A 144,179-nucleotide genomic window follows, 5' to 3' on the forward strand; every position below is an offset into this window, starting at 1 on the left:
GGCAGAGCCGTCACCAGGGTCCCAAGAGACATCACCACCACTCCCTGGTCCCCGGAGCTCTGCATGAACGCCTCGAGCTCGGCAGGGAGGGGCAGGGCCTCCCTGCACTGGAAGCCCCCGATGTAGACCACGTTGGGCATCGTGGGCCGGGGGAACTCGAAGACATAGTCCACTCTCATCAGCCACACGTCGGCCGAGCGCTGCATGGAGAGCAGGTCTGCTCCCGGGGGGAAATGGCGCTGGAGCAAGTCCTCGTATATAGGCAGGATGACCAGACTTTCTTGCAACGCGCTGGCCGCATACCGCAGGAGGTTCTCGGTCCTCTGCAGGAAGTCCATCTTGTCGCTGAACAGAGAGTTGTACATCGGCACGTAGGAAGGCGGAGACGGCGCCACCGCCATGTGAGCCTCGGCGGCATTGAGCCACCGGACGTTGTACACCAGCGGCAGTCGGAGGTACCGCGCGAGCAGGACCCCCGCGGGGAAAGCGGGGTCCGTCAGCAGCAGGTCAAAGCCGGGTTCCCTCAGCGCCGCCATCAGGGAGGAATCCTCCAGAACGGCGGAGATCAGACGAAGGGCCGCGCCGTGGAACATCCGCAGCATGGCCGCCACGTCCCTCTGCTGCTCGACGAAGCGCCGGAGCGGCGGCATCTCGTGCAGCTCCAGGGACCGCCGCATGAGCTCGGCGTAGAAGTCGCGTCCGACGTCTCCGCCCGGGGCGTCCGGAGCCGCGACCGTGATGGAGGCGTAGAGGGCGGAGCTCTCCGGGATGTACCAGCTCTTGGCCGAGCGCACCACCGTCAGGCTGTGGCCTCTGGCGTGCAGGTGCCTGAGGATCAGCTCCATGTTGATCCAGTGGCTGCCGTCCTCGGGACACACTAGGATCCTTCCTCCGTGACAGCCGCTGGCCAGGAACAGCAGGCCGACCAGGGGACTGAGTGAGAACGCCGTCGCTCCACAAACACCCGTCATTTTGAAGAAGCTGCAATTCACACAGGAAAAAATGAACAGTGTCGTTTAACTCTCTCGGCCTGGGCTCTCCTCCAACAGGCCATGCGTATGTAATCCATTCTGACCTGAGATCAGATTCATACGAGGTTTCCGCCGGACACACACTGGTCTGATTAACCCATTCTGACCTGAGATCAGATTCTAAAAATGTCAGTCGTTCTTCGATTTTTTCAAAAATAGCAGACCTACAAGCTCGTATCGCGCCACTCGGTGGCGCGATACGAGCTTGTAGGTCTGCTATTTTTCAATAGCTAAAGCATAACATGATGCCGACACCAAAATGGGTGCCCGGTCAGAATGGGATAAACTATAAATATGTACACTAGAATAGAATACTTTGTCATTATTTATACCACAGTGTGATGAAATTAAAAAGGGCCGGTAAATAATGGGTTAATTAAAAACACAGTATGCAGTATATTCAGTTATATTTCATACTATACCCATTAAAACAATAGTAATACTGTTACTAAAAGCATATCCAATTAGAATCTATGCATGTGTAGCATTACGCGGAAGTGGGAATTGTACCCACGCTTCTCACTTCACACCACAGACCGCTGCACACGGTGTCCCTCATGTCCCTCGTGCGAGGATATGATGGGCGCGTTCGGAAATAGCGCACTGAGCCCATTGTGCAATGCAAACTAATAGGAGAGTGTGCTCCGGTGTGGTATTTCCGAACGCGCCCATCATTACGCGGAAGCGGGGGATTTAACCCGGGCTCCCACTCGCCAGACCAACGCGCAACTTACCGTGCCAATAGGGCTGTTTGTCGTCATGATTTGTCACAACTCGAGTTGGCTTTGGAGGCTTAAAAGGTCTTTAAATAAATACTTTTTGAAATGTCTATGAGGAAAATGAACGTGGGAATCATTTCCTGGGCCCTGGTAGGGGGGCGGGACTGCGACACTCTATAGTAACTGTATTACATTTACATGTAGCTGACACCTATATGTTTCTCCCATGAGAGAATAACTAGACCTGTACGTGCCCATTGGCCACCGGTCTACTTGAGTGCGATGCAACTTGGGAATGTAATCATTTAGAGAATTTTAGGTCAATTATTTATGCTGTTATGGTTGTTGAAAACAGATTTGTAGCACGCACGCACGCACGCACGCACGCATGCACACACACACACACACACACACACACACACACACAAACACACTAACAGAGAGCTTGGCATGCCAATCCAGTCAATAATTCATAACAAATAAGCAAATAATTAGCTTTTGCTGTGTGATGACATTAAGTATCTGGATACAATATTACACATATTTAGGCAAAGTACACTAGCTCACTGGCAGAGAGCCATAGGGAGACAAGCACGCACAGCCACACACACGATTGGTCAGCCGACAGCTGGATTACATCAACTCACATACATGCGTACCCGAGGGGTACAATTAGTCAACAGCACTCCCAACTTACATAAGCTCACGCACACTCATGCACCCTCTTGGTCCTCCATCACATATATGGACATGTTTAAGTTAGTCCCCCCACCACACACACACACACACACACACACACACAGGTTATCTAACCCTGTGCGTGTCCAACACACATTAATATATACATTGCTCGTACATAGACACAATTATGGTTGAACAAAGGAACTGGGACGTAGACGTAGACTTGGACAGAGATGGACTCTTAGCATTGATCACGCCTCCAGGTCTTTAGTTTACTCAAGTTAGGGAATAAGACCTGGTACTTAAGACACGCAAAATACAGACTGTAACAGAGATAGACTCAGCCTCGGACGGGAGATACAACAACTGAACTCGCAAACTGGCATGCAGCGGACTGAGATGGCCTGTCCCTCGCACCTGACGGTCAGGTCAGTTATTTATGCTGTTATGGTTGTTGAAAAGAGATTTGTAGCACACGCGTGCATGTACGCTCGCTCACCCACCAACTGAGCAATACCTCGCTAACTGTTTGGCTCTCCTTTTGGAAAGGCCGGCCATTTGTAAGCCCCTCACAACCAATTTATGCACATGCCCTAGGCTGCCAAAGATAAAAAACTAAAAGGTTACATCTGTAGCCTAGCTGTGAGATGGTCTGCACTAGCTGCTGATACTTCAGCACTTTGGTTAGAAAGGCTTCTTCCAGGCTATAGTCAAAGGTACAGACGACCTCGAGAATGAACACCTCTCTATGGTTTTCATTTACAACAATGACATCAGGGGTGTTAGCTGAAATGTTAGAGAACACAGAATCATCATTACACAGGTTAAACATCCTCGGCTTCACAGTAGAATGCTTATAAAGCATGATCGAGGACCTGAAAATGGAAGAGATGTCTTTCGATATCAAATCCACTATTTTGTCATGCCTACTTATGTAAAGGCCCCTGTAAACATGGCAACCATTTAAGATGTGGGACATGGTTTCAGCTATTATGTCCTATTATACAGATGCCAATCCAGTCAATAATTCATAACAAAATTATAGGAAATAATTTGCTTTAATGCATGGGTTTTCAACAGGTGGTCCGTGGACCACTGGTGGTCCGTGAAGGTGTTGCATGTGGTCCCTGACCATGCATTTAGTAATGTAGGAAAGTGAAGATTCGTATTTGAATTTATTGTATTGGGTTAGGCCGTTAGGGTTAGACAAAGTTGAGAAACAATGCAGTAAATGATCTGGTGACAAATTATGACGCATCGATGTTGTCAGTTACTGGGAAGTCGGATGTCAAGAACTTCTGGGAAAACTGTACCGGATTGCCTGGTTGAGTCACCATTACAAGGAACTGTGCCCATAATCAACCGCAAGTGTCTGCTTACTCATAGAATAAGTTACAACGAACAGCAACATGAGTTTAATATGGAAGGTTAATTTCTTTCCCCCACACCATGACCATATCCCCCCTCCCAACACAACAATGGTCCCCAGGTTGATTCTCAGTCAGGGTGGTGGTCCCCAGGTTGATTCTCAGTCAGGGTGGTGGTCCCCAGGTTGATTCTCAGTCAGGGTGGTGGTCCCCAGGTTGATTCTCAGTCAGGGTGGTGGTCCCCAGGTTGATTCTCAGTCAGGGTGGTGGTCCTCAGGTTGATTCTCAGTCAGGGTGGTGGTCCCCAGGTTGATTCTCAGTCAGGGTGGTGGTCTCCAGGTTGATTCTCAGTCAGGGTGGTGGTCTCCAGGTTGATTCTCAGTCAGGGTGGTGGTCCCCAGGTTGATTCTCAGTCAGGGTGGTGGTCCCCAGGTTGATTCTCAGTCAGGGTGGTGGTCCCCAGGTTGATTCTCAGTCAGGGTGGTGGTCCCCAGGTTGATTCTCAGTCAGGGTGGTGGTCCCCAGGTTGATTCTCAGTCAGGGTGGTGGTCACCAGGTTGATTCTCAGTCAGGGTGGTGGTCCCCAGGTTGATTCTCAGTCAGGTTGGTGGTCTCCAGGTTGATTCTCAGTCAGGGTGGTGGTCCCCAGGTTGATTCTCAGTCAGGGTGGTGGTCCCCAGGTTGATTCTCAGTCAGGGTGGTGGTCCCTGGTTCATACTCAGTTGAAAACCCCTGCTTTAATGCATGATGCCACACAGGCCAGATGCAATTAGTGCCCATTCAGAACAATGGAAGTTGTTTGTTTGACATGCATATTCTCAGTCTGCATACTGCGGTTCAAACTAAGGAGAATGCAGTGGCTGACTGCATGCACAGCTGCATTGTGTTGAATTGTCTGCTTGGTGCCAACGGTATGCATACCGTTGGCCATACCGTGTCAAATATCCAGTGAGTTATGTAAGAAGGCAAATCCAAAAACATGGAGTACCGGATCAGAAATACAGTATTATAGAGAAGAGAGGCAATGCAAAGCTATGTTTCAGTATGACAAGCCTGCATGAAAGAGGCCCCATAAATATTAAATAAATGTATTTTGAAATAGAGCATAAGAAAAGGTTTGTTCTGGCCGACAGGCCTTCTGTTGCCTATACCACCACCACCCGAGAGTCAGTTTTATACTTTGCAGTGGTGGAAAAAAATGTTTTACTTAAGTAAAAGGTACCAATACTGCAATTTAGAACTACTTCTTTACAAGTAAAAGTACGGAATTGAAAATGTACTTGAGTAAAAGTACAAAAGTATCGGCATCAAAATGTACTTAAAGTAGCAGATCTACATGTACTTAAAATAGCAGACCTACATGTACTTAAAATAGCAGATCTACAAGCTCACAATGCGTCGCATTGTGAGCTTGTAGATCTGCTATTTTCAAATGGCCGAAATGTATAGGGTTTAAGTGGTTAATGTATGTTTTCTAATCAAAATTAAAATCTCCAAAGTTACTAGTAACTAAAGTTTTAAAAGAATTGTAGTGGGGTATAAGTAAATATTTTGGCTCTGAGATGTAGTGGAGTAGAAGTAAAAGTACTGGAAATTGGAAACTCAAGTAAAGTACAAATATCTCAAAATGTAAAATGTACTTAAGTACAGTATACTTAAGTAAAAGTACTTAGTTACTTTCCAACACTGATACTTTGTCATGCCAGAGTGAGGATGCCAACACACCTGGTCTTCAAACCGTTATAACACTGTCAGCATTATAGGCACCATTCTGAACGGGAACCCATTTTGGTGTTAGCATCGTGTTATGCTTTAGCTATTGAAAAATAGCAGATCTACAAGCTCATAGCGCGCCACCGAGTGGCGCGCTACGAGCTTGTAGGTCTGCTATTTTTGAAAAATCGAAGAACGACTGACATTTTTAGAATCTGATCTCGGGTCAGAATGGGCTAATCAGACCAGTGTGTGTCCAGTGGAAACCTCGTATGAATCTGATCTCAGGTCAGAATGGGTTAACAACCTGCCCTTTAGACACTATAATGACCCATTATTTTAGTCGGTCATTTGCAGCCTTGCATTTAACCAGTTTGTGATAAGATCCCATGTGTGATTATAATTACAATCTATTTGAAAGATATGCTTTGTATTCATATTTTCTTTGTATTTTACATTTATGGTAAGAAAAAACACATGCATGCTCTGACACTTTTATAATTTGTAAATAATCATTACATTGATCGTATAGCCTATACAGTTCTATGAAACCTTCTGTTGATAATTACACAACACTCATCTCAAACATGCAGATATATCTGTGTGAAGTGAGAAACAGAAATGAGAAAAACATAGCAAGGTATGCTTAAAGAAAACTTACAGCGAGAGTATCTTGAGTTCCAATGCGTCTTTGATTGTCCAGTCATCCACTGCGTATGGAACCTCTGAGCAAGTGAAATGTGAGATGGTGCTCCCTGGACAGTACAGCAGCAGCTCTGCCACAATATCTTCACATGGGCCTGTTATTATAACGCCATCAGGAGGCCGATTTTTGCAAATCCCTTTATTTGACAGTATACAGTACACCTACAGATTTTGTCCAAACATCACGCAAATCAGTAGATCAATAGATCGGCTATTCTTTGGCAAATGTTCCCCCAGAATAAGGATGTTGGGGTTCAAGTGGTTAACTGAACCCCAACATTGTATGCGAACCCTCCCTCTTTCCTTCTCTGTGTGTAACTAACGGCCATCCTTCACTTTCCAATGTTTAGGTTTTGGCACGTTGCTATCACAGGCATGGTGGGAGCAGTGTTGTTGTTGGCAGCTCATTTAGATTTTAGTTTTAGTCATTTATAGTCTCTCGGATAGTTTTAATTTAGTTTTAGTCACATTTTAGTCACCTGGAATGTTTTAGTGTTGAGATATTAGTCGACTAAATCTACAGGTGATTTAGTTGACTAAAATGTAATTTGGCGGGCCTTGATGACGTCGTAATAGCGTAATAGCCGATCTACAAGCTCACAACGCGCTGCAGCGCGACAACGTGTTGCGCTGAGCTTGTAGATCGGCTATTTTCAGCATGCAACCAAGTGTAAAATTACTTATACTGGATCTCTTGTCCACTAGTCCCTTCCTTTTTTCTTTTTTTTTTTTTAAACATAGATAGAGATAGAGATATACTTTATTAGTACTTTGTCTTAGACAAAGGGCCCGCATGCAAGCGTAGCCCCAGTCCATGTCGCCACCAGTGCAGCGCCAAATACATCTTTCTTGCATCATAGAAAATAAAGAAAAAGAGGCAAGATAGAACATATTATTGATTTTCTTTACAGTACAAAGAAGTAATTTCAAAACAATTGACATATATCCCCCCCCCCCCCCCCCATCCCCATGGCAGCACAAATACCAACAAAATCTTATCAGGAAATGTTTTGACAACAATAAATACAGAACAAAAATAAATAAATAATAATAACAAAACGAAAAATAAAACGAAAATAAAACACATTCACTAGTCCCTTCCTAACATTTTTGTCTAGTTTTTATTTGTTGACGAAATTGTTAGTATATTTAGTCTCAGTTTTAGTCATCGTAGCTTAGTTTTCATTTAGTTGTTGTCAGTGAAAAAATCACACCTGTGTGAACCGAGTGTTGCAACTCCCCTCTCCCCCCCCCTCCTCTCTCTCTCTCTCTCTCTCTCTCTCTCTCTCATTAGCAGGCAGCAGGCAGCACTACCCGTCTCTCTGTTTCTGGTGCCCCCTACTGGTATTAATAAGTCACATACTCGTGCTCATGACCATTGACCACTGATACATACAGGTACACGGACATTGCTGGTTGTAGGAGTGGTTGGCACCACTCAAAAAGGTAGTCTTCGTTTTAGTCGACGAAAACAACACTGGGTGGGAGTGATCCTCAGTACACAGAAAAGATAACAGATGGATGTCCAAGCAAAGATTCCAGTTTGATGGACAAAGTTTGTAGTTGAAATGAATTTACCATGTGATATTCTGTTGCAATTCTGTAGTTCTTCCCTTCTGAGTGCTGGTATAGGAAGTAACGTTGTGCTCCCAATTGCCTTTCTCAAGCCCTGAGCCCTGAACCCTCATTGACTTTAGTGGCGTCAGCTGTAAGTGCTTGAGGGTGAGAGGCTGCAAGGGCTGGGAATGGATGGGAACTATTTATTTTGCCAAAGTCAGCCAAAGTCAGCATCGATGCTCACTTTGGCAAAGGGTGCATAAAGGGGCGGGGCTGAGCCCTCACTGACTTACCGATTTCAAATGGGACATCCCTCAAGCCCTCGTGGACTTCACATGAACGTGCACCTAAGTCAGTGAGGGCTCATTGAGTCAGCAAGGGAGTGGATTGGAATTGGGCCCTAGTCTGTGTCCCATCTGAATCACAGCACCTGTGTGCCCTAGTCTAAATACACACCCAGTGCTGTCAAATCTAAAGCCCGCCACCAAGTGTTCAAGAATAATATTGCCAACAAAATAAATAATACACCACTATCATAATGGCTCCTACAGGGTGAATGAAGCCATTGTCTTTCCTCCTCTCTGCTCCATTTCCGAACGGGGACAAGACACCAGTCAGCCCACACTAACATCAATAATAATATCCTCCACTTATTGTATCAGAACAGAAAATCACTGGGGATCTTAATTCCCCGGCAAGCGACCGAGTGAAATAATAAATAGCAGCCTCACATGGCTCTGCTTTCCACAGAGCACAGAACTCGACTTCAAAGCCATGGACAAAATGCTTTAAAATGATTTCTTTCTTTCCTTTTTGTCTCCACCAGGCCAAAGGCCAAAGTCCTAAAGAGCTCCTCTAAGGTCATCACCACACACAAGCGTAAGGAACTCCTTATATGGTCAGCACACTCTATAGTAGGGAGGATTATCACAACAAAACAATTAAGTGAAATCACTGAATATACCTTTAACAGGACATAATAATAACATACTAGTTATTGGCCAGAATGCATGAATGAACAAGCCATCTCATCTTCAGACATTTCAGCTGGGGAAGGAAAGGAATTGGCTTGCTCAACTCTTGCTGAAAAGAGAATGACAGGATCGGAAGCAGTGATATTTAAAGCCGGAGCCTGACTGGCTCCAATTGGGTAGTAGTCGAGCTCTCGCTTCATGCTGTGAATGAGAGGATATTTGATTAATTTGAATAGAATTTTCATCTATAAACTAAAGTGCAAACATGATACCGTGAACTTACTGTACGCACGAGTTACATTATAGCCTACTGTACTGAGCCTGGTGGTTCGCTGAGCCTGGAATTTGCGGTGCACTGATTGGAAATCGTACTGATCTTATCCGATGGTCTGGCAAATGTAGCCGATGACTAAGATATACTTGTCTTTGTAGAATGTAGAATGCAGTTTGTTCCCGGTTCCATCCACAAAAGTCTCCCCCACGCACGCACTCACACACACACGCACGCACGCACGCACAGTCTCTCTCTCACACACACACACACACACACACACACACACACACACACACACACACACACACACACACACACACACACACACACACACACACACACACACACACACACATTACGTGGGAGTAGCCTACCTCTGGCCTGCATGCTGGCTGGATGAGATGGATGAGTTTACCCAGAGCACAAATGTGATTGAGACAGTTGATATGGCTGAAACTGCACCTTTCTCCCTTCCTCTCCTCATCCAATTGTTATGGATGGATTGTTTGTGAATGAGAATGGGAGAAAGTCCAAAACAAATTGATAGATATGGATAGATGGATAAAAATGGATAGATGACAGAGCAGGAGAGGGTAAATGTGTACATAACTAATATGGCGGTTGCATTGTGGTACATCAACAGCCTGCATTTAACCACTTTCAACGTGGCATGGCCTATTTTGGACGTCATAGGTGAAAGTTTTCAAAGGTCTTACACATAATTCAAACTATTTCATAATTGTGAGCAAAGGTTTATAATTAAAAATATATTATTAGCTGACCAATAAGGTATATCAACAGCCATACTTTTAGATTTTAGTTTTTTTTTTAACTGTTTACATTCACCTTTTTCTTACAGCCATGCATTGCGTTCTCACAGACGATACTTTCCAAGACATGAACAGAAAGTGTATAAGGAATACTGATTAAGCAGTTGAACTGTGTGACGGTGACCGCATTGGACTGACGTCTTGCTTGTGAATGAAAGTAAATTGCATGGAAACCCAGAGTTAACCAGTGTCCACTAGAGGACGCAAAATCACAGAAGATTACAGCTTGTTCTGAAGTGTCCCCCATGGGGTGTCCCCCCAGTCCCTTCCCAGACAGTGCCCCCCCCCCCCCCCCCCCCGTGTCCCCCCAGTGCCTCCCCAGACAGTGCCCCCCCCCCCCCCCCCCCCCCAATGGAGTCAAGTAGTCAACGCTAGTGTCGGCGTAGCTTGAACTTGACGCCTGGGGGTGCGACTGCTTGGCCAACGACACCCGCAAAGCGTGCGCGCGCGATTTTTTTTACCTTTATTTTATTATTTTAGTTTTTACAATGCCCTAACCCCTAAAAATGAGTTATTTAGGTAGTACAGCAGCTCACACACATACACACATGCACTACAGCCATATAGCGAGTCATCATATCATGATAAGAGAGATGATTACAAACTACAGTCAGAAGTTAAGTTTAAAAAAAAAAGAAAAAAGAAAAAAACCCTTTTTTTTGGTCTTTTTTTTTTTTTTTGCCAGGGGGTGCAGTGCACCCCCTGAACCCCCTCAAGCTCCGCAACTCTCTTACTAAATTACTCTGAAATTAATGTACCAGGCGCCGAGGATCCCATAGCCCGTGGGGACGACCGCGTCGTGATTGGTTAGATGGTTGGTTGTTTATAGTCAACGATTGGTCAGTCAAAGGCACATGGCCACATGCCAAGGCTTCTGTAGAGAATCTTGTCTGAACAGACCAGACCAATACTGTACCACAGTAACCACACTGCCACAGTAGTGACAGTACTGTACTTTGTAACTGTATTATATTTTATATTTGCAACCTGTATTTGTATCCATTTTTGGACAATAAAGTATCCTCGACATGTCCCATATTCATCAATGCCATTTACACGACCTTTCGCTGTGTTTATTATGCTGCTGTATGGAATGGAATTGGACACACTTGCGTTGCCTAACGACGAATTAGCCAATCAGAGCGCGACCGTTCGGATCCTGTACGTCCGGAACATGGGAAGTACTCCGAAACGGACAAATTGGAGTGTTGTGCGCATATGGTGTTGTTTCCCTTGTGAGCAAGCAGCTGTATAATAATATATGGTAAGTAATAAAAGCATCGAGTTTAATATTACATGTCTATACCATGTATGTATGCGTATGTATAGCCATATACAACGGGTGTGGCGCCGTTTTTCAGCAATAATGCCGAAGCTACGTGTCAATCTAACAAATATGCGCAAGTCACAGATAAACACCATGCGCAGCCCCTAAAGAAACTTTGTCATGCAAAGAAAATAAAGTTATAGTTTTTAATCATTCATTGATTGTATTGTACGTATAGTGACAGTGCTGACTCACATAGCACACATTGACACTTGACTGCATAGTTCCTTATAGCCGATCAGCTATAGTGCAGATTATAGTTGTCGCATTTCGAAAAAAGGGCAACGAAAGAACTCGACCGATAACAATGCAGCAACAACAACATCTGGGGCGGAAACCTCTACAGTAACTATGTACAGTGTATGGACGGAAACTCCTGACTCCTGATGCTAAACAATACATATACAGACATTAATTCCCGCTTATTGTATCAGCATGCTGCTCCAGTATCCTGCGTGTGGAAAACAATTGTGCTTAAAGGCAAGCCCTATTAATTAAGAAAAAACAAATGTGTCCATTTGTCAGGACTGAGTATTGGCATTCAAATGTTACACTCTTATCCCCATCATGGACATAAATAATATAAGGCCTAACAAAACTTTTTTGATTGGCTGTCATTTTTGGCCTGAGTAGGGAATTTATTTTATTGTATTTTTTATCTTTTATTTTAATTTTTTTCGTGGGAAGATCGGGTAGCAAGGAATTTATTTGATTATTATTTTTCGTAGGAAGGATGGGTAGCAAGGAATTAATTTAATAATTTGTTTTCGTGGGAAGGATGGGTAGTGTCGTGGAATTCTTGATCAATCGATAATCAATGAAGCAATGCAGGAGTCTTTGATTGATTGAAATATTTATTAACAGTTTGCAGAATTACAGTACATTTCAAGCACAAACTCAATACAAAGACTGTTAACTGTGAGTGGACGACCCAATTAAGCATTACACTTGTTTACAACAGGGTCCACCATGTTCAATTCATCAAAACATTTAGAGACGTAAAAATAGGCACTTCTATATAGTTAAAGAACAGAACAGGAATTCATCATACAGTAAAGGAAGCAAAAAGGGAAAAGTGCTTTATGTAACATGATATCATGGAGAGAAGTACAATAACACTCTGAGTCTGATCAGTGCAGTGGTATAGTAGATATTTTAGATGAACGGCCAGGTGGTCTCACCAAAGAGAATTTTAGTGATCAAAGACCTTTTTGGTCTGACTCGGTCAGATTCTGAATTCATTTTCTTCTTCACCAAATGCCAATAAAACCATCTGTGTAACTGTCCCAGAACGAGAGACAGTGGTTTCAGGTATAAACTTAAATTATATAAAATATGGTTTTGGTTATGATCATACTTGGGTAAAAAGGTTAGGTAACATGGGTGAAATTCTTGTTTGTGCAGGCTCATCATTGCAGTTAAAAGAAAGAAAGTGCATAGTACATGACTAATCTACATGGTACAATATGTATGCATATAAAAAATAAATAAGGTGATGTAGCCTATGTGTATATATTATACAGAGTAGTCTCTACTAAAGGAGACCAATCCGTTCAGTCTGTGTGGCGTCACCAATCCTAGCTCTTGTTCAGCAGTCTAATTGTGGACAAGTAGAAACTGTTCAAGAGTCTGGTGGTGCTGCTCTTGATACTCATGTAGCGTTTGCCCGGCCGTGGGCGTGGAAGTGGTTTGAACAGGCTATGGCTGGGGTGATGGATGTCCCTGATAATGCTCTCAGCCTTAGCCACACAACGTCACAGGGAGTCACATGATCAGAGTTGTCACATCACTCACATGACGTCACCGCTGTCAGTAAGGGTCAAAGGTTGAACGGACTTCCTGGAGAAAAGTTGTATGTTTTGGGAACGTCAGAGAGAGAGAGACGATATTAATCAATCTGCACATGGTTCAAAGGCGCACACGCACACGGTACATATTCTTTGTGATTTCATTGTGATGTGTTGACGTGTTGTTGTGGATTGTTTAATGTTGCTGTAATGTCGAACTATGGACTTTGTTTGATCACCTGTTTACAATGTGTAAGGACTCAAAAACTGAACAAAATGTCATTGTTTCCTTATTATAGTTTTCACGTAGCCCTCCAAGCAGAACCCAATGGTACTGAAGTTTCTGACTTTTTGACGACACAGACCATTGGGTCCTGTTCCAGCAGTATCCTGCCACCTGGTACGCGGACATACATAAAACATAAACAACGTGGATAACGCCTGTATGCGCTCTTTGACGACATTTTTTCGTGTGAGGGCTTCTGAATAGTACCCATACATGCCGCTGCGAATATCTCCTGTGGCGCGGAAGCCGTTAAGTATTTTTAATCTTTGTTTGACCGATTTGGTCGCTTTGATTCTTCTCTTCCTCCCTTGTTTATTGACACCTCATTGTACCGCCTATCTGGCTAGCTAGTGGCGCTATAGCTATGACAGAGCAGATCAGAGGCAGGGACGTAGCCGCACAAGCCAACCGCACACCGGGAGGCGGTACAATAAACGGTAAACAAACAAGAAGAAATAAAGCGACCAAATCGGTCAAACAAAGATTAAAAATACTTAACGGCTTATATCTGCGGAGATATTCGCAGCGGTTTGTATAGGTACTTATAGTTCACGAATTCAGAATAACTTAAACTAAAAAAGGCCGTCAAACGCCGCAGATACGATCTTAGAGAGAATATTTATGTCCACGTTCCAAATACCCTACATAAAACTCATCCAAATTTCAGAAAAGCTTTATGGAGGGTCCCGAAAGGGGCTAGTTTTCACGGTGTCTTGGTGACTGTCAAGAGGAGTATCACCTTAAAATAAAACCAAAATATGACTGTATGATGCGTGGACAATCCAATGAACCTGTACAGCTACAATCTGGGTCGCGCATATAGAGTCGGTCGGCTACCGGAAACCAAAGTATTATTTTGTTAGGCCTAAGTAGCCTCGATGGAAACAAGTCTTTGGTTATCCTTTAGCATTATTTTGTATACAACACGTTTTGATTGATTGAAATATTTATTAACAGTTTGCAGTACATTTCAAGCACAACTCAATACAAAGACTGTTGTGAGTGGACGTGCCACCTTGCCTTCTTTTGCAAACTGTTAATAAAGTATTCAATCAATCAATCATTTTGAAAGGCTATTGTGTAGTGAGTGTGGTGGCTCAGAGTTGACACTTGCCCGTTAGGCAAGTACAGGTCATGTTCTACTTGCCCAAAGGTCATTCCCACTTGCCAGAAAAGTTAATCGTCCATGGACGTGTCCATGTGGATCGGCTATTTGAAGTATTTAAAAATGTTTTTCAAAATAGTAATAAAAAAAGAAGGAAAAAAAAAAGGCAAAGAAGTTTAGGGATAAGGGGTGAGGCAAGGCACTGGCGAAAATAGGACCCTCTTTATAGTGGCAACGCCTGTGGCTGAAGCTTCAACCTGTTTTTTCCCTCCCAACCAAGAGCGGATATGAATGAGGACGTGTTTGAGGTCCCAGAGGGGACAGAGTACCGCTACCTGGTCCAGGAGGAAGGAGAGGAGGACGTGCAGTATGTCCACCACAGAAACTACATCAGCCCCTTCCTTGTCCTCTCCAGGCGCTGCATCGTCCTCATCTGCCTGGGGGTGATGGCTCTACTCTCCCTGGCCGGTTACCTGGCCTACGTGGCCCAAACGCTACCCCCGGGTCTGGCTCAGGTAGCCACCGACTGTGGCGAGTACAGAGGACGACATGTGAGTTCACGCTCTCCACGCAAGTATCTAAGATTTTGGCGGCCCCTATGCTGGACTTTTGCCTTTATTAGGACCTTTTGCCTTTATTGATAGATGTACAGTATGTTGAAAGGACACGGGGAGTGAGATTCGGGGGAGGACACGCAGCAAAGGGTGTCGGGAGCGGGACTTGATTCAGGAAGTTTGGGGCTACAGGAAGTTCTGGTTGTCTGGTGGACAACATTTAACCTTGTACTTCCTGCGCTTTTGTTTTAGACATTTTCTGCAATAGTTATTTTCAGGCATTATCTCCTCAAGAACGGAGTTCTTGGAGGCACCTACTATATCCAAACTTAACTATTCCGTTGAAGTTGCTGAAAGTGCACGACAACATAGTAACTTGAATTTGTAAATATAAAAACAACAAAATATTAGTCGCCTCTGATCTTAGAAGCATTTTGAGATTTTGTCTGACTCTCGTCATATCATGTTAATCCTAGCCGCTTGTTTGGCCATTTCTTTTCTCCCTCCCCAGATAAATGGCGCTTACTCTTTCAAGGGCATTCGCTACGCGGCGCCTCCCACCGCCGAGCGACGCTGGGCCCCGCCAGCCGAACCACCTTGCAGGACCGGCGTCACGGATGCCACCCACTTCCGCAGCATGTGCCCGCAGGTGCGCCCGCTGTCGGAGACGGGGACGGTGATGGGTCAGGAGGACTGCCTCTTCGTCAACGTGTGGACGCCCACTCTGGAGGCCGGCGCCAAGCTGCCCGTCATGGTCTGGATCCACGGAGGCTACCTGCACATGCTCAGCGGCGGCGAGGAGGGATACTCGCCCACGGAGGAGCTGGCCGCCGAGACGGGACTCGTTTATGTCAGCTTCAACTACAGGCTCAATGCCTTCGGCTTCATGGCGCTGGAGATTCTGAGTAATGGCTCCCCCACCCACACCTCAGGTCAGTGTTAGAACGGTGGTGGTAAACCTCCGTGGAAGTCCAGCAAGTGTGTATGCAGCTTTACATTGCAACAAAACACATAGCTATGATTTCAGTTTCATACACTAGAGAGATGACTTCCGCACACCCGGTAGGCAATTTGGAGCAGGTGCGATGGTGACGAGGCATACAACGTAGGAGAAAGAAGGGACACCCGCACACCGCCACTTGCTAGGTTCAAGAGCATTTATTTTTCTTAAGAGAGCAACGTTTGAGGAAGGTCGCAAGACCGAGACGTTGCAGAAACACAAGTGGCGGTGTGCTGGTGTCCCTTCTTTCTCCTAGTTTCATACACTAGAAAGGTAGACTGAATTTCCATTCCGTTTCACCCTGAACATTGCGTCTTAACGGGCGTGGCTAGCGATTCAGGGCTGAAGCATGCAGGCAACTAGAAAGGTGCAATCAGTTGAGTGCAACTCTACAATGAGGACTCGGATTTCATGCAGCTATACTGCTTGTTTTAAATTAGAGCTTGTTGTAAATTGTTTGTAAAATGGTTGTGTGTGTGTGTGTGTGTGTGTGTGTGTGTTTAGCTCAGCTCACTGCAGCATATCTCGTTGTGTTTAAGAGGTTTTATTGGTGGCACATGTCACATTATCATGAGCTGTTTATCCCATCTTCTGAGCTTTAGTTTGAAATATTTATGGTGATTAGATTTCACTCCCACTCCTGTTTAAGAGAGCGTATACCTTTTCCATTAAGATATGAATAGTTAATGAATATTATAGTGGTTTGGATAACTGGAGGTTATTTTGCAGAAGTGGGGAAAGAAATGGGGTTTATTTCCTAAACCCCCCCCCCCCCCACACACACACACACACACACACTTCACTTAGCTGTCCATCGTGTACGATGATAACGCTTGCTTCGGGTTGGATGGGGGGGGGGGGTGGGGGTTGCTGCTGATACCACTTGATGTGGCTGTCGAGGCTGATGCGCGAGCCGCATTCCCGCCACACGCACGCACGCACGCACGCACGCACGCACGCACACACACAAAGTTGAGCATTAATGTTGCATGATGTAGCATACAGATCCCCCTGTAACCGTGACATGACATTAGCCATGAAATCTTGCATGGCACAACGGCTCATGAAACCAATGTTTTTTCTCTGTCTGTCTGTGCCCTCCGTTTTCAAATGAGTTAAATTGGGATTGAGCATTTCTGGAACGCTGCTGGTTTTGTTCCTGATGGAGAAAATGGGCCACGGGAAGAAGAACAAGACCCCATCATGTGGGGTAGTCATTTGGTTAATTGCTGTGTCATGTGGCTCCCCAGGGAACTACGGCTTCATGGACCAGATCGCCGCTCTGCAGTGGGTCCAGAAAAACATCCACGTGTTTGGAGGTGACCCCGCAAAGGTCACCATCTTTGGACAAAGTTCAGGTACGATATTAGATGTGGGTGGGTAGATGTGAAGCCATGACCTCACTGACTTCAGGAAGCATCTCGTTTGGAATACAAAACGCTTCTAGAGAGACTTTAGGTGTGACAGCGTGAGGTGAGAACGGAAGATCATGCCTCCCGGTTTTGGGAAGTAATGGAAGGCGGGGCTTTTCAGAGTAAAATCTGCCTCATCTGCTGGCAGCCTGGCACTTTCTTTTTAATGAAAAATAAAAAAATGCATTAATGAGTTCAATATAAATCAAACGTTTCTAGTACCTCTAGTATAGAACAAAATGAAACCAAATCAAATATGTCATTTTTATTGATTGATTGAATACCGATTCATTATTAACAGGCTTTGGGCCCAACCCCTAGGGCCTACACGTATATGCTTGTTTCCATTGTGGTCCTCTGTATAATATCGGAATCTGTATATAATTCAGGTGACAGGTTTTAAACACATTCCATCACTGGGGTGAATATTTAAAACGGGCTACCTCAGGCTTATGGCACACTTGTGTTGAGCCAGTTATTTCAAGTACTCATGACAATAGTTTTAGGTTGTTTTATGCTAGTAACAAATTGTGTTACATTATGGTTGTTTTTAGTTGAACAAGTGAACATACACACCCTCTAGTGGGTATAAATTGCATTGCCCCTTTAAAGGCCTGTTTAAGTGTCAATAGGGGGAGACTTTATTTGAACACCATGCTTGTCAGTGTAAGCCAAGGCAAGCGCGGACTTACTGTAGGCAGAGTAAGGCAGTTTGTCCTGCGTGTTTGGAAGGTGTTTTGACTCTTTTCACACTCTAGTGTGAACCGGTTTTCACGTCACGACATATAAACACCACACACACACACACACATCCAGGTTCATCCAGGGCAAAGGTATTTTTGACGCCCTAAACCTGTAGGCGTACTAAGCTACCACCACAGTGCTACGTTTACACCACCACCACCACAACAAACTACTTTCTGGCCTTGACAGCCCATGCATCCAAACAGAAAAGTACTATTTGATTGCATTAAATGACTTTAAACAACATTAAATTCACTTTGTCACTCACTTTGCACTCGATTTGACACTCGATCTGCCATTCACTTTATGCATGTGCATACCCTCTATGCACTTGGCATGAAGCGTGGGGTAGAAAAAGTTGAAGATATAAACGTTTGGCATCTGTTTTGATCACCTGTCAAACTGCAATGGGTGGCCAATGAATGACATCAGGGCAGGACTAAATATCAAGCGATTATTGATTAGTTTGGATAGTTCTGCTGCTGCAATAAACACATTTGGGGTGTATAAGAGAACATTCATGATCGGTTTGATCTCATCAATCGGAAGTGATTCCGCTGAACACTTGGCCGGTTATGGTACATTGATGCTAACAGTGCATGTAGTAGAATTGATCGATGGTGTACAACTTGATATATTCTGCGTAACCATGTCGATTCTAGTAGGCTACTGTCCGGTTCCTGTGTCATTCAGAATTTACAAACAGGAAAGACATGATACTGTAAGTGTATTAACCCATTCTGACGTGAGATCAGATTCATACGAGGTTTCCACTGGACACACACTGGTCTGATTAATCCATTCTGACCTGAGATCAGATTCTAAAAATGTCAGTCGTTCTTCGATTTTTTCAAAAATAGCAGACCTACAAGCTCATAGCGCGCCACTCGGTGGCGCGCTATGAGCTTGTATATAAAAAAATATATATATAAAATGGATAGTTTTACTTTTGGCTTTGATTGATTGATTGAAAAATGTATTGACAGTTTGCAGAATTACAGTACATTTTAAGCACAAACTCAATACAAAGACTGCTAACTGTGAGTGGACGACCCAATTAAGCATTACACTTGTTGTTTACAACAGGGCCCACCTTGTTCAATTCACCAAAACATTTAGAGACGTACAAATAGACACTTCTATATAGTTAAAGAACAGAACAGGAATTCTGTTCTGGCAACTACTTTTTCATTGCGGGGCGGTCGTAAATCACCTCTCCCCTCTCACGTCTCCCCTGGGTGATGCAAACGGATGTATTCTGTGCGCCTAGCGTTTCCCCCGTGGGAACAGGCTCTAACGGTAAAGAGTGAATAATACATTGGGACATCCTTGCCATCAGCAGGCACAGCACAGGTGGTAATTACTGTTCATCAGAAGCTCGGGTTTAATATCCAACCCATTAAGACCTGAGGCCAATTCTACAAATCATAAACCAACTAAATGGAAATAGCGGCGCTACCAAAGTGAAAGATGCAAGACCGGCTCAGATGCAATTTCTCATGTTCACTTGATAACGCTGACGCGCTCTAAATAAACATGAGACATTGCATCTGAAACAGTCTCGCATCTTTTATTTTGTTGAGTATATTGAGTATATTTGTTTGAGTTCCGCTTTTTCCATTTAGTTGGTTTATGAGTTACGTTATTTTCAAAGCTGAGCGCCCACTGCCTTAAACAAAGGGCAGTTTCCACCAGTTCTTTCTTTCTTTAGCCAATTCTACAAATGTCTTCTCTGAAAAATGTATGATGCTATATCAGTGACGCTCGAACCTTTCAGGGATCACCAAAATGATATGTATTTGGCTGAGGACCAAAATATTTCATTCCACTGACCCCCAGAAGCAAAGATTTGAGTTGACCATGATATATATATTCAAAGATTTGAGTTGACCATGATATATATATTCAAAGATTTGAGTTGAACATGATATATATATATTCAAAGATTTGAGTTGACCATGATATATATATTCAAAGATTTGAGTTGACCATGATATATATATTCAAAGATTTGAGTTGACCATGATGTATATATATTCAAAGATTTGAGTTGACCATGATATATATATTCAAAGATTTGAGTTGACCATGATATATATATATTCAAAGATTTGAGTTGACCATGATATATATATTCAAAGATTTGAGTTGACCATGATATATATAATTCAAAGATTTGAGTTGACCATGATATATATAATTCAAAGATTTGAGTTGACCATGATATATATATTCAAAGATTTGAGTTGACCATGATATATATATTCAAAGATTTGAGTTGACCATGATATATATAATTCAAAGATTTGAGTTGACCATGATATATATAATTCAAAGATTTGAGTTGACCATGCTATATATATTCAAAGATTTGAGTTGACCATGATATATATATTCAAAGATTTGAGTTGACCATGATATATATAATTCAAAGATTTGAGTTGACCATGATATATATAATTCAAAGATTTGCACAAATGTTCCCGTTGTTTCAAAACGAGCAAATCTACAAGCTCATAACGCAGCACGAAGTGACGCTCTATATGAGCTTGTATATTGGCTATTCTTTTAACCCATTCTGAACGGGAACCCATTTTGGTGTCAGCATCATGTTATGCTTTAGCTATTGAAAAATAGCAGATCTACAAGCTCATAGCGCGCCACCGAGTGGCGCGCTACGAGCTTGTAGGTCTGCTATTTTTTGAAAAATCGAAGAACGACTTGACATTTTCAGAATCTGATCTCAGGTCAGAATGGGTTCATCAGACCAGTGTGTGTCCACTAGTGGAAACCTCGTATGAATCTGATCTCAGGTCAGAACGGGTTAAATATTGAACCTGTCCCAAACCGTTTCACCTCATGTTGTGCAGGTGGGACGTCTGTATGGGCCCTGATGATGTCGCCCTTGGCAAAGGGTCTGTTCCGCGCCGCAGTGGACATGAGCGGCTCCTACGTTTACAACGCCTCGCTGAAGAAGGCGGAGTCAGACAACCTGGTGTTCTTGGAGAAGACGGGCTGCGAAGACCTGGCCTGCATCAGAGGGCTCTCCATCAAACAGATTCTACAGGCAGGACGGACACACGCACGCACGCACGCACGTGGAAAACAATCGATACGTATCGATTAGGGCTGCGATTCTTTAGGTGTCCCACGATTCGATTCGATTCCGATTCTTGGGGTGACGATTCGATTAAAAAACGATCTTTTCGATTTTTCCGATTCTCGATTCAAAAAAGATTTTTTTCCGATTCTAAAGCAGTTTTTTATTTTTCATTAAAAACAATTAAATAGAATTTTAGCATGATCTACTCCAGTCTTCTGGCATGAAAGCAGAGTACATTTAGTAAAAAGCTTGTATAATTGTAAAGGTTTTATCAACTGAATGATTTAAACACACAAAGGTTAAATCCAAGAGTAAGAACATGTCTCATTTATTTAGCTTGCACAAATTTGAACCAGTACAAAAGTTACAAAATCTCTTCTCACTCAATACCAGAACAATACATTAGTATTAAAACAGGTGTAAAATAAATACAATTGGCAGGCTTAGCTTAGCTGGTAGTAAATGCACTATGCAGAAACCCAGGCCATAATGCATTGCATGCACAGGTAGTACCTGTGTTAGAATCGCGATTCTAACTCGAATCGATTTTTTTTGACAGCCCTAGTATCGATACATCGACACAGACGTGCGCGATGCCAGTGCATCGGTTCATTCACCGTGTATTGGACACAATTGACGGGTGAAATATCGACGCGTCGTTCGCGGAGTGCTTGCGTCGGTAAAATCCATGCCCGACATGCTTTGAGGTATACAGTATATAATAATGATATACTATAGCCTATGGTTAGTAATCTAACAATTCCACAATAACCAGCAGAGAGCAGACCCTTTGTTTACCTGCAGAATTCTATGAGTTGAGCTATAATACTAACCTACAGTAAAACAATAAATTGTTTTGAATTGAAATGTAATGCATTTTTTACATGTTTTGGGAAATGAACAGAGCTTTTAATATAAATCCTTTCTATTGTGTTGAATCGTCCATCAAATCGCATCGTATCGCATGGCGTCGCATCGCAATGTCCAGAATTGAATCGCCATCAAATCGCATCGTATCGGGAAGAGGGGTGAATCGTATCGCATCGTATCGCCAGGAGATTCCATGTATCGCTAAAGTATCGTATCGCTGGCAGTGCATCCAGATGCGTATCGAATCGGCCTCAGTGATGAGATTCACATGCCTAGCACGCACACACACACACACACACACACAGAGAGAGAGAGAAAAATCGTGTCATGTACGTACATAATCCTATATTAACATTGGCTAATGGGAGGGGCTAGAGGATGTGGGCTGTCATTATGAGGGGCACATACCCCCATTATTAGTGTTACTATCGAGAGAGTAATCTGTTAACAAGCGTTCACGGTCACGATGGCACAGTCGGTAGTGCTGTCGCCTCACAGCTAGAAGGTCCTGGGTTCGATTCCCACTGGGGACGGTGTGGGCGCTGGGGTGGCGTGTTCCCTCCTCTGCGTCATCAGTGCCCATACCCGAAGGCGGGGGTTGGCGAAAGGGCCTTTCTGTGTGGAGTTTGCATGTTCTCCCCGTGTCCTCTAGGGTAGGTACCCTCACAAAAAACATACAGTAATCCTGGTCTCTAAAACTACCTCCCCCTGGCCAGCCGGGGCGCCTGACGGAGGGGAAAGGAACCGGTCGGAAATAACGTGTTCCTTCCACGCGCTATACGTCCGGCCGGAGAAAAGAAGCAGCTTGGACCTCCTCATGCATTGAAAGAAGCATGAAGTCAGTCCGCTGCCCAGGTTGGCAGCGGAAGTGTAGCGCCCAGGATTACATTAGATAATTGACACTGGGTGAAAAAATCGTGGGTTAAAAATGTAAAAGAAATGCTTCCCCCCCCCCCCCCCCCAGGCCATCCCATGGAAGGAGTACCCGTCCTGGGGAGGGGACGACCTGGTGGACCTCCCCACCAAAGGCCGGTTCTGTGGGCCCGTGGCGGTGGTGGACGGACATGTGCTCAGCGCTCCGCCGTTTGAGACGTGGGACAACAGGAACGGGAACTTCAGCGACGTGCCGTTCGTCATCGGCACCACGTGGCAGGAGATGGACTTCAGGTGACCCTGAGATCAGATTCTAAAAAATGTCTGTTTGAAAATGACCGTTTTTCTGAAAAAGCCATGTCTCTATGGCGGTCGTTCTTCGATTTTTCTAAAATAGCAGACCTACAAGCTATTGCAGAATGTCCCATTTCACAGGCTCAAAATGTGTACAAAATCTATTGAAAATAGCAGATCTACAAGCTCACAATGCGTCGCATTGTGAGCTTGTAGATCTGCTATTTTCAAATGGCCGAAATGTATAGGGTTGAAGTGGTTAATGTATGCTTTCTAATCAAAATTAAAATAGCCAAAGTAACCAGTAGCTAAAGTTTTCAAATGATTGTAGTGAAGTAAAAGTACAAATTTTGGCTCCGAGATGTAGTGGAGGAGTAGAACTAAACGTACTGGAAATTGGAAATACTCAAGTAAAGTACAAATACCTCAAAATTGTAATTAAGTACAGTACTTAAGTAATAGTACTTTACACCACTGAAATGTAGTCCCAAAACGTTTCACCCTAATGTTCTATATTGGGGGGGAAATCTGACCACTCTGAAGCGAGTGGTGCAACAGCACCCCCTATTGGTACTCTAAACATAGTCACATTGGTACTCTATAAACATAGTCCCATAGGGACAAACTGTTCACTGAAAGAGTCTGACCAGTCTGAAGCGAGTGGTGCAACAGCACCCCCTATTGGTACTCTAAACATAGTCACATTGGTACTCTATAAACATAGTCCCATAGGGACAAACTGTTCACTGAAAGAGTCTGACCAGTCTGAAGCGAGTGGTGCAACAGCACCCCCTATTGGTACTCTAAACATAGTCACATTGGTACTCTATAAACATAGTCCCATAGGGACAAACTGTTCACTGAAAGAGTCTGACCAGTCTGAAGCGAGTGGTGCAACAGCACCCCCTATTGGTACTCTAAACATAGTCACATTGGTACTCTATAAACATAGTCCCATAGGGACAAACTGTTCACTGAAAGAGTCTGACCAGTCTGAAGCGAGTGGTGCAACAGCACCCCCTATTGGTACTCTAAACATAGTCCCACCGGGACAAAGCTGTTCCTTGGAGTGGTTGCACAACTTGCACCACTCAAAAACGTTAACGGTTTGTGTTTTCTTTGTAGCCCCCCGTATGAGAACATCTCCACGTGGACATGGGATGATTACCGCTGGTTTGTGACAGGTGAGATACTCTAATGGACAACACCAGTGTTGATTTCGTCGACTAAAACTAAGACGGAAAATATCCGTCAACTACCTTTCTTCACTGAGGAAAACTAAATGGAAACTAAAGGAAAACTAAGCTATGATGACTAAAACTAAGACTAAATATACTGACAATTTCGTCAACAAATGAAAACTGGACTAAAATGTTAGGAAGGGACTAGTGGACAAGAGATCCAGTATAAGTCATTCTACAATTAGTTGCATGCTGAAAATAGCCAATCTACAAGCTCACAACGTGTCGCGCCGCGACGGCATCAAGGCCCGCCAAAATACATTTTGTTCGACGGAATCAACTGTAGATTTAGTCGACTACAACTAGACTAAAACTAAAACATTCCGGGTGACTAAAACTAAATGAACTACGACTAAAAACTAAAATCTAAATTTGCTGCCAAAAACAATACTGGACAACACTATGACGACCTGACCTCTACGATTGAAAGTGTTGCAATGATGTAAATGTTGCCATGTGCAGAATATATTATTATCACTTTGCGTACCACCCTAGCTAAATTAATTTGGGTTTATACATTTTCTTCATAAATTGAAATAACCAGGCCGACAGAGTGATATCTGATCATTCCCAAGGGCTGATATTAGTAGCCGACCAATCAGCTAAAATGCCACCACGTGCTGACCTACACAGTGCACAAAAATGTAGTATTGATATTATATGCGTAGCAAAACGATTCGATGCCGATTATTTGCATTGCAAAACGATACGATACACATCAATGTTGTTGACTTCAGTGACACTTGCGGAAACTCGACTTCGTCTCGTTCCTGACCGCATCACTGTCATGGCAATAATCACGTTAAACCACACCCTCTCGTGTGATATTGCTTAATTAATTACCCAATTACCCAAATTAATTACCCAAATTGACGCTTGTATTTATATGTATTTTCTCTTCCCCTCCCTTCTCTGTGTGCCGTGTCTGTCCAACCCCCAGACAAACTAAGGCCCTTCGGCGAGGACCTTCCTGAGCAGGCTCTGGAGCGGTACCCCAGCTCTGCTCATTGTCCCACTGCAGACCGCTGTCCTGAGAGGCTGTACACCACCATGGTGACGGACATGAGGTGGACCTGTCCCAACAACGACCTGGCCGCGAGGGCTGCAGGTATACGCTGGTTTAGCCCATTCTGACCTGAGATCAGATTCAAATAAATGTTTCTATGTCAGTGGTTCTTGTGATTTAAAAAAAATAGCAGACCTAGATCTGCTATTTTACAATAGCCAAAGCATGACATGATGCTAACACCAAAAGGGGTTCCCTCCCAAAATGGGTTAACCCATTTAGACCTGAGGACGATTCTACAAATGCCTTCTAAATCCTGACAAACCCTATGTTCCTATGTCAGTCGTTCTCGAACATTTTCATGTCAAGTAATTGGCCGCCGACCCCCATCTTAAAATATGTTGTTCTAGGGACCCCATGGGTTAAGATGATAGTTCTGGCTGTCTGAATAGCAAACAGAAAAGTCATTAAATCTTTGACATATTATTGCTTATAGCAATACATATTACAATACAATTTATCTTTCTACGAGAAGGTAGTTCCCAACTATATGTACAAACAGGGTCTTATGCAACATTTACATGTACAGCAGCTAATTGTATTAATGTTTGTTAGTCTCATTGTGCAATGGAATTTTATTATAATGCTGGTTGATTTGAAACTACAGCCTTTTCCGGACGCCAATCAGCAAATCTTGAAGGTCAATAATGGCCAATAATTGTGTTGTGGATTTCACCCTGGCCAACAGTTTGTAGCTTTCTTAGCCATGGAGTGATATAAATGTCATGTGATGTGTCCGTGCTACAGTAGATAATAAAACATAACGATTTGAAATTAATGCCGGGGGATCTTGTGATTTTGTTGTATTATATTTCTATAGCGCACCTACTGTACCAACCTCAGATTGTGCGATTTGACATGCTTGTTTTAGAATTCTGTATTTATAACTCATGTATTAATGTACTGTAACGTGTTTGTTCAATAAATCCATCTCTGTTCCCAGCGGCCTTGCGCAGTCCCGTGTATCGATACGTGGTGACGCATACACCGTCCGTCCCAGTCGACACGTCAGCCGCTCCTGGGCTCCTGGTCTTCCCTAGCCGTTTCTCCTTCCACCTTCTGGACGCGGTGACCTTCTTCGGTAAGCTAGAGTTCCTACTGAAGAAGCCCCTCTCTGCTGAGGACAAGGCCTTCCAGCAGCTGCTCACACAACAACTTGTCAACTTCGCCAAAGAGGGTAAGACACAAACGGGCGGATTACTCTGTGCGTGCGTGCGTGCGTGCGTGAACAAAATGTGATGTTATGTGATGTTTGCTCCCACCACCACCCCAGCACCACCGGTGGGTTTAATGTTTAATGTTGGTGTTTGATTGTGCCAAGCAGGGAGAAAAATGTAGCAGAACCGAACGGCAAGATAAAATATTATATGCACACTTGTATTCTCATTCTATAATAAATATTGGTTAAATCTATTCGTGAGTTGTCTGTCTGAACTATATTGTATATTTGTTATAGTTCTGTTGTGCACCTGCCATCCACTTGAGTTTGAGGGATAATTTTTTTTAATCTATATCTTTATAATAACCGTAATAATAGCGCTTGCGGTGTGAACGGCCCTTAGTCCTGTTTCAGCACTTTTAATACTAGTTTAACCCACAAGGCTGATAAATAATGCCTTCTAAATCAGTAGTTCTCACACTTTCAAGATTTTTCTAAAATGTTCAAAAATAGCAGCTGTAGATCTGTTTTTTTTTTTTTAATAGCCAGCCCAGAAATTGCAACATGACACCAGATACTCTTTCTTCCAGGTAAGATGTTGGCCCCGTGGTCAGAGTACCCTACAGACATCGCCCTGTTGTCCCACCACTTGTCTGTCGTCCACAACGACTCTGCTTTCCACTGCCAGTTCTGGCAGGACAGGGGTTTCTACCCTTACGCTGTAATCAACTGACCGCCGTGACCCCACATGACTCCGTCCGGACCAGAGGGAATCTTCTGGAACATCTGGCTCAGGTGCTCATCCAGTCCTCTCCCACGGGTGTCATCTGACCCTTTATCATTAAACCACTGGCCTTAAGCCGTTCTGAACGGAGCCCCCTTTTGGTGTTTTTAAGCATTATGTCACGCTTTAGCTATTGGAAAATAGCAGATCTACAAGCTTCTACAAGCTTGTAGGTCTGCTATTTTTTTTTTATCATGAAAATGTGTCGCAAATCTCTGAATATATATATTCTTTCAGAGCGAACGTTTTTAACTCAAATCTTTGCTTCTGGGGGGGGGGAGGTGTTCAGATAGGTGTCCGCGGCCAAATGCAGATCATTCTGGGAGTCCTTGACGTGAAAAGGGTTGAGCACCACTGACATAGAAATATTGTTTTTTTTTCAGAAAACTGTTAGGATTTAGAAGACATTGTTTTTAATCGACCTCAGTCCAAAAGGGGTTAAAGGAGTAGTAGCATGGATCCTTGAATTCACAGGGATTTGATGATCATCGGTCAACAGGAAGACTCAGTAGGAGACCAGAGACTCCACCGGTCATCAAATGATTGACTCGGAAATGCAAAAAACCCCAAAAAAACAACTCCGTGAATTCAAGACTCCATAAATAAATGAATTCTTCATAATAATAAATTAATAAGGGGTCATTGATTTTTGGGGTCAACTATACTCTTTTAACCCATTCTGAACGGGAACCCCTCTTGGTGTTGGCATCATGTTATGCTTTAGCTATTGAAAAATAGCAGATCTACAAGCTCATAGCGGTCTGCTATTTTTGAAAAATCGAAGAACGACTGACATTTTTAGAATCTGATCTCAGGTCAGAATGGGTTAATCAGACCAGTGTGTGTCCAGTGGAAACCTCGTATGAATCTGATCTCAGGTCAGAATGGGTTAATAGATGTGACTGTTCTGTTGCATTGAGGTAGCTCTCCAGAGAACCTAATGAGCACATGTTCTTGGCCATGTATGCCAGTACCAGTATTTATTGAAGTAGATCGAAAAGAGCAGCTTCATGAAGAACAAAATGAAGGCTGAAAGTAGAATGTAAAGTGTGAGCATGTGACGCAAAGGATTCTGTGTTTGTCAGCTGCCGTGTTTAAACAGAGTAAATGTGGTTTTGTGTTAGTGGAATTAAGTATAGGTTGATTTGTGTAAGTTGGTAAAGTATGTTTAAAAATATATATATTTTGACTCCATTTTAAACTCAGACAATTCTTGTGACCCCATGATTTAAAGCACATGGAAAGTATGTACAGTATGCCAACTTTTCTTTTCTCGAGGGGACATCCATCCATCCATCAGATGACTTTATTAACCACCTGCTTATTATTGACTTGTATTACAATGACTACTTATAACTGAATGCTGAATTGTGTATTTTCTACAAGATGTATTTTGCACTGTATGTGATAGCAAACAGGCAGCCACAGGTTATTGTAGCAAAGGGATTTATTTTGTATCAATGCAGTCTTTAGTACATGGGGTTCCTGAACTCCAAAATGGGGGAACATTTTGTAAGTGTAACTTTGTCAAGTTGTGTTACCTTGTCTTAAATGCATCCAATCCAAGTACGTTTTTAAAGGGAAGGTATAATGCTACGTAGGATGTGTATTCCGTGAAGTACTGCTGATTGCACCAAGTCATTTATCAAGTACTCATGCACTATCATGAACTTATCATGTACTCCTGACACTGATATTATTAAGTGCACTCTCTGATAGCCTATATGAAGGGATTTGTTTTAATATATGTTTTTGTTTTGTCTATATTTTCTGACTGATGTATGCTTGAATAAAATGGTCAAAATCAGCATTTTCTTTTTATATACCCAGGTGGTCTTTTGTCATGATGCAATGATCAAATTAATTGTTATAAATGATTTGCTTTGAATATCTTCAGCCAAATGCCTAATAAAGGAAACGATCGTCTCGTAACTATTCATTCACTGCGTGCTGATTGTATGAAATGTCCAAAAGCAGTAAGATTAGTCCTCCTGTTCAACATCAAGTTCAATTCAAAGCCACACAGGCCAGCAGATGGCGCCAGAATGACACGGTGGTACCGCGATGGTTCTGCGAGCTGCCTGTTAACAAATAAAAACTAGACTAAAATGTTAGGAAGGGACTAGTGGACAAGAGATCCAGTACGTCATTTTACACTTGGTTGCATGCTGAAAAATGCAAAAATCTACAAGCTCACAACGCGTGGGCTGCAGATCTGCTATTTTCAGCAAGTGTAAAATCAGCCATTATTACAGCACCAAGGCCAGCCAAAACACATTTTAGTTGACTAAATCAACTGTAGATTTAGTCGACTAAAATCTTATGATGTAGTCGACGAAAACTAGACTAAACACTATAAAAACCTTCCAGGTGACTAAAATGTGACAAAAACTGAATGAAAACGTTTCAAGAGAAACTATGATATGATGATTCATGGTGAGTGGCGCACCGACGATCTGCAAGCTTACAACGCGCTGCATGTGTACGAAAGTACACTTGGAGCTTGTAGCCAAGCCGTGTATATCCACGGTTATCCCAAGCCGTGTATCAGCCTATATGAAAGTCTGTGAAAGATTCCATGTAAATTGCACATTGCCTTCATGATTTGAGTCATTTTCAAAAACCCACCTGTTGGTGGCGCTCCTGTTCTCCTGTTGAAGTAGACCACTGGCCTATGAAATAATGCAGCACCAATGTGAACTTCCTTTTGTTTTGTTTATTTAAATAAATAAATGAATGTAAGCCGCATATTTAATATAACAGAAATGCAATTAATATACGTGTAAATGGCTCAATTGAATAACAACATTGCTGTAATTTGCATCAGTTGAATCCCAGACAGTTTCAATGTATTGATGTATAAACAGTATGCAGAATGAGTACATTTAATTCAAACAAAAGTACAACTCAATACAAAAACTGTGGACACTATGATGAAGCATTACACTTGTTTACAATAAGGCCCACCATTTTCAATTTATCAGAACATTTAGAGACTTACAATTATACACTATAAAAATCAGGAATGATTGAATGTATAATATGTCCTCTTGTACTGTGTCTTATGGGTTAAGAATTGCATAATTATGTACCATAATATGACATAAGATTCAGGAATACCCCATACAGATGTATAAGTTTGTAGTATAAGGATAGAATGTAACCTTAAGAGGCAGCAGGCATTTCTCTGGCAGAGGATGGGGGTTGACACACATTTATGAAGTGAACACCCAGTTTCAATGTATTATAATGTATTATATAATGTATATATAAACAGTATGCAGGCTAATTATGACTGCTGCTGTAGTTATTATTTCTGTCATTATTTTGTTTACTGATGTAACTTATATGGTCATGTGAGTAAGGCTCACTATAGTTCAGAGTTGTCGCTTCCGTGAGAGGGAGGCTGTTTGTTTGTTTGTTTGAGAACATGTCGCTTAAAAGGTTTGTTTGATTGTTTTGTGTCAACATTTTGAGATCTCAGTCTACATTATAAGTTCCATATTATATTTGTTTATGAGTTTAATTGATCGATTTACCTTTGTTTCAGTAACTTCGACAGTTTATTGATTGTTTTGGGCATTCCATGGACTTCATTCCCTTTACATCGCTATGCAGCCAGCGAGGTACATTCATTTGTCAAGCACATTTTCCATGTCATCAAGTTTGTATTGTATAGTTGGCGATTATTCTTTTATTATTTTGTGTGTCACCAGTTTGACGTTATTGGTCATTAAGTGATGAAAGTGCTTAATAAACCACCAGTAAAGAAAGCAACCTGTCTCGTCTGTGAAGGGAGTGACACTAATGGTTTGGGATACTTGGTTTATATGAGTTGAGTTGCTTAAAGTAACTTTGACTATCAACTGTATCTGACTAGTGACTTTGTCTGTCTAAGTGTCTATTTGTATGTCTCTAAATGTTTTGATGAATTGAACAATGTGGACCCTGTTGTAAACAAGTGTAATGCTTAATTGGGTCGTCCACTCACAGTTAACAGTCTTTGTATTGAGTTTGTGCTTAAAATGTACTGTCAATTCTACAAACTGTTAATAAATATTTCAATCAATCAATCAATCAAGCGTGGCCAGAATAGGCACCCAGCTGCAGCCTATCAGCACACAGCATGTGCAGTCAATAAAAGCCTCTGTAGATTGCTTCAAACATCACCACCTTTTTGTTGTTTGAAAACGGCTGCGTGGAAGAAACAGCAACGAAGCACGCAAACGATCAACATTAGATCAAGAATTTCCATTTTCCACTCTTTAAAGGTAAGATGTAAAGACGTGTTATGCAACCAACTGAACCAAGAACTGAAACCCGTTCCAACAATCTAAAACAAACTACCACTAATTTTCGTAATGTCACCAAGTTTGTTAAAAATAAGTTGCTCGCTTGCTAGCCGTTAGCACGGAAAGACACATTCAACACAAATGTGTCGAGTGAACTTATTTTACTAACCCCGACTCGTACCAAGAATATCTTTTTGACAGGGTTAGTATTTTAAGAAGGAAGAGAGAGAACATCCGCACACTGGTAGTTTCACGAGCTCCGAGACTTACTTTATTTAGAGGCTACAAAATGCAATGTTTCGACCTTATAGGACTATAGAGGGTATGCGCATGCTTAAAGTGAATGGCACATCGAGTGTCAAAGCAACATGCAAAAAGTGAGTTTAACGTTGTTTAATGACGATGACATATGACTTTTCTGTTTGGATGCATGGGTTGTCAAGGCCAGAAAGTAGTTTTTTGCCAGTCAGTAGGCATTCCTGCATAACTTCCTGGTTTGATGTCACACGCATACCCTCTATTTGCCTGACCTAGAATCTAGGACAGGTCGTCGGGCAAATATGGTATGATAAATATAGTATTTTAAGAAACTATACCATACTGTCCTAAATTAGTCGTTAACTAAACTTGAACGTCCTAGTAGTTCTTGGGTTGTGAACTTGTGACCGGAAACATCGGACGAAATGGTGCGTAAAATTACGCCAACATTATACTGTACATTATCAACATGGCAACATGAATTTTGTTAATTATCTGGAGAACTGCTGAGATTCTTAAGAATTTGGTGATGGCGCCATCCACCGTTGTTTACGTTGTCACGACTTCACTAGGCCTGTAGGCCATAAACGAAACAAACCATGAGGTCTCACCAGCTTAACATTTTAACTGTAACAAGCGCAACTTAAATCTGAAATGCATATTTGCACAATGTTTTTAAAATATAAATTTGTATCTTTACCTAACTTCTCACCTGTTAACCTGACTGTACCAGGAATCCAGACAATATGGAGGCACCTGGCAAATTTTCTCACCTGCGGGAGCGAGATGTCAGTGTTCCGATGCTCGGGGTGAAGATGTCCCGGAGGAGATCACAATCGCAAAAGGAGAACTGGGAGCGTGCCGTCAACAGCCGCAGGCAGCTTGGCCAGCTCCCTGAGCTGGAGACGGCGCCACCGGTTGGACAGTCTGATAAAGGTAAGGCTTGATTGTACTATAAATGCATGCAACTTAAAACCCTACCCATTTTGTTCACATTCAAGATTATATTGCCGTCAAAACAGGAAATTTGGTTGTAACAATTTATTTTCTGCACAGACTCGGCTGGCACACAACGACTGGAGATGCTTAAAAGATGGAAGGAGACTAAGAGCTTAATAAAGGAGAAGGAGAAAAGGGAGAGGGAGAATGAACGTAAGGGGGCCTTTAATGCGGGCTTATTTCGCCCCACAGACTCATTCTCCCTAAAGCTTCTGGTTGCCAAAGAATCCTGTGAGGTGAGGGGGCATTCAAAGCCAGATAAAGTGGCACTACTGATTTTGTCACACTATGATCATGTATATAAAGCTATACTTGTTTTCAATGCATGCACCACACTTTTATTTGTTATGCTGAAAATGCTAACCGAAGTTGCACTGTTATGGTAATTAGTTATTGTCCCTCCTTCCTACCAGGCAGCAGTGAAAGTGCCACAGACCCATTTAACAAAGCTGGACCAGCAGGTAACTTGTAACTCCATAACCCCACCCAGCTCTGTCACGTCAATTTGCATGAGCATTGAATGACTTCTACTTATGCTTTTCTCCATATTGTCCCATAGCCAAACAAGCCTGTAGTAGGAAGAATGACCAGGAGCCGCACAGCTCTTGTCCAGCCACAGCGAGCCCAAGCTACAACCAGTGCCAAAGTTGTCCAACCAGCTGTACAGTCTGCCAGAGCCAAAGTCCAACCAGCTGCTACCAGGGGCAATGCTGTCCCCAGAGGTAACTAATTGCAGTCTGAGACAGAAACCATGTTTGGGACTGAAATTATCTTGCTTTATAATGATGCATTCAAACTTTTCCAATTTCTTTTGGGTCTCCCATATGTGTTTCTATCCCCACAAATAACCATATCATATTGGTGCTTTAATGGAAATTGCTCTCAGATCACAAGAGATTTGGTTACTGAATGACAAGCATGTGCTTCAGAGTAATGATGAATAATTTAATTGCATTTAGAGTAACTAAGATTAGGGTTAACAGCTGAAGACACAAATCTAGATATATAGCACAACTGAGAACTGGCTGGCCCATCTTAGCTGCTGTCATTTTGTAGACAATGTAGAGCTAGCATTTAGAAATGGACACATTATAAGATGTTCACCTCAACAACTGAGCTGTCTGGAGTGTAATTTTCATGGGCCGGGACCACTGTGGGTGTAGATGGCACAACGGGGCAGGGAGACACAGTGAAGCTCAGGTCTGGTTCAGGAGACTGGCTGGAGGGAGAAGTGGGTATGCATGGAGCAGGGGAAAGCCTTGGTGAGAGTGGCTGGCTGGTTCCTGTTGAGCAGGTAGACTCACTCTCTTCAGGGATGGAGTCATCGTCCACTTTCAATTTCGGGAAAATTGAGCTGGCAGGGGGAAAGCAGAGTTAAAAGTAGAATTCCAATCCATGGTTTGGGAACTGACTTTTCCCGCATAGCAAGGTCCACGAACCAGTCATGTGACAAGATAAAATTCAAGATTCTTGAGTCAAGGAAGGCACAAACCTGAGTCTGAGGAAGGCGTCCACTGCAGAGCGTGGAGTAAGCGGCTCAAATTTGACTGTGTAGAGGCCAGCGGGGGTCACAAACACAAACCCTTTAGGGGCGAAGGAGGAGGTAACCTCAGTGGCAGGCTTGGGAGCAAGGGTGTCAGATTCCGCCACCAACTCCGCTTCCTCCTCACGGAGAGTTGATTCTGCACCCTGCTTCTGAGGTAATGAAACAGAACCACTTTACTCCCCACATTCAATATTTAGTTCAGATCCAAGGAGATCCAGAGCACAATTAGTCACCGTTAACATGCAGCATGAATCCAAAAGAACACAATAGACAAATATTTACATATGTATTCAGCTCAGTGTGAAGCATGGAGACATAGGACCATTACACTCATTCTATAATTAGAATCTCACCACAGCTGCAGTCTCGTCAACCACCGCTGACACAGTCTTGACATCCACAGCTGAATTAGAACACAGAAATCAGGTATCAAGTACAGCAGGCAAATAAACAAAGTAAACAAGCAAAAGTCATAGTTAGGATATTGTGCATACCTTTGTTCTTGCCTCTGCCAGTAGAGGTTGCTACAGGCTTAGCATTGCCCCTTGTTGTCCTACCTAAAAAACACATTTTAAAAATGCATTAATTGACAATTGGTTTTGAAGGATTTGAGATAAGTTAGAGTAAGTATTTTGGAAATGTAGTCTGTCAGAAAGAGCAAGTGTGAAGGGAAACTGAGATTGAATAAGGCAAAAACACCAAGCATAGATGTTTGAAAACCTATTTATTTTTTACTGTGAATGGAAAAGTGAATATAAGTATTTTCCAGAGAAATGCATAACCGTGTCTGTATTTTCTCTTTTTGTCTTTTGTTATTGATTATTTATGTTATTTATTTTTGTCAATGATTTATGTAGATTTTTATGTTACATGAGAGATGGCTATCTTTACATTTTGGGTAATATAGTCCAAAAAACATTGCACTGAAAAGGTTTTGAACTTCCACGGAGAATAACCCATGATTTATGCTTGTTTTCACGTAGGTGTTGCACACTGAAAATAACAGCACATCACTCTGCAACACATTGTGAGCTTGTAGATCGACTATTTTCAGTGCACAACCCCCGGCGCACAACTAAGTATGAGTTAGCCCTAGAATGGCTCTTGTTGTTTCATACAGTATGTACAGTATTTCACATAGCCATAGAACAGTCTGCTTAACTTCTATTCGTGTTGTAAATTGGCGGCCTAGATGTGATAAATGCTCCGTTTGTACTCGCCCATTAAATAATCCCAAAGACGTGGAGTGAAATATGGTCCTCTAGTTTTATATCGATGTGAAAGTTTTGGCACAAAACGTGTATTTATCACATTTAGGCTGCCAATTTACAACCTGAATAGAAGTTAAGCAGACTGTTCTATGTATGCTCTGTATGTGAAATACTGTACATACTGTATGTAACAACAAGAGCCATTCTAGGGCAAAGTATGAGTTACCCTCAACTGCCACACGTTTCGAGTTCAATTTGTCGTCCTGTTTGAAAAAGTCTCGTTTCAAAAGGTTTCAAGCCATGAATTGCTAAAAGAAAAAAAACAACTTTCTAAACCATTTTCTATTGTTAGAGAAACAATATGTTACCTATCTGTGTGATTTCTTGAGCATAGTGTAACGGTGAACCACATAATTAATTTGTTGTCACTGAAATGTTGTAGTTTATTTTATGTTAGCCTGGTATACTGTATACTGTGTGCCAGTTTCTACTGTATGCCATGCGTTTCTATGCATCTTGTCTGTCTGTCAATCTCACTGCCTGGATTTGTTCAACACGAGATGTTGTTGTGTTCAATTAGAATACCGATTCATTTCAATGTCACGTCAAAGAGCACTTTCTTTTGTGGACCAAAAGCCACCGTGGTGGTTTTATGCCATTATTACTTATCGAGCCTTGAAAGAACATTAAAGCATTTTATGATTCACATATTACGTGTCTTTATTGCTATGTAATTAACCTGTGTAGGCGATGGATGAAGATATATGGACCAAGAGGAAAGATTGTTTTCTTAGGGCCGCTTCATACTCCTATTTTAGAGCCGAATAAAAGTTGGTTCGGCGCTGTAAAGCCTACAATTTGACGTCATTTGAGGTTCGGGGGGGGGCGGGTACCGTCCTAAAGTCGGCTCTTCGGTGCTACTGAAAATTTCTGACGAGCCGAAATCATTTCGGCACTACAGCGCCGAAACAGCGGTAAAATAGGAGTATGAATCGGCCCTTAATGGGAAATACCTTGGAAACAAATTCTTCAGAACTCTTGACATCCCGTTAGTCTGGACATATATGGATTCTGCGTGCGGTTAACCAACATTACTAATGATGTTAGGTTTTAGTCCACTTGCCAGAATGTGAACCTGGACATTTTCATAATTGGCATAAGCTGGGGTATCGTTGACAACCTATACAATTAATTTCATTATGCTTTTAAGTAGTAGCTATGTGATGTGTCAAACTAGGGGATTTTCATTATTCTGCATTCATTTGGCATGAAAAACAGGGCCATATATAATGGGCACTTGCCCAACTGTGCTGATCGACCTCATCACATTTGTTATGAGTAGTGTTTTTCATGCAAAGCTACAATGGAATCAGAATCATGAAAACCCTCTTAATTTGACATTTTGAAAATGTTGCGTATATAGGTTGTCAATGATACCCCAGCTTATGCTAATTATTAATATTGGACAACATGCAAGTTAGCATCCGGCAGTTTCTAAATGTTGGGGACCCATACAATATTTCTAACATAAAACTATAGCCAGTTGTGTGTGACGGGGGCAATCAAACAAGTGTTTGGTCAAGCCACGTGACTTCCATTGGAAAAGCATAGGCAGAGCACAGCACAGTTCTTTGTGTACGAAGCCTGAGAGTGTAACATGGGCCACCAAATCAGTGGAGCTATTCCTGAGAGCAATTTCCATGAGAGCCTAACCTGACTCCGCCAGATGGGGGCGGTATTGATTCACAAACTGGGTAGTCTATTTGTGGGGATAGAAAACACATCGGTCATGATCTAGCGTACTTTAGGTCTTCATACTACAATCCCATCCCATTGCCTGGAGTGGCGATACAGCGTCGTTGATTGGCTGGTTTGTTGTCAGGCAACCTCTGGTTTTCTAAATGAGTTTGCTGCATTATTGCATTGCATAGCATAATGAGTTTTAGCTAATATAATAATATAGTATTATCCTAAATACATTATGTAAAATTTGACTACCGGCCCGGTACGTTAGGCTTGTGTTCCAGTTCAAGATGGCCCAAACAAACTAAACAAACTCTGTTGTTGTATGTAGACAAAGACTTTGATTATTTTCTTTGGACAATGCGGTGTTTCCAATGGTGTGTGTGTAGTCACCACGCCATTTTTTTTTACCATCAAATATATATATATAGGCTACCGGTATATATTTTTCTGTTTTAATCATGTAGCCTAAATTCTGCAGCCTCAGCCTGTCAGTCAGTGACCGTCCCTAGGTTTATTTATGCCACGCTGCCGCGCCTGCTCAGTACGCCGTCTCCACTCCTCTCCCCCCCATCCCCTCTCCTCTCCTCTCCTCTCCCCTCTCCTCTCCCCTCCTCTCCTCTCCCCTCTCCTCTCCTCCCCTATCCCCCCATCCCCTCCCCTCTCCTCTCCTCTCCCCTCTCCTCTCCTCCCCTATCCCCCCCATCCCATCCCCTCCCCCCCCCCCCCCCCTCTCCTCTCACTCTGACTGTAACCTATCATGGATTGACGTACTGGTGGAGGAGAGAGAGAGAGAAGAACGACTATTGTTGTGACTGGATGAGAGATTGGTGAGCGTCGCCACAAAGGGAAGAATGCCTGGACGTATCGAAGCCTTATTATTGCTGCACGGTTAGCGCAGAGACACCCGAAAGAAAACGGTAAGTACATAGCGGTTGTTTTGTTTTTGCCTTTATGTGAGAGAGAGATAATATAACCCGCATAGCTCGCTGTCATGCCGTTATTTCTAATGAGAATGAAGGCTCACCAGTGTCCACGCGGTGTGTGCAACGCGCTTCTCGGTTTTAATGACATTATTGCATTCCATCAGTCCATATAATTATTACGTTTTTTTTTTTTTTCGTTAAAAAAAAATATCTTATGTCGCCACTCGCCAGCATCATTCATGCACGATCTGCATCGTTCCATCCCTGACCCCTGGCTGTGCATGCTGCAGGCCTGATGGAATTAAATTGTTGAAAACTCATTGTTGTTGGAGCGATGCCCTTTGTTAACATGCAGTCAGTGCACAGACCTAACACTTATCACTGCAGTCTATTAATAGGAAAATGACAGCAGGAACCAACCAACCATTCATGCATGCAGGCAGGCATGGTTGAAAGTGATGTGCGTGCGTGCGTGTGCGAGAGAGAGAGAGAGAGAGAGAGCATATGCTACCGGTACTTGTTTTCAAATTGTGCCTGTGTGTGAATTGCACTTTGGACTTGTGGTACTGCTAACACAATAATGTGTACTCTGTAGTGCGTGTGTGTGTGTGTGTGTGTGTGTGTGAGAGAGAGGTGCAGATGTATTCATGTGTGTGCAGTCTGTGCACTTTGTGTGTAGTGCGTGTGTAATGCATGTGCTGTGTGTGTGTGTGTGAGTGTGTGAGAGAGAGAGAGAGAGAGAGAGGTGCAGATGTATTCATCTGTGCACTTTGTGTGTAGTGCGTGTGTAATGCATGTGCAGTCTGTGCACTTTGTGTATGCATGTGCGTGTGTGTGTGTGTGTGTGTGTGTGTGTGTGTGTGTGTGTGTGTGTGTGTGTGTCTCGTGTGATATTAAACGACACTAGCTGCATGCTGGACAGTGGACTCTATAGGGATGTCATTGGTGCTGGCCACCGCCCTTCAACCCAGGAATCGGGCCAGAACCCCTGAAGGCCTCTATGATTTAGTCTGCTGACCACACGCTGCGTCTGCCTTATGGCTAAGAGAATATGATAGGTCAGATTTGAAAGAGTTTCCAAGTGCCAAAAAAACAAACGCCTCCCCACTGCTTATTTTCCCATTTCAGCTTCTGTTCTGAAACATCGGTGAGGATGCTTGTGACGATTTATTGTACACAGCGTCACTCAGTAACGGTGTCCTCCAAGAGGAACTCGGATGGCCCCCTGCCCATCTTCTTCATCTAGTCATGTCCGCCCGGCGCGTGTAACGTAACATTTTTGCCGTCGCCATGTTCCTTTGAGAGAACTGTGGCGGCCCCATGGGCAGTGGTGAGCTGGCGGTATAGGGCTGTCCAGGGCGGTAGTTCAGACACTGCACACACCGTCGCACACCCCCCCCCCCACATGCAATTCAAATGAGCTTCATGCACACAGCCCTACTAGTTAAAAGGATCCACAGCACACCACTGACTAGCCATGGGTTTTCACCGCTGCATTTTATCTGTGTCACTGACCGTCTGCTAGATGCAGACTCCATACACTGAATAATTTAGCCTGATTGACCCACATTCTGACACAGATGTGGGCCATGGAGGAGGTTTTTACCCTTATGGGCTAGTGTGACTGTCGCTTTGGTCCATAGCTCCAATGCGTTGGCTATTTAGAGCTATATGTTACCGATGACTTCCGGGGCTCGCATGAATGCAGACCAGCCTCTCGTGCTTCCACTAAGGAAAGTAGGCTTTCTAATGACGCAACCCTCCCTTTGTTTTGGTGAGTAGCAAAAATGTTCTTTTTATTTACGCTAAAGACGAGAGGCTGGTCTGCATTCATGCGAGCCCCGGAAGTCATCGGTAACACATAGCTCTACATACAACGCATTGGAGCTATGGTCAGAGCTAGTGTGACTGTAACTCAGAGTGGTCAAATGGCCCACTGGCAGACAAATCACAACCTGCATTTTGACATCAAACCCTCGTCAAGTGACAGTGACAGTTTTTCACATGGGTTCTTTACCACTTTGCTGCCTCGGTTGGTGAATTGGGGCATGGGACCAATGGGCTTGGATCCTGTAGTGCACTATACCACACACTGTGGTAGATGTTAAAGGGCAAGGCCACTATGCAATCAAACATCGGCGCATGTGTGCATGTTAGCAATTTAGTCTTGTGGCTGACACATTTAAATCCAGAGCAAGTTGTGATTTAGTGGGTAGGTGTCTTGCTCAAGGACACACTTGGCTGTGCCTGTGCGGAATGTGTATTGACGTATCAGCAAAAGGATTACATCTGTGACTGCTGACAATCTGTAATTGATTACAGCTCCGTCTCTTTGACCTGTAAACGCCTCCATACTACTATAGCAGCAAAAGCCACAAAAGGCAGATGCTTTGTCTTCACCATCGATCTGTAATGGGTTCTTTCTGTAGCTGTGTTAGGGAGTCAGAATCCCAAACCATCAGTGTTGGTTTCGTCAACTAAAACCAAGACGAAAAATGTCCGTCTACTTCCTTTTTCCACTGACGAAAACTAAATGAAAACTAAGCTATGATGACTAAAATTAAGACTAAATATACTGACAATTTCATCAACAAATAAAAACGTAAAATGTTAGGAAGGGACTAGTGGACAAGAGATCCAGTATAAGTCATTTTACACTTGGTTGCATGCTGAAAATAGCAGATCTGCAAGCTCACAACTCGTTGTGGGCTTGTAGATCGGCTATTTTCAGCAAGTAAAGAAAACAGTCATTACGACGGCATTTTCGACTAAATCAACTGTAGATTTAGTCGATAAAAATCTTATGATATTTAGTCGACTAAAACTAGACTAAACACTAAAACATCCCAGGTGACTAAAATGTGACTGAAACTAAATGAAAACTATTGAAGAGACTACTGTATGACTAAAACTAAAATCAAAATGTGCTGCCAAACTGCAAACCATACTTCTCCATGCCATGCTGCTGTACTGTGTTCCCTTGTACTGTATTCCTCTTGTTTCTGAACATGCAGGATTGGAAAGCCATTAGCCACAGCAGTTCAATAGAAGTTCTTCATTGAATGTGGTATTGACTCTGTTGTCAAGCCTTAGCTGTCTAGTAGACTGCATATACCGTAGTCTTTTTCACTAAGTTAACTTTTTGTTTTACTGCTCTAAATATGATGACAGGCCTATGGGATATTTTGGTTAATAAAATGTCTTCCATCTGTGGAGATTTCCTAGATTTAAAGGACTACGTAAAAATGGAGATATGTTTTGCCAAAGGGACTTGGGCAAAAACCTTTTTCAAAGGGCAGATCTTATTTGTCAAGCTTGGGAAAGAAGACAGAGTACTCTGTATGAATCTGAGTTGTAATATAATGAATTATGTAATGTAAACGTGCTGTAAATGCAATTGTGAAAGGGTGTCTTATAAACCCATGAGGGTTGGGCACACATCAATCAATCAATAGTCTTTGTTCTCAAATCCTCCTGCATCCAGGTTGGGAATAGAACACTTTCATTGCACGATTTTGCTTTAGAGATATAGGCCTATTCCTTAATCCAGATCGTTATAGTGTGCATCCCGTGGTGTGTCCAGATTGTATAACTCTGGGACCTCCATTTGTAAGCATCCCGATAGAGAATGTGGATTATCTGGGATTAATTACTTTGCTTTGTTTGGAGAGTCATTTCATGACAGTCCACTGAGCCCAGTGGCTCCAGTTATAAAGCAGTTTTCTTCCTGGTCATGACAAGACAGAAATGTAGCCATACCGTACCATAATATTAGTACCTGATAAATATAGCTATATTGTATCATGTCATCCTGTACCGTTCTGTCCAATACCACGGCGAAGAGAACCATAATTTACTGTAGGATAGCATACAATATATATGCAAATGAGATGGAGTTAATCTGCCAAAATAACTGAGGTTTGGTTCCAGGATACTCTGACTGATTTGTCTCTTTGTCTCTGTACTGTATATTTGCTAGGGTGCTAGACCTGCAACACATGACTTATAGTTTATAAGTACCGTGCTTGTAAAAGTACTGTAAATCTGCTACTTTTACTTTTTACATTTGTATTCATGGAAATTATTTGATTTTATTCATGAATACTTTTGAAGAATGTTGGGATTGTTTTTTATTGATTGTTTTCAATCAATCTTTTTAATTAATCTTTTCATATATTTCAAATGTAGAAAAAAAGAAGAAGATCCATCCATAAAAAAAAGGTCCGACCCAAACATGGGTCCCGACCCACTGTTTGAGAAACAGTGGTACAGTACAGTATTGTTTTTGGCAGGACATTTAGATTTAATTTCAGTCATAGTCTCTTGAATAGTTCGTTTGTTACATTTTAGTCACCCGGAATGTTTTAGGGACTAAATATCATAAGATTTTAGTCTACTAAATCTACAGCTGATTTAGTCGACAATGCTTTTTGGCGGGCCTTGATGCTGTCGTAACGGCTGTTTTCACACTTGCTGTAAATAGGGAAGTGTTGTGAGCTTGTAGATCTGCCATTTTCAGCATGCAACCAAGTGTAAAATGACTCATACTGGATCTCAATTGTCCACTAGTGCCTTCCTAATATTTTAGTCTAGTTTTTATTTGTTGACAATTGTCAGTATATTTAGTCTATATTTAGTCATCATAGCTTAGTTTCCATGTCGTTTTCGTCAGTGGAAAAAGGTAGTGGAACATTTTGTCGGCGAAATCAACAGTGGTACAGTACACTCAATACTGTGTCCTGAGGAGGCACTGAAAGGTCCCCACAGATAGTTCTGTAACTTTAACCACCGGTCACTTAATGGCCTGCCAGTATAGCAGACACTTGGCATTCAGTTCTTTGGCCGTTGACCTTGCATGAACCAATGCTCAGTGTGGAAGGATTAATAATGGCTTTTACATGATGTGTAAAAGTGGACTCTTTACAGTTAAATGTTTCTGTTGTAATGTAAACATACTGTATACTTTCAGAGTTAAATGAACACTGCAGATGTTACTGCGTGGACACATGGTTGGATTCTATTACTAAGTTCTGTAGCAGTGTAGCATAAAGTTGTGGATCCCAACCCCTATACCCTGGTCCCAACTTGACCCTATCCTGGTCCCAAGACCACATTGTTGGGATCATTTGTTTAAAATTTTATATGTGAACGAATCAACACAGAAAATAAATGTGATCCGATTGTCTGATGAACCACTTAAGCCCTACTACAGTATATGCATTGCATCATACAACACAAAAATAGCATATACTGTAGTACACATAATTGATTAAATCTATTAGTTAGATTGTACTGTCGCACCGTATCTATTAAGATTTGCCTACAGTATGTACATTAGTACATACTGTAGGCAAATCCTAATAGATACCCGTTATCTTAAGAGATAACTATTGACTCAGTCAGGGACAATTATCAGTATAATGTCAAATCTGGGAATACATTTCTTACCAAGAATTGTCTTCACCAATGTGTTTGTAAAGATGTCCACTAACATATGCCACATTGGTTTATATTCAACCACCCTAGGAGAATTTGACAGCTGCTGAAAGGTCCCGAAAGGGGCTAGAGGGAAATCCAGAGTGTTTGGGAAGGAGCGGTGGAGCTGGGAGACACTGGGTTTGTGGAGGGAGCCTGGAACAAAACAGAGGAACAAAGTTAGAACAAAAACAGCAGACCAACAAAAACAAAAACTCTCTAAAGCAAAAATAGAAGATCTACAATATGACAAACACGCTAGAGACGGAATCTAAACTGCCGGTTATACTAACCACAGTAGTCAACGTCCAAGCGTCGGGCGCCGGCTCTCAGCAGCTTATATTGGCAGCCTCTGTTGATGGTGATTGTGGAGCAGCTGGGCTGATTGGAATCAGCCACACCTGTGCTGGCTGAGGGAGACGCCTGGCCCTTGCCCTATGATGTGTTGTGGGCCTTGGCACAACACAAAATTTCATTATGCTGTAAGTAGCATGTGACGTGTCAAACTAGGGGGTTTTCATGATTTTGAAAAACGTCAATAGCCGTCATCACAAATGTGATGAGGTCAGCACATGTGGCTATGGCTAGGGGGTCTATGGCCAAACTATATAGGGGTCTGATAGGTATTTTCTGTGGTATTTTGTGGGTGATGGTCATTGACCCCTTTGACCTTTTAATCTTGATGCCCTGTGCCCTACTCACGTCTATGGCCAAACTAGAGGTGAAACTAGTATTTCATGATTCTGAACCGATTCCAAGCATTAGTTTTGCACGAAAAACACTCCTTGGGCTAAAAAAGGCCATAATCACAAATGTGATGAGGTCAGCACATTTGAGCACATTTGGGCAAGTGGTTATGGCCGAATTTATGGGGTTGCCAGCTACGCTGCCCACACACAATCCACACCTGTGTGAAGTAAGTGGTGCAACTCCATGTGGGGGTATGCCGGGAAGGGGTCCCCAGAATTTCCAGACCCGCAGGAACGCGCCCAGGGTGAAATGACAGAGTTACCGTGTGGGGGTCCCCAGGGGGTCTGTACTGTACTGTACTGTACTGAAATCTGTACTGTACTGTAATGAAATCATATACTGTATACAGTTAATGTGTGTGTTAGGCTGCACAACAGTGACACTTGGTTTTGAAAACCAACCAAATATTGTTGCTATTTTCGTGCTCAGACACAGGCAGGCAGGCAGCCACACACAAAGCTACTTAATGAAGTGGTTCCACCACTTAAAAACAGTAGGACTGCATGCATGTCTAATGCTGAGTCAAACCTTTTCACAATCCATGTCTCAAGTGGTAAGCTGCCACGGAGCTCCTCTTAAGTGAATTCTGCTTGTAATTTAAGCACATGTTTGCCTTTTAAATGTTTTAATTTAAATCATTCTATAACAAAAAAAGAAAGAGGAAAAAAAGCAGACTCTGTTTTAGTGTCGCACAGTGGATTCAGTGGCACAATGAGCAGTGGACACACGAACGCAGGCACGCACGCAGGCACGCACGCGCGCACGCACAGTCGCACACACACACACACACACACACACACACACCCCGGTGGCCAGAGAGCTGGCTGGAAACACAGGAAGCTTGGTGGTTGGTACAAGAGATACTGGGAGCGTGACATTATAATAACATCCCCTGTCTATGACGGTGACTGCTGAGGGCCACTTCTACTCTCTGACTTTTAAATGAACACTCCATGTTTTGCTTTGTGGACACCAGCAATTACATCTCATTTAGATTCTCATTTAGATTCTACAAAATGTCTTCTAAATCATGACAGTTTTCTGTGTCGGTGGTGCTCAACCTTTTTCATGTCAAGGACCCCAAGAATTATCTGTATTTGGCCGCTGACCCCCTTCTGGAAATATGTTCTTCCAGGGAGTCCTGAAAGAATATATATTCAATGATTTGCACCACATTTTCAGGATAAAAAAAATATAGCAGACCTGCAAGCTCGTAGCGCGGCACTCTCGAGCTTGTAGATCTGCTATTTTTCAATAGCTAAAGTGTAACATAATTCTCAAAACACCAAAAGGAAAATGGATTAAATTCGGCTAATACTGTGGCTGCATGTCTCCTCAGATATTGACATGAAGAAAGACATTGAGACGCTCATCGCAGAAGAACGTGCTGAGATCATCTTGAAGTATGCTACGGTGAGTGAGGCTCCAAACATGTACAGTTCTTCGCCAAAAAAGCACAATGTCAATTATGAACATTTTAATAATGGTTCTTATTGTTGCGTAGTCTTACATTCACTGTTTGTTTGTTGTGTATTATCGTTTGCCCAATGCAGGAGGAAGAGTTCACAGCGCGTGCACGATAATGTGCAAAATCACATGGTTAAAAGTGGCGACAGCCGGTCTAATAAGGACAGAGGGGAGAAAGAGAATGCAGATTCACATGTGTGTGTGTTTTGGAGTTGTGAACAGTGTACCTGTAGCAGCACGTGACCCTGCATGTGTAGCGGATAGTGCATCACACGTGTGTGCACTGTGCATGTGCGTGCGCGCGCGCGCGTGTGTGTGTGTGTGTGTGTGTGTGTGTGTGTGTGTGTGTGTGTGTGTGTGTGTGTGTGTGTGTGTGTGTGTGTGTGTGTGTTTGACCAAGCTAGGGATGCTGGGTTGAAAGTGGTTAAGTCTGTCTTTGTGTTTTATAAATACACAAACACTTCTTTTGCATTTACGCCTATCATAAGCTTTCAATCGTTTTCAACTGGGAAGAACTTTGGACAAAAGGGTGTGAATTGTTGTTCCAAAATAACTATTTAGTATTTACCCTGCTGGCTTGAATACGAGACTATAGGCCAGGGCTTCATCTTGCGCCACCTTTATCCCTTATCCCTAAATGCATTTGCCATTTTGTATTGTTTTGAAAAACAATTTAAAATAGTTACACTAGCCGATCTACCTCGAGACATTGTGAGCTTGTAGATCGGTTATTTGAACTATTTTAAAGGGATAAGGGTATAGTATAGCCGTATGTTTTTTTTTTTTCCCCAATGGAAATATCCTAAAAAACTGGGTGGTATTATAATCGGGGACTAGACTATTTGACATTCAATGTTAATTTTCCACAAATGAGTCTTCAAAAATGGGGGTCGTCTTATAATCAGAGTCGTCTTGTATGCGGGACAATACGGGTACTTATATTTGGTAGAATAAAGATATTTTTAAATAGCCAAAAGCATAGAATTGGGTTGGTTCTGGTGGTTAAACAGCTTTTGATGCTACATTAACTCGATTTGCTGGAACCTCCAGGAGAACCACTGCTCCTGGGGACATTTCTATAGGGGTCAGTGGGAGTTCTCTGTCTCGCTGGGGGTTTGTAGCCCTGAGGCAACCAAACCTATGCAGAGAGACCCCTCCTGAGGCCCTGAGGCAACCAAACCTACGCAGAGAGACCCCTCCGCGAGCCGCAGTGCACTGGCAAATAGATCAAGTATAGCGAGCAGGACTCGCGGCTCCCGTGGGAAGAGAGCTGAGCAGACGTCCTGCTGCCGATGCATCCGTGCACGGCTGTTTGTTTTTGCAGCTTTTCTGAGATTCGGTCAGACTCTTGCCAGTTTCCCCTGTTTCACAATGTCACACTGTACATCATATATTCTCATTCTCATAAGGGTCGCATTATCATAACACCACCTGCATCTCTATCTCCTCTCTGTCTGTCTTTGTCCTCTTCTCATTGTGTGCGTGTGTGTGTGTGTGTGTGTGTGTGTCTAAAGAGCCTCCATTATTAGAAAGGTATTTTTAGCTTCCTTCAGCAGCTTTCTGCAGTGGCCCCAGGGGTCCTTCCTTTTGCAAGTGCCTGCCTATCTACATGAAAATTATCACTCTAACTTCATCTATAGTATTTCTCATCCTTTCCTTCTGTCACTCTTTTTTATTCTCTCTCTCTCTCTCTCTCTCTCTCTCTCTCTCTCTCTGACCACAGAGACTTGCAGATCGAGCCACATGTTGTCTTTTCTCATAACAAAAAAAACAAACTTTATACTGTGCATTTATTATGCATAGAAACAATAATAATACTATTATGAACATGTGTGTTGTTCTTTATTGCATATGGGTATTGTGGAGAGATCGAAGTGTCTCTATCTGTTGGGTCAACAATACGCATTGTCGCATCAACATGGGAGATCTAAATGGACTTGCGATCAGAGAGCGGCCAGTTAACCATTGTTGTTGCTTGTTGGACACAACAGGCAGATTGGACATTACATGTGATTTATGGTAACGTATGTGAGATTATGCATGGTGTGTGGTCTGGTTTTGACTAGAGATGAAACTTGCCTGGTGCTGGATGGCGGGGCATGCGCACGTGGGCGCGCTGCACGCATGTGTAGTGTGTGTGCGCCTGTGTGGTGCAGGCACGCGTGGGAACAGATCCCATGAATATTCTTTCTGTTATGTCGAATGGTAAATGATAAATACAAAATATATAATAATGCTAAGATGAATATAGTAATAGTTACCAGAATAAAGGACTGTACGTTTTGAGACCAAAGAACCATTTGATGAGAAAACCCAGTACTGTCACTTTTAAGACCAAGCCATGTGTAGAATGTAGACATGTGTTACACATGTGTACAATGTAGAAACCTTTTGAGAGAGATTTTAGATGTGTCCAAATGAATGAAAAATGAAGTAATATCTTTTACCTTATGAGTGAAATGCCCTTTGATGAAGACGCAAAAACGAGGACAATGTGTGGTGTGGTGTGATGTGCATGGTGGTGACAAATGAGTGGAAAACCTTGACATAAATATTGTGGGCAAATTCAAATCTATCCATCAGTAGATGGATACGCAGCAAGGGTGAAAAATGGGAACTTGGAAAGGAAAGAAAAAGGAACTGAAATCTCAGCCGAACAATAGTGGGTACCATACATGAGACACGTCATCGTCTTCATCAGTGGCGGCCTTATATACAGTATGTTTCAATCGTTTCAATTGTCTCGAGTCTCCAGGGGCCTCCCTTTTTTGAAAAAATAAATAGTAGTATAGTGTGTTGTTTGGTTGTAATTGTTTTTTTTTTTTTTTTTTTCAATTAATTATTAAAATGATGACGTCATGAACGGGGCCTTCCGATCCTTAAGGCCGCCCCTGATCATCATCATTCATCATCACCATTATTTCAACTCGTATACAGTTGAGGGCCCTCGTTTTAAATGTAGCCGAGATATAAATAAATAATAAATAAATTAAACTATACTACTATCAAGTTCTGTTGTCTCACCAGCAGCAACAAATGCACATTGGTGGCAAAGAACGAGAACTTGGAAAGACACATACTTTTGAGCCATAAGTGAACTGAGAGAGAAAGAAGGAACCGAAAAATCTCGAGTCGATCTCATGCCGAAAAGCTTTTTTCCCACTGAGTGTATTCATTGTGCGTGTGTGTGTGTGTGCGTGCGTGCGTGCGTGCGTGCGTGCGTGCGTGCGTGTGTGTGTGTGTGTGCGCGCGTGCGTGCGTATTCTCAGGGCAGGCAGGAGGGGGTGGACATTGACCCATGGGAGGATGCTGACTACAGCATCTACAGAGCCACAGACCGCTTCGGATTCATGCAGTGAGTCAATTCCACATGTCTCACTGCTTCCTCCTGTCTCACTGCATCCCCCTGTCTCACTGCATCCTGCTGTCTCACTGCATCCCCCTGTCTCACTGCATCCTCCTGTCTCACTGCATCCCCCTGTCTCACTGCATCCCCCTGTCTCACTGCATCCCCCTGTCTCACTGCATCCTCCTGTCTCACTGCATCCCCCTGTCTCACTGCATCCTCATGTCTCACTGCATCCCCCTGTCTCACTGCATCCTGCTGTCTCACTGCATCCTGCTGTCTCACTGCATCCTCATGTCTCACTGCATCCCCCTGTCTCACTGCATCCTGCTGTCTCACTGCATCCCCCTGTCTCACTGCATCCTGCTGTCTCACTGCATCCCCCTGTCTCACTGCATCCTGCTGTCTCACTGCATCCTCATGTCTCACTGCATCCCCCTGTCTCACTGCATCCTGCTGTCTCACTGCATCCCCCTGTCTCACTGCATCCTGCTGTCTCACTGCATCCTCATGTCTCACTGCATCCCCCTGTCTCACTGCATCCCCCTGTCTCACTGCATCCTGCTGTCTCACTGCATCCCCCTGTCTCACTGCATCCTGCTGTCTCACTGCATCCTCATGTCTCACTGCATCCCCCTGTCTCACTGCATCCCCCTGTCTCACTGCATCCTCCTGTCTCACTGCATCCCCCTGTCTCACTGCATCCTCATGTCTCACTGCATCCCCCTGTCTCACTGCATCCTGCTGTCTCACTGCATCCTGCTGTCTCACTGCATCCTCATGTCTCACTGCATCCCCCTGTCTCACTGCATCCTGCTGTCTCACTGCATCCCCCTGTCTCACTGCATCCTGCTGTCTCACTTCATCCTCATGTCTCACTGCATCCCCCTGTCTCACTGCATCCTGCTGTCTCACTGCATCCTCATGTCTCACTGCATCCCCCTGTCTCACTGCATCCCCCTGTCTCACTGCATCCTGCTGTCTCACTGCATCCCCCTGTCTCACTGCATCCTGCTGTCTCACTGCATCCTCATGTCTCACTGCATCCCCCTGTCTCACTGCATCCCCCTGTCTCACTGCATCCTGCTGTCTGTGTTAACATGTCTCACTGCATCCTCCTGTCTGTGTTAACATGTCTCACTGCATCCTCCTGTCTGTGTGTTAACATGTCTCACTGCATCCTCCTGTCTGTGTTAACATGTCTCACTGCATCCTCCTGTCTGTGTTAACATGTCTCACTGCATCCCCCTGTCTCACTGCATCCTGCTGTCTCACTGCATCCTGCTGTCTCACTGCATCCTCATGTCTCACTGCATCCCCCTGTCTCACTGCATCCCCCTGTCTCACTGCATCCTGCTGTCTCACTGCATCCTGCTGTCTCACTGCATCCTCATGTCTCACTGCATCCCCCTGTCTCACTGCATCCTCATGTCTCACTGCATCCTGCTGTCTCACTGCATCCCCCTGTCTCACTGCATCCTGCTGTCTCACTTCATCCTCATGTCTCACTGCATCCCCCTGTCTCACTGCATCCTGCTGTCTCACTGCATCCTCATGTCTCACTGCATCCCCCTGTCTCACTGCATCCCCCTGTCTCACTGCATCCTGCTGTCTCACTGCATCCCCCTGTCTCACTGCATCCTGCTGTCTCACTGCATCCTCATGTCTCACTGCATCCCCCTGTCTCACTGCATCCCCCTGTCTCACTGCATCCTGCTGTCTGTGTTAACATGTCTCACTGCATCCTCCTGTCTGTGTTAACATGTCTCACTGCATCCTCCTGTCTGTGTTAACATGTCTCACTGCATCCCCCTGTCTCACTGCATCCTGCTGTCTCACTGCATCCCCCTGTCTCACTGCATCCTGCTGTCTCACTGCATCCTCATGTCTCACTGCATCCCCCTGTCTCACTGCATCCCCCTGTCTCACTGCATCCTCCTGTCTGTGTTAACATGTCTCACTGCATCCTCCTGTCTGTGTTAACATGTCTCACTGCATCCTCCTGTCTGTGTGTTAACATGTCTCACTGCATCCTCCTGTCTGTGTTAACATGTCTCACTGCATCCTCCTGTCTGTGTTAACATGTCTCACTGCATCCTGCTGTCTGTGTTAACATGTCTCACTGCATCCTCCTGTCTGTGTTAACATGTCTCACTGCATCCTCCTGTCTGTGTTAACATGTCTCACTGCATCCTCCTGTCTGTGTTAACATGTCTCACTGCATCCTCCTGTCTGTGTTAACATGTCTCACTGCATCCTCCTGTCTGTGTTAACATGTCTCACTGCATCCTCCTGTCTGTGTTAACATGTCTCACTGCATCCTCCTGTCTGTGTTAACATGTCTCACTGCATTCTCCTGTCTGTGTTAACATGTCTGTTTCTAAATGTCGGTTTCTATATATATTTGGGTTGATTGTCCTCATACAACCTGTCCTCTCCGCAGTGAGGAGGAATTGCCGGCCCCTAGTGCACATGAAGAGAAGGTAAGGCAACATGTTGCCATTATCTGTGTTATTTGGGCTGCAGTAAAAGTACTGGAAATTGGAAATACTCAAGTAAAGTACAAATACCTCAAAATTGTACTTAAGTACAGTACTTAAGTAAACGTACTTAGTTACTTTTCACCACTGGCAGTACTGCAATATATCGCAATACTATTGGGGGAAATTGTTTGTGTTTCTACAACTTATCTTACCTCTCACAACGTGGGGGTGTGTGTGTGTGTGTGTGTGTCTGCAGGGTGTGCGTGAGTGGATCTGAGATGAGATCAACGTTAGAGATTTGTTTGTGCCTGTGTGTGTGTGTGTGTGTGTGTGTGTGTGTGTGTGTGTGTGTGTGTGTGTGTGTGTGTGTGTGTGTGTGTGTGTGCGCGCGCATGTGTGCAGCATGTGTGATTCGTTGGTTGGGTGGGTGGGTGACTTCACGGAACATCAAATTCTCTAGCTATCCACTTTCAGAGACGTGATCCTCAGGCATGTCTCTTAACCTGGCACTGTCGCTCTGCCTCACCAGAACTGCTCCCTCACTCAGCCCCAACGTTCTCCTGATTGATTGGTTTCAATAAACAATAATTATAACGTTGAACGTTTGAACCTCTGTGAGAACAGAGGTTCAGATGACTATAGTGGGAACAGTGCAGTTGTTGTTTTTGGCAGCAAATTTCTCTTGAATAGTTTTAGTCACATTTTAGTCACCTGGAATGTTTTAGTGTTAGTCTAGTTTTAGTCGACTTGATGCTGTCGTAATGACTGATTTTACACAGCAGATCTACAAGCTCACAACATGTTGCAGCGCGACGTGTTGTGAGCTTGTAGATCTGCTATTTTCAGCATGCAACCAATTTGTAAAATGACTTATACTGGAACTCTTGTCCAATAGTCCCTTCCTAACATTTTAGTCTAGTTTTTATCTGTTGACGAAATTGTCAATACATTTAGTCTTAGTTTTAGTTCCCATTTAGTTTTCGTCAGTGAAAAAAGGTAGTCGACGAACATTTTTCGTCTTAGATTTAGTCGAGGAAAACATCACTGGAACAGTCTGGAGGGTTTATCTTCATGCTATTGGAAGGCACTTGGTACAGTACTTGTGATGAATACTAGCAGAGAGAGCAGAAGCAGCTACAGTTGATTGTTTTCATTATTACTTCCAGAAATTTGACTGAAAGAAAGACAGAAAGAAAGAAAACTAGAAAAATGCTGTTATTATAAGCAAATTGTGAAGATACCATGACCATACCATACCATGTCTGTCATCCTCATAGCGGAAGCAGCTGGAGATAGAGAGAGTGGAGAAATGGCTGAAGATGGTGAAGAAATGGGAGAAATACAGAAACAGTGAGCGGGTAAGTACAGTACTGTAGGAGCCACACCACACAGCTAACTCATGGTTTATTTTGGAATGCATGCTAGGAAGTTCGGAGTGAACAAAATTATGATTGACAAAATAATTTTCATTTGTCACAGGAAGGTATATATTTAAGCAATAAGCCACTCGAGGCCCCAGCTTACCGGGTATTTTACAATGGCTGGGGGGGGTAGAAGACCCTCGGCAAAACGGTTACAAACATATAGCAATATTAACCTAATAAAACTATTGAATTCACAAAAGTAACTACGCTTTGCACCACAGAGCGAGCCACATCACTTCCTTGTTGTGCTCGGCAAGTAGGCTATGTGACGGGAGAATAGCGCTTGATGTCTTTACGGGGCTGCCTGGAGCCACACATTCACAGTCATATGAGCCGGGCGCGGCGGGCGGTGCTTAGACGCCCGCACGGCATGGGTTTGTAAGGCAATCAAGCGCTCCCCTTTCCCAGTACAGCTACAGATCAGCTGTGAATGATAGAAAGTGATTGAAGGTGTGGGTTATCGAGGCTAGGTGTGGGTTATCGGTGAAATTTACACCGGTCACGTGATGGTAACCAGCCAGAATCAAGTATTGGGACTACCCGTTTTAGAATAAACCCACCTTTCTGTGACTTGCAGTTTATCGCATAGTAATTCCATGTAGGTTCAAATCATGCCAACGCAACATTCTTCCCAGCTATGCTGTAGGTGTAGGAGAACCATAGGCTGACTCATGCACCGTTAAAGCCTCTCATCTTTGTCTGCTTTAAACAGATCTCCTCTCCTTGTATGGCATCTGCTCAACACTCCTTTCCCTCTCTGATCCTCTCCTCTCTGTCAGATGGTAAAGAGGGTGTATAAACTGATCCTCTCCTCTCTGACAGATGGTAAAGAGGGTGTATAAACTGACCCTCTCCTCTCCTCTCTGTTCAGATGGTAAAGAGGATGTATAAACTGATCCTCTCCTCTCTGACAGATGGTAAAGAGGGTGTATAAACTGATCCTCTCCTCTTCTCTCTGTCAGATGGTAAAGAGGGTGTATAAACTGATCCTCTCCTCTCTGACAGATGGTAAAGAGGGTGTATAAACTGATCCTCTCCTCTCCTCTCTGTCAGATGGTAAAGAGGATGTATAAACTGATCCTCTCCTCTCTGTCAGATGGTAAAGAGGGTGTATAAACTGATCCTCTCCTCTCCTCTCTGTTCAGATGGTAAAGAGGATGTATAAACTGATCCTCTCCTCTCTGACAGATGGTAAAGAGGGTGTATAAACTGATCCTCTCCTCTTCTCTCTGTCAGATGGTAAAGAGGGTGTATAAACTGATCCTCTCCTCTCCTCTCTGTTCAGATGGTAAAGAGGATGTATAAACTGATCCTCTCCTCTCTGACAGATGGTAAAGAGGGTGTATAAACTGATCCTCTCCTCTTCTCTCTGTCAGATGGTAAAGAGGGTGTATAAAGGCATTCCACTGCAGCTGCGTGGTCAAGCATGGTCTCTGATGCTGGACGTGGAGAGACTTAAGAAGCAGAATGAAGGAAAATACGAGGTAGTGAGGACAACCTATACTTATTGACCATGTTACATCATATGATACTGTATATGCAAACCAAAGTATGGCCAAAGCCAGGCTAGAGGCTTGGGGACTGAAGGTGCATTCAAACCTGAAGATATATATTTGTTTCCATTGTCACTTCAATTTTGTCACAAAAGTTCTGCTCTGTCTTCCCCCTCCCTCGAGTGGTGGATTACATTATTGATATAACCGATATAAAAAGTACACAGTATGAGTAATTTAACATTGGGAGTGTAACCAAATGGACCTGCTCGTTCCATTTCGTGGTTTTTGGGCTACTGGGGAAAGTGTGTGCATCACAGTGCATGTGTTCACGATAACGCACGTTAACGCTGCGTCTGCTAATTGCCCCGTCCGGGTGGACTGGGACTCGAAAAACCCTGTTGTAATTTGTCTTTTTTTTAATGGATAAAAACAGCGCATTGTTTCCTTAACGGCTAACGGTTAATTAGCCGGCAAGGCCTGATGGTAACCGGGTTAATAAAATGTCTCCTGAATGAAGGATTTCTGAAGGATACTGAAATTAAGGTCAAAAGGGGTTTATTTGTGTCAGGAATGAGTTACGGAGTAGGACTGTAAAAGCAGGCAATCACAGAGTAGATTATCTTCAAGGTGTTTATTTGACTATAAATCAGGGGTATTCCAAAAGGCAAAACATAGGCAACATCAGACACAAAATTCACTCGACAAAGGTCTACGGACCAATGAGGACACACTGCAAACAAAGGGCTTAAATAGACAGGGGTAACAGGACACAGGTGAACTCAAAATACAATCAAACACAGGATAGGCTAACAGGCAAACAGAACACAGGTGACTAGGATACAATAATCTGGTAGGTAAGACAGAACAGGAAACACCAACAAGAGGAGGCAGGAAAGCACAGAACAATACTACAAAATAAGACAACCAAAAAGACAACAGAGTAAACAGTAAACCAAAACCAAACACCACAAGGCAAAATACAGAACATACAGAATCCAAAACCTAGTAGGCCTAAGGACTGTCATAAGTGTTCAAAGGCAACCCACATGACAAGCGCTTCCTTTCTTAACATGTGTGTGTTGTGTGCAGCCCTGATAATAATAGCTTAATCATAATCATGGAACATTCTTCTTTCCGCAGAGAATGAAGGAGCAGGCGAGGCTGTACTCGGCGGAGATTAAACAGATAGACCTGGATATCAACAGGACGTTCAGAAACCATATCATGTTCATGGATCGATTTGGAGTGAAGTAAGTAAGCGTCCTTTTCAAATCTTGAATACAATCTAACCTTCATTACCGTTATTTCATGTTTTGTATTCATAGTCAAGATTTGATCTCATGCCGCATGACGTGTGAGTTACATGTTTGTCTGTCGGAGACTTGGCAATTTGCTGCCTACCATGTTCAGGTAACTCTTGCAAGACACACTTGAAATCCATCAGTGACTCTTTCCCTGGTTATAGCCTCACTACAATTCTTGGAAATACAGTTTTGTGTTGCTTGGCGAGTTCAGATTTCTAGCGTGGAAGTTTTGTAGTGCAAGTTTAGAGTGCAAAGTGTTCCTGCAGCAGGGAATGTGATTTAGCAACCTCAGCGTGAACTCAGACTCAGAGGAGGCGGGGCGTTTTGGGGAGGCAGAGAGAGAGAGAGAGAGAGAGTGAGAGTGAGTGGAGCCAGTAGCAGAGTGATGTCACTGACAGCCTAATAGACCACAGAGAGGCCTGCAGTGGAAAGTATGGGACAGCGGCCTCGCTGCACAAAACGATTCAATATTTTACAGCGGGCAAAGACCCTGCAAAAAGGCACCCCTTTTATAGCAAGAGGACGCATGGTCGTTGCTTTTGCAGGATATGTGCTTTATGGCGTGCAACATGTTTAAGGGGCTAGCTGTTATGACATACTGTTGAAGGTCTGTCGACAGATATTCATTCTAATATTATTGACTGCTGTGATAGACACATAGCTATGCTTATATTCATTGCTGGTAGTTTGTAGATAATAGGTTTGCTGCGCTCTGGGAAAACGCGGAGCAGCTGAATTATTTGTTTTGATTAGGCGTTGAGAGTGGTGCTCTATGAACCACGGCTAGAAGGCTGTTTCAACCAATCAGATTGCTTCCTCGAAAACGACCTGTTGTATAATCTTATTTGTACCATACCTCTACTGTGTTGTTACAGCTGCATTTCTATCTCCGGGGATCAATAGCGGTTTATCTTAATCTCTTAGCGTCTTGTGAGATTCATTTGGATCATATGAATAGTATGACATGCCTTTTTTGCGTGGTCAGTCCAACAACTATAAATACCTGCATACAGTAGCTGTATATATAGGCCTATATATATATATATATATATATATATATATATATAATGTATGAATGAATAGATGGATTGCATAATGCATATTCTCAGTGAAAACCTCTCCGCTATCCACACAGGCAGCAAGCTCTGTTCCATGTTCTCTCTGCATACTCCATCTACAACACGGTGAGTTTATTACTTTATTTTCCATCACATTGGGCACCGAAATAACAGTTAACCCATTTAGACCTGAGAACAGATTCTACAAATGTCTTCTAAATCACGACAGTTTTCTGAAAGACCCAGCTATATGCTTCTCAGTGGTGCTCAACCTTTTTCATGTCAACGACCCCCAGAATTATTTGCATTTGGCTGCGGACCCCCATTTGAACATATGTTGTTCCATGGACCTCCCAGAAGCAAAGATTTGAGTTAGAAATCGTTGAAAGAATATATTCAAAGATTTGAGCCACATTTTCATGACTTTTAAAAAATAGCACTCTGTGCCACGCTACGAGCTTGTAGATCTGCTATTTTTCAATAGCTAAAACACCAAAAGGGGGTTCCTGCCCAGAATAGGTTAACCCATTCTGACCAGGCACCCATTTTGGTGTCGGCATCATGTTATGCTTTAGCTATTGAAAAATAGCAGATCTACAAGCTCATATCGCGCCACCGAGTGGCGCGATACGAGCTTGTAGGTCTGCTATTTTTGAAAAATCGAAGAACGACTGACATTTTTTTAGAATCTGATCTCAGGTCAGAATGGGTTAATCAGACCAGTGTGTGTCCGGCGGAAACCTCGTATGAATCTGATCTCAGGTCAGAATGGGTTAAACAGGTTCCCCAGAATCCTTGTCAGAAATTCAGTAGATAGATACAGCACAGAACGGGGCCTTGTCTTCAAAAGTCAAAACGTGTTAATAATAACACGATGTGGCGGCTGTGGCTCAGGAGGTAGAGCAGGTCGTCCAATGATCCATGGGCCGGCGGTTCGAATCCCGGCTCCTCCTGTCTACATGTTGAAGTGTCCTTGGGCAATACACTGAACCCAAGGCCCTTTTTTAAACCAGTCCCTTGACTTGAAGTGCTCTCGGGAGGTTCCCTCGTCAGGAAGTGCCCCTCCAGCTGAATCAAGTTCCCTTGATTAGGGTGCTGGGTATAAAAAGATGTTTGGAAATACACTCGCCCTCCTTGTGCAGAAACAGGAAACAGACACCATTCGTTGCCATGGTTACCATCATGCAATTGTTTTACCTGTTATTTTGTTTGTACAGTTATATTGCATTGCATCGTGTATGTTTGTGTGACATGTGGATTTCATTAATATGGACATGTAAAAGGAAATACAGCGTGACTGTCAAAAAGGACATGTCATATACGGTACATCCATGGTGTTTATAAATCATTGTGTTAAAAGTTGTTTTGTTTGTGTGGTTTCATTTATAGTTTATCACGGTGGGGTAAATAAAGAGCCCTTGTGAACATCAGATAGAGCGTTGTCTATTCTACATCAGATGAAGATTGTTTAGGAGCAGTTTATTTATCATTTATTTGTGGTGGTAAGTACTTACATTTGTAGGTCGCGGTTTCCATTCGGACAGAGCGCAGGGCTGCACAAGGCAATGGAGTCTAGATCGGCACAGACTCGCTCTTGAGGGCTTCATAAGCCACTTCCACTCAAGGCTGCTTGGTTTCGGACGGCACTTAATATGGCGCAGCCTCGCGTGAACGCGCATACCGAGGGCAAGTGTGTGGGGCGAGTGGCGAGGAGGCGGTTTAAAAAAGAGGAGACTGCCTCCAATGAGTCGGTCCGTGCTAGCTCGCCACCATTGGTGTGTGAAAGAGGGAAGTGAGGACGCTGGCGTCGACTGTTCGCCGCTTCACCTCCCAATGTATGAATGAATGAACCATTTGAGCACAACATCATTATTATATGTCCAGTAGTAGCACTGACATTCTGACCTGCAGGAGGTGAGTTACTGCCAAGGAATGAGTCAGATCGCTGCACTGCTGCTGATGTACATGAACGAGGAAGACGCCTTCTGGGCTCTGTCACAGCTGCTGACCAATCAGAGACACGCCATGCACGGTGAGGACAGCCACGACGACCGCAAAATAAAAAGATGATCCTGTTGTTAACCCATTCTGACCTGAGATCAGATTCTAAAAAAATGTCAGTCGTTCTTCGATTTTTCAAAAATAGCAGACCTACAAGCTCGTAGCGCGCCACTCGGTGGCGCGCTATGAGCTTGTAGATCTGCTATTTTTCAATAGCTAAAAGCATATCATGATGCTAACACCAAAATGGGTTCCCGTTCAGAATGGGTTAATAAGAATTATTATTCATAATAAGTGTAGTATCACTCTTCTTCTTCTCATTAATAGTAGCAGTAGTAGAATATTACCAGTTTAAATGCCTTGAAACTTAGCCACTTGAATTTATTTTGCGAAAGAGAATCCCAGCAGACATTACAGTAGGCCTACACAATGTAAAAGTCAGGGCGATAATAACCATCTAAAGATCAGACTGTAGAGTAGAAGTGGTACACACTGACATGACTGTACATGGCAACACGTTCACACTGACTGACTATACGTGTTCCTCCCCGCTCCCCCTGAAGGGCTCTTTGTTCCCGGGTTCCCCAAACTGCAGCGCTTCCAGACACATCATGATCAGATTATCTCCAAACTCATCCCCAAGCTGAAGAAACATCTGGTGAGATCCCAGGCCTTATATTATAGCTTGAGTAATGCAACATGTTCATCACTTCATTTAAACGGCAATTTATGAAATGAAGAGAACGGAACTGTGTTAAATGTCTGATGGCTTTATACGTTTAATGTGCATAATTTAGAACACCCATTTTCTTTGGTGAAGTAGATTTTCTATTTGTATACATGTACTGACTGTCTCTCCGTCTTTTTGTATCCCCTATGTTGCGTTTTTCTTTCTCTCCCTCTCAATATCACCCACTATCGCCCTTGGTCTCTCCACCTTTGTTTTTCATCTCTGTCGTTCTACTTCTCTCTGTCTCCCCGGTTGTCACTCCTGTACATGTCTATCCATCTCTCTCTATCTCTCTCTCTCTCTCTCTCTCTCTCTCTCCCCATCCCCCTCCAGGACAGAGAACAGATGTCCACAGGGATTTACAGCACCAAATGGTTCCTTCAGTGTTTCATTGACAGGGTGAGATACCTGCTTCAAATCACAGATTCCAGATCTATCTAACTTATGGTCATTTATCTCTGAAAGTATTAAAAACCTATCACTCACCACCTTTAAATGTGCACTCCAGTGTTTGCTGTGCGTTCACCGCAACAACAACTGCATCGGAGCTCAAAACGATGGATCCAAACAAACGACACATAAAAATAAATAAAAAGAACTGGATATTCTTCTTCGTATGATTGAAACAGAAACAGAAACATAATAACAGTGCCTGGTGATATTTGATCTACATTAACAGTTTTTTTTAGGGCTAAACTACTATTAGGCCCTGGCTGTTTGTGCGTTGCCCACAATCCTGTGGTGCCAGTGGTCTGGCCGGGGGCAAGGCTGTTGTCAGCACTTCCCAGTCCCCCGGATGGGACCCTGGGTTCCTGTGGTCTGGGGGAGACGCACCAGACAAAACCCCCTGACTCCAGCGTATACATGCAGCATGCAGGAAGCAAAGAGACCAGGGGATGGGGGACGCGAAACCGCTGGCATTGACAAGTCCGAATGAGACTACCGGTATAGCCAGAAATGGAGTCGAGCGTTGAGGCCGTAAGAATGTTTTTGTTGTAACTTGTATCCTTGTGTGTGTGTGTGTGTGTGTGTGTGTGACTGTGTGTGTGTGCGTGTGCGTGTGTGTCGTCGTAGACCCCATTCACCCTGACCCTTCGCTTGTGGGATATCTTTATTCTGGAGGGAGACAGGCTCCTCACCGCGATGGCCTACACGACCCTCAAAATACACAAGAGTAAGGAGAAAGAAATAACGTATGGGCGCACACAAGACATGTTGCCTTGCTTTGTGGGGTCAGTCAGCGACACATGAGATAAAACACATCACACCGTTAATGTATACAGCGTGTGTGTGTGTGTGTGTGTGTGTGTGTGTGTGTGTGTGTGTGTGTGTGTGTGTGTGTGTGTGTGTGTGTGTGCAGAGCGCCTTCTGAAGATGTCTCTGGAGGACCTGAGGGAGTTCCTGCAGGAGAGGATCGCTCAGACCTTCCTACACCACGACGATGTCATCGTAGAGCATCTGCAGGCCTCCATGACGGAGCTCCGCAAGATGAAGCTAGACAGACCGCCTCCAGGTGCTCTAGTCTAGTCTACACAACAGTGGTTCCCAAACCTTTTTCATGTCAACGACCCCCAAATTGACACTAGTTATCCCACGGACCCCCATTTGAAAAGACATGCCAGGGACCCCCATAAGAGAAGATGTTTACGGCCTTTTCAACCAGTTTCATTTCAAGGACCCCTCCAATTTGACATGCATATATAGGCTACAGGACCCCCAATTTAATGGCATTTCTATCCCTGGGACCACAATTTGTATTGTAAAATCAATGTTAATTTAACTCTGAGAGTGTATACATGGAACCAAATGGACCATAGCGGGTCCATTTGGTTCCATGTATACACTCTCAGAGTTAAATTAACATTCCATTTGTACACTCTCTGAGTTACAGACCCATAATTTGGTTCCAAACTATCATTTAGCTGGGTAGCCTACCCCCTGGAACTCCCTCAGGTCCCCGGACCCCACTTTGGGAACCACTGCTCTACACACTATTGTCCTTCATGCAAAATTTGTTTTTGTTTTTCCAAAATGTTACTCATTTGGTTGTCAAAGTGCGTGTGTATACTGTACGTGTCTGTCCGGGTTTTTCCCTGAATATCCCGAGAACCGTCTGACCGATCGACTTCCGGCACGTTGTGTGTATTCCTGAGGAGTGCAGTGTGGAGTGGGAAGTCTGTTGTCCAGAAATCCTTTTATAAATCCACAAATCTCTGTATCTGGTCTGCCTGTGTCCTTTTTATGCCCATATAATGCATGGAGAATCCTGCAGTATATGGATCCTGCATCAATATGATGTCGTCGTCATAGTACTAATAACGTCGTAGACTGGCCCCCTAGTACTATGATAATGGGTACTGCATGAGTACAATAGGTACTTTGACAACGGGTATAACGGGTATTGCATAACCAAGGGCCGTGCATTCCCTAAGGGCATCACCCTAGTAATTGGGAATGACCAGACATTCAACAAATTAACATTCACCTAGAGCGGCGGTGGCTCAGGGGTAGAGTGGCTGGATGGTAGACACTGAACCCCTAATTACTCCTGATGTGCTGGTTGGTGCCTTGCATGGTTTCTGCCGTAATCGGCATATGAATGTGTGTGTGAATGGGCGAATGTAATGCAATGCACAATCAATGTAAAGCGCCTTGGATAAAGGCGCTATATAAATGCACCATTTACCAAGACAGGCTACCATTTACAACAGCGTGATACACTCTTAACAAAAAGGTGTCTTGTTATTTCTGTAGGGAAACCGGAGGAGCTGCCTCGGAAGCCTCTGGGCCAAGAGCTGCCGGTGTTGCTGAGTACGGACCACCCCTCGAGGGGGAAGCCTGCCTCAGCCAGCACCTGTTGGCCCGGAGCCGGCCTGAGTCTCCACATCATCTCGCACCAGCCCGACACCATCTCTCCAGAGCAGAGCCCCTCCAAGAACCCCGGTGACCTGGACGCCACCAATGACGAAGAGGAGGAGGCGCCGCTGCCATCCCCAGACCCCATCATCATCCACAGTCGGACTACCTTCACCCCCCACGGCTCTCCGCTCACAGGGCCTCCCCCATACCGACCTCCAGGGAGTGAGGAAGTTGTGAAGGAATGTCGTTTACCACCTTCCCTCGCGGAGCGCTCGACTGACGCTCACGGCGTTGCCATCGCAGGTCACCCTCCTCCACCTCAGGACACAGCGTTGCTTTCAGAAGAGCCCACGAACGACCCAACGATTACCACCAGCAGCCCCGACCGGTCCTCATCCTGCAGGCTCACGAGGACTCGGTCATCGTCGTCTGGGCACAACATTGACTCACTGCCCTCCAGCCTGTCCCAGACGGAGAGCCTGTCGGCAGCGGAGAGGGCGGAGGACGTATACCTGGCCCAGTTGCTGGAGCAGGCAGCCACGCTGCCTTGGAACGAGGACAGCAGCGAAGGATGCGAGGAGACGCAGTAGGACCCCAGCGGAGGATGCGAGGAGACGCAGTAGGACCCCAGCGGAGGATGCGAGGAGACGCAGTAGGACCCCAGCGGAGGATGCGAGGAGACGCAGTAGGACCCCAGCGGAGGATGCGAGGAGATGCAGTAGGACATGGAGCAACACAAAAGCCAAATTCCAATGCCCCAAAATATCGTCCAATATCGTCACTGCAGCATGGCGGTGTTGCGGTGAAATTGGTGACCTGATGAAATATGTGACATAATGTCAAGTGTCCGAGTGGTATTCAGGCAACATATTTAAAGACCTCCATGTAAGGTGTGTGAAGTCCACAGGTCGCATATTTTGGCAGGTCAGACTACAATGTCACCATAACACTGCCATGCTGGAGTGATCGAGTGTGAGTGAGCAAGTGTCCAAGATTTTGGGTATTGGAATTTGGCTAAAGACTCCCCGCATTCAGATGCTGCCATTTGGAAAGATTAAAGGGCAACTTCACCCCTTTTGCAACCAAATCTTATTTTAATGATGTTTGGGAGACAAGAAACACTTTCCTGGGGTTTTTTGTATGTGGGTAATTTGTGTTTTTAGATATTTTAGTATTTCAAAGTGTCTTGTGATGTCATGGATACTGGTCCTGGATTACTACAATGACCATAATGCTTTGCTGCATTTGGCTGTCTTACTGAGACACATGTAGTCCAGGAAGGAAGTGAGACCAGTGTCCATGACATCACAAACACTTTGAAATACTAAAATATCTAAAAACACGTAATACACTCATAAAAAGAAACCCAGGAAAGTGTTTCTTGTCTCCCAAACATCATTAAAATAAGATCTGGTTGCAAAGGCAATGCTCCTCGACGTGGGGGTTGGGACCCGGACGAGGGTCCCATGAGAAGTTCTACATGCTCACGGACTAAAGAACAACTGGAATGACCACTGTCCTTTTTGAAGGGACTCTTGGAGAAGAGTAGTTGGCTGCCCCACAAGAACAGGACAGCAACACATTGCCCTTCATAGTGGAAAGAACCTTTTGTAGCTTTTTTTAATTATTATTTTGTAAGTTTTGTCAAAGAAACGGTACGTTTGCTTCATCAGCCTTTGTAAAAAAATGTTTGCTAATATAGTCATAGTTTTATTTTTTCAGGTTGTAGGATGCCTTATTTGGATCTGCTTCGGTTCTTTTGTCGAACATGGCACAGCAATGGATAATTATAATGTCGGTCAAATAAAAAGGAAGTAGTGTTCAGATAGAATGCAGTATAGGGCATAACATAGAACTGTAAACTAGTGTTCGTGTTACCTCAGTGAGCTGGCTCTCTATCATTATGATTGTAAACTGAAAACATATTCTCAAAAAGGTGCAAAGATCTTCATAGGAAAGACTTGAAGTCATTTTTGACAGTTGTCTCTTGAGGTCAATAATTTATTGATAACTTGCTCATTGATCAAGTCAATAAAGGAAGCAAGACTACATTAGAACCCTTTCTCTGATGTTCAATTGGAACATTTGCTTACAGTATTTCTCTTGAGACCTCGTGGAAGGGTGAATGTTACAATTAAAATAGGCTTTGTTGATCTTACAAAATGTCTCTTATGATGAGACTTTTGTTGTAAATGTATTTGGTTTCTGATAACATTGTGTTTAAAACTATATTGTACTGTAGGGTTTACTCTGTAGGCCAGGGGTGGGCAACTTTGACGATGGCAAGGGCCAATATATTTCCACACCAGAGGGCCACAGTGCATATTACCGTTGTAGCAATTGTTTTGTTGCTATATTTGAATTGAAAACCTGAATATTTCTTTGCTATTTTTGAATTGGAATCCTGAAAGGTTTATTGAATTTAAAATGCATTTAGTTTAGTTTTGTTAACTTTATGAACTGTTAACATAACTACATTGGACACAAAAAGACAATAACATTTGAATACTAGGCATTTAATACTAGTCATGAAGTAATTAAAGCGGGTTTGGAATTGTAACAGCTGAAATCAATACTATATCAGTATTCTGATATTAACATGCCGCATTAAGTGAAGGTGGCCCCCGGGCCACCAGTTGCCCACCCCTGCAGTACAGTATTCCCAGGATTGTCCTCTTCTGAATCCAGCCTATAGCAGCAGTATGGCAGCTCCATGATTAGCAATATAGTCAATGACTGACATCTAGTGGTCAGTTAGTGAAGTTAGGCATGTTTTTATTTGGTTTACATAAGAGAAATAGAAGAATTCGTGTAGAATAGGGCCTGTTAGAATTAAACTAAATTTAAGTAATTGGTTTGAATTTTCAATGTTTTACGGTATACCAGACCACTTATTTTTTTGGAGTGGAGTATAATGTTTATTTTCAATCCAGTTTAGTCGGCATCTCACACTGCATATACACTGCAATACGTATTGCAGTGAAACAGGATCTAAACATTATTTTATTAAAAGTTACTCATTGATACCCAAAAATGGATCCAAGTTGCGTGATTCTTGTTTCCATTCGCTTCCCACTTGTTGATAGAACATTAGAACAGTCAAACTACACCATCCACGCACGCATTCAGGCACGCACACAATTCAATTAAATTCAAAGTAGGCCTAGCTTTATTGGCATGAGAAAACATTGCCAAAGCAAGTGTCAAAATATAATAAAAACTGTTGAAAATGGGTAAAGTATATACAGTTGGATTGGGTACAGCATTTTGCAAACAGTTATGTCACATTGTGTCGTTAATAGCAGCATTTTGTTTTGCAGCTTTTTTGCAAGATCCCTGCTCAACATCCTCGACAGCCATTTCAGAATTGTAAAACATTCTAGTATCTAACTATCTATAGGCCTATGGCATTTCTAGACTCCACCTTGTGTTGTGGCCTCTGCATGAAAGTTATTGTTGCAAAGCCAATGTTGGTCAAGGAATGTCCAAAAGAGAAAGACCTGTCCATTGTCCACTATGTGTAAAGAGGAAGACCTGTCAACTGTGTGTAAAGAAAAATACCTGTCCCCTTAAAGAAAAAGACCTGTCCAGTGTCCACTGTGTAAACGAGTACATGGTGCATAATAACGCAGCCCTTCATGTGAGAGTTCCTTCTCCATGCTGGCATGTAAACAAATAAATCAGGTCCGATTTGGACTTTGATCGTCGTATGGACGTCCGCAAGCATGGTCAAAAACAATAACAAACATACTTTTATAAACATTCTATAATATTTTGTGCTGATGATGATTACCTGGTTCAATAGGTAAATTAAAGAAATCACATGTAAAAATTAATATGAAATGTATTGTAATTGTGAACCTGACGGTGTATAATCTGTCTATGGCCTGGCCTCTTTAGTCTACTATAGTAACGGATGCGCCTTGTTAACACGAAGTCCGGCCGAGGCTATCTGTGCAGTGTTTCTTAATTTCTACATTGATTCCATAATTGCATTTTTGATCCTTTAACTAAACTCATTAAAATAAATTGAGTATTTAATATATTTCCCACCACTGGCACTGAGTGACTGAAAAATGGTGTACTGCATGGTCTGATGGTCAGCCTCTCAACCCAAAGGTTCTGCGTTCAAGTCCCACGTTTCCTTGTTCAATTCTGGAGTAGCCTACTTTGAAATTCCCAAAATATATATATTTCTAGTAATGTGCATGAGCCGAATAAACATTGAGCAGATTAATTAAACATTGCACAAAGATGTTCTCACAACCTCCATACAACGTCAAGTCAGCTAAACACTCAGCAACCGTTTAGTCATTTTAAGTAAGCAGTTATGTTAGTTTTCATCTATCAATCAGAGCCAGACTCACTGAAAAGAAAAATAGTACATTACCAGCTAGTCTTTCTATGTTTCTGTATGCAATGTCAGTTTTGAGGCCAGTCACGATTTAATAATAATCCTGTATTCTTGTCCAAGTTTACCATTAGCATTCACTTTCACTTGATGATTGTGATAAAACAATGTACCATATAAATAAGATACCCAGTAAGTGTCCCCTGGTCGTGGATGTAAATAACTACATTCGGTAGTCAAATTTACTTGCATGAAATAAAATGTAATATAATGTGAGTCTGTTACAGACTCACTAAAAGAAGAAAATAAAGACATGAAGCTTGATATATGATTATCAAATAAAATATATTATTTATTATTATGAAATCAAACTTAAATATAACATATATGAAGCACGTTTGAAACATACTTCTCAACAATCTCTTTAAAATACAAATACAAAATAACAAAAAATTAAACCATTAATGTAAGAAAGATTAGCACTATTATTTACAACTGTTACAGATTATTAAACAAAAGAGAAATAATACTCAGTGTAGCATACTATCATTTAACAACTATTTACAAGCATAACTATGTATACACAGAGAGAGAGGGGGGGGGGAGTGATGGGTGGGATAGATTGAGGTGGGAGGAGGAGAGAGTGTGTCGTCCTGCTGGGATGGATCAGGGACCTGTGTGAGAAAAATAAGTGATAAGTAACTTTAGGTCATTTACTTGATACATTTAATTGCAGGAAATTGCTCCTGCATTGTTGTTGTTGTTTATAATTGTTTCTTATAGACTTTTTTTTTATATCTTGCAGTTTAACCCCGTGAACCCTAATGCCCCTATTCTTTCTGGGATGAACATTCAGCACAAATAGCAGATCTACAAGCTCACAATGAGTCTCGATTAGTGATGAGAGATTAATCGGTAAACACATCGGTATCGGCCGATTTTAGTTGTTTTTAGATTCATCTGCATCGGTTCGATTAATCAATCAGCCCGATTAATTAATCGGTCTGATTAATCGGCCTGTCTTTACAGATAAACAAACCCAAAGTAACAGCTTGAACAGATCTACAAGCTCACAATATTTAATATAAAGGTATTTAAGTTAAATCTGACTTCCCTAAGCCTGCAGTGCAGATACCCTGTTACATGCATTTTTCAGAATGGACAATATTATTATAATCTTTGAATACAGAATGAGATCATATCGACATCAGTAATCGGCCATAACAGCAATTAATTATATTGGATATCGATATCGGCCAAAATGTCTCATCGGAACATCCCTAGTCTCGATGCAAGGCGCTGTGAGCTTGTAGATAAAGAAATGTAGTGTAGGGCGAAAAAGGAGGACCTAGTATGGAGGCCTGGGGCACCTTGGTCGACTAAGTATAAATGGTTTGTTGAATGGGAGCGTAGCCTAGTTTAGCTCAACTCTTGGATGATCAAGCATCAGATCCTCTTAATAGTAAAGAACTTCTTCATACTGTAGATGGATGGATGGTCTAACTAAACTAAACAATGTATTATGATGTATTTATTAAGTGGCTAAATTCTCTATTAGTAAAGATGTACTGGTATTTACTTACTTGGCACACGTTGACAGTCAACCTTCATCCTTGCCTTGGTCCAGGTCTCTTGGTGCTGATGGAGGCAGAAGATTGTCTCTGCACATGGAGAAGAAACACATGTTAGTGATGAAAATGATCTCAACATTAATTTTATAACTACAACTCAACATTTGAGTTGTATCCTTGCAGATATAATACATAATTATAATGGATTAAGTATCAATTGTATGTTTTATAATGAGACCATGTTGCCATGTCATTATCTTCACTCAGAACCGGTAACCAACTCACCTTCCTATGGACCACCCTGGGGGCATCGATGAGGATGGTGCTCATCGTCCTGGGGGGGCTGTCAGCTTCGACCTCCTGTGTGAGAAAAGGTAGTGATTTGTAATGTTAGTGGTGGCAAATGTACATGCATAACAAATCACTGGTTATTGGTTAATCACTTCAATTCAACTGTTCCACTGTTTCATGTCTCTGCTTGCAGTTTAACCACTGACATGAGCCCTAGTGTTTGGGGCAGAAAATAGCAGTTCTACATGCTCACAACATGCTGTGTTGTGAACTTGTAGATCTGTTCTTTTTAGCAAAGAGATTTAGTGCAGAGGGAAATTAGGAGCGGCCAAGTATAGACCCCTAACTCCTTGTATACTATGTAGTAAAGTTGTACTCACTCTTAGGCGTTTGGCTGGTGGTGGCACTGGCATTTCACCGTGGTTTTCCTCCTGGTCTTCCTTTGAGTCCTTGGGTGGTGGTTTCCTCTTGTTTCCCTTGCTTTGAGATTGTAGTATCTTCTGGAGGAAGGCTTGCATGCTCCTGCAAAAAGTGTGAGATGGGAATAAGGAGATTAAGCATTAACTCAGACAATAAACAAAGTCACATAAATAGAGCACAGGGAGAACAATGTGGTGCCTCAAAGAAACTAAGATTCAAGGTAAACAATGAACCTAGCATGTCTAAACAACATACTATCTAAACATTTGTGGTCAAGCAAAACAAATCAATTAAAGTAACAAACCCATTAAAACCAGTGACCAAGATGTATCTATACATACTTGAACTGAGCAGATCCAGTTCCTCGCTTCTTTTTAGCCACGGTGACCCTCTTCCTGGGGGTGACCTGCCTTGGTGGAGGGCACACAGGGGAGTCAGTTTCCGTGTCGGAATCGTCTGTCAGACACGGAAACCAACTCACCTGTGTATCTTGTGGGTCTTTGGGTGCTTCTCCCTGTGAAGCCTTCACTGTCCCTTTCAGTATCACCCTGGAATTCTTGGGGTCATCGATGCATTTCCAGGTCCAGTTGTCTAGGTCCAGGTCCTGTGTGAGGAAATGTAGACAATTTTAACTTCAGCAAATTTCCTTCGATAAATCTAAATTCATGAAATTGAAGTAGTTAGTAGTGAAGTAATTCGTATTAATAATAGTGTTTTTTGTAACGTTTCTTCCTACAGATAAACTCATGGAAGCTTTCTTTATCAAATAATCTTTCAAAAATAGCCGATCTACAAGCTCACAATGCATCTCATCGGTTATATTCTAATAGACACAGTAAAAAAATAGGGCTTATAAGTGGTTAATGCATGTTTTGAATAATAATCTACAGAGTAGTAAGTTTGAAGTTTTCAAAAAATTGTAGTGGAGTTGCCTGAGAGATGTAGTGGAGTGTATGTATACTAGTATAAACTATAAAGTATTGAAAAATTGACATATTCAAGGAAAGTAAACATCAAAATTGTACTTAAATAAATAAATCAACTTAGTTACTTTAGTTTCCACCACTGGTAGTAAGGAAGGATGTACTTACTCGAAAGAGCTCAGTCCTATAACCCTCTTCAGAACCACCCCCACCCTGCGGTTGTTGGGGTCCTGGATCAAGGTAGAAGTCAAGGTGAAGTTGTCATCTGTAGAATCCTGTGGGAGAAAATGTAGAGATTAGTAAATTAAGCAAATTTCCTTCATTCATTGAACTGCAGGAACTAGAACGGCATTGCATTTTTTTTAAACAATTGATTTGAAAATGAATTTCAGAAATGAAACATATCCAGGAGCCACTGCTCCTTCGCGTGTAAAAGGTTCAGGCATCGCCATCTAGTACGAATGCCTCTGGTCGTCTCCCTATAGCCTGGCTAATAAGCCAGACTAATATCACACAACTCGCCGGCAGGCAATTTGTGTTGTCCAGGAATGGGAAGTCTGGAACTCTCTGCTGGAACTGTTGACCCCTCAATCCGACTCCTGATAGGCAGTTGAGGATGGATGAACAATTATACAGTTAGTTATTTACATTAAAATTGTTCAATTGTAACAGTTTACATCAACTGTTCATCTATAAATGTATAAGTGTGTATGTTTGTAATCCACGTAACTCAAGAAATGTTCGCCCCATCGACTTTTGACACCTGTTTGGTGTCAAAAATTTGACACACGTGTTTGACACTGTGTGCAGTACCCGGGCCTTGAGTCGGTGGGATACACCGTTGTTCAGAACCAGCACAAAATTCTATGTCCGGTCTCTGGATAGGGCCACTGCCCACAGTGCCCAGGCTATGGACAGGGCCCAAATTAGCCAATTGATCACACCTGATCACCCCTAGATCTCCATATATGGAGCTGGCCTGTTCTGACATCGCAATGTTGTTAACCGATGTAAAAGATCACACATGTCATGATGCAATGCCACACATTGTGAGCATGCATGTAGATCTGCTATTTATTTTCTAAAAACTATTGAAACATTTTGAACAATTTGGAATAATTATACATTTCAAGTTCAACAACACAAATATTGTATGGGGGTACTTCCTTGGCACAATATATGTTCAGATCCTAACCAAACCCAAACCTGGGGTCGTTGGCATTAAAAAAGTTTAGAAGAACCATAAGAACCACTGATTAAAACAGTGAAACAGCCATATGGATTAACTGTAACCGTTTACATTTTAGCCTCAGGTGCATAATATTTGAACCAGTGCAGTTGGCTAAATTTGTACAATATCAGAGTTATGCTGAACACTATCTGACAACAACCGTTTGAAAGAGGCAGTAGCCAAATATGTCGACAAATATGACTGATATTTGTCCACAACGAGTGAAAGCAAAGAGTAAATATCAAACCTTGTCAACGAATGAGCGTGATTATGAATCCGAACCACTCCGAACCGCTCTAGGGTAGACCGTTAGCCGTTTCGTGCAGCATATAGCCCCGGAACCTCACCCACACAATCCAAACGAAAACGTAGCCTCGGTCCCAGCTGGCTTACTTATCTGCGAAAAGAAGGTACGAAACGGGTCTTAACCGCTGCGGTGGGATCCATAATAACACCACGCGTCAACGACATTTAGAGCAGAGCAAACAAACTAGGCTATTTACTGCTAACGTTTCAAATTAAACAAACCCGCCTGTAAACAATTCCGTCACTAAATAACATTATTACGATCGTTGACCGTTGACAGTGCATATACTATTGTATTAATAAACACGTGACGACGTCTACATACCGTCTCCATCTTCTTCGTAACGTTCGTTTGGTAGAACTTGAAGTAACTGTCCGCTTGCGTTGGCTCCTCTCAATAAACGTCCAGTTGTTGGTAAAAACTTGGCAGTGTGTGTGTGAGTGAAAGCGAATGAAGAGATGAGCACTTTGAAAATATAATCCGACGTCATCTGATATACACCTGTTATCTGGTTGGCTGATTTCGCGACAGCACGGCCCTCTGTGATTGGCCAGTCAGTCAAATCAGCAGTAACCGGCCCCGCCCATTGTCGTGAGCCGGCGTATGGCAGCGTCGTTTGTTGATGTGCACGTGTACACACCGTGTGCACTAATTTAGTAACTGGTACTTTCAACTGATTTTCAGCAAACCTCTCTCACATCAACTGGACAACTGGACAACGCAGTCGCAGAACAGAGACAGAGCACAGTTACTTACAAAACAGCTTATTTTCGGTTAACGGTTACATACCTCTTACTGTATAGGACCTGTATACTATACTTACAGTTATGTGTATGAGTATTTTGGACCGTGGTGTTGTAGCTGAGCAGCAGCTCAACACTTATGGTATTATAACGCCTGATTGCCGCAAAACGGCAAAAGGAAGGAACATGTCTACTTGTTGGAGCAACAAGCGCAATAAGGTGAGTGTACAAACCTAGAACGCATTATTTACTGGAATGTTTCATTTTGTTCCTCGAAGAGGAGATATTGAAAAAACAAGAAGGTGGTCGCACACACCAATAGCCAGAATGCCAATATTTATTAGGACTGCAGGTAAGACAGAAATGAATCCAACGTTTCGACGGTTAATCATCCCTGATGAAGGCTTTCGACGGTACAACGTTTCTTTGCACACAGTATTTAATTTAAGCCTTTCATCAGGGAATCATGATGAAGTTTAACCGTCGAAACGTTGCCAACGTTTCGAGCCTTTTCCCTGATGTTTGTTTGCTCTGCTAAATGTCGTTGACGCGTGGTGTTATTATGGATCCCACCGCAGCGGTTAAGACCCGTTTCGTACCTTCTTTTCGCAGATAAGTAAGCCTGGGACCGAGGCTACGTTTCGTTTGGAATGTCCCGGTGGGTGAGGTTCCTAACGACAACGGTCTATCCCTAGAGCGGTTCGGTTCGGTTTCATAATCACGCTCATTCGTTGACAAGGTTTGATATTTACTCTTCGCTTTCACTCGTTGTGGACAAATATCAGTCATATTTGTCGACATATTTGGCTACTGCCTCTTTCAAACGGTTGTTGTCAGATAGTGTTCAGCATAACTCTGATATTGTACAAATTTAGCCAACTGCACTGGTTCAAATATTATGCACCTGAGGCTAAATGTAAACGGTTACAGTTAATCCATATGGCTGTTTCACTGTTTTAATCAGTGGTTCTTATGGTTCTTCTAAACTTTTTAATGCCAACGACCCCAGGTTTGGGTTTGGTTAGGATCTGAACATATATTGTGCCAATGAAGTACCCCCATACAAGATTTGTGTTGTTGAACTTGAAATTTATAATTATTCCAAATTGTTCAAAATGTTTCAATAGTTTTTAGAAAATAGCAGATCTACATGCATGCTCACAATGTGTGGCATTGCATCATGACATGTGTGAGCTTTTACATCGGTTAACAACATTGTGATGTCAGAACAGGCCAGCTCTCTGAATTTATCATCTGCCATATGATATGTGCACAGTGCATTACCAATGCATAACCATCCATGGATTCATTCATTCAATTCATCCTTGGATCACCGCATTGGATCTAATCTTTTGCAAATCTTTGGGGTTTTTAGCAGCCAGGGTTAATTTGTTAGCCATGTAATGTTACTCGCTAATTGATGAAAAATTACCACAAGATTGTCCATTTGTTTTGTGAAATCTTAAATGTTGCTTTACTATACTTTTCCTCTCTCAGGTGAAGGTTTTCGGAGCACCGCTGAAGAGCCTACAGTGTCATCATACTGACCACGGGGATGTGCCACGGTGAGTGTCCAGTGGAAAACCAGCAAATGTCAGTTAAATGTTACTGTTCAAATGGTGTTTATTTTTAATTGTTTTGCTAATTTCATTTCATGTCTCTGCTTTCTCAGGTTTCTGGTGGGTGCATGTACCATGCTGCTTGAGCACACTGAAAAAGAGGGCCTGTTCAGAATAACAGGTTCCATTACTAGACAAAAAGCACTCAGGGTGAGTAATGGCTCTAGTTGACTTTGCTGTCATTGCTTAAGCCTAATAGGCAAACAGAAATGAATTTGTATTCATATGTAGGGTACCATTGTTTAATGCTAAAAACACAATTAAATCATTAATCACAATTATTTACCAATAATTATAATACCAACAATAAGATGTCATGATTGTGAGAGCCCATACTGACAGTGCCTGTAAGTATAAATGAAGTCTAAACACAACTTTTGCATTGTTTCTTCAGGTCCAGCTGGATGCGGGCAAGGAAGAGTGTCTGTCCACAGCAAATCCCCATATTGTGGCCGGCCTGGTGAAGCAGTTCTTCAGAGAGCTGCCAGAACCCATCCTGCCCACCGAGCTGCATGATGCCTTTCTGAAGGCGCAGGGGCTGACCAGTGAGGCAGACAGAACCGCAGCCACACTGCTGCTGTCTTGCAAACTTCCTGACAGAAACATCAGCGTGCTGCGCTACCTTTTTGACTTCCTCCACAGTGTGTCCAAGAGGTAAGTGTGTTCACCAGCTTTTTCAACCAACTTCCAGATTCATGCTCATGTGTTTTCTACTATGTGATCAATGCACCGCCAAATACAAGGATTCCGATTGTAATTGTACTGTGATTGTGATTGCCGTTTGTTTCTACCCTAGGAGTGCAGATAACAAGATGGACAGCAATAATCTGTCTGTGGTCTTGACCCCTAACCTCCTTCCATCTGGAGCGGGAACTGCAGAGAACTTGGAATCCCACCTCAAGCTGCAGAGAGCAGTCATTCAGTGCTTCATAGAGAATGCTCAGGACTTCGGTAAGACGCCACAGTTCATTTCAAATTTATGACAGTTAACCACTTAACCCATTCTGGGTGGGAACCCCTTTTGGTGTTAGCATTATGTTGTGCTTTAGCTATTGAAAAATAGCAGATCTACAAGCTCATAGCGCGCCACCGAGTGGTGCGCTACAAGCTTGTAGGTCTGCTATTTTTGAAAGCTGTCAGGATTTAGAAGACATTTTTAGAATCTGATCTCAGGTCAAAGTGAGTTAAAGAACCACCATTCTTCTGTGCGTTAGAATCTGATCTAAGGTCAGAATGGGTTAAATCCCTATATATATACTTCATCACCTGTTATTTGTTTAGAATAAAGTAATTGCCTCCACCAGGGGGAGAGATTTGACTTTTAGTCATCAGGCAGGGGCTCTGTACTGGACTGGAACGAATATGTTTACCCACAAAAACACATTTTCATTCTATAGAAACAGAAGCATTTGGTAAAGTAAAGTTATAGTGCATATTTGAAATTTTTACATGATACATCCAACATACAACACATTTGATTACTAACAGTTAGTACTTAGTTTGATAATATGTGCTGATCAACTAATCAATGACCTCCTTTGTGCTCTTAGGTGTGTTACCACAGTGCCTCTTGGAGAAAGTTCCAGTCATGTTTGGCGGTGAGACCAGCGATCCACTGCCTCCTCAAGACAGCGAGGAGAACACCCTAGGACAGAGAGCAGAAAGGGCAAATAAGACACTTACAAGATTTGCAACTTGGATTCACAGATGCAAATCATTCAGATTCAGGAAGCGCACAGGTTGCTATGTGCTTAATCCTGAATACGACTGAGACTTCAGCCAGGCTTTCCTGGGTAAGGGAAGCGAGTCCAAGAGTGAGTATCCATAAAGAACTAAATCGTCTTTGATAGAATTAGAGGAGTGGTTCTCAAACCTTTCTTGTCAAGGATCCTTGATGAATATGTATTTGGCCACGGACATCCATCTGAAAGTATTTGTGTACCTCCATCCGTACATGATTTGTGCTGTTCAAATGTTTAAAAAATATTCAAAATGTTTCACCTTTTCCAGATTTCTTTTGGAAATGGGAAATCTACATTGTGACGCGTTGTTGTATTGCGACCTTGTAGATTCGGATATTGTCAATAGCCAATGTATTAGTGGTTGAACAGATTTATATGCTATATTAACAAATTTGTTATCTTTATTGGAGACCCCCCTGGAACCCCCTTTGGGTCCCCGGACCTCACTTTTAGAACTACTGAATTAGATGTTCAACATAATGCTGCAAATGATCCTAGGCTGACGGTACTTACTGTCACAATCATCTCTGTAGGCTCAAAGTACTTCAGTACATCTGAAGAGAACCTGCTGACACCCCGGGGTGATGTAAGCACCCTACGGACCTCATGGATCGGTGAGAGCCCAGGAGTTCAGCGAGGGATCCTTGGCAGACTCCCCCATGCCATAGCTACTACTACACCTCTGAGCCTGCCATCATAGTATCTACTGTAAGCCTCCGTTGGGGGAAAGATGTGCTGTGCCTCCAACGCAGAGAGTCTGTAGAACGAGGCTCACCTAGAACGGTCCCACTCTGCTGAGGATCAAGATGGCCTTGACAGAACCTGGAGGTGACCTGCGAGCTGTCACACATGACCACCACCGGGGCATATTTGAGAACGATACAACTTGGGAACCTAATAATACTTGTTGGCACCTACTGTAAGCCTCAATGTTAAATCAGCTATTTATTTTTTCTAATGTAAAAAATAAAGCATTTGGAAAATGGTCTGAAGTAATACGTAAAGTATATAGGATTTGAACATGCTGAGAACAGACTTTTAAGGCCTAAAAATACACTTGCAACAAATTGCTACAAAACCTGTGATCAACCAGTCATTAGGGGCATAGTTGAAGGATACATTTAGGTCTGCTAATTATGTACCATGCATGTTCAAATCCTATATACTTTACGTATTACTTCAGACCATTTTCCAAATGCTTTATTTTTTACATTTAGAAGAAATAAATAGCTGATTTAACATTGAGGTTTACAGTAGGTGCCAACAAGTATTATTAGGTTCCCAAGTTGTATCGTACAGCATATATAGACCCTGAAGGCGCACCATTCCACCCAGCTCTTATCAGCCACCTGGGGAAGCTACAACAAATATAGTTGAATAGTCCAAATATGAATACAGTGGACAGTAACAAAGTTGATATATTGTAAATAATTTAGTTGTCTTCGAGCAACTTTCCAATGCCTTTGAATGTTGCAGTTATTTTGTTTTTGAAACTTTGTTTTTATTTTTATTTTTCAATAAACAGATGGGTCACATTGGGCATCACAGTACATATCGTAATTGTTACAAGTCTTTTTGTTACATTTCTTGTCATTAACTTTCACATTGTAACGGGTCTTTACAGTTCCAGGAGAGTAAGAGAACCCTCTTTGAGTAGTTTCAGAGTGTCTTAGTTTGTTCGTTTCCAGGTACAGGTTTCATGGTAATCATACATCGGTAGAATAAGACAATAAATAAAGTAAGTAAATTACATAAAAAATAAAATACGAAACAAAATAGAGGGCAAACCAAAGACAAAGCAAAAACATGAGCGCAACAGGTACATTTATGACATCATTAATGACAGACATGACATACAAAATACCTTTACAAAATATCTATTCCCATGTATACTATCCATTTCAGCCAGTATCTGTAAAACTTTTCTGTGCCTATCCTAACGGCGAAAGTAAGTTCCTCCATCTCGTATATGTTTTGTACAATGGCTGTCCACTCTCCCTTCTTAGGTGGGCTTTTATCTAGCCACTTTTTGGTTATTGCCTTTTTTGCTGCCACTAGCAGTATTTTAAGAAGGTATTTGTCTGGGGTATTAAGGCCCTCTGGTATGTTACACAGATAGACACTTGTAAATTCAAATTCAATCTCAAAACCCATTATTGCGTTAATGTCTGATACTATTTCTAGCCAAAATTGTTGTATTCTTGGGCAGTCCCAGAATACGTGCAAGTGGTCAGCCATTGCATTAATACATTTCCTCCAACAGTTCCCTGCTTCTGGTGTCCCACCCTGTAGGCTTTTTATTTTCGGTGTAATGAAGAACCTAATCATGTTTTTCCATGAAGATTCTCTCCATAGGCCAGAACTAGTGGTTGTGGATAGCATATTACATATATTCAGCCATTCTTCTTCTGTGATGGTTATATTTGCCTCCTTCTCCCATTTAAGCAGAAAATATATTCGAATATAGTTTTGATATCAGTTTTTTTGTGGTTTCCCCTTTATAAGCTTCTGTAAAGATGTAAATCAGATCTGTTTCAGGTTTGTCTATTTTTATGTTTTTATCAAAATGGTCCCTTAACTAAAAATCAGACAGTATGTTGTTATACCCTCCCAAGTCCATCGTTCGAATCTAGCGTCCATCTGGGCTGGTGGGAAATCGGTATCATATGCTATCCATTTCAATCTCTGCATTTCTTTATCTATCTTTTGGGCTTTACATTCCTTAAACCAGATGTTCAGGGGGACTTTCGTCCATTTACTTAATTCTCCTAAGTGTTTCCTCATGAGAGTCCTATCACCCAATAATGTTGCAGTCAATTAAAAGAATACTCGCAAGGGCAGTAATATTTTAATTAATTGAGTTTATGCCTCATGTAAAGCACTCAATTGGCCTTTGTGTATTAAATACTAGAACTACTAGGGAGTAAAGAGCATTGTATTGTACATGGCAGATTGTAACATTAACTAGAGGCCATTCGACTACCAATCTACAGTACTACAATGATACAAAATGTATTCAAATGGCAGTTGAAATACTGGGCACACTGATAGCTAATGCAAATGTCCACATACTGCACACTCATTTGGTTCGCATATAATATTATGCCTCTATATACAATAAGTATATTATGTCACAGTAAAAAAAGCCAAATTCATGTTGTATGGCAGTGTCACTCGCCAAAAATATCATGACAATTTGTTTTAGTTGAAGATGTTGTCATCTAACCTGACTGCCAGATGGGGGCGGTATTGGGTAACCATGTTGGATCTGGCAGCGTCAGGTTAGTTGTCATCCCCCTGACATTGCTTTCAGTCCTGACAGCCTGTAGGGGGTTACAGAACTCATTTCAGTCTTCTTCGTGTTCCTCATACTCCACGGCGGTGTCCAGCAGTCCTTGGAAGGTAAAGTAGTGAGAGTTAGAGTAGACCGCTGGCTTGTTGGGACACATCCCCACTACTTCTGGTTTCTAGATCACAGGATTTGACTGTGGACAGTTAATAGACATGCTGTACTGTACCATGTCTATCTGCACCATCTAGACTTGGCTGTAGTTGTTCAGTGGACTCACTGCACATATCCTCTGTATACTGTGCAATCAATTACTACTGTGTATGTAGCACTGCTAGTACTTGGTAAGAAAACCTAAAAATAATTGCTCAAGTTTCTTGATAAAATGTTTTCTAAAAGCACCAATATTCAGCAAAATGTCTTTCTTTTTGCATGTAAAAAAATTGCTTTGTGATTTTACTAATAGATCGCCCAAACCCCATTTGAATTGGCAACTATTTGAGATTCCAATAAGTACTACTTGGAAGAAAAATGGGAGAGATGGAAATGGATAGCATTTAAGATCAAACGACGACAATAACTATAAAACGGACATCTGAATCAGTTAATTCAGTACCTTGAGAGAATGAAAGACTGACTCCCAATAAACAAAGGTTTTATTTGTGATTCACACGGTTATTTGTAAACAGAATCAGTACAAATCCTAAAATAAACTGTTAACTACAAGCAAGCTTCTGTAAGCTATTCTTACAATATCTATTGTAAACATTAAATGAAAATAGGCCATTTCTTGCCTAAAATGTTAACAAGATTTTCTTTTTTCTGGTGTAGAAGTGAAATGTACGTACATACTGTACTGTAGGTAAACAATTTAGAGCCATTGCTCTCTAGCACAAACTGTGAAATGTTGCATTAACAAAAACAAACAAAGCATGCAATACTAATTAAGAAGACTCATGCAAAAATAAAATGACTGCCGGAAGGCAGGCCGTGGCAGTGCCTTCGGGGGCTCACAGGACAGGTTTACAGCCAGTTTACAGATAGAAGAGGTAGTCATCCAGGTGGACGCTGGGCTGCCTGTGGATGCTCTGACCCACAAGGAAAGCCAGCTTGTGCGCGTACTGGCAGGGAGCTGGAACGCGCACGATCCCCTGAAAAGCAAAATACAGGGAAACATTCAATGTTGGTAAGATTCTTACTGTATGTCATATAGCTGTCAGGTCCAAACAGTAAGCCTGTTTTCCAATGGATAAAATAGTCACAAGCTCTTGTGAACACCCCTTTGCCCCCGTCGGCGGGGGCAGCGGCTGTCCACCTCTGAACAGCGCTCAGCAGGTCAATGGAGACCCAATTGGTCTCCGGTTCCAACTCCGATGTTGCAGATTTACCCCCTAAACCCCCCTGGGGTTGATGATCTCAAATTTATATAGTGCATTTTCAGTGGTGGCCAAGGAAATAATTCCCTATAGGCTTTTCAAAAAGTATTTATTTAAAGACGTTGATACGCCGGACAAAGCCAACTCGGATCGTAGCAAATCATGACAACAAACAATGTTTTGGGCAGATCAAATAAGTCGAAAGAAGAAAAAAAAGGGCAAGATACAACATTTTGTTTTTCCTCCGATTATTTGATCTGCCCAAAACATTGTGTCGGTCGTCATGATTTGTCACGAGCCGAGTTGGCTTTGTCCGCCGTGTGTCTTTAAATAAATACTTTTTGAAACGTCTATGGGGAAGGGGCATTATTTCCTGGGCCACTCCTCGTTCTTAAAGGGGGCGGGACTGCGACACTATTGAAGAAAAAGTGCTAGACCCAAATTCAGTATACATGATATCAAAACAAAAAAATTAGGGGAAAGAAATCGTAGATCCACTGCATTTCTCTCTGGGCCAGTGTGTAGAATATCAACCCCTCTAATAGGCATCACAATTCTCTTATTCCCACAGAATTGGAATGAAGAAGGTGAACCATGATTTGCACATTTTATTTGTGCTCTGATAGCTTTTGTTTGAGGGGTTGTTTAGTTTGTCCTACGTATGACTAGACCACAGGGACATAACATGTAAATCACATGTGTAGACTTGCAGTTTAGCAGCTTACCTGCCAGTTGTAGTACATGTGGCAGAGTTTGTAGGTGAGTCGCTGCATGTGGTCCGGCTTCAGTCCGCTGGTGTCGTACACCACATTGTAGTGGGTAGGGGAGACGCTTCCCATGCGAACGGCCTGGCTCACAATGTAGAAGTCGTACCTGGGAGTAAGATTGCATACATTCTTTTATTTTAAGGATGTTCCAAGATGGACGAGATAAAACAAAAACAAAACACTTTGTCTAAATGTTCCAATCGTTTGTCGGGTGGTATCATTGTACTGTAGGGGCGGCAGTGGTATCATTGTACTGTAGGGGCGGCAGTGGCTCAGGGGTAGAGTGACCAGATGGGAACCCCAGAGTTAGTGTCGAAGTGTCCTTCTATGTAAAGCGCTTTGGATAAAGGCGCTATATATAAATGCACCATTTACGTCCAAAACAACTTACCACTCGGGCCTGGTGACGTCCGTGTCAATAACAGTTCCAGGGGGAGGGTTGGTCAACTTGCCATTGAGGAAGGCAAAGAACCTCGAGCAGACGCGCTTCTTCACGACCACCATAGTCAACTTGGGCCTAGACCAGAGGACAAGGAGGTTAGAATCGTTTTCTAGCATTACATAGTGCACCCTGTCGCCATCGGTGGAAACCTTGTACGTCTAATTACTTTTGGCTGATTGTGGTAACCAGTGTTTTTAACAGTTGAGCCATAATGCCATAGAAGTTTGTAGGTTCCTTGGTTAGATGACTAGAATCAAAGCCAACCAGACGAAAAGATGTTTGTCGACTACCTTTTTTCACTGACTAAAACTAAATAAAAACTAGACTAAAATGTTAGGAAGGAACTAGTGGACAAGAGATCCAGTATAAGTCATTTTACACTTGGTTTGCATGCTGAAAATAGCAGATCTACAAGCTCAAATCTGTTATTACAACGGCATCAAGGTCCGTCAAAATATTTTTTTGTCTTGACTAAAACTAGACACTAAAACAATCAAATGTGACTAAAATGTGACTGAAACTAAATGAAAACTGTTAGAGACTATGACAAACTAAAATCAAAATGTGCTGCCAAAAACACCACTGAAGCCAACAATACTCTTTTCAGGAAGAATCACTGGTCAGGATAATGGACATGTAAGGTTCTTACGCGTAGTCTGTCCCCATGGATTTGATGGACGCCAGCAGCTGGGGGACCTCGTAGTCAACCACAGTGGACAGCATGCCATCTCCTACTCCATCTCTGAACACAACGATGCGGGCAGGCATCTGGTTGTTGAACTTGTAGAATGATTTGAGAGCACCTGAGAAAATCAAAAACACATTTCATCTCAGATAAGAGTGCAGCAGTTAACACCCCAAACGCCCCAGGGTTATTTAATCCATCAAATCATTTAGCAGCGGAGCACTTTTACCGACAGACGTTATCCCGGATGTGGCTGAAGCAGCCGTTTTGGCTACGTCTAGCTTCTTTACTAGAGGCGATCGACACATAATCTTTGCTTAGAATTGGACGGATTGATTTAGATTAAGTTATTCACGTTTTAAGATTTTCGGTCTCGTCGGCTACAATTTTTAAAACAATGCTCAAATGGTTATTTAAGATGGATATGTGCTTCCATTATTCGATTAATCGAATAAGTAATCAATACAATAATCGATAATGTGATAGTTGCAGCCCTAAAGTTGGCCTTTGAACACGAGTGCAAATGAACCTAACTTACCGACGAAGGCCGGTTTCAATCCATCCATGAGTTCCTGTCCTCTGTCCTGCAGAACACACTTGGAGTACCACCTATTCAACAGCACAGACAATGTCATATTTTAGGACACCACCAAGAGCTTTCTAACCTCCTCACTATTGGCTCTACAGGTAAATGTAAGACCTGTCTCCTAAATATCTAAGTTTTCAGGGCCTGGAGTCTCAACTACAAATTGCATGAAGCAGGTATGGCAGCTAAACTATGAAAGCATGAGAGGAGTTGCAAATTGCAATATTATAACGTCACAAGTGTCTAATGGCTGGCAATGATAATGTCCAATGGTAGCTGGGTTACAGTAGGCGACATCAATTATAGATTGCTTCTAGACAAGCTGCAATCGCTCTTCAACACTCCGCTTCGTCCAAACTACAGTACTGACAGATCACTGGTGCTGTGAGCACAGGGTATAAGACTGAGGTGCCAGCTCAACTAGCAGGTGTTAAGATGAGGTATGGCAGCAGGTGTTGAGATGCAACATTGTTCAGACTACATACTAACCTGGTCATGCCCTGGTTCAGACTGCTGTACTAACCTGGTCATGCCCTGGTTCAGACTGCTGTATTAACATGGTCATGCCCTGGTTCAGAGTGCTGTACTAACATGGTCATGCCCTGGTTCAGAGTGCTGTATTAACATGGTCATGCCCTGGTTCAGACTGCTGTACCAACTTGGTCATGCCCTGGTTCAGAGTGCTGTACTAACATGGTCATGCCCTGGTTCAGAGTGCTGTACCAACTTGGTCATGCCCTGGTTCAGAGTGCTGTACTAACTTGGTCATGCCCTGGTTCAGAGTGCTGTACTAACTTGGTCATGCCCTGGTTCAGAGTGCTGTACCAACTTGGTCATGCCCTGGTTCAGAGTGCTGTACCAACTTGGTCATGCCCTGGTTCAGAGTGCTGTACTAACTTGGTCATGCCCTGGTTCAGAGTGCTGTACTAACCTGGTCATGCCCTGGTTCAGAGTGCTGTACTAACTTGGTCATGCCCTGGTTCAGAGTGCTGTACTAACTTGGTCATGCCCTGGTTCAGAGTGCTGTACTAACATGGTCATGCCCTGGTTCAGAGTGCTGTATTAACATGGTCATGCCCTGGTTCAGAGTGCTGTATTAACATGGTCATGCCCTGGTTCAGAGTGCTGTATTAACATGGTCATGCCCTGGTTCAGAGTGCTGTACTAACCTGGTCATGCCCTGGTTCAGACTGCTGTACTAACCTGGTTATGCCCTGGTTCAGACTGCTGTACTAACCTGGTCATGCCCTGGTTCAGAGTGCTGTACTAACTTGGTCATGCCCTGGTTCAGAGTGCTGTACTAACTTGGTCATGCCCTGGTTCAGAGTGCTGTACCAACATGGTCATGCCCTGGTTCAGAGTGCTGTACTAACCTGGTCATGCCCTGGTTCAGAGTGCTGTACTAACCTGGTCATGCCCTGGTTCAGAGTGCTGTACTAACTTGGTCATGCCCTGGTTCAGAGTGCTGTACTAACTTGGTCATGCCCTGGTTCAGAGTGCTGTACTAACTTGGTCATGCCCTGGTTCAGAGTGCTGTATTAACATGGTCATGCCCTGGTTCAGAGTGCTGTACCAACATGGTCATGCCCTGGTTCAGAGTGCTGTACTAACCTGGTCATGCCCTGGTTCAGACTGCTGTACTAACCTGGTTATGCCCTGGTTCAGACTGCTGTACTAACCTGGTCATGCCCTGGTTCAGAGTGCTGTATTAACTTGGTCATGCCCTGGTTCAGAGTGCTGTACTAACTTGGTCATGCCCTGGTTCAGAGTGCTGTATTAACATGGTCATGCCCTGGTTCAGAGTGCTGTACCAACATGGTCATGCCCTGGTTCAGAGTGCTGTACTAACCTGGTCATGCCCTGGTTCAGAGTGCTGTATTAACTTGGTCATGCCCTGGTTCAGAGTGCTGTACCAACATGGTCATGCCCTGGTTCAGAGTGCTGTACTAACCTGGCCATGCCCTGGTTCAGAGTGCTGTATTAACATGGTCATGCCCTGGTTCAGAGTGCTGTATTAACTTGGTCATGCCCTGGTTCAGAGTGCTGTATTAACCTGGTCATGCCCTGGTTCAGAGTGCTGTACTAACTTGGTCATGCCCTGGTTCAGAGTGCTGTACTAACTTGGTCATGCCCTGGTTCAGAGTGCTGTACTAACTTGGTCATGCCCTGGTTCAGAGTGCTGTACTAACCTGGTTATGCCCTGGTTCAGACTGCTGTACTAACCTGGTCATGCCCTGGTTCAGACTGCTGTACTAACCTGGTCATGCCCTGATTCAGAGTGCTGTATTAACATGGTCATGCCCTGGTTCAGAGTGCTGTACTAACCTGGTCATGGCATGGTTCAGACTGCTGTACTAACCTGGTCATGCCCTGGTTCAGACTGCTGTACTAACCTGGTTATGCCCTGGTTCAGACTGCTGTACTACTACTAACCTGGTCATGCCCTGGTTCAGACTGGCCACCAGAGCACCGATGGACCTCTTTCCAGCAACGGTGTCGTGGTAACAGTCGATTCCCACAATCATCAGCTGCTTGAGCTGCAAAAACAGGGAATTATACAGTTTTCTTCTATTTTTATTTATTTAACCTTTAACCAGTAAAAACACTGACTGACTTAAACGTGTAGGTTGATCAAATAATCAATTAACCACTTAACTAAACCTGTAATACACTTTTGTACAATGACGTACAAAATAAAAACATTTGACGATCTACAAGCTCACAATGGAGTTGTGAGCTTGCATTTTTTTCTCAATGCCTATAAACATAATCGTTTATTATAATGGTGTACGAGGAATACGTTTGGAATAATCGTGATATTGAATTTGAAGTTATATCCCCAAGTGAATGCCACCTGTACTGTACATGGCTTGCTGATAATATACATTGAGTGTGTGACAGGGTGGCACTAACAGGAATCTCCAGTGTCCACAGCTCTCCTCCCATCTTGCAGGCCATCTGCAGTGCAATCTTGGTGGCGATGGTGATCAGGGCTTGTGGGCGGCCGAGGGTGCGAGCCAACACACACTGACTGGGGGTAGGGCAGTCCACGCAGAGGTACTTCTTGACGCTGTCGTATTTGTCCTTCTTAACGCTGGAGAGGACCACTACCACCTATGAGAACAGACCAAATTACACATATTAAGGAAAACCTTAATTATGGGTTGTGGACCATTCCATTTACAATGCTAGCAAGTCTTCTGAGGACCATCCTTAGTGGTTTTAATCAGTCAGAATCTGTCATGTCCAATGTCTCCCCTACCATTGACTTCGCGATGGCGCCCCATCTTATTAAAAATAATTTATTTTAATAAGCACATTTACTACCTCGTTATTGATCTCCTACTCTTCTGTGCTTACACTCTTACAAATGAAGCCAATTCTGTCATCACAACAAAAACCTGCTATGGCATTATTTTTTAAATACAAATGTAAGACCATTTAAAGATTTGGATCTGCAGATACAGTCCAGGTCTATTCCAGATAGTAAGCTCAACTTGAAGTGAAAACTGGGTTGTTTCCTTTGCTTTGTTTGCTTTATGTTTCTGAGGTTTATTCTTAGTTTGTGTTAAAACAGTGATTGTTGTAAATATACAACACGGTACATTTTCTGTGAGCAACACCATCGATGGTACAATGAAGTATAATCATGCTTCAGTTTCCAGACTTAGGAATAATGCTGCCAGTGAAGAGTTCCAGTCCACTATGTTTTAATCACTTACCATCTGGGTCTCCTGAGTTACATTTTGCTGCAAGGCCCTGAGGAGTGCCTCCTGCCGGTCATCATATTCCACCCTTTAAAAAAAAAAAAGGAAAGTGTGTCCAAGCTCAAGTGTGTGCAAAGTACGTATTTAAGTTTTATTTTAGTAAAGATTTCTAGTTGGAGGGTCTGTTTAATAATTACATGCTGTAAATAGAATGCAGAGGGAACAGTAGCATGCCAGGTAAATAATGAACCTGACATCCGTCTTAAACAACATGATGCATACAGGCTATGCGACTATTTTAAACTGGCGTTTTAAAACATACACCACTTACTAGTCGTTATGCATTTATTTAGATCCATTTCATTGTTTTGAGTCGATCGTATTGGATACCGATATTGTCATGTGATAAATGATGAACATAAATGACTCACATGGTAGGTCTGTCCACGTGGATGCCCAAAGGACCCGAGACCTTGCCCAAGGTCTGTACGAGGGTCTGGGCATCGTTGGCGTTGCGTCTGGTGCAGAACACCAACCATTTCTGCAGTGGGGGGGCCTTGATGATAGGAAGGCCCTTCATCTCCCTGGACCAGTCGGCTGCCATGGGGTTGTAGTCAAACTGTGTTGAAAACAAAACAATTGTGAGGTTTAACCCACGTAACTGCTTCACAACATTCAAACACGTTTGACACGAGACAACCTTGTTTGACTGATGACTTTTGCTAAACACTGAGGATTTGAGCTTATTGACAAATATAATATCAAGATGGGAGAACGGTTACATAAAGTGAAATATTGGTACAAAGAGTATATCTGTATGAGGAAGAAGAGGAAGGACAGGGCAGACTATTTTCTATATCCTCCCCGACTTGCAAGTTTCCTGACAAATCCTGAGGGGACATTTTTGTGCTTTTCATACCGAACGGGAGCCCTGGAAAATCCTCTCAGACTGAAGAACTCTGCCCTTTATGTTCAGGAGCTCTTTATCGAAGTTGAGTCCCCAGGTATTGAGCTCCGCCTGGGCTTGGGCGTTCCTAAAAACAGGAAAGGGTTGTTAGTTACCTCTACCTGTGGGCCATGGTGAGGATGTTGTCAAAAGAGCACCCAAATAATTGCCAAAACACACATTAAAACAAAATATAAAACATGCCATGTTTTTAAACCCTGAAAAATGTGTTTTCATTGTGATAGATGAATAGGAATTAGCTTAGTTCCATTGATCCAAGCCAGAACACAATCAATGTTGTGCTCTGAAAATGCATGCTGCTCACCATCTGCACCGTGTTAAGTGCTCAGATGGATGGGTGGACCCTGATCCAGAAAAGGTTGGGAACCACCATTTTAGACATTTGCAAAAACATTGGTAACGTGACCTACCCATGAATGTTGCCGGAAAACTGTTTGAGGCGACATTCTCTCTGCTCAGGGGTCAATCTGGTCTGAGCGGAAAGGTCCTTCATGATGTTGAAGTCGGCACGCATCTTGTCAGTCAGACCTGTGGGCAACGCCAGTTAAGTTTGTTTTCAGTAATTGTCAGTTAATTTACCAAAATACTTAAGTACAGGTAATTAGTTTCTAGTTTACTCGAGACCATTTTTCGATACTTAATACATCATCTCAGAGTCAAACACCATCAGCATCTTCATACACTGAATCTCGTGATCACAAATTTACGTCAAGGACCCCCAAAAAAGTGAAAATATATTGTGCAAGGGATCCCATACAAGATTTGTGTAAAACTTCTCAAAATATATTCCAAATAATCTTTCAAAAATACTGTCCCTCTCCCCTTTGAGAGCAGAGCACCTGTAAGGTAGCAGAGTTCTGGGATCAGCATGGCTGGCCCTGGGGGAGGTCCCCCAGAAGGTACCTGTAAGGTAGCAGAGTTCTGGGATCAGCATGGCTGGCCCTGGGGGAGGTCCCCCAGAAGGACCCCTAATCTTCTTCAGCTGGCTGACCAGCAGTGCCTGGTCACTGCAACGGATGTCCAGGCTGTATTGCTTCAAGAAACACCAAATCATTAGTCTAGTGTAGCCTAGGGGTGTGCAATAGTTCACAAACTAATCTAGCACTGAGGCAGATTCTACAAATGCCTTCTATATCAGTAGTTCTCGCAATTTCAAGATTAAAGAAATCAAAATAGCAGGTGTGCAAGCTCGCAGCACTGCATATCTGCCATTTCTGAATAGCTAACTTATGAAATATAAAATGACAGATGCTTTCTCGGTTTTAATGGGTAAAATTAAAATTAATAATCTGTTTTGGGCAGGTTTTATTTTAAAAAATGTTGCGTTTTTTAAATGTTTGTGCCTTACAGTAAGACAAAACATTTCAAAAATATGTCAATATATGTTTCACAAAGTATAAAACAGGACCTAAGTTTGTTATTCAATTTCTAGATATAAAAATATACACAGTATATCCATTCATCTAAAAAGTAATCAATAAAAATGAAGTTAGTTGCAGCATTCCATATGATCTATGCTATACAATTGTGACCAGCAGGAAAACCTACATTCTTGATGTAGTCCTTGAAGGAGACCTCTGTGTCTCCCTTGCGGAACGTGTTGTTGGGAGTGTGATCCCATGCAATGTCATCAATCCTGTACGTTTTGTTGTTGTACCTGAGGAATGACATACACACCGCATTTATACACTGCATTATAGAAACTCATAGTATTCATTTCAAGTGAAACTTTTTTTTATCGGCTCGCCTAGTGTTGAAATCATTTTTAGGTGAGCATCTTGTGTTTGGGAAGAATTTATTTGGTGGACAGGCTCGGCGTCCGTATATTACAGTTTGATTGCACTTGGGATTCATTTTACCCAGACAACCGCTAGATTAAAACATTGCAATTCAAATGTGCTACTTTCCACAGCAGTCATTTGTCAGATTTATGTCGATCCCAAACGCAACACAGCCACTAAGCTCATCCATTACACGCTCACGGGCGTCAAGTGGATGGAGTGTGAATCTTCTGTTTACTTTGTGAGGACGATGAGGCCGACCAGCTCCTTGGTGCAGGCCTCTCTGAAGTGCTGCATTGGACACTGCTGCTTGAGGTTGGTCATGAAGTCCAGCACGGTCTCACTGCGCAGCACCTTGTGGCTCACGTCGGCACACATCATGATGCCCGACTCGTACTGCAAGATGCTGGTTTGGTAGCCAGGCCAGATCGTCAATCTTTGGAGAGAAAGAGGGTATTAATCACGGGAGTTTCCTACCTGTCCCAATCTTTGGCTCTCAATAGAAAGTTTCTACTGTGCGTTTGCAGTTTGTGAAGTCCCACAAATATGGTGTTCAGAACACTATGCAGCTCCAGCCAATTGTAATTATTTGAACTCGGCACCCACATTGTCTGGAGCTAATCGGGAGAACTGCATACAGTACTGAGATAATCGCTTACGGCATATATTTCCTTACTATTTAGACAGTGTAACGCATTAATACCGTAGGTCAAATCCGGAGATGACAAATACATGAAGACAAACGGATTCAGTACCTGTGCTGTGGGATGTTCAGTGGGTCGTTGGGGTTGTAGTAGTGCCGTCCAATCTGCTGCATGTTCAGCATTCTCAGGATCCTAAATGAATTTCACAAGTTCAATTTGTAAATCCCTGCCTTTGGCAGAAACCTTGTATCTCCTTATTACTACATTTTGAGAGTTTTTTCCCCCCAGTTACTTAAAAGTTACCGTTTTGGACATACAAAGTTTCTGCCCGACAGCGACAATATTCACATTTTCTTTTACAAATCTAAAGAATTCCACATTGGAAATGAGCTGCATTTGAACTGTGAAGTGTAGTGTAGGATGGACCTTCTAAAGATGATGTTGTAGAACTGAAGGCACGCTGGTGAGGTGGGGGGCAGCTCATTGGTCAGTGTAACCGTTATTCTGATCTTCTCTCCCATCCGGGTTTCACTGTGCAACACGGTCTCCTAAAACAAGTTCAGACATCAGTGAACAGTAAGTAACTATTAATATACTGTATTTACTTGGGTACTGCACAACCCATTTAGACCCGAGGACGATTCTACAAATGCCTTCTAAATCCTGACAGTTTTCTGAAAAACCTCATGCATTTTCATGTCAAAGACCCCCAAAGATATATGTAATTGGCTGCCGACCCCATCTGAAAATGTTGTTCCAGTGTCCACCCAGAAGCAAAGATTTGAGTTTAAAACGTTCGCTCTGAAAGAATATATTCATATTCATATATTCAAGATTTGTGCCACATTTTCACGATTTTTCAAAAATAGACCTACAAGCTCGTAGCACGGCACTTGGTGCCATGCTATGAGCTTGTAGATCGGCTATTTTACAATAGCTAAAGTATAACAATGCTTAAAACACCAAAATGGGTTCCCGCCCAGAATGGGTCGAGTACATTTTGATTATCTGTACTTGAGTCATTGTATTTTTGGATACTTGTGACATTCACAAACGTACTCATTATCTGTTCCATCATGTGAGATGTGAATGTTTGGATTTTGGTCAATTCTTTTTAGAAAAGGAGTACCAAGAGAAGGGCGCCATACCTTGTTGTGAAGTCTACGAGGCAGAAAGAGGAGGGCTCCGTCGAAGGAGCGCGCCGTGCCAAGAGCCTCCTCATGCTGGTAGAGAAGGGCACTCCGCAGGCGGCGCGACTCCATGGGAGGGTTGTAGTCCACATGGTACTGATAGAGAGCCCACTGCGGACGGGATATGATCCGCAGGAAGTTGGCTTTCAACTGAATGACAGAGCCATTGACACCTGGGAAAGACAGTAGTGAATACAATGTGGTAAACCGAAAGGAGGTCTGATATACTCTCATGTTTGCAGTGTGCTGTGGACTATACTGTAAAGCAGTGTTGTTTTTCGTCAACTAAAACTATTACGAAAAATGTTCATCAACTACCTTTCACTGACAAACTAAATGGAAACTAAGCTATGGTGACTAAAACTATGACTAAATATACTGTTGATTTAGTCAACAAATAAAAACCAGACTAAAATGTTAGGAAGGCACTAGTGGACAAGAGATCCAGTACATTTTACACTTGGTTGCATGCTGAACATAGCAGATCTACAAGCTCACAACGTGTCGCAGCGGCTATTTTCAGCAAGTGTCAAATCAGCCATTACGACGGCATCAAGGCCCGCACATGAATACATTTTACTCGACTAAATCAACTGTAGATTTAGTCTACTAAAACTAGACTACTAACATTCCAGGTGACTAAAATGTGTCCAAAACTAAATTAAAACGTTTCAAGAGACTATGACTAAAACTAAAATTGAAATTGCTGCCAAAAACACTGCTGTAAAGCTCTCAAAACAAAACTCATTTCTGGGAAAGTTTTAGTTTCTGATTTTGATGTTCTCAAAATGGGGGCTTGCACAAAGACGGGACATTGAGGCTCTTTGGATGCAAAAACACACATTTTACAGGTACTCTGCCCCTAAAGCATATCTCTTCATCAAATACGATGGTGAGGTCTATACTTTTGCAGTTGTATTGTAGTAAGTTGTAATGTTGTAGATGACTTGTAAATAACATTATCTCTTCTCTAATAGTGATACGACGATATTGGATTGATTCCCTTGTTTGTTAACTGTATGAAATGTATGTTTATACATGAACATGTCATATACAGACCAGACTTTGACTCTCTGACATGCTCCATCGCCTGTCTGGTGTTGACTCCTGCATCGGAAAAATCACGCCGGCGTCCTCTTTCTCCAATCTTCACCTTCTGGAAACCCCCGGAGATCTGCAGCACTTCTTCTAAAGGAATAACCCCCAAGATACAAATTACTTTCAACCTATCTTCATATTAATTTATAAAACCCACAGACAGACTTCACCACTTCCAATTTTGTCCTAATAAATAGCCCATCCACAAGCCCTCACCATGAGCTTTACCTTCGCACAACACTGTTGTACAACAAAGTTGGGAAATAATTTACAAAAATAAAACAAATGGACTATATACAAGATGGGGTCAGACTGCACCTTCTGTAGTTGCAACAGCTCCTGGGGCGGTTTTCTGTCTTCCTCTGCCAACCAGCTCACCCTCCACAGGTGGAGGAACGGCTGCTGTTGCTTCTTGTAGAGCCGAGGAGGTCTAAAACAAAACACAAATTGATGTCACTGTGGTAGATACGCAAGTACTCAGTTTTCTCACAATACTACAATGTATGCACTATGTAATGTAAAGAGCAAGCCTTCCAAGTTTTGAATTGTCTTATGTCTTTGTGTCGTCACTTCCGTTTTCCCTGGTTCATCCTGTATCCTGTTAAGAGTGGACAACCTACCTCAAACCCTAACCTAAACATAACTGCAAGCTCGGGAGCAGCGCATGATGTCCGACATGTCGGACTAATGCTCTGTCGGAATTACATGTGGTCCCCCTCCTGATTAGCTAAAATCTGTATACCAACATGAACATGCATTTTCTGTTGACAAATAGCTGGACAGACAACTGTTACTCTATATATAACCCCTAGAGGGAAGCAGAGATATGTGATGTCCTAAGTGACACAGGTATTAAAGGCCTTTCTGAACAGGCAGGTAGGAGATTGCCAATCTGTGGGTCCTCAACACCATACCAGTTACTGTGTTGTGAGAGGAGGTTTGTTTGAATGCCAACTTGAAGAGTGGTAAGCCTGTTTGGTGTCATTGTTTGTACAAACGTTCATGCGTTTGAGACATGCAAGGGGTGTCGTCTCTTCAGGGAATTGTGCATTGGATACCGAATGTAATTCTGTGTAACATTCTATGTTTGTGCCGACATTCAGTGTACAGATGCAGTTGTCTGAGGAAGTGTGGCAATGAACCAAGTCACTGCATACAACCTTACAGGCACATGGCAATGTAGTTTGTTTCATCTTTACTTTTAATAACACACCATTTGGATATTTCTATTATAAGTGAACTGTCTTGTATTTGTTTGTAGGGTCGGGTCATGTGGCGTGAGTGGCTTAGGCTTGACCGCTGTTCCTTTTTCTTGATAGGGTTTCCTTTTGTATTTCGAGTACAGGGCACAAATCAGCTGGCCGGCTACCACAAGTGAGCATTGGTTTGGGTTCCTGGATTCAGATTTATGGTGATGAGTAGAGTGCAGAGCTGGCTTGCTGGTTTAAAGTTTGTAGTGTGTTGTGTTGTGTTATAGTGTGGAGCATGGCTATTTTGGGGAAATGTTACATCCGTCATTGCTCAGTTCAGATTTTAAATGAATTTGGAATAAAAATGTATTTACTTATTTGTATTGTAGGCTAATAAAGAATGTGTATTTTATTTTTCAATCTTACCTTGGGAGTCCTGCCTGTTCATTATAGCGGACGGGGTAAGGTAACATAGCAACAGCTAACAGAATACAGCTATTTAACCCATTTAGGCTTGACTTGAAATTAAGTCTTCTAAATACTGCCAGTTTTCTGAAACACCTGTTTCTATATCAGTAGTTCTCAAACTATTCCATGTCAAGGACCCCCAAAAATACATGTAATTGGCCGCCGACCCCATCTGAAAATGTTGTTCCAGGAACCCGCCAGAAGCAAAGATGACTTAAACATTCACTCTGAAAGTATATAATCAAAGATTTGCGCCACATTTTCACGATTAAAAAAAAATAGACCTACAAGCTCGTAGCGCGGCACTGAGCTTGTAGATCTGCTATTTTTCAATAGCTACAGTATAACATAATGCTTAAAACACCAAGAGGGGTTCCAACTTCCCCCAAGTATTATTTTGGCAAAATCATTGAATTATTTTGGCAAAATCATTGAATGCACCATTAATTTATAATAAATAATATGCGAGGATATATACGGTCAGTGTTCTGAAGTGTGACATTACCATTCCAGGTGCTGCGGTCTCCTGACCACGTGCACGCCCTCTGGACCTCGCTCGTGCACGTCCAGTCATTTTCACTCTGTATTAAATTTCTGCATTTGGAAAAAAATAAAAAATAACGGCAAAAGTCAGGAACACTTGGATTTATTCAACACTTTATACATTCATTTCCTAATGTAGAAATGTTTTAATCTAGATCAGTACAGTAGTTCTCAGAGACCCTGCTGGGACAGATTCGGCTCAAACAAGGGATTAAATTAATTCCGCTCCTATGCCACTAAAATGTGAAACGCCCTACCAACAGCCATGAAGACATATGAATCCCTTGACTGACACCCCCCCCCCAGCCCATTTCCCCCCATATTGTACTTGTTTTTCCCTTTTTTTTATATGATTTCCTGTTTTTTATAGAAGTGTATATTTGTACGTCTCTAAATGTTCTGATTAATTGAAAATGGTGGACCCTGTTGTAGTGTTAACAAGTGTAATGCTTTATCATATCGTCCAGTTTGTGCTTGCGTTTGAAATGTACCCATTCTACATACTGTGAATAAAACATTCAGGAGGGGTCCCATTTGGCAAATACAGATCTGTAACTCTGGGAATGTACAAAACGGTACCCTGAAATATAAACCTTGAGAACCTTTACTTTGGTATCCACAAATCGGTATCGATAAATCTTGATCCAAGGCTAAAAGCCACTGAATTTGAACTTTAATCTAAAGTCCCAAACGAAAAAATATATATAATCGCCTCTTTAAAGGAATAGTCTCCTGCTGGGGGCTGCGCAAATTGAGGCCAGCCGACTGAGCCGAGTCTCTTCAAGCCTTTTCTTAATGACAAATAACATTCTTGAATGAAAATTCTTCAGTAGACTATAGCCCAAACATTTAGATTCTCGTAGAGGTACGAGAATCTAAAATTTGGGGCTAAGTAGGCTATAAGATTCAAATCGAAACGTAATTTTTATCTATCTATCTATCTATCAATTTTCTATCCATCCATCTATCTATCTATCTATCCATCTATCCATCTATCCATCTATCTATCTACCTACAATAAGCTCCATCCACTTCCTATTCATCATTTTTGGTTTGTGATCTGCTTGTCTTAAATGACGTTAAACTCACCAACATTGCAGCTGTAGTACAAGCTTGAATTATCCTCTTTCAATCTGCCAAGCTTGTTTTTCATAAAAATCCACCGTAGAGATGTTATGAGCTACTTTCTGTCAAGACATCCTCTGCAAGTGATTATTTTTCTAAGTGCTGGAGTTTGGAAGCACTCGTCGTACGTCTTGACAGAAAGTAGCTCATAACATCTCTACGGTGGATTTTTATGAAAAACAAGCTTGGCAGATTGAAAGAGGATAATTCAAGCTTGTACTACAGCTGCAATGTTGGTGAGTTTAACGTCATTTAAGACAAGCAGATCACAAACCAAAAATGATGAATAGGAAGTGGATGGAGCTTGTTGCAACTCTAGATTCATCCCATTATAAAAAAATCTAGAGTTGCAAATTGCGGCTAACACATACAGTACATATGCTCACAGCCTGTAGAGGCACTTTCGCCAATGTCTCCAAATCATGGAAGAGAACCGATTAGAACTCTTCACAGGGTTGGTTAACATCCTGATGACACAGCTGTCAGACTCCTCTAATCGACACATGCATTTGTATATTACGTTTCTTAGAAGGGCTTCCTTGACAGGTAGGCACCCCCAAGTTCACAAACGGCTGACTGGCGCTGTGCCATCTAGGTACCCTCACTAGTAATCGTAATGCATCATTATATGCAATGCTACTCACCTTGTAGTTAATTATTAAATGTCCTCATTAAAATGTTTGCCTGGGCATACAGTTTGCACCTTTGTCTATGAATGTCTTTATCATCTGTGAGGTCATCAGAGATATAGTGACAGAGGTACTTAATCTCACTGCAGACAAGGAGAATGTTATCACTTAGAATAAAGTTAGGAAACACTGCCTTTTCATCCTCTTTACTTTGCACAATCAGGATTTATCTATCTATAATATTTGCTCTAAAGGAAGACGAACACTTATACAGTTTAAAATATTACACAGGTTACATTTGTCAAAGGAAAAACTCAACAGAATGTATCCAATTGTGAATCCAGCCTGCGACAGATGTGGCCAGTCGCCGGCCACTCTAGCTCATATGTTCTGGCATTGCACTAAACTAACATCATATTGGCAAAGTATATTTAAATCACTGTCAGACATTGTTGGAAGACCTTTTGACCCGGATCCACTGACAGCAGTTATGGGAGTCAGGGGGCCCGGGGTCAAACTGTCTACTTTCCAATATAACATGGTAAAATATGTGACTCTACTGGCTCGCAGACTGATACTGTTGAATTGAGCACAGGTTCCGACTCACACTTCACTTATGAGAGATGTTATGCACCACTTACAATTGGAAAAGATTAAGTTTGAATTGAGAGGGAGTGAAGATAGATTCTACCAGACATGGCAACCCTTCATTGAATATTTCAATAGGTGCACGCTAACCCCTCCTACACAATAGATAGCACAATAGAAAATTGGAAAGAAAAAAAAAGGAACTGAGTGTTTTTTCTTTATTTTATTTTTTCTCATTTAAAAAAAGAATGTCTGTAATTCACTTAATTTACAACAACATGTTGGGAAAGTTTGAGAGCAAGAGTGTCTGTCCTGTTGTCTGTTTTGTTTGTCTGTTCACGCTTGTCATTGTTTAATTGTTTTTAGTTTTTTCATGTTTATCACATTTATATGTCTTTTTTATTATGTATTGTATGTGGAACATTTACATTGCCTGTTCTTTTTTTTCATTTTATTTAACAGAACTACTCATTATCATTGTCGATAATATTCTGATGTTGTCATACAAAAAATGCCTAATAAAAACAGTATAAAAAAAAAAAAAGGAAGACGAACATTGATCCGAGCTTGCTTTGGCCGCCAGACTCGACTTGTTTGTAATGTTTGAGTAACTGACAGACATATTGTGATGGATTTAAGTCACTCTGATATTACTGTCTTGCTCTTTCTAAAGCCAGGGAGCACACCCAGAGATGCCGCAGGCCAGCCCAGAGGATACATTTAACCCGAGCTAAAGGGGTAAGCAGCAGCATGTACAGGTCTGTCCATAGATGATATTCCCATATGCAGTGGTTCTCAACCAGTGGTCCTTGTGGGGGTTCCAGATGGTCCCCAGCTACCTCTGGTCCATAGCTTTAATGCGTTGCATTTAGAGTTGCATTTAGAGCTATGTTACGCTCGACTTCCGCTGCTCGCATGAATGCAGACCAGCCTCTCGTCTTTAGCGTAAATAAAAATAAAGTCTTTGCTACTCACCAAAACATGTCATTAGAAAGCCTACTTTCCTTAGTGTAAGCACTCTGAGCCCCCCAACACATGTATAAACGGTACTTTTTGGCCAGAAAGGGATTTTCTTTCACTGGAGGAAAAATATTCTCTATGAGGCAATTCTCTGGGCAATATCGGTAGAAGGCGCAGTGGAGTAACTAAAGGGTTTCTTTTCCCAGTGGAAAAAAATCCCCTTTTGGCCAAAAAGTACTGTTTATTCGTGTGGTGGGGGGCTCAGAGTACTAAGGAAAGTAGGCTTTCTAATGACACAACCCGCCTTTGTTTTGGTGAGTAGCAAAAACGTTATTTTTATTTACGCTAAAGACCAGAGGCTGTCTGCATTCATACGAGCGGCGGAAGTTGAGAGTAGCATAGCTCTAAATGCAACGCATTAGAGCTATGGAACAGAGCTAGTCCCCAGAGACTCCCCCACCCACCCCTTTGTCCCCTCACTGTATGTTTTTTTTTCTTTCCCCTTTTTACCTCTATGATGTTTTCCTGTTTTTGGCTATATAGAAGAGTATATTTGTACGTCTCTAATTCTTATGATGAATTGAACATGGTGGCCCTATAGAGCGTCGCAGTCCTGCCCCCTTTCATGACGACGCCAGGCCCAGGAAATGAATCCCAATGCATTTTTCCCATAGGCATTTCAAAACGTATTTATTTAAAGACCTTTTAAGCGTCGTACGAAGCCAACTCTTGTCGTGACAAATCATGACAACACACACAATATTTTGGACCAAACAAATAATTACAAAGAAGAAAAACAACAAGAAAAGTGTTCTAACCTGCCGTTTTCTTTCTACTTTCTAATTCTTTGTTTGGCCTGAAAAATTGTGTTTGTCATGATTTGTAATACTTTATGGTGTCGTCCACGGTTAACAGTTTTGTATTTAGTTGTGCTTGAAATGTACTGTAATTCTCCAATCTGTTAATTCCTCAATCAATCAATCAATTATGGACCAGAGCTACTCAGCTAGATGGTCCCTAGCTAAATGATTTAGAGTTGGTAACCTGGCAGATGGACCCTTTAGATCTTTAACTTGTCTTGAGAGAGTAAATTGAAACCCATTGGGACTCTTGGGAGTCGGGACTCTCTTGGGACTGAGAGGCTAAAGGCCAATTCATAGTCTGTATTTTCGGTGGTGAGGTGACCACCACTCCGGTGGTGAGCTGACCACCGGAGCTGAAATAACGTTGAACGGTGGTGAGTAAAAACAGAGAGCGGTGGAGCGGTGGCGGTGGTTTGCTCTTCACAGCGGCTCGTGACGTCATGTTGTAGTTTGGTGGTCACCTCACCACTGAAAATCCAGACTATGTATGAGCCTTAAATGTCATTAAATGGTGGTCCGTGGCTCAAATGCTGAATAAATAATGGACCTTGATATGAAAAGGGTTGAAAACCACTGCCATATACAGAATAATTTGTCTAAAAACAAAATGTGTGTCCTATGTATGTAAATTTGTCTGTTAATGGATATACCACAGTATTATCTTTTCAATATTATTAACAGTGGAACAAACAATATAAGCATCAAAGCATGCATTGCATTATAAGAAATAAGAATGTACAAAACCATATAGTTTATTCTGTTAAAAATATTGTTGTGTGAACGTACTACAATGGTTATTGTGTTTACATGTTTTTAGGTCTTGGAAAATATAATCTAATAATTGATGTAAAATAGGATGCGAGTCATTCTGCCTAATTATTACTTAGACTAGGCTATGTGTTGATTACAATAATTCTCTCCAAAGATTGATTTAGATAATTATAATTCCTCAATTTCCTTTCGGAGATTAATAAAGTATATCTCATCGATTTAGCCGCAGAATCAATCAATATAGCACATTTCATACAGAAAGTGAAACCCAATGTGCTTCGCAGATTAAAATAGGAAAAACATTCATAGCAGGGGGGGGGGGGGGATGAAATGAATGAAACACAGGATTCACTGTTTTGTTTTAGAATTTGCAGTGGTCAATATCATCATTTGTACGGTTGTCCAGTTAATAATAGTGCAGTTAATCAAGATAGTTATTATTATTATTATTTTGTATTGGAGGAATGGGAAGAAAACAATGTTGTGTCATTGTTCTAGTGGTGTTGTCAGGCAACAGATTTTGTACCACCGTGATAAACAATATAAACATTCTCTGATATTCTCTTCCAATGAACATAACATACAGTACAGTGTGTAATAATGCCACTTGGCCGATAGAGCTTACATTTGTGTTTGATGCTCTATTTGATGTTCTATTCCAGACCCCTCTACCCCCCCCCCCCCCCCCATGGATGTGTGCAGTAGGAACCCTAATCGTACAGCCCCCGTGAGCGAGGGAGGGGTGCGCAGGACGGACCTTCCCCTATGTTCTCGAACCAACGGTTGGAGCTGGCCGCCGCACCCTTCCAGCTACTGGCTTGGCTCCTGTATCTTTACTTCGCTGTTACTGGCTTTGGAGTATTTGTACCCTAGTGGAAGATTTAAGGCCGATTTTTTTGCCGTTAACTTCAAGTCATGATACAGAGAACTGCTTTGGCATGGAAGTACCTTAGGGTCATAGGAAAAGATTTATCCAAAGACACAAGCTGCATCACCTTTCATTTCTGAATTATACACCTTTTTCAAAATGGCCGCCACCATTTACAGCAATACAGCATAGCCCGTATCTTTGCTTCTGTTAGAGCTATAATAATACTATTGGTGCCAAAGTATACATTTTTAGGGTCAAGGAATCCAATTAAATAGATTTCAAGACAAAAAAATCCAATAGTTTTCTCGATACCATGACAACGGGGGTCAAATATGCACATTTCATTCGAAAAAATACGTTTTAACAGGGTAACTTTACCCCCCCTCACCCACTAAAACTTTCATTTAGTTTCCTCTTTGGCATGGAAGTACCTTAGGGTCATAGGAAAATATTTATCCAAAGACACAAGCTGCATCACCTTTCATTTCTGAAATATACACGTTTTTCAAAATGGCCGCCACCATTTACAGCAATACAGCATAGCCCCTATCTTTGCTTCTGTTAAAGCTATAATAATAAAATTGATGTCAAAGTATACATTTTTGGGGCCAAGTAATCCAAATATATAGATTTCAAGGCAAAAAACCCAATCATTTTCTCGTTACCATGACAACAGGGGTAAAATATGCAAATTTCATTAAAAAAAATAATTTTAACAGGGTAACTTTACACCCCCTCACCTGCTAAAACCTTCATTTAGTTTTCACTTTGGCATGGAAGTACCTTAGGGTCATAGGAAAAGATTCATCCAAAGACACAAGCTGCATCACCTTTCATTTCTGAAATATACACGTTTTTCAAAATGGCCGCCACCATTTACAGCAATACAGCATAGCCCATATCTTTGCTTCTGTTAGAGCTATAATAATAATATTTATGTCAAAGTGTACATTTTTGGGGTCAAGGAATCCAATAAATCTATTTCAAGTCTAAAAACCCCAAATGCTTTCTTGTTACCATGACAATAGGGCTAAAATTTGCAAATGTAATTAAGAAAATACGTTTTAACAGTGTAACTTTCCACCCCCTCACCCCCTAAAACTTTAATTCAGTTTTACCTCTTGCATGGAAGTACTTTAGGGTCATAGAAATGACATTATCCAAAGAGACAAATAACATCACTCTTCATTTCTGAAATACATGTGTTTTTAAAAATGGCCGCCGCCATATACAGCATAGCCCATATCTTTGTTTCTGTTAGAGCTAAAATGATGAAATTGGTGTCAAAGTGTACATTTATGGGGTCAAGGAATCCAATTAAATAGGTTTCAAGACAAAAAAATCCAATAAGTTTTCTCATTACCATGACAACAGGGGTAAAATATGATCATTTCATTAGAAGAAACATGCTTTAATAGGGTAACCTCCACCCCCTCCCCACCACCCTAAAACTTGTACTTAGTTTTCCATTTGGCATGGAAGTAACATGCAAAGAAATTATTCGAAGAGACAAATAAGATCACTCTTCATTTCTGAAATATATGCATTTTTTAAAATGTCTGCCGCCATTTACAGCAATACAACATAGCTCATATAATTCTGTTAGAGCTATAATATTGGTTTCAACAAAGGAATTAAATTGAGTAGTTTTCAATGCAAAAAATAAATAATCACTAATTACCATGACAGCGGGTGGACAAATATGCAAATTTAATTTAAAAAAATACATTATTTACTTTTACTTTTGGTATGGAAGTACCTTATAGGGCAATAAGAAATACATTATTCAAAGAGACAAATAAGAACACTTCATTTCTGAAATTATGCGTTTAAAAATGGCCACCACCATTTGAAGTAATACAGCAGAAGCAAAGGTATGGATCTTTATTCTTTGCTTCTGTTAAAGCTATGATGGTAAACTTCAAAGTGTACATAGGGTCAATACCCTGACAATGGGGTTGCAAATCCTATTCACATAATGTATACGAGACAAGTATCTGCAGAGAGCCATGTATAGCTGCCTCTGCATGCAGCATTTTCAAGGTGCCTTACATGGGGCCCTGTATGGGGCACTTCTTGTGGGGGATTCCGTAGTCTTACTGGGGGTCTTCAACGCACATGTGGGCAATGACAGACACTTGGGAGTGGCGTGATTGGGAGGAATGATCTCCCTGATCTGAACCCGAGTGGTGGCTTTTTATTGGACTTCTGGGCTAATTATGGGCTGACCATAACAGTTATGGTCAGTATATGTTATCCCGGGAGACTCAGGCAGTTGCAGGCCTGACGGGAAGCAGCCAGTTAGGCAACTCCACAGTGGCAAAGCCCCAGAGGTTGGTGAGATCTGTCGAGAAATGCTGAAGGCTCTGGGTGTTGAGGGGATTGGTTGACACTTGACACATCTTTTCAACATAGGGACAGATAGGGTGAGAAGTTCAGTCACGCGAGAGACTCAGAGTAGAGTCGATGCTTATTCGCCTGGAAAGGAGCCATCTTAGGTGGTTCGGGCATCTGGTTAGGATGCCTTTCGGGCGTCTCCCTATAGGGAGGTCCTCGATGCAAGTCCCACTGGGAGGAGATCCATTCATTCACAACCATTCATTGGCCTTGGAACACTTGGAAGTTACTAATGTTGCTCTGGAGAGGGAAGTCTGTAGCTCTCTGGTGGGCTGTTGCCCCCGTGACCCGACTACGGATAAGCGGTTGAAGATGGATGGATGGATCTTTTCAATATTGCGCGGAAGTCTGGTACTGTGCCTAAAGAGTGGCAGACTGCAGTTGTGCCATTCTTTAAGAAAGGGGACCAAAGGGTGTGTGCCAATTTTAGAGGTATCTCATTGCTCAGTCTCCCTGACAAAGTTTACACCAAGGTACTGGAAAGGAGGGTCTGGCCGATAGTCAAACCTCAGATTCAAGAGGAGCAAGGTGGATTCCATCCTTGTCGTGGAATAACTGACCAGCTCTTCACTCTTGCACAGATCCTGGAAAAGGCCTGGGAGTATGTTATCCGGTCTACATGTGTTTTGTGGATGCAGGGTGCAGGAATATGGGGTGAGGGGGTCCTTGTTGAGGGCCATTCAATTTCTGTACACCCAAAGCGAGAGCTGTATCCGTGTGTGGGGCAGTAAGTCAGATTTGTTTGTGGTGGGGACTGGGGGTTGGCCTCCACCAAGGCTGCGCATTGTCACCTATCCTGTTTGTGATATTCATGGACAGGATCTCGAGACGCAGCCGTGGAGGAGAGGGTATACGCTTCGGGGAGCTAAGGGTTGCTTCACTGCTTTATGCAGATTATGTGGTCCTGATGGCACATTCGGTCCGAGACCTTCAACTCTCACTGGATTAGATTGTTGTCGAGTGTTTGGTGGCCATAGGAAGAGGATCAGCATCTCCAAATCTGAGGCCATGGTACTCAGCAGGAAACCGCTGTATTGTGCAATGCTGGGGGAAATTTAATGTCACCTTGTTGAGACTTATTTGATTAATTATGTGCATATTTTACCACAATTGTGATGGTGATGAGAAAAACATTGTTTTTTTGAGCGCCACTCCTATATGAACAGCTTTGTGTGTACGTGTGTATGTATGAGCACGGAATGTGCTCAGCTGATTGGCTGATGATGTATGATGATGAGTGGAAATGAGCAAAATTTTATAACTGAAGCAAAGATATTAGATCTGCTGTATTGTTGTAAATGGTGGCGGCCATTTTGAAAATGTGTATATTTCGTAAATGAAGGGTGATGCAACCTGTCTCTTTGGATAAATCTTTTCCAATTGCCCTAAGGCGCTTCCATGCCAAAGGGAAAACTAAATAAAAGTTTTAGGGGTGAGGGTTGGAAAGTTAACCTATTAAAACATATATTTTCGAATGAAATGGCATATTTTACCCCTGTTATGGTAATGAGATTGTTTTATTTGTATTTATTTATTTTGCCTTGAAACCTATTGAATTTGATTACTTGGCTCCAAAAATGTACAATTTGACATCAATATTATTATTATAGCTCTAACAGAAGCAAAGATAGTGGCTATGCTGTATTGCTGTAAATGGTGGCGGCCATTTTGAAAAAGGTGTATAATTCAGAAATGAAAGGTGATGCAGCTTGTGTCTTTGGATACATCTTTTCCTATGACCCTAAGGTACTTCCATGCCAAAGAGGATACTAAATGAAGGTTTTAGTGGATAAGGGGGGTAAAGTTACCCTGTTAAAACGTATTGTTTCGAATGAAATGTGCATATTTTACCCCCGTTGTCATGGTAATGAGAAAACAATTGGATTTGTTGGTCTTGAAATCTATTTAATTGGATTCCTTGACCCTAAAAATGTATACTTTGGCACCAATATTATTATTATAGCTCTAACAGAAGCAAAGATAGGGGCTATGCTGTATTGCTGTAAATGGTGGCGGCCATTTTGAAAAAGGTGTATAATTCAGAAATGAAAGGTGATGCAGCTTGTGTCTTTGGATAAATCTTTTCCTATGACCCTAAGGTACTTCCATGCCAAAGAGGAAACTAAATGAAAGTTTTAGTGGGTGAGGGGGGGTAAAGTTACCCTGTTAAAACGTATTTTTTCGAATTAAAAGTGCATATTTTACCCCAGTTGTCATGGTAACGAGAAAACTATTGGGTTTTTAATTCTTGAAATCTATTTAATTGGATTCCTTGACCCTAAAAATGTATACTTTGGCACCAATATTATTATTATAGCTCTAACAGAAGCAAAGATATGGGGTATGGTGTAATAGTGGGTTATTGTCGGCGGCCATTTTGAAAAAGGTGTATATTTCATAAATGAAGGGTGATGCAGCTTGTGTCTTTGGATAAATCTTTTATTATGACCCTAAGGTACTTCCATGCCAAAGGGTTTCTCTGTATCATGACTTGAAGTCAAATGTTCCTTAAATCTTCCACTACCCCTGCTGCCTCCACACTGGATACCGGCTGGATACATCGTATCCTTTTCATTAAACGTGCTGAGTCACGTTATATTATGTTTAGTTCATCATTTAGACTTTAGACTAGAGTTCTCCTGTGTGTGCAGGTTTCAGAACTCAACATCCCTCTTCTAGTTGTTACTGCACGCACACGCAGTGTGCGTCGACTGTTTAGTCGACTTTCGTCGACTAAAACTAAGACGAAAAATGTTCGTCGACTACCTTTTTCCACTGACAAACTAAATGAAAACTAGGCTACGATGAATAAAGCTAAGACTAAATATATTGACAATTTCATCAACAGATAAAAACTAGACAAAAATGTTAGGAAAGGACTAGTGGACAAGAGATCCAGTATAAGTCATTTCACACTTGGTTTCATGCTGAAAATAGCCGATCTACGCGCTGTGACCTTGTAGATCGGCTATTTTCAGCAAGTGTAAAATCAGTCATTGCGACGGCATCAAGGCCCGCCCATTTTTCTTTTTGTCGATTTGTGTAGAAGTGTAGATTTAGTCGACTGAAACTAGACTGACACTAAAACATTCCAGGTGACAAAATTGTGACTAAAACTAGATGAAAACTATTCAAGAGACTAATGACTAAAACTAAAATCAAAATTTGCTGCCAAAAACAACACTGCCCCCTGGTACTGTTATTTCCTCCAACAGTTTACTTTGTATGATCAAGTCAGTGAATGTTGTCAGTAGGGGCTACAACTATGGATTATTTACTTATCCGGTATTCTATCAATGTCCTTTCTTTATTATAACCCATTTAGACTTGAGGTCGATTCTAAAAACGCCTCACTAAGAAATCCTCACCTATGTTTTCTGGAAATATTAGCAACAACAACAACCCAAAAGCGGGTTCCCTCGTCAGACATCCAAGTAGTCTTGCGCGGCCAGACTGTTGCAATTCTCGCAATTCTTCACATGCTTCCGTCATACAGCCTGGAGCACGGAAGCCACGGAAGCCTGGAGCACTGGAAGCTCTTATCAAGATTCATGAGTAAAATATAAAGCGGAAGCGCAAGACCAGACATTAGGCAAGGCGTTTAATCACAGAAGTCAGTTCAACAAAACAGCAGTTTCTCAAATCACTTTCATGTAATGTCAATGCATGGGCAGTTTATAGACAGGTAGTTCAGTTCCTCTTCCCTCCCACACGGTGGTGCTCTATGGTCGTCGTCACGGGACCAAGTATCTGGATTCATACTCCTATTTTACCGCTGTTTCGGCGCTGTAGTGCCGAAATGATTTCGGCTCGTCAGAAACTTTCAGTAGCACCGAAGAGCCGACTTTAGGACGGTACCCGCCCCTCCGAACCTCAAATGACGTCAAATTGTAGGCTCTACAGCGCCGAACCGACTTTTATTCGGCTCTAAAATAGGAGTATGAATCGGTCCTTAGGCCAGGCACGCTCTCCGCAGAGCTGCCGGTTGGATACTGGAAACTGGATACTGTGGAATGCACTTCCCATTGCAGTCAGAACTGCAGCATCACTCCCAATCTTCCGCCGTAGCCTGAAAACCCACCTTTTCAGACTCCATCATGGCCCATAGCACTTACCCTAACCCCTTAGATAGCATTTCTGTTGGCTTAGATAGCATTTGACACAGACTTATAGCATGTTATGTAGACAGCACTATAATTGTATTGTATATAGTTATAGCACGCCATAGTACATATGTATAGCATAGTAGTAAATATGTATAGTTTATATGTATAGTGTATGTATAGTTTCATTATATAGATATTCCACTGTTACTTTCTTAGCTTACGCTGGTTTCATGATATTGATAAATGCTTTTATGTGATGTATTCCCATGCTTTTGTTCTTGCTTAAATGTAAGTCGCTCTGGATTAAGAGCGTCTGCTAAATGCCTAAATTGTAAATTGTAAAATTGTAACGTGATTAAACACTGTTTGTCTTCAGCCCTCTGGCATTCTATATAAACACAGGAAATATCGCTACTCAGCTTGGGGACGAGCGCTCTCACTCTGGTTCCTCCGCCGTGTACTGGGGGTCATAATGTGGTTACTCCTTTTCCATCCCGTGTATGTTATTTATATTTATTATTCTCCTCTTCCTCCTCTTCACCAATCTGTCAGTTGACAGTCCGTCAAGTACGCGCTTAGCGTGTGCGCCGTATAGAAGCCTAGTAGGACAGAGGATAAGAGGCAATCAATATATGGCCGTTCATGTTAGTCACATAGAATGTGATAGTGAACCGTGGTGCTCGACTCACCGCCCGACAGCGTGCTGCTTCACCCCTGGAGCCTGGATCTGTACTGAGGCAGAGAGAGCTGCCTTTTGAATAGTTGCGCTCCTCTGACAGAAGGCAGGTGACGCCATCGAGACACCACAGTATATCGATATATATCGATATTAATCCCGACGATATGAATCGATTCATTGAAATATATATATATATATATATATATATATATATATATATATATATATATATATATTTTTTTTTAGAGTGGCTAGTGTGATGTGAAATGTGAGCTTTAGTCATATTTTATCATATTCAAGTGCTTTTGGAGAAAAATGATAGTCACTTTCAGTAGTAGAGCACTGTAGAGGGGAGCTGTGTGTGTCTGTGCCCAGGTGATGATGGTCGTTGATGCTCATCAAGGAAGGCAATTATGTTTCTGCACTGTCAAAAGTAACGCTACTTCTTTTGCAGGGGGGGAAGATAAATTATATAAAATAAAATAAAACGGTAATTTTTCTTTAAAATATATATTTTTTAATATCGTGAAAAATGGTATCGTGAACCTCATATCGTGATACGAATCGTATCGTGAGTTGAGTGAATCGTTACATGCCTACCTGACATCATTCCAGTGCTTTCTTCTTCTGATCCTTAACTGTGTGTCAGTGTACTGGCATAATGTTTGCATGTCACCTGTTGGTCCACCTCATGGCGGTGTCCATCGACCCGGCAGACTCCAACGTGCGAGCCAAGAGCTACAAGGCTCCGGTTCCCATGTTCGACCGCACCAAACATGCCCACGTCATCGAGAACTGCCACTGCTATCTCTGTCAAGTTGACGTGTGAGTGGACATCAAATACAATCCCATTATGACCTGAGATCAGATTAAAAAAAATGTCTTCTACATCCTTAGTTTTCTTGAAAAAGCTATGTTTCTATGTCAGTCGTTCTTCGATTTTTCAAAAATAGCAGACCTACAAGTTCATAGCGAGCCACTCGGTGGTGCGCTGTGAGCTTGTAGATCTGCTATTTTTCAATGGCTAAAGCATAACATGATGCTAACACCAAAAGGGGTTCCCGCCCAAAATGGGTTAAAGTAGAGTTCAGATACCGATACCAGTATTTCGGAAAAAGACACTGCCTAAAATGCTCGTATTGGTATCGGTGAATATGCCATTACCATACCACATAATGTATCACATGATGATGTCATTTACAGTAATCAATCATTTTGTATTTTGAATGCTTCACTATTTTATATATATATATATTTTTCTTTATTCCTAGATCAACAGTTTTCAAACAATGGTAATTTCAAGGACCCCCATAACTCTGAGAGTGTACAAATGGAACCAATTTGGGTCCATTTGGAACAGACTGTTATCGGATCGGTACTGTTGTACGCCTGGGTTCCAGCCTGATTCGCTGCGTTCTGTGGATTTCATGTATTGTCACTTCGTAGCGAAAGTGACAATGTAAATCCACGGAAGTAATTCTAATTGGGATTAAAACAAAGATTTGACACGTTTACATCCTTTTCTCCTGTGACTGCCAGTCCGTCTCTAGAAGGCCCCTTTTCCACCGCCTAATATTAAACCAGTTCAGAGTGTTTCCACTGAAAATGAACTGGTTCACAACCAGAAAAGTTGGTCCACCAGTTCCGTGAAAGCACCAAGCGGTTTCAAGCATCTAGAACAGAACCAGTTCTAGAACCAAAGTTATTTTGATGGAAAAGGGGTCTATGAGCGGCATCTTCTAAACCTATGACATTTATAGCAATACACAGGATACTATATGTTGTTTTTTTGTTGTCTGAATTGCTGTTGCAGAGGTCCCAAGTCAAAGCATTGCAGTGCCTGCAACAAGTGTGTTGCCAGCTTCGATCACCATTGCAGATGGCTGAACAACTGTGTGGGCAGCAGGAATTACAAGTGGGTACTAGTATTTTCATCTTTATTTAATCGGTGAGATTTCAAGCGACCCGGCTCTTCCTCAGAACTCTGATGTGCAGAGAGTCACGTCATGTACCTGATGAAGTCCATTGACCATTTCGGTCGAAACGTTGTACGCTCATCATTTTGGATATGCGCGCATTCTCTTGGACTTGGACTGTCAAGTCGCGTTGCAAATTGTTAGCGCAGAAAGCTAACCATCGGATAGCAGAAGAGTTTGTTGCTGAAAAAGACATCAAGCCACAGGCTATTTTTAGCATCATAGTAGCCGTCTGTCGGTGTCAGCTCTCAGGTGCTGTTTTTTGACACCTTCCAACCGACTCATCTCCAGATTTATTCCACTGCCAGTTAGTAGTAATCTGTAGTAATCAGTCAAAAAATAATGCATCTCATATTTAACACTGCATTCCACATTTTATTTCTATTAATAAAACTATTTTAATCAGTCAATTAATCTGGCTCTCCAGAGGCTGGCTGGCAAAACAAAACACACCAAGGCCCAGAGAGCCATCCCATCAAATAGTGGTGCAGGTGTTTTTGATTGGTGCAGCCACTCCCAAGGAACAATGGCTGTCCCTCTGTCTGTCTGTCTGTCACTCTGTCTGGGTGTAAGCACACTTGGGTGTCAAGGCGTGGCAAAAAGCTGCTCGTAGCAGGCCTTCCTGGTTTTTAGACAACTGGTGGATGGAAAAGCGGACAGATTCCCGGAAAAGCTCCAACCATTCTGCCGCGTTGTTGGAGCTTAATTTCCATCCACCAGCTGTCTAAGAACCAGGAAGATATGCATGCCATGACAATGAGCGGCTTTTGGCATCTTCGTGACGCTACAGTGTGCCTGCACTGTCTGTCTGTCTGTCTGTCTGTCTGTCTGTCTGTCTGTCTGTCTGTCTGTCTGTCTGTCTAGAGTACCAACAGGTGACAAAGTGGCACTGTTGAGCTTCACACTGTGCACCTGTGCATGATGGGAAGCTGAGTTTTGTTTTAGTAAGGAACAGCAATGTGTGTCCCTGTGTCTGTCTGTTTATAGTACAAACAGGTGACAAAGTGGCGTGTTGATCTTCACACTGTGCACAGGTGCATGATGAGAGACAGTACAGTACAGTACAGTACGGTGTACATGGTTAAACAGCCAATGTATTAAGAGTCTGACAGCCAATAGTCTCATAGTCTGGCACCCAATAGTCTGACATGCCAATAATCCGATGTGACTGCTCACCCAGCACACACACACACACACACACACACATGCACGCGCACAAGCAGCACCACTCAGTTCAGACAGGTCTGATTCTCTCTCTACAGGATGTTTCTGAACAGTGTCATTTCTGCGTTGGTGGGGATAAGCCTGGTTCTGCTGATGTCCTCGTATGTCTTCATTCAGTACTTCCTGGATCCGACCCAGCTCCGCTCAGACAAACACTTCCTAGGTAAGATGGATCCTGAACGCAGTGTGGCGAGCAGTGTTGTTTTTGGCAGCACATTTTAGTTTTTAGTCTCTTGAATAGTCCCCATTTAGTTTTAGTCACATTTTAGTCACCTGGGATGTGTTAGTTTAGTTTTAGCCGACTAAATATAAGATTTTAGTGATGCTTTTTCGGCTATTTTCAGCATGCAACCAAGTGTAAAATGACTTATACTGGATCTCTTGTCCTCTAGTCCAGGGGTAGGCAACCTTAGGCACCAGTGCCAACATTGGCACAGAGGAGGGTGATTACTGGCACACTGGCAAGTGTGTGAGAGTATTTTTGGTTAAACTATTAAAAGAAATGCAGTCAGATAAAGTCCCTCACATTTTTGTGTAAATTACATCCTGCATTCTACATTCATTAAAACTGAACTCTGTTATTGCCTTGACTCTAATGATCATTATAACAACGTGAAAGAAAATATTTAAAAAGGAGAAACTTCATATCTGTGGACAAGCTAAATATGTTGGAATTTTTCACGTGGTGTCATTAAAATTAATGAATGTTGATATTGCACACTGACGATCTAGAAAATAAAAACATGGCACTTCATTTAAAAAAGGTTGCAGACCCCTGCTCTAGTCCCTTCCTAACATTTTAGTCTAGTTAAAAAAAAAAAAAACGAAATTGTCAATACATTTAGTCTTAGTTTTAGTCATCATAGCTTAGTTTTCATTTAGTTTTCGTCAGTGAAAAAAACATTTTTCGTCTTAGTTTTAGTCGACGAAATCAACACTGGTGGCGAGTCGGGAATGCTCATCACGTTTGAGTAAATGGTGATGCCCCCCTTCGCTCGTGACCTTCCCTACTCGCGGGACTAGGATTTACTAGCTATTCTTTGCCTGTCAGGTTGCACCTCGGACGGCGCTGAGTTGGCTCAAGCAAACTTGGCAACGTTCGACACGGCAACTCTGCATGCTTTAGTGTGCTCTGTGGTGGCTCAGGTTCGCTTACCATATGAGCCCAAATGAACAACATAAACATGCCATTGTTTCTTTTCTTCTTTTTTTTCTCCAACACAACACAGGTTGCAGACATTTACAAAACAAAGGCAAAACCCATGCTCCCACATGCCCTACATGTCCAAAGTCTGAAATGTAGATTTATTTTTATATAAATCATTGCAGAGGTACAATCAAGTTTGTGTGGTTATTATTTTCCACCCTCCACCACAGACTAGAGGAAGACTTTTGGTCAGTGGTGTAACAAGACGTCAGTAGGCCCGACGCTGTAGCCTGGCTAATAACCCAGACTCAAAGTCGTGTGGTATTTCTGGCTTATTAGCCAGGCTAATAAATCTCCGTGGGCCCTCGACCAAAACGTCCCGCTTCCCCTTTGTTTTTTGAGAACAGCACAATTGTAGAGTAGTTGGCAAAATAACATAATTCGGGAGCAACCCCCTTTAGATTTACTAGCAGACGGTATTGCTCAAGTTTGAGAGTTGACATCTCATCAGATGTGACTACTAGCAATGAAAGTAAATAACACTTCCATCCACTTTCATCCACAATATAAATAGATAGTCACTTCTCTTCTTCACAGAGAGAACCAGGTCTCATCTCTTGATTTGTCAGAAAAATACCTTGAAGAATTTCTGTCATGGGACATGTTTAACCTGACGCTGCCAGATGAGGGCGGTATTGGGTAACCATGTTCCCCAAAGCTGTGAAACAAATTTGTGTAGCAAGCTTCTTGGATCTGGCAGCGTCAGGTTAGGACATGTTGGCCTGCATTGGTGAAACAATCAAAACGGGACGCGCAGGATACAAACAATATGTCCCCGTTCGGGTGGAAACCTTCCAAATTGGTCCAAAACTGTTACTTTTCATGGAATTAAAAAAAAATGTTTTCCAATGTGGAACACATTGTACGTGTACATAATGTAGAGTTACAGTTCCCACTTTCACCTGATGGCTATATTGTCAGCAGGGAACATGCTGATTCCCGGAGTACCATTGACTGTACTGATGTACATTTAATATAATTAATTCATCACATTTTACTGTACGTTTGAATATGGTTTCTCTTGTTGAGGGCGCTAGCCCCTCCTATATACAGGTTTAATTTAAGTTTGTTTTGTAAACGCCATTGACAACGAAGGGAGATTTTACGTCATAATGTACCTCATTATGTCACATTGTCTCTTTATTGTTAATGGCGTTTAATGTTCGTGTTGGCACCGTTTGTTTTTACATCACCATTACATCACCTAATCAACACGAGTTAGACTTTAATATGTTAGCGCCCCTCACTTCACACGGGTGTGATTTTTGTCATCATAAAGACTTTCTGCATTTGCCATGTGAGAATCTGTGAAGCTTTTTCTGTTAACTTAAAAGCAATAGGCATAGTGTAACTTTAATACATGTAAGTCCACATATAGCACTATGTCATGCTTGTACCTGCTGTACCAGGATGCATGCAATATTTAGTCTCTGTGACACATCTAGGGGCCGCGCAATCTGCATTCAAAGATTTTCCCAGAAGCTTTGTCATTGGTCGACTTGCCTGTCTACTTCCTGATTATTTTTGGGAGCGTTCTACCCATTGCTGGCCGTCTGAATACCAAAAAAACAAAAAACATATTATTGCTTATAGCAGCTTTAAAGAAAAAGTGCAGCCATCTTATAATTCTAGCCTGACAACAAGTTTGACACCAATTACTTACTTAATTAGGTGCATTAGTCCTTTATAGCGCCAGCTGCACTATTGCCATTTCCACTGCTGAGCATCACACCACGTTTTATTGCACAGTAGCCTACTGTATTTGTGTCAAAACATGTTCAGATTAATTGAAAATGGAGGACCCCAATGGAAACAAGCCATAGTGCTTTCTTGTGTTTTTTTAATGCTCTTAGCAGACCTTGTATTGAACTGTGCTTGCCTGTGCTTATTCTACAAACTGTTTCAATCGGGTTGAAACGGGAAAGTAAAAGTATACAAACAAGGGCAGTTCAAGAGGTGCACGTTCATCCCAAAATAACGTTGACGGGTACTGGATAAAAAGCACACGTAAAGCTGAAGGAAATGTATGCACTCGCTGTCTCAGAAGCTCCCAGAATAACTTTATTAGATTGGACTATAGGTCAAAATGTTTGTACTGTAATATTCTGGGAGCTTGTATTTGATATTTTTCCTTCAGCTAAAGGTATAAAACAAATTAAGATAATAATAATAATATTAATACGAGTCAAGCTTATATTCTGGCACTAAATATCTGCACTGGGTTTGTGTGTCATCATCGTTATCAATAAATAACGATGACATCGTTATTGGCAATTATGCAGCCAGTGTGTCCTGATTTTAACCACTTTCAACCTATCATCCATATGATATGTTGAGTATGTCATTATAGCCCGGGGGGAAAAAATTATGCTTGTTCGTTGTATATTCCAAATTAAATATATTCAGAATGTTTAAATATATAATTTTGTGCTTTTTGAGGGGCCCTAGCCCCTCCTATGTCCAGCTGTCCGTGTTTGTGTAAACAAAAAAACATTGAAGACAAAAGTGAGGACTGAAAAGTGCGGACGCAAATTGTGATTGGCCGGTCACTGGGAGATGAGCCATTGGTTGAGCATCGCATAATGATTGTGCCACAGGGGACACCGGTTGTGGCTGGTAGAGAGAGAATGTCAGACATTGCGCAATACTCGAGAGATACAATACAGCCGTTGTGGCTGTTGTATGATGATTAGGATTGGCTGATTTGGGCTCCCAGGAAGAAGCCAGGAAGACCCCATTGGCCAGGGCAGAAAGGTGAAGATGGAAAAGTGAGGACACAAATTGTGATTGGCCAGAATGAGATGACGTGTAATGATTTCACCAAAATATTGGTGAAAACATCTGTAATCGGTAGGCTAGATTAGAACATTCGCTCCCTCTCTCTCACTCTCTCATTCTCTCTCTCTCTCTCTCTCTCTCTCTCTCTCTCCCCCCCCCCTCCCACCACCACTTATATTGGCTCATGTGGTGCACCCGTTATGCGATGCGAAGCCAATCACAGTGCAGAATGACACACCTTCCAGCCAATCACAACGCACAATATCTGGAGGACACATGTTGAGGATGCGGTATCTAGAATGATTGGTTATTACTAGATTATCATCAACACCAACACTAACTGTGTGTGTGTGTGTGTGTGCGTGTGTGTGTGTGTGTAGTACGTAATGAGACTGGTGTATGGTTTGTGTTCTTGCCTGTAGCTCCAGTGTCTACAGCAGGAGCTGCTATCCCTGCACTGGCAGCGGTCACTGTTGCCCTGGGTCTCCTGTCTGCTGCATTACTGGGACATCTACTGTGCTTTCATATATACCTCAGTAAGTATACTGGGTCTCCTATCTGCTGCATTACTGGGACATTACTGTGCTTTCATTTACATAAGCACTGGACAGTTACATTCCTGATGATTGTCTCTATAGAGCGCCGAAGTCCTGACGTCACTCGCTCGTCCCCTGGTTTCCCCTGGTTCACGGAAGTAATTTCTCTATGGAGAATAACATGGGGTGATGTTAATATATATAATATAAGCGTTGTGGTCCAAAAATAAACAAGCTGTCTCGGCGTAATTGTCAGGGAGGTGTCTCTGTATCGTTTATGACAGCCAGTCACTCATATAATGATACAGTCTGTTTCTAGTGAAAAAGTAGCAGTTAACAATAGCGTTTTCTCTCAGTCAGTTGATTCTTCATATCCATATGAGTGAAGCGGCCTGGATGGTTTGTTTATTTTTCAAACACAGTTCTTATATGAGTCGATCTAAAATCCCCCTATGGGGATTACAATGCAAATAAAAAGTACATGAACCCGTGGATTTGCACCGTGTACCGATATTGACGTCAGACTTCGGTGCTCTATAGCATGAATCTGGGAACCCTTTAGCAAAAAAAGAAGGAACTCAAACAATGCCATGTTTAGAGATTTAGGACTGGTTCCCAAACAGTGGGTCGGGACCTTAGAGTATATATGAATAGAGACGGCACCGGATTCCTCCTCCCATCCACTTGCATTAAGTTGCTCAAAAGCGCATGAGGCGATTTCACTCCTAGGAACAAGTGCATTCTGGGATGGATTGCCCCAATAACATGAACGCGCTGGCCGTTGACTATCATTGTGCCGTTTGTGCTGCGTTCACGTATGAAACATTCGTTCACGTGTCATGGCCCCAATAACATGAACGTGCGCAATGATATTCAACGGACCAGCGCTGGCTCGAGCTGCAATACCAAATTCGGCCACTATGTCCATTTCTCCTCAGGGTTTCCTCCGGGTGCCGTCTCTATTCATTTATCTAAGGTCGGGACTTGGGAACCATTATTTTGGTGACTGACCCATCTTTATGCTTCATGAATTAATTGTCTTTTTTTGTACATTCATTTAGATAGTATTATTTCAAAAGATATTTATTTTAACAAAACGATAACGACAACAAAATTAATCTGTAGAATTACAAAAATATCTCAAACATTCCATAAATGTAAAAAACCTTTCAGAAATCTGGAAAATAGCCGGTCTACAAGCTCACAAAAGTGACGATGTAACCCGTTGCTTCTACCCTGGTTCTGAACCCTGTTTCCCATGATATGTTGGAGCCTGCCTGCTTGCTCAGGGGAGACATTGAATCTTGACCATCAGGTCAAAACATCCATGTAAAACCCTGGGTCTAGAAGACTATATATCTCTATATATGATCTATAGGTCTCAATAGAAAGCAGGGATACATAATACAACCACCCAAATAATCTAAGTTTCATTGTACTCTACCATACAGATTGGACAACATTCCATTATATTCATTGAGAAAAGTTACATAGTGCCGCTTTAAGTTATTCATTCATAGCGTATTTTTGAAGGTTTGGGTGCCACGATTACAACAAAATTATCTTTTTGTCAAAAAAATCTAATCAATTGGAACCCAAGATCTGTATAGAGGCCCCCAAAACACGCCCAGTCACGAGGGATTGAACGTGCTTTTGACGTCCAAAAAACAGCCAATTCTTCATCTTTTAAGTCATTCTGACCTGAGATCAGATTCATACGAGGTTTCCACTGGACACACACTGGTCTGATTAACCCATTCTGACCTGAGATCAGATTCTAAAAATGTCAGTCGTTCTTCGATTTTTCAAAAATAGCAGACCTACAAGCTCGTAGCGTGCCACTTAGTGGCGCGCTATGAGCTTGTAGATCATAGAATCATGAATACATCATGAATAAATACTGTGTGTGTGTGTGTGTGTGTGTGTGTGTGTGTGTGTGTGTGTGTGTGTGTGTGTGTGTGTGTGTGTGTGTGTGTGTGTGTGTGTGTGTGTGTGTGTGTGTGTGTGTGTGTGTGTGTGTGTGTGTGTGTGTGTGTGTGTGTGTGTGTGTGTGTGTGTGTGTGTGTGTGTGTGTGTCGCAGTGTGGAACAGGTTGAGTACCTATGAATACATTGTGCGTCAGCGCCATCGTCAGGAGCATAGAGGGAATCAAGGAGAATCGGACACTAGACTACCTGCACTAAATCTATTAAAGGTAAAATAAAAAGATACTACAACTAACTGCTAGACTAGTACTATTACTACCTCAACTTTTAATAATACTAACATTACTACTGGTAGTGCCACTACTATTGCTACTGTAACTACTTATTCCTTTTGCTATATTGCTACTATACTCTGACTACTAATATTACTGTTATTTCTAGTATCTCTACTGTTGCTACTACTGGGACTAGTACTACTACTCCTATTTCTTACCAATTGGCAAGCAATCCTATGAGCCAGTTGTTCTAAAAGGTGGGTCGGGGGTTTGTTGAGGGCCTTCCAAATGGCCCCTGTCTGTACCTCTGAGAGGTACTACAGGGGAGGGGATGATATTGTGATGTCACTATATCAGTTAGGGCTGCGAATCTTTAGGTGTCCCACGATTCGTTTCCGATTCCGATTCTTGGGGTGACGATTCGATTCAAAAACGATTTTTCCGATTCTCAATTCAAAAAAGATTTTTTTCCGATTCTAAAGCAGTTTTTTTTTAAATTAAAAACAATTAAATTGAATTTTAGCATGATCTACTCCAGTCTTCTGGCATGAAAGCAGAGTACATTTAGTAAAAAGCTTGTATAATTGTAAAGGTTTTATCAACTGAATGATTTAAACACACAAAGGTTAAATCCAAGAGTAAGAACATGTCTCATTTATTTAGCTTGCACAAATTTGAACCAGTACAAAAGTTACAAAATCTCTTCTCACTCAATACCAGAACAATACATTAGTATTAAAACAGGTGTAAAATAAATACAATTGGCAGGCTTAGCTTAGCTGGTAGTAAATGCACTATGCAGAAACCCAGGCCATAATGCATTGCATTCACAGGTAGTACCTGTGCATGTTTTCTTTTCTTTTTTTGCACAAATGTACCTGTCAGGTACATATACATTATTTTGTGCAAGAAAAAGAAAATGAGAATCGATTCTGAATCGGACGGCATTAGAATCGCGATTCTAACTCGAATCGATTTTTTTTGACAGCCCTAATATCAATGTCCTTTCGATTGGGCCTTTTGACATGGGCCCCCCGATTGGGCCTTTTTTAGAAACCAAAAATACACAGGGAAGACATATTTCAATATTCTAACCACACCTGGGGGTCTATTATTAGAGTGATATTTAGTCCATAGACACATACAAAACAGAAGAAAGTACAAAAATCACGGCATCACTCCATCTTGTGTGGTTTCTGTGGCAGGAGGGAAGCTACTCGGGATCTCTGGGATATACCAACCCAGACATGGACGTAGAGAACACTACCACTATGGCAGCACAGGGAGCTCCAGAGTAAGTTTGAAATAGAAGCCATACTAACAATAATGCACGTTATTCACTATTTTACCATATGTATAACAAACAATGATCCTGTATTTACCATCTCACACTGCTGTCTGTAACCGAGCAGGAAGAATATGACAAATGATATTACAAAGCACATTATAAGTGACAAATCACGGTCAAACTTGTCAATATTGGATATACTGTATCAGTGTTGTTTTCGTCGACTAAAACGAAGACGAGAAATGTTCGTCGACTACCTTTTTCCACTGAAGAAAACTAAATGGAAACTAAATGAAAACTACGCTATGATGACTAAAACTAAGACTAAATATACTGACGATTTCGTCAACAAATAAAAACTAGACAAAAATGTTAGGAAGGGACCTAGTGGACAAGAGATCCAGTATAAGTCATTTTACACTTGGTTGCATGCTGAAAATAGCCGATCTACAAGCTCACAACGTGTCGCAGCGCGACGCGTTGTGAGCTTGTAGATCGGCTATTTTCAAGTGTAAAAACAGTCCTTACGACGGCATCAATGCCCACCAAAATACATTTTAGTCGACTAAATCAACTGTAGATTTAGTCGACTAAAATCTCATGACATTTAGTCGACTAAAACTAGACTAACACCAACACATTCCAGGTGACTAAAATGTGACTAAAACTAAATGAAAACTATTCAAAAGACTATGACTAAAACTAAAAACAACACTGTACTGTATACATTGTGTGTGTGTGTGTGTGTGTGTGTGTGTGTGTGTGTGTGTGTGTGGTAGTTTCTATGGAAATGGCAGGGTGAGAAGTGTGTCGAGTCATGTTGGAGTGGAGGAGCTACAGGCCACTATGTCGACAGACCACGCCCTCAGTCACACCCACAATCACACCCACAATCACACCCAGAGACAGGTAACCCCAAACACTTACCCCGGCACACATTTTGTTCTAGCCCTGATTTCAGGATTGTGTGTGGGTTCAACTGTAGGAAATTCATGTCCACTTAAACCCTAAACCTTTACCGGATTCCGAAAGCCTCTAGGCTACCTCTTGTTTTTGTCGTTTGTAGTCGCACTACACCAAGTATCTTCAGTACCGAATGTTAGCCCCAGAATAGGGATGCTATTCCAGTCTTCAATCTCACAAATAGTCATTAGGCATTACACAAATGACCAAATTCCAATTTTTCCAAATTACCAAAAGGGAGGTCGAGACCTCAGAGTATTATTCCAAAGTCTTAATTCATAGCCTTTTTTTCCCATCCTGAAAATAGGCGATCTACAAGCTCACAATGCAACACATGGTGAGCTAGCGCATGACACCAACATCTAAAAAAGTATAAACTAATCAAGTAGGCTGTAGTCACATAGTCAATATAGTAATAGTGACAATGGCTGCACACAATCAATCAACAATATGTTACATACACCTTTACCAGGATACGTCACATTAGAATGTTCATGAGCAACTCGGAACACGCTATACCATGTTTTCCATGAGAAACAGATTGAAGGTTTTATTGAACGTTATAAGTCCTTCAATAGCATCTTGGAGCTGCTCAGAGGTTACTTTATTGAGTATTATTGTGTTGGATATGAAAGGCACTATGGATGTATAGGTCTGTAATTATTTAATTGAAATGTCTGTGCCTTGGTTTGTAAGGTTTTTGACCTGGTTTATTTTCAGAAGAAGAAGAGGAAGGCACACAAAGTTCCTGCTGAAGTCAACATGGTTGATGAAGTTGCGATGGAGACCACCGGTGACCTTCGACACCACAGGACCATAGAGCACAGGACTCAGAAGAATCCTAGTACCAGTAAGTCTCACACACACACACACACACACACACACACACACACACACACACACACACACACACACACACACACACACACACACACTGTATACAGTAGGTACATACTGTATGCACATACTGTATACCCACACATTCATACATGTCCTTTGTATAATTATCCCTTTCACTATTATCTCTCTGTCTCTTTTTCCTCTCTCGTTTTCTCCGTCTCTCTATCCTCCACAATCTCCCCAGTAGACTCTGGCAGTTTACCGCTGGTTTCTGTGCCGCCGCCACCGAGCCTGCGGCTTCCTTTCCCTGCGTTTCCACTGAGGGCGTCCCTGCCTCCCCTGCCCGCCGGCCCACCTGCCGATTACCACTCTTCGTCTGCCGAGTCTCTGGAGGAAATCCCCGTAGTCTTGGCCAGGTTAGGCTCCTCCTCCTCCGCCGTGAGCTCCGCTCACGCGGCCAGAGACCACCAGAGGGCGCCGCGACCGGCGTGCGCTCCGGTCGCGCCGCCCTCCCCCTTCCCGAGGACAAAACGGAAGCTGACCTCGTCCTCTGCGAGAAGTAAAGGTCGGCTGTCCTCTCAGCCTCCTTCTGTGTTTGTCAGCCGGACCAGTGGTCAACCGCTCCGTCCCAGGGACCAGACCCTGAGCCTGGGTCACCACCACACTGACATGGTGGGGCCTCATATAGAAACCGTGCGCACGTACTGAAGGGTGTTTTCTCGCACACGCAGTGCGTATAGAAAGAGACTCGGCGTGAGAGTGTGTCGGCCGCAGCCCAAACTCTTCGTCAAACTGTAATGTACTGAAATTCGCCAAAATTACATTTCCACTCCATTTACTATGCTATGAAAAATGAAAAAACTCAATTATGTGCACTCCTGCACAATAGTAGTCTGATCAATTGTGGATACCTTTTTCTGGGACAGTGGGAATTATAGACACTGACCGCAAAGTAGTGAAATAAAGACTATCTTTTAATGACCCTGCGGACAACAACACATTTTACTCGATATCAAATCACTTGTCTACAGAACAAGGCCAAGAACAATGGCCAAGCTGCTGTTCTATTTTAACAGTATATACGCGGTTAATAGAATATTGGTAGCGTACTACAAACCCTACCAGAACTAACTGAATACACAATGCAATCACATTACCTGTGTGCACAGCACACTACCTAAACCCAAGCAACCAAAGCAGCAATGAACAGCAACATTGTTGACCCAAATGGATGCAATTTAAGCAGACATACTGTATGTGTACAACAAATGCAGCTTTGTACATGGTAAACAATTAAAACACGACGCTGCTAGTCTTTATCTCGTACTGTAGGTCTTCTGCACATCCACCTCTGTTTATAAATGATTATCTTATCTTATTCCCACCAAGTTTCATGAACGTCCGGCCATATCAAGGACACACTTGAGTTATATTGATAACGGCAAGTCCTTGAACTTGACATGACATTTGACCTTTTTCTATCCAAAATGACTGGACCATGCTTTTACCACAGGCAGGCTAATTCATACAAACACAGTATCCTACTGTTGATTTGGGACCTGCCCAGTGCAACCAGGGAGTGTTAGAGGAGCAGGGGCTGAAATCCCATATAAAGAGGGCAGTTGTTTTACAGACGGGTAGAAGGGCAGTGGCTGAAGCCCCCTTTGATGTCTGTGTGCACGTCCCTGAGTGCAACAATGTTCTTCTACTGGACACGGGTCTCTTCCATAACCCATTCTGACCTGAGATCAGATTCATACGAGGTTTCCACTGGACACACGCTGGTCTGACGAACCCATTCTGACCTGAGATCAGATTCTAAAAATGTCAGTCGTTCTTCGATTTTTTTCAAAAATAGCAGACCTACAAGCTCGTATCGCGCCACTCGGTGGCGCGATATGAGCTTGTAGATCTGCTATTTTTAAATAGCTAAAGCATAACATGATGCCGACACCGAAATGGGTGCCCGGTCAGAATGGGTTAAGTGCCTTGCCCAAAGGCTACTTTGACAGAGAGGAGAATGCTTTTTTTTGTTCGCGTTCCCAGCTCACCTGGTCTGGGGATTTGAACCAGGCACCCTCTCTCTGGTCACAAGTACACTTCTCAAGCCTCAAGATTAGTGCAATACCTGATCAGCCTGTAGGTGGAGCTGTTTCTTAATCTTGAATCTGATCCGAGTATGATCACCTGTATGTGGCGTTGCACAAAGAAAAAACCACTTTTTGTATTTATGCACTTATTTATTCATATTTAATGTTGGATGCCAAAGGTTAACAAATCTTGTGTACAATCTTTATCTTAATTGGCTGGGTTGCACCAACAAGGATTAAATTAAACCAAGTTTAGAGCTAATCTAAGATTAGGTAATTTTAATTTTAACTGTAGCACAATTTCTTCCAAAACACTTAGATTTGTACTATGTTTGGTCACCCTATTTATATTTATAGGCTATAGGAAGAGCATTGAGGAATTAGGATAAGTGATACGTTTTTTTCATTATTCATCAGTTGAGCATGATCGAAATTGTAAAAGCGACCTAGTCATGATTGACTGCCCCCTAAGCCAATGGGACCCCATACTGCCTAAGCCAATGGGAGTCTGAACCACTCGTGTAGCCAATCGCGTAGTAGCGACCTAGTCGTGATTGGCTGCCTCCTAAGAAATGACACGCGCACTGCGGAAGTCACTGCAACGCGGAGCGGAGCAGCTGACAACAGTGGCTAACGTTATGAGCTAACTGTACAGCAGGAAAGCCATAACAAAACACAGTGATTTAACCAACATACACGTTACAAAAAAGGAAACGTTTGGGGAAGAAAAGGAGGGACGGAGACAGCACTTGTTTCACCTGACAAATATCATATGACATAATATTTTACTTTATTTTTGCCCCCGCTCAAGGACTCCTCCTCTATACTTTGAGAACCACAGGCTTATTGCTGGTAACTATTAACATTTTTCTGATGCTTGATCCTAACTTTTTTTAATCATTGCAACTGTTTCCTTGGTAAAAAAGGGTATCTTTGAAAAACAAAGAAAAGGTCCCGCACACTATCAGACACTTGCCAAAATGTTGCTCTTTATTAGGTCGACGTTTTGGTCGATTAGACCTTCATCAGGACAGACAATCAACTGTTTCCTTGGTAAAACAATAATATTGAAGAAAATTATTGATCTTCGTAAAAGCTTAAGTGGATTGAGTGAGTATTTAATATTTTCCTGCAAGAAATTTGCCTTACGTGCTATTTTTACCTTACATAGGTAAACAATTTTTACCTTACATAGGTAAACTATTTTTTACCTTACATAGGTAAACTATTTTTACCTTACATACTGTAGGTAAACTTCCAACTTCATGTAGCTAAATCACCCCAAGTCATAGTTTGGATTTGAAGATATAACTTCAGCCTATCTAAAATATCCCATTGTAAAGTGAAAAATACATGTAGATTAAACTGGTTTAGAACTAATCCTTGGTTTTGCAACCCACCCTTACAGGCACTATATTTGCTCCTTAATTTTATACAACTTTAATGGTAACGTCTGTATTGTATGTGTATTTTATGTGTTGTTTTCATTGTTAATTGGTTCACTCCGTTTACAATACATACACTGATAATAAATTCTTGATGAAGTCAATACTTAAGTACTGGCATTATTTTTCAGAACAATAGTAGGTAATGATCGAGGTTAAGGCATTACCTTTGTGACTGGTTGGTGAATGTTGCATTCACTAATGTGTATCCTCTGTTTCTGTACAAATCAAGCAGTCCTGAAGGTACTGTTTTTGTCTGTTTTTTTTCTTCTCCTGCCAAAAATAGCAGTTCTGTCTGGACCGTGCAGTCGGTTTTCGTGAAACGCTGTAATATGGTAGACGCCATGCCAAACGGTGAGGATGTGGAGCCCACGACCATTGGCCAAAGGGTGGCGCTATAGCACTCAATTGAAAATGCTAACTTTGAACGCATAGCTCATGAACCATTTGACCGTCGGCAATAGAGCGCCGAAGTTTGATTGATTGATTGAAATATTTATTAACAGTTTGTAGAATTTACAGTACATTTTAAGCACAAACTCAATACAAAGACTGTTAACTGTGAGTGGACGACCCAATTAAGCATTACACTTGTTTACAACAGGGTCCACATTGTTCAATTCATCAAAACATTTAGAGACATACAAACATTTAGAGACATACAAATAGACATTTCTATGTAGCTAAAGAACAGAACAGGAATTCATCATATAGGAAGCAAAAAAGGGAAAAGATACATTTTACAGTGAGGGGAAATGGGGGTGGGGGATTCAGATTTTACAGAGGCCAGTTTCGAATTGCAGCCATCCGTAGGTGCCCTTTGAGAGCGGTTTTGAAGGAGTCAAGGGATTCACATGTCTTAATGACTGTTGGTAGGGCATTCCACATTTTGGTGGCATAGGAGCGAAAATAATTTAGTCCCTTGTTTGTGCCGAATCTGGGTTGTACATGGTTTGTTGCACTCCCTCTGGTGTTGTGGGTGTGGACTTCGTTTACATTAAGGAAGTATTTAGACAGGTACATGGGTATCTTGGTGGTGTATCGAATCTTGTGGACCAGACCCATTGCAAGATGCTGTACTCTGTCGTCGACCCTAAGCCATCCCAGCCTGTCAAAGTGGGCAGGGGTCCTGACGTCACTCGCTCATCCCCTGGTTCTGCCTGATTCACGGAAGTAATTTCTCTATGGAGAATAAGATGGGGTAATCTTAAAATCGTGGCCCAGGCCGTAGCGTAACGGTCTGGGCACCGGACTGGTGATCCAGTCGCGGTGTGCCGCGGGTTCGACTCCCGGACCCGACACGGCCTTTACCGCATGTCATCCCCCCATCTCTCTCCCGTTTCCTGTCAGCCTACTTTCTATCCCTTAAAAAATCAATAAAGGCGTAAGCCGCAAAAAAAAATCTTAAAAAAAAAAAAAAAAAATCTTAAAATCGTTTCATATAAGCATTGTGGTCCAAAAATAAACAAGCTGTCTCTGCATTATTGTCAGGGAGGTGTCTCTGTATCGTTTGCGTATGATACACTCTGTTTCTAGCGAACATTTTACTAATTCAGCAGCAGTAACAATAGCGTTTTCTCTCAGTCTGTTGATTCTACATATCCATATGAGTGTAACGGCCGGGATGACATGTTTATTTTTCAAACGGTTATTATATGAGGCGATCTAAAACCCCCCTATGGGGATTACAATGCAAACAAGTACATGAACCCGTGGATTTGAGGCCTCTACCGATATTGACATCAGACTTCGTTGCTCTATGAAAGGTGCTCTATGAAACTTCGATACACACATGCGTCTCCTTATGCCGAACGAGGATCATGCTCTTACTTTTGACCTCTGACCTCTAGATCACCTGCCATTTTTTATTATATGAAAATCAGTTAAATTGTATCTCCCAGGATCTTTGATCAAAATACATGAACATTTCTACACGTGAACTTTGGACCTATACAAACGGGAATCTATAAAATCTATATAAAAAAAAGTACCATATATAGTATAGAAAAAAATGATGGTTTTATGTGCCAATGAAAATAGCTGTTTTGTGAAAATTATTAATATAATACGTATAATACGTACATGCAGCATCATATGCTCATGAAACTTTACAGTATGGTAGAGCAGGGGTTTCAACGTTTTTGGCCGGGCACCCCCGTAAATGCTTTGGCCAAGTCTCGCATGACTATGTCTCTCTCTGAGATGATATGATGGTACTTTATTCATACAGTTCACACTGAAATTTGTCCTGCGACCCAGTGGCCATGTACGTTTGCATGCAACAAATATACACACATTTGACATGTAATACAAAACAATATTACATACATGAAGACAAGAGAAATGTAAAAGTAATTAAGGTTTACGTGAAATTAACTGAATTGAATGTAAGAACTGAGAATGAGGCCAACATCAACAGAAATCAACCACAACTAAACAGGCGGAGGATATTTCTCAGTTTCAACACATCTGTATAAAGTCACTGGCATTGGAGGACGGCTGGGGCGAAAAAAGAGGAACGCAATTTTGAGATATTTGTGCTTTACTCCAAAACTGTCCAAAACGTTTACTTCTCCTCCACTACATCTCGGCGACAAATATTGTACTTTTACTCCACTACAATTATTTGAAAACTTTAGGCCTAACTAACATCCAACCGCTTATACGGAACCAGGTCGCGGGGGTAACGGTTCCAGCTGATATTTCCAGACTTCCCGTTCCCGAGCAACATTAGCGACCTTGTCCTGTGGGACCCTGAGGCGTTCCTCGGGGCGGTCTTTGGTCTAGCACGTGGTCTCCTCCCAGTGGGACGTGCGTCAAAGACTTCCCTATACACGGAGACTCTCCTCTCGGGAGGCGTCCGTACTCTATGCCCAAACCACCCAAGCTGGCTCCTTTCCAAGCAGTGCCGGCCTTATTGAAAATGTTGCCCCAGGCATAATATTTCCAGATGCCCCCCCTCCCGTGACCAATGTAGAGTAATTTATATCACAAAGGCTATAATACACTTGACTGATTTATTATTGTTTCACACTGGACGATTAGCTCCCTCCTGTGGCCATAAAAATGACCACAGGAGCAGCCTGCTCAACTGTTTAGGAGCGCTCCGTGCCTGCTTGAAAAAAGCGAATGTTTCTGCGATTGGGCTGACGGCTCTGCTGCCCCTCACGCTCCTGTTGCCCCAGTCATTTGCCTGATCTGCCTGATCTGAAGGCCGGCCCTGTTTCCAAGTCAAGGAGCAAATATCAAATACAAAATAGTAATAACAAGAATTATGGCCACGTGCCGGAACACAGTATGAAACCACTGTGGGTGCTGGCCCCTCTGGTGCCCAGGACCACCCCTCATGAGAGTTTCTTTTTTTTAATGCTCATGCATAAAGTGAATGGCAAATCGAGTGGCAAAGCAACAGGCAAAGTGAGTTTAACGTTGTTTATTGTAATGCACAGTAGTGCAATTAGATTGGACATTTCTGTTTGAATGTAAGTAAAGTAGTTCTTTGCCACTCAGTAGGCATTCCTGCGTAACGTCAGGATTTGATGATGTCACGCGAATACCCTCTATATGCTACGTCTTCTGGCTGGAACAAACCAGGACCAGGACCAAACAAACCAGGACCAGGACCGTGGTCCTGGTTCTGGTGAACCACCAGAAGAGGATGAAGACGAGGTGGAGCCTGCAGAAACTCGAGAAGAAGAGGACCGTAGCCAGAGAGGTCGTAACAGCTGCTAAGCAGAGAGTTTCATTTCTTGTTAGATGTGTTGGGAGGTCGGACCTCGATGGGTATTTTTCGTCTATTTTAGCCATGGTTTGTGCCTTTGCTCTCAACTCCTGCAAGGCCTTAATGCGATCCATGTGGCCTGGTTTGTGCTCAGACTTCTCTCCCTCGATGAGCAGGTCGATGTATTCGGGAGTGTAAAGTGGATTTGGCATCAGTGCGATGTCTTTCAGTCTGTGTAAACACGTCACTGACCTCTCCTCAAGTTTAGCCTCATCCGTCTGAAGCGCGCCATATTCAGCTCTTAACTTAGACAACCACTGTTCAACGGACTTCTTAGCCTGAGAAGCTCTTTGATACTTGAGTTGTAACTCTTTCACTTCATGCTTTTCTGTAACATATTTATAATCCCAATTGTACTTCTGATTAAAATGCAAGGTCCAGTGGCATTTCTGTGGACACTTAGTGCAATAGCCGTCTGGTCCCATTGCACGGCATTTAAACGTATCCTTATCGTTGCCAAATGGACAGGGAAAGTGGCATGTTGTGCTGCACTGCTGACAGTTGGTGTTGAACTGATTGTGTGACACTTGAACTGGCTTTCTGATCTTGACCTTAAAGTCAAAGTTCTTGTTGGCAGCCATCTCTGCTTTGTGTGTTTCGAGGATTTGAACCGTTTGTCGTATCTCTTCGCTCTTCTCTAACCGAAGCGCGGCCTGCTTCTGCAAGTTTTCAACTAAGACTTCAAGCATCTGTCGTGCTTTGAGGACCTCCTTTGTTAAAGTCAAACTTTTGGTTGGCATTAGGGGCAATGCCTTGAAGAACGTCTCCATGCTTTTGGAACCCATGTCCCAAAACATTTTATCAAAGGTGCCAACTTTACTATCATGAAGATCATCATCGTCGTCGTCATCATTACCACATACACCTGTAAGTGTTTTGTTGGGTGCAACCAATGCAGAATTGTTGAATTTGAAATGAAGTGGCTGCCCTTTCTTTGTTTTGGGACATGGGACCCCTGAGGCCTTGATTGCCTCCAGGACTGGTGGGGTCTGACCATCTGCAAAGGTCACCAAAACCCTGATGTTCTCTTCTATGTCTTTGCCAAAGATTGAGAGCACAGAGTCGAACACATATCTCTGTGTAGGGGTTAGCCGTGCAAGAGAGGCCTGAGCAACGAAACAACCGACCTCGGACAAATCTAAAATCTCCAAGAAAGGTGTTATTGCATGCGGCCTTAGCGATCATTTTTATGTGAGGGTAGCCCTGGTCCAAGGCTTACAACGAGCCTCTCTCTGACGGCAGCGTCTAGTGAGCAGATCTAATGAACAGATTTAAGGCTTCCGGTGGACGATCTCTTCAAAATAAGAGTACCCTCTAGAGTATTGAAAAAAAGTTTAATTTGCACATTAAAACTACAAATTAAACATTTAAATTATGCTATATGATGCTATAAGACACACATTATGTTTCTGTGTAAAAAGTAATTAAATCATTATAATAATAATAATAATAAAGTTATCTAAATGGATAAATGCTATTCACTGGAGTGCATGGACTTTATAAAGTGGTCACTGGACAAAAGACGGCTCGGCCCAGGCCGTAGCGTAACGATCTGGGCACCGGACTGGTGATCCAGTCGCGGTGTGCCGCGGGTTCGACTCCCGGACCCGACACGGCCTTTACCGCATGTCATCCCCCCATCTCTCTCCCGTTTCCTGTCAGCCTACTTTCTATCCCTTAAAAAATCAATAAAGGCGTAAGCCGCAAAAAAATATCTTAAAAAAAAAAAAAAAAGACGGCTCCGCGAGGCAACTATCTGGACATACCCACGCGTTCGGGGAGATGTCCTCTACCACACCCCACTCTCTGCTAAGCGGGAGAGGTGTAAAATGTACAGCAGCAGACCTTCTACTGGGGTCAATGCTCAAAAAAGTACCGTTTCTGGACCCAGAATGGACACTGGACAAAAGACGGCTCCGCGAGGCAACTATCTGGACATACCCACGCGTTCGGGGAGATGTCCTCTACCACACCCCACTCTCCGCTAAGAGGGAGAGGTGTAGAATTCACAGCAGCAGACCTTCTACTGGGGTCAATGCTCAAAAAAGTACCGTTTCCGGACCCAGAATGGACACTGGACAAAAGACGGCTCCGCGAGGCAACTATCTGGACATACCCACGCGTTCGGGGAGATGTCCTCTACCACACCCCACTCTCCGCTAAGCGGGAGAGGTGTAAAATTCACAGCAGCAGACCTTCTATAGGTCAATGCTCAATAAGACAATCGATCAGCATAGGCGGAGCTTGAACTTGACGCCTGGGGGTGCGACTGCTTGGCCAACGACACCCAATTTCCTTTACCTTTATTTTATTATTTTAGCGTTTTTACAATGCCCTAACCCCTAAAAATGAGTTATTTAGGTAGTACAGCAGCTCACACACATACACACATGCACTACAGCCATACAGCGAGTCATCATATCATGATATTGCAGAATCCCTACAGGGATGCCTATGTTCCTCAGCCCTATGTTCCCTCAGCCCTAGTATGTTCTCCCATTTAAAAACAGACCCTATGTTCCCTCAGCCCTATGTTCCCTCAATCCGATAAGTGCAAGTGTAATAAATGTAATAGTGTAATAAGTATATTAGTGTAATAGTGTAATAAGTATAATAGTGTAATAGTGTAATAAGAGTAATACAGACAGCATTCTTTTTCCATTGAAATTGCCATTAGATGGTACTATTTCCCCCCAAAACAGCTCGTCTCGTCTTTTTTTCTCCTCATCTTTTTTCTCGTCTCGTCTTATTTTTCTCGTCTGGTTTCGTCTCGTCTTTTTTCTCTCATCTCGTCTTTTATTTCTCATCGCATTTTTTTTTCTCGTCCCACCAAGCACCAAGGAAGCAGGCACGACTGCCATTCATCTTAATGTATTTTATGACGGTCTGGGAAGAACCTGTTAAACAAGACAATACCAGCACAGTAGCACTCACGGAACTGTCCTTAAAGGAACTTTATTGTTTCGATTTCCCAGAGTATAATTTTTCAGTTCCTTGTTCCTTGTATATATATATTTTTTACCTTCCTTGCCTGTTTAAATTTGGTAATGTGTAAAAAGGCTGAGTCAGACTTGTTGTCTGCGCACACCTGACAAAAGATATGAAATATTCAGACTGTACATGCAAGACATCTCCCTTCAGGAACGGTATGGGTATTGGTGACATGGGGTACCAGAGCTAAACGAAACCCATATTACTAAAGTATGGCTTTCCTGGTGTATTGTGCAGGAGGCCATCCAGCTGGCTTATGCCAGTACAGGGTTTCAGCCTCCTGAAGGCCTTAGGACCCAGGATGCTGCCATACCCTGCGTAGAGCTCTACTGTGGGTAGAATCTAAAGCAGCAGCATCAAATATTTGCGAGAAAAACAAAATAGGTCAAAATGGGCATATTGTTTTACAGCCCAATAAATCGTCTTCCATTGGCCTTCATTGAGTTGATTGATTGACAGCTGACATGACAAGCCTCTGTTACGGGTCTCAGGGCTGCTGAGTACCTCATTAATAAAACTGAACCTGAATAAACGGAGATAAAGACGGAGCAATGAGTGTTGCTTTTCTTTCCAGAATGTAACTGAGGGGAACCGGAAGCTGCGCTCCTTATATTGGGACCCCAGAGAACCTGGGCTAGAACAAACGTTCCGTCCTCACTGCATGTTACACTTTGCTAGTGCAATTAATTCACAGTATTAATTGTAAACCTTCATGAAACGAAATTATTAAATAATTAAACAGACTCTTAAAACACATTAAGTTGGGTCACACTCTCCTGGTGCTGCAACACCTTTGTTGATTTACTCAACATTGGGGCTAATATTTGTCAGCCCCAGAGCCTATAGTTCAATCACATTGGAAGTGGCTCGGGAGGCATCCTTTGGTTAGACATAAGGTTGGTGTGGTGTGCGTTAAAACGACCGGATTAAGGTTGGTGAGGGCTGCGTTAAAGGAGAATTCCATGCTAGAATGCTTTCTTATCTTTCTTTGTAGTTGTTACGTCCCCACCAAAGAGGTCCAGGTGTTTTTTTGTGCAAAAACTCCTTATTGGCTATTTTCCCTACCATAAGCCCTCAATGAATTGCATTGCATTGAATGGGAATTGAATGGGGCTATGGGGTGTTATGCTAGTTCGCTTATTTCCATCGAAATAAGTAGTAAAGTGTGCCGCTTGGGATATTATTTACATTATGAAGAGAGGATATATACAAAGAAATTATAATTTTGAGCGATGGAAATAAGCGAATTAGCACAACACCCCATAGCCCCATTCAATTCAATGCAATTCATTTAGGGCTTATGGTAGGGGAAATAGCCAATAAGGAGCTTTTGCACAAAATAACACCTGGACCTCTTTGGTGGGGACGTAACAACTACAAAGAAAGGTAAGAAAGCCTTTTAGTATGGAATTCTCCTTTAAGGGTTAGGTTAGGTTTAGGTGTGCTGTCCCGTGGGAGGTTAGGTTAGGGTGAGGGTTTGAGATGGTTAACATCGGTAGACAACTTGACTGCGTGTGCGTGCGTTTATCTTGATTTGTGAGTTCTCTTGGCACAGTACCATGGGTGTGTACGAGTACGGTGTTACTTGGGGACATGAGGAGACAGGAAGTTCTACAGGCTAAACTAGTTTTGTTTGTCAACGTAGCTTAAATAGTTGGTGTCAGTTCATTAAGGTGTGTACTATGACAACTATGCAATGGAAACATACCTGAGATTCAAAACAGATAATTAAGTACATGATGAGTGATTCATGAAGGCCATGCATGTCAGGATTTAAATGGAATGTTTCACTGTTCACTGACATAAAGACGGAGCAATGAGTGTTGCTTTTCTTTCCAGAATGTAACTGAGGGGAACCGGAAGCTGCGCTCCTTATATTGGGACCCCAGAGAACCTGGGCTAGAACAAACGTTCCGTCCTCACTGCATGTTACACTTTGCTAGTGCAATTAATTCACAGTATTAATTGTAAACCTTCATGAAACAAAATTATTAAATAATTAAACAGACTCTTAAAACACATTAAGTTGGGTCACACTCTCCTGGTGCTGCAACACCTTTGTTGATTTACTCAACATTGGGGCTAATATTTGTCAGCCCCAGAGCCTATAGTTCAATCACATTGGAAGTGGCTCGGGAGGCATCCTTTGGTTAGACATAAGGTTGGTGTGGGGTGCGTTAAGACGACCGGATTAAGGTTGGTGAGGGGTGCGCTGTCCCGTGGGAGGTTAGGTTAGGGTGAGGGTGAGGGTTTGAGATGGTTAACATCGGTAGACAACTTGACTGCGTGTGCGTGCGTTTATCTTGATTTGTGAGTTATCTTGGCACAGTACCATGGGTGTGTACGCATAACAAAACCATGCTGCTTCTATGCAACGATTGGTATGTGGTAATGTGGTTGACACACACTGTAGGAGGAGAAGATGATATGCTATTTTGTTTAAAGCGGCATTACACCTCAAGCAGACTGTAATTATGAAACCTTTTAATTAATTGTCTGGTTTGGGTGTTATTTTGTTCATAAAGTGCATGCTATTCTTGTGTGATCCTCAACACAGGATTTGATATATCCAGACTAACATTATTAGTATTGCCTTCACCACCAATAACCATGATAGTACAGCAGCTATCTGCACCCGGGGGCATCACTATGCCAGCTTGTGCATGTGATCGACATTTGCATTAATGTTTTATTTTTGCCACGGACATGCAAAACAAGTGATCAATGATATTACCAGATATTACAGTACTAATAGACTCTTGACGTGTCATATATTGTCTACTCTATTCCACTGCGCTACACATTTTAAAATAAGTCAACTTATTTTTGGGGAAAAGCTACAACACATTACGGCATGTTGTGACCTTGTAGATCAGCAATTGTCCTTTCTTCTTAGCCTATAATGACATGCCCAAAATCAGGATGTCAGGGTTAAAGTAGTTAGATATATAGTTACCCAACTAACTTACCCATCAAGACTGGGAAGTTATCCACTGTATACTGGCAGGTGGCTGTCCTGAGACAGGCATTATATGTGGCATAATGCATGGTCCAAGTATATTCCATGTTTGGGATTTCAATAATGGGTCTTATACAGTAAGTACAGTTGCAGTCCGAGAAAGGGACCCTTAGCTGCAAAGGTGAATGGTGAATTATTGCAGATGGCCTTTCAGAGGACAGTGTTACTTGGGGACATGAGGAGACAGGAAGTTCTACAGGCTAAACTAGTTTTGTTTGTCAACGTAGCTTAAATAGTTGGTGTCAGTTCATTAAGGTGTGTACTCTAGGTTGATGAGACAACTATGCAATGGAAACATACCTGAGATTCAAAACAGATAATTAAGTACATGATGAGTGATTCATGAAGGCCATGCATGTCAGGATTTAAATGGAATGTTTCACTGTTCACTGTGTTGTTGTGGAGCATTTGCTATAACAAAGTAGATAGACTAGACCCCATGCAGTGGTCCCCAGTGGGACACGTATCAACACGCGCTAGAAAGGCAAACACGTACGTTGTACTAGGATTTGATTTGGGTGTGTTCTAAATAAAGTGTTAGTGTTGATTAATGTAATAATTAGAGCTGGGACTTGATTAAAAAAATTAATCTAATTAATCAGAGGCTTTGCAATTAATTAATCTAGATTCATCGCATTTTAATCGATTTTTTATGTTTTTTGGTATCCCAGTGAATCAACGAATAGTGACTACCGGATACCACTCATTTTCAACATTTTACTGTCATTAATATACCTGTTGTGGAAATAATAATAAGTCACCCCATTTTGTGTTGCCTAGAACTGGAGGTCTGAAAAAAAAATTGTAACAGTAACAAGTACATCTCAGTGACATCACAAAGCTGTACTTACTTCATAATTATTGTTACTGGTTTTTGTCAGACCTCCAGTTCTAGGCAACACAAAATGGGGTGACTTTTTATTATTTCCAGTTTTCAGTACTATAGAAAAGCGCCCAGTGAGAAACGTTCCGCGGTGAAAAAAAAGGTGCGATTAATTTATCTGTAGTTAATCGCGATAAATTTTTCTGTAGTTAATTAATCTAAATTAATCGCAATTAGTCCCGGCCCTAGTAATAATGTATAATGTAATTATAGTAAACTAATACTATTATACTAAAAAGGATAAAGATTAAGTATAATAATGTTTCAAGTTTACACAGTGACATACAAATAAATTGCACAATAATCAACACAAACTTTATTTAGAACACACCCAAATCAAATCATATTACATGTTAAATCAATTATTCCATCAAAGCAAACGGCATAAACATTAGTTTGCCTCTTCTACAAAAATAAAAGCTACAAGTTACAGTTATCTTGTATCATATCGTACTTGTATTATTTCCCACCACGGAGTAACCTCGCATCATTATACTACCTCGCAGGACAGTCAAGACTGGCAGTGTCGGTAGGCCAATCAGAGGCAGGCGGGGCGTTACCATGTCTATGCTCGGACGCAAAATAGATTCACGCTTATCAAAGACCTCCCTACAGGGAGACACTCGGGAGGCTTCCGTACTAGATGCCCGAACCACCCAAACTGGCTCCTTTCCAAGTCAAGGAGCAAATATCAAATACAAAATAATACCGATAACAACAATTATGGACACTGGCCGGAACACATTATAAAACCACTGTGGGTGCTTTGGAACGAAGAGGATGGAGGATGGAGATGAGGAGGAGGAGGAGGAGGAGGAGGAGGAGCCTGCAGAAACTTGAGAAGATGGTTCTGGACCACCAGAAAAGCCTGCAGAAGAAGACGATGATGGTAAGCGGAGAGTATTTTTGGGGAGGAAAGTGCCTCCTTTTTCTACCTTAGCCATGGTCTCTGCCTTCTCTTTCATGTCCGTCAGGGCCTTAATGCGATCTTGGTAGCCTGGCTTACATTCAGACTTCTCTCCCTCAATGAGCAGGTCAATGTACTCTGGGGTGGAAAGGGGATTGGGCTTCAGCGCGATCTCTTTCAGCCTCGCTAAACAGCTGGCCGACATGGCGATAAGGTTTACTACCTTCAAATTCATTCGGTTGTAATCATCCATTAATTTAGAGAGCAGTTGCTCAACAGACAGCTTGGCCTGTGAAGCACTTCGATATTTATCGTGTAACGCTTGCACTGTGCGCTTTTCGGTGACTTCTTCATACTCCCAATTGTACTTCTGATTAAAATGCACATTCCACACGCATTTGTTTGGGCACTGATCGCATTTACCATCTGAATCCATAGCCGAACATTTATGCTTATCCTTATCATTGCCATAAGCACAGGGGAAGTGGCATGTGGTGTGGCACTGCTGACAGTTGGTGTTGAACTGATCGTGTGTTATCTGAACTGGCTTTTGGATTTTGACCTCATATTCAAAGTTCTCGTTGGCAGTGACCTCGGCTTTGTGCGTCTCGATTATCATATGTGTTTGTCTGATCTCTTCTATCTTAGCCAACCCTAGTTTGACCTGCTTCTGCAAGTTTTCAACGGTGACTTCAAGCTTCCGACGTTCTCTGAGGACCTCCTTTGTTAAGGTCAAACTTTTTGTCGGAATTTGGGGCAATGCCTTGAAGAACCTCTTCATGCTTGTGATACCCATGTTCCAAAACCTTTGATCAATTGAACCATCCTCATCATCCTCATCATCCTCATTATTATCATCACATGCACCTGCACTGTGTGCGCCAGATGATTTGGGTGCAAACAATGCAGAATTGTTGAATTTGAAATGAAGTGGCTGCCCTTCCTTTGTTTTGGGACATGGGACCCCTGAGGCCTTGATTGCCTCCAGGACTGGTGGGGCCTGACCATCTGCAAAGGTCACCAAAACCCTGATGTTCTCTTCTATGTCTTTGCCAAAGATTGAGAGCACAGAGTCGAACACATATCTCTGTGTAGGGGTTAGCCGTGCAAGAGAGGCCTGAGCAACGAAACAAACGGCATCAATTTCAGAGACACCCTGTTTGGCAGTGAAAAGCTCGTTCAGCTTAACTGAGATCAGCTTGTCTCTCTCTATTCCTCGAGTGTCACCAAAACCTGGCGTGTCAATGATGGTCAGTGAGTAGTCAACCTGAAACCCTTCTTGATGGTTGAGTTTGTAGGCAATAACTTCACTTGTCTGACTCTCAGCTTGAGATTTGGATTTACCCTCATTAACTAAAACAAACCTAAATGGATCGTCCCATTTGACACCAAGGATGTAATTGATCATTCCATTGATGAGGGTGGACTTTCCTGCACCAGTTGCCCCAAGAACCACTATGGTGTGATTAGGTTTAGGTGAATCAACACCAAAGGTAAAGCGTTTGCATCCTTCTATGTTTACCTTTTCCTCTCTCAGGGGAATTGCGCGAGCAACGGGTTCCCCCGTATGATCTTTTAGATCTATTCTCATCTTTTCCATGCATTCTTGCACTTCTTTTGGACCCCAGATGGATTCTGAAATCGTCTCTTTGTTTGTCTTTGTCTTTTCCCCCAGACCCCCAAACCCCCAACGCGAGTGACTCATTTTCACACTGTTTACATTAAACGATTAAAACATGTTTGTTTTACTGGTCAAGTCTTGCTGTTGTGCTGCAAGTCTTCTTCATGTATCTTTAGAGTTCTCTCTGGTCCAATCTGCAACACACAAAACATGTATTCAAATTCAGCTTGTCTGGCAAACAACAAATGTCTCTGTCATCAATGGAGCAGAACATGTCCCAATATCAGAACCCAGGGACATTGGCTAATAATATCATTTGACATTTTTTATGTTTTATCTTGCATGATTAGCCTGTTGGTGCAGTGGGTGATTATGAGGGCTAAAATCAGATGTTCTAGTTTAGCGATATATTATGGCCACCTGAGGAACATGAATGAATGAATAATGCTCTGCATCAAAATGTAACATTTGTGACAGTAGAGAAGTAGGCATTAATCTGAGAATCTCACATATCTAAGCATTGTCAAAATTCCATGTGGCCCTAAGAAGTTTGTGTCATCATTATTTTCATTCTACTGTAAGCTCTGGCAGCGAAACCATACTTCATGACTTAATGACCTCATAGTTGAATGTGCTCAGGAGAGCAGCATGTGCTTATATATCGCTGGATAAATTGCACATTTGAAAAACATTTTTCTAACTATGTTTTCACTGAACGTAGTTTAAAAGGACAGTGTGTTATCATACGTGTGCTGGCTGTCAGTTCAGTTGTTGAGCGCTGGAGTTCAGGTATGGTTGTAACTCTGTCTCTAAAGGCAGATCATGGACATCAGCCGTGAAGTCTTCAATTCTCCTAAAAATCAATGAGCACATTTGTGTTCAACATTACTTATATTAATACAGTTTAATGCATATGTAACATCGTCCTACACAACAACTATCTTACTGCAATTAGTGTGATTGATTGATTATACTATAAGTATTCATTCATATTTAATAACGCATTAAATCCTTATAGCCTACAACACTAACAGCTCAGTGGCCTTGTGGTTAGAGTGTTAGTGTCCTGAGACTGGGAGGTCATACCAAAGACCGTTCCTGCTTGGCACTCAGCATCAAGGGTTGGATATTCCTGCTGATTCACTATGTAATAAAAATGATTAATAAATGGTTACTTACTGTCTGGGTCTCGTCAATGTACAGATGTTGATCACAGCTGGTGACTGTGATGAATGAAGTCTCCTGAACAGAAAACAGACTCGTCAATGATCACATCTACAGTGAAACTAACATTACTTTTTTTTTTTTAAGATATTTTTTTGCGGCTTACGCCTTTTATTGATTTTTTGAAGGGACAGACAGTAGGCTGACAGGAAACGGGAGAGAGATGGGGGGATGACATGCAGTAAAGGCCGTGTCGGGCTCGGGAGTCGAACCCGCGGCACACTGCGACTGGATTACCAGTCAGGTGCCCAGACCGTTACGCCACGGCCTGGGCGAAACTAACATTACTGTAAATTGTATGCAGTCTATGATATAGTACATAAGTATTATTTCTAACATATGTTTTGCAGTCACACGAGAGAGACTCAGAGTAGAGTCGCTGTTTCTTCGCCTGGAAAGGAGCCAGCTTAGGTGGTTCGGGCATCTGGTTAGGATGCCTCTCGGACGTCTCCCTAGGGAGGTCCTTGAGGCACGTCCCACTGCAGGGAGGAGACCCCGGGGCAGACCATGCAGTTGGAGGAAACACATCGACTCACTGGCCTTGGAACGTCTCGAGTTCCCCCAGGAGGAAGTCACTAATGTTGCTCTGGAGAGGGAAGTCTGGAACACTCTGGTGGAGCTGTTGCCCCCGCGACCCGACTACGGATAAGCGGTTGAAGATGGATGTATGTTTTGCAGTGATCTAACTACAGCAGGGGTAGGCAACCGTAGACACGGCATGGATGCCAACATTGGCACAGGGGAGGTGATCACTGGCACACTGGCATACGTGAGAGAGAGAGTTTTCTTTTTTTGTATTAAAAATAAATATAAAAATGTTTAGTCAGTTAAATAAATGTACAAATAGCATCCTGCACATATTTCACTGGCACAGTCTGGGAGATAGGTGGGTTATAATTTATAAATAATTGCTAGTCTAATGATCATACATCCAGATGTGAAAGATTTAGATGGATATTTTAGAATGCCAAATGCATTGCCAAATATATGCATTATTTTGTATTTCTCTGCCTTCCATTGAGTCTCATTGAAGGACTATTCAGCAAAGCATTCTCACCAATGTGCTCATTGTGGGCTCGCCACAGCGAGCACACACTAGTTATTGCCAGTTTATATATATAATAAATATAAACTGGCAATAACTAGTTATTGCCAGTTTATATTTATTATTTATTCCGCCGTTTTTTTGCCACCTAACTACTTCCATATACTTTATGCTAGAAATGTAGTAAAACTTCAAACTGTTCAGCTCTTTGCAGTGATGTGTGCTTGTATTTTAATTTTTACAAAGTTTTATACTTTTTATACTTTTTTACATTTTATACATTCTTTATAATGAGAGTCGATGGAATTTTTCACAGTTAACTTTTTTGAGCTCTTATTACTGCGTCATACTTTCACTTTGAACTTTCATTGGTGAAAAAGTTGTTTTGAAAAAGTTTATACTTATACTATACTAAAATATTTAACTTTATTTATAGTTTTTTCCTCCCATAGACAATGAATGGGATTTTATCTCTAAATCAACCTCACTTTTGCAACCTCATTACTCAGGCATACTTTGTCGTAGAAACGTGATTTCAACATTAGAAAGCTCACACGACTCTGGACTTTTTCGTGGTTCAAACCGTATTTGAATACATTAAACGTTTTTTCTGAAATCGCAGTTCAATCACAGGCCGTTTCGCCTAATTAGTGCCAACTTAGAGTGCGGGGCTTCTTTCAGTAGAGTGTGGAAACTGAAATTCTTTCCTTGAAGATTTACCAAACTAATTGTCGTCCCGGCCAAAATATTCATTTTACACGCATGTTCTTTGGTCATTTTGTAGCCACACATGTCCTCTTTCACACAATGTGACCACCAAAGCACAGAGACATAAAGAATGTGAACTACGGCCTTTTAACCATCTTATTGCTAGATTTAATAACATCTTATTGTGCATTGGGACAGATTTGGCGACTTTTTGAATGGCAATCGAAAAATGTGAGATATGACCACAATGTCACGAAATGTCTCATTTTAAAGCCCCACGTCTATAGTTTACACCGAAAAAAGAATTATGATTCTAGCTTGTTCCATCGTTTACTTATAAGCATTTTAGTACACCTTGGTTTGACTTATCACTGAAACCAAGGTCTACTAAAAAGTAAGACTAAAAAGTAGACTGTGTGCCTGTGTGCACACAGGCACATACACAGATCTCCATTCAGTTTGCAGTCTTCACACACAGGCACATACACAGATCTCCATTCAGTTTGCAGTCTTCACACACAGGCACATACACAGATCTCCATGCGGGACACGTACCGGCTGACAGTTAAAACGGGTGCTATGACAACGTATATCATAGTTGCATCGTTCCCAAGTAGGCCGGTGGCCGACTGTGACGGGCACGTACAGGTCTTAAATGTCACTTAATGTCAAAAAGGTTGCCGACCGGCAACCCCTGAAGATCAGATATCTGTACAGTGTTAGAACTCTTTAGTGGCTTACCGTGTTTGTGTCGGTGCTCTGTGACGAGAGGAGAGACGAGGAGGTTCTGTTGAGTTGGTTGAACACACTGAACTCTGTCCGTTTGCTTTCTGTTTCTGATCACACCATAAAACCACTCCCTATAGCGTGTGTGTGTGTGTGTGTGTGTGTGTGTGTGTGTGTGTGTGTGATTCTGCGTATACCATATCTGCACTCACCTATAGATAACCTTTTATAGTTTCCATAATTCCATGTAATTCCAATAAATCCATGTAGATGTTAAACGGAAGTAAGAGGCCCCAGAATGGAGCCTTGCAGAACTCTGCATGTCACTGTTGTATAATTTACCAATAGACACAAAGTAGTCGCAGTCAATGAAGTAGGACTGAGACCAGTTTTAGTAGCTGCATTCATTATTATTATTTATTATTAATGTATGATGTGTTGAGATCCAGGATAACACCTTCCATTCTGTCACTGTGTGTGTGTGTGTGTTTCAGTGTGGAAGACCTCAACGAGAGCACTTCTGTGATGTGGGTGAAATGAAAAGGGAAAGATTTTCATAATTACACAGTAAGTACAAGTTAAAAGAGCAAAGTTGATGTTCCCTTTCTAAGTTGTACAGTGTGATAAGCAGAACTATATCAACGTGAGAAACTTTCAGTTTCATTATATCGTGTCCTCCTGTGTCCTCCTGGTGTGTGTGTGTGTGTGTGTGTGTGTGTGTGTGTGTGTGTGTGTGTGTGTGTGTGTGTGTGTGTGTGTGTGTGCCATAGGCGGAGCTTGAACTTGACGCCTGGGGGTGCGACAGCTTGGCCAACGACACCTTTATTTTATTATTTTAGCGTTTTTACAATGCCCTAACCCCTAAAAATGAGTTATTTAGGTAGTACAGCAGCTCACACACATACACACATGCACTACAGCCATACAGCGATCATATCATGATAAGAGAGATGATTACAAACTACAGTCAGAAGCCAGAAGTTAAGCCTGAACCCCCTCAAGCTCCGCCCATGGTGTGTGCCCACTTAAAGCCCACACGGGCTAGCCCAGTTAGGACCCACATAAAATTGCCAAGGTGGGGCCCACCTAGGACCCAGGTAGAACCATCTGGTGCCCGCTAACATTTCCATAAGGTTCCCACATAGGCAGCCCACCTCTAAACCATTTGGGACCCATGTCGGCATGCTGGCTGGGATAGTGCTTAAGCAAATTTACTTAGTTACCACTCCCACTCCAAATGTGGGCTGCCAGTGAGCGCCAGATGTGACTTTAAGATTCTATTAATCACTAGATGTTGTGGATACAGAAAAAAATGGTTGTTGAGTATGTCTAACAGGATATCTAGAGTTATATGTGACTAATAACTGTTTTAAATATGATGGATAATTAAAGTAAATGCACTTTAATAATGTATGTTGTGTTGAGATCCAGGATAACACCTTCCACCATTCCATTCTGTCACTGTGTGTTTCAGTGTGGAAGACCTCAACAAGAGCACTTCTGTGGTGTGGGTGAAATGAAAAGGGAAAGATTTTCATAATTACACAGTAAGTACAAGGTAAAAGAGCAAAGCTGACCAATGTTCCTTTTCTAAGTTGTACAGTGTGATAAGCAGAACTATATCAATGTGAGAAACTTTCAGTTTCATTATGACCGGTTCCACCAGGGTTACGGTTTCATTATTACAGCTTGCCTTGACACCGTGGTTATTATGATTGGTCTGTTTATGATAAGAGGAGTGGTTTTCCTCTCTGAGCTAGCCTTATAAGACTGTTGCTTTCGCAGTCTTTGGGCTGGATCCAGGCTATCTCTGAGCAGGAAGCAGACGGGCACCTCCTCACATCTCCTTCAACAGAGCCTCCTCACCTCTCGGTAAGTCCAGTGGTGGAAAAAGTACATTTTTGACAGGCGCTATAGGCTATCCCCTCCAATGCATGGTTTCTATACATTACGGTCATGGCAGCCAAGTGTATGGGATTTGTTTAGAGCACTTATGAATCGTTTTCCAGACTATGGACTTTGCTGTTTGTTTAGGGACACTACATGACGACGTAAGAGGTTAATGTGGCCGATATAAATTGTTACAGTGCCTCACTTCACACAAGTGTGATTTTATTTTTTACTTATACATAGAAGTATCAATACTGCAATGTAGAAGTAAAAGTCCGGAATTAAAAATCTACTTGAGCAAAAGTACAAAAGTGTCTGTGTCAAAATGTACTTAAAGTACCAGTATGCAAAGACGAACATACTTTGACAATAATTACCATCCCAAACAGTCATCAGGACGGTAACAAAATGAATGACAGTCTTTCTGTTCGTAAATTAGCTCGTAAATTATTATTTTTATTTTTGTAGTGTGTGTGTGTGTGTGTGTGTGTGTGTGTGTGTGTGTGTGTGTGTGTGTGTGTGTGTTTGTGTGCGTGTGCGCGTGCACGTGCGCGCGTGTGTGCGTGCCGCACGCGTGTTTTTTACATTGTACATTTCTACACAAACATTAAATTCCCATTGACAATGAATGGACAGTTTTACATCATAGTGTCTGAGCAAATAGACGGTGTCTATTTTACATCATGATGATGTACGATGACAAGAGTCTTTTCTCACTTCACACGGGTGTGATTTTTATGTCATAGATAAGTCAGTGTGAGCCATTTGATTGTCCACGAATATAACCTTTTCCCTTCTTTTTAAATATTTTCTTTCACATTGTTATAATGATCATTAGACTCAGGGCACAATAACCCGACCACCTATCCCCCATGCGGACTCCGTGCCCGACTTCCCTCTGGTGCCAGTGATCACCCTCCTTTGTGCCAACGGTCACCCACCCTCAAATAGGCTGTTGTTAGATCACTGCAAAACATGACTATAAGAAATAATACATAAATATTTACTATGACAAATGACATCATAGTATATATACAATTTACAGTAATGTGATAGTTTTTCTGTGGATATTGTGATCACTGACGTGTCTTGT

At 42.3% G+C, this 144,179-nt stretch overlaps 5 protein-coding genes and 2 long non-coding RNA genes across 15 annotated transcripts in view; 4 read left to right on the forward strand and 3 right to left on the reverse strand.

Moving 5' to 3' along the window:
* The window catches only part of LOC310854750 (UDP-glucuronosyltransferase 2B31-like), a 1,591-nt gene extending 707 nt beyond the window's left edge, over positions 1 to 884 (reverse strand). The window contains exon 1 of the mRNA XM_083759420.1: positions 1 to 884. This exon is cut by the window's left edge and continues 707 nt beyond it. Within this exon, the coding sequence (XP_083615546.1) occupies positions 1 to 845 (845 nt within the window). The 5' untranslated portion in view covers positions 846 to 884.
* A 10,142-nt stretch (positions 885 to 11,026) lies between these two features.
* On the forward strand, positions 11,027 to 29,271 carry LOC310855188 (para-nitrobenzyl esterase). The gene is made up of 10 exons (XM_083760106.1): positions 11,027 to 11,115; positions 14,637 to 14,907; positions 15,422 to 15,842; positions 17,161 to 17,268; positions 20,937 to 21,133; positions 23,004 to 23,206; positions 24,332 to 24,390; positions 25,388 to 25,555; positions 26,457 to 26,690; positions 27,263 to 29,271. Exons 2-10 carry the CDS (start codon positions 14,644 to 14,646, stop codon positions 27,403 to 27,405), a joined length of 1,797 nt encoding a protein of 598 aa, XP_083616232.1. The 5' UTR covers positions 11,027 to 11,115; positions 14,637 to 14,643; the 3' UTR covers positions 27,406 to 29,271.
* Positions 29,272 to 33,856: 4,585 nt separating this feature from the next.
* LOC310855189 lies at positions 33,857 to 34,658 on the reverse strand. The gene is made up of 2 exons (XR_014568968.1): positions 34,498 to 34,658; positions 33,857 to 34,359 (listed from the first exon to the last, which is right to left on the reverse strand). It is a non-coding gene; the product is annotated as an uncharacterized lncRNA (long non-coding RNA).
* A 3,608-nt stretch (positions 34,659 to 38,266) lies between these two features.
* On the forward strand, positions 38,267 to 77,471 carry LOC310854955 (USP6 N-terminal-like protein). Of its 6 annotated transcripts, XM_083759729.1 has the most exons (23): positions 38,267 to 38,425; positions 45,996 to 46,069; positions 46,210 to 46,318; positions 49,393 to 49,478; positions 51,913 to 51,952; positions 53,230 to 53,310; positions 54,753 to 54,860; positions 56,013 to 56,122; positions 57,312 to 57,360; positions 59,146 to 59,266; positions 59,799 to 59,893; positions 60,299 to 60,364; positions 61,040 to 61,139; positions 61,326 to 61,478; positions 62,720 to 64,479; positions 68,803 to 68,859; positions 69,014 to 69,120; positions 74,159 to 74,226; positions 74,334 to 74,430; positions 74,675 to 74,934; positions 75,077 to 75,231; positions 75,831 to 76,094; positions 76,556 to 77,471. In XM_083759729.1, the coding sequence occupies exons 2-15, from the start codon at positions 46,062 to 46,064 to the stop codon at positions 63,412 to 63,414; spliced, it is 1,821 nt and encodes a 606-aa protein (XP_083615855.1). In that variant the 5' UTR covers positions 38,267 to 38,425; positions 45,996 to 46,061; the 3' UTR covers positions 63,415 to 64,479; positions 68,803 to 68,859; positions 69,014 to 69,120; positions 74,159 to 74,226; positions 74,334 to 74,430; positions 74,675 to 74,934; positions 75,077 to 75,231; positions 75,831 to 76,094; positions 76,556 to 77,471. The 6 variants fall into 6 exon arrangements, with proteins under 6 accessions (XP_083615855.1, XP_083615856.1, XP_083615857.1 ...); XM_083759730.1 differs by lacking the exon at positions 46,210 to 46,318; XM_083759731.1 differs by lacking the exons at positions 38,267 to 38,425; positions 45,996 to 46,069 and having other exon boundaries at positions 46,245 to 48,142.
* A 2,738-nt stretch (positions 77,472 to 80,209) lies between these two features.
* LOC310853703 (piwi-like protein 1) lies at positions 80,210 to 94,786 on the reverse strand (the record flags this gene model as incomplete). Its single annotated transcript, XM_083758099.1, has 20 exons — positions 80,210 to 80,462; positions 81,413 to 81,560; positions 81,846 to 81,971; positions 82,546 to 82,699; positions 83,120 to 83,190; positions 85,601 to 85,704; positions 86,081 to 86,281; positions 86,890 to 86,962; positions 87,306 to 87,493; positions 87,794 to 87,908; positions 88,252 to 88,369; positions 88,745 to 88,874; positions 89,390 to 89,498; positions 89,861 to 90,058; positions 90,378 to 90,458; positions 90,693 to 90,814; positions 91,415 to 91,629; positions 92,516 to 92,644; positions 92,873 to 92,984; positions 94,718 to 94,786. 20 exons carry the CDS (start codon positions 94,784 to 94,786, stop codon positions 80,346 to 80,348), a joined length of 2,580 nt encoding a protein of 859 aa, XP_083614225.1. The 3' UTR covers positions 80,210 to 80,345.
* A 10,585-nt stretch (positions 94,787 to 105,371) lies between these two features.
* Positions 105,372 to 122,483, forward strand: zdhhc1 (zDHHC palmitoyltransferase 1). Of its 4 annotated transcripts, none has more exons than XM_083759649.1 (10): positions 105,372 to 105,521; positions 108,394 to 108,569; positions 109,558 to 109,659; positions 110,983 to 111,107; positions 115,310 to 115,465; positions 117,547 to 117,659; positions 118,871 to 118,959; positions 119,733 to 119,862; positions 120,637 to 120,766; positions 121,001 to 122,483. In XM_083759649.1, the coding sequence occupies exons 2-10, from the start codon at positions 108,406 to 108,408 to the stop codon at positions 121,462 to 121,464; spliced, it is 1,473 nt and encodes a 490-aa protein (XP_083615775.1). In that variant the 5' UTR covers positions 105,372 to 105,521; positions 108,394 to 108,405; the 3' UTR covers positions 121,465 to 122,483. The 4 variants fall into 4 exon arrangements, with proteins under 4 accessions (XP_083615775.1, XP_083615777.1, XP_083615776.1 ...); XM_083759651.1 differs by having other exon boundaries at positions 121,004 to 122,483; XM_083759650.1 differs by having other exon boundaries at positions 120,640 to 120,766.
* A 20,542-nt stretch (positions 122,484 to 143,025) lies between these two features.
* The window catches only part of LOC310854965, a 5,217-nt gene continuing 4,063 nt past the window's right edge, over positions 143,026 to 144,179 (forward strand). The window contains exon 1 of the long non-coding RNA XR_014568944.1: positions 143,026 to 143,068. This is a non-coding gene — a long non-coding RNA (uncharacterized lncRNA). The remainder of the gene's footprint in view (positions 143,069 to 144,179) is intronic.

This window comes from Protomyctophum parallelum, assembly GCF_964188405.1.
Source record: "Protomyctophum parallelum genome assembly, chromosome: 2".
NCBI classification, from domain to species: Eukaryota; Metazoa; Chordata; class Actinopteri; order Myctophiformes; family Myctophidae; genus Protomyctophum; species Protomyctophum parallelum.

Coding starts and splice junctions, on each gene's coding strand:
- zdhhc1 (XM_083759649.1), top strand. CDS start 108,406: ATGTTTGCATGTCACCTGTTGGTCCACCTCATGGCGGTGTCCATCGAC. Junction 108,570..109,557: donor TATCTCTGTCAAGTTGACGT/GTGAGTGGACAT, acceptor TTGCTGTTGCAG/AGGTCCCAAGTCAAAGCATT. Junction 115,466..117,546: donor GTGCTTTCATATATACCTCA/GTAAGTATACTG, acceptor TGTGTGTCGCAG/TGTGGAACAGGTTGAGTACC.
- LOC310854955 (XM_083759727.1), top strand. CDS start 49,264: ATGCCGAAAAGCTTTTTTCCCACTGAGTGTATTCATTGTGCGTGTGTG. Junction 56,123..57,311: donor ATGGATCGATTTGGAGTGAA/GTAAGTAAGCGT, acceptor CTATCCACACAG/GCAGCAAGCTCTGTTCCATG. Junction 60,365..61,039: donor TTCAGTGTTTCATTGACAGG/GTGAGATACCTG, acceptor GTGTCGTCGTAG/ACCCCATTCACCCTGACCCT.
- LOC310855188 (XM_083760106.1), top strand. CDS start 14,644: ATGAATGAGGACGTGTTTGAGGTCCCAGAGGGGACAGAGTACCGCTAC. Junction 15,843..17,160: donor CTCCCCCACCCACACCTCAG/GTCAGTGTTAGA, acceptor GTGGCTCCCCAG/GGAACTACGGCTTCATGGAC. Junction 17,269..20,936: donor CATCTTTGGACAAAGTTCAG/GTACGATATTAG, acceptor CATGTTGTGCAG/GTGGGACGTCTGTATGGGCC.